Source organism: Macrosteles quadrilineatus, unplaced genomic scaffold (assembly GCF_028750875.1).
Source record: "Macrosteles quadrilineatus isolate MER2022 unplaced genomic scaffold, UCM_ALF_1.0 Scaffold_5__1_contigs__length_97177068, whole genome shotgun sequence".
Taxonomy (NCBI): Eukaryota; Metazoa; Arthropoda; class Insecta; order Hemiptera; family Cicadellidae; genus Macrosteles; species Macrosteles quadrilineatus.
Genome location: NW_026542598.1, coordinates 15,010,709 through 15,137,617, shown reverse-complemented (window position 1 = coordinate 15,137,617; position 126,909 = coordinate 15,010,709). Strand labels below are relative to the sequence as shown.

Here is a 126,909-nt window from a genome sequence, read left to right as displayed (position 1 = left end):
TTATATATAAAACAAAACACACATTATTCCTATTTCTTCTCCTTGGTGGTGTTTTATGACTTTTTTATGTTTCCATAGTTTTCAAATCGGCTCTTTCAATGATTACTAAGAAATGCAGCACAGTGTTAATTCAGTTTTATTTTTAGTATAACCATTTATCCAGGCTAACCCAAATTCAAATAGTAATTCATTTCAACCAAGTAAGTAAATGTTTGTAGCAAACTAACCGTTAAATTAGCAAACTGATTGACTGTGTTTACAATTAACATATGTCCTTCTTCTCACTTTTAATTTCTGACAACAGCTGGAGTTTCATAACAATATTTGTTTCCCATGTTAATCTTATGGAGAAATACAAAACTGTAAAGGGCTCCAGGGCCTCACCCTCTAATTATTTCCTTAAAAAGAAAGTTTCCTGCACAACTTCACGGTACGCTCTTTCCAATGACACCAAGAACATGTAAATCGGTTCAGTAGTTTCGGAGGAGTAATTGTCACAAAAATCCTGCTTGCGTATTAAATAAGTACTAGTGTCCCTGTTGCTCGAATTCGAGCAATTGCTTAGTATTACAGCTGCGTTATTTAAAAACGAATAACAGTCATAATTTCTGTTGACTTTAAAAGATTCGACCCAAAGATTATGGAAATACTCAAGATGTACATAACAGATCGATATATTCAACATTTCTTGTAAATATCTTATCATTTTTCAAAAGCTGATCTTGTTTTTTAGTGTTTTCTACATATAGCCTTACTCATAGCCGCATTAGGTTGTCCATAATAACGATTATAAATTAAAAATAAAAACAACATTAATTCTATTTCTTCTCCTTGGTGGTGTTCTAGGACTTTCCTATGTTTCCATGGTTTGCAAATCGGCTCTTTCAATGATTACTAAAAAATGCAGCACAGTGTTAATTCAGTTTTATTTTTAGTATATCAATTTATCCAGGCTCTCTCGCTTTTTCCATTGTAATATTTACACCAACCCAAATTCAAACAGTAAATATTTCATTTCAACCAAGTCAGTAAATTCTTGTAGCAAACTGTTAAATTAGCAAACTTATTGACTGTTTACAATTAACATATGTTCTTCTTTTCACTTATAATTTCTGACAACAACTGGAGTTTCATAACAATGTTTGTTTCCCATGTTAATCATATGGAGAAATACGAAACGGGCCCCAGGGCCTCACTCTCTAATTATTCCCCTACAAAGAAAGTTTCCTGCACAACTTCACGTTACGCTCTTTCCAATGACACCAAAAACATGTCAATCGGTTCAGTAGTTTCGGAGGAGTAATTGTCACAAAAAACCTGCTTGCGTATTAAATAAGTACTAGTGTCCCTGTTGCTCGAATTCGAGCAATTTCTAAGTATTAGAGGCGTTATTTTAAAAGTAATAACGGTCATCATTTCTGATATTTTTAAAAGATTCGACCCTAAGATTATGGAAATATTCAAGATCTACATAACAGAATATATCAATTTAACCAGGTTCTCTCGCTTTTTTCCATTGTAATATTTACGCCAACCTAAATTCAAAATAGTAAATATGTATTTCATTTCAACCAAGTCAGTAATGTTTGTAGCAAACTAACTGTTAAATTAGCAAACTTATTGACTGTTCAAAATTAACATATGTTCTTCTTCTCAATTTTAATTTCTGCCCACAGCTGGAGTTGCATAACAATTTTTGTTTCCCATGTTAATCTTATGGAGGAATACGAAACTTTAAAGGGCCCTAGGGCCTCACTCTCTGATTATTTCACTAAAAAGAAAGTTTCCTGCACAACTTCACGTTAAGCTCTTTCCAATGACACCAAAAACATGTCAATCGGTTCAGTAGTTTCGGAGGAGTAATTGTCACAAAAATCATAATTGCGTATTAAATAAGTAACTAGTGAACCTGTGCGGCTCAATGCCCCGCAAAAACATATGAATTTAGAAAACAAATTCATCTTGTTATATATTGACTCGACGTCGAAAATTAAATACAGTAATAATAAAACCTTAGAAGGGAAGCAGTCCAGCCATTTTCTAGCTTTATGCATATTATATTTAGTAAATTAATAAGTGTTCAAGTATGTTATGGAGTAGTTATTTTTTAAGAAAAAAAACACATTTAACAAAACATTTGATTATATCAAACCAATAGGCCTATGTAGTATGTAGCATATTTTGAGGGTCATAAAATGCTGCTTGAATAAAACACCTTTAAAAATAAACACTAAAAAACAATATTTTTATCACAAAGCATTTCCATGAATACTACGATTTTAGTATTTAAGCTACCTTCAGGAATATTACCCTGGTCAGAATTTTCCGTAATGATAATGCGTATCCTATTAAAAGATGTAGCCTCACTTAAAACAACGTATATATAGTTGCTCATGAGTGAAATTGGTCTGGCTATGAAGAGTGCTGCTCTTTAATTAAAGCGCTTGTGCTGCAAATGCCAAAGATAACAGAAATTTGCATATTTCCATTTTAAAAGGTAAGTTTGTATCAGATGGGCAAATTTGTATCCTCGAAATCAAAATATGTCCCTACCCATTTGTTCCAGTTAGGACTTACTTTACATTGTTGTTAACCATTCTGATCACATGAAGTCTTGTGCCTTTTTATGAGGCCCTTTTTGATGTTTTAATATCAATAAAACCACTGCCCCCTTTTATTAGTATAATCTGTGTCTTGGCAATCCACTGACCTCTATATTTTCAGTTCGATTTTCTAGATGGGTGTCTCCGCCTTCGTCTGTTTTCAAGGACCCACTCTTCTTCCCCTTGGTAAACTGACAATTAATTACCGGACTTGTCAAGTTCATGTAGTAATTCATTAACACTGTTAGTTTATAAAGAAAATTAGATAAAAGTTACTTGGCTTGGTACTTTCATAACTCCAAACTCAAAATACACCCACAAGTAAAAGAGAATCAAGTTATTGGTAAAAAATAACGATGTTTGTGTAAAAACATTATTCACACGAAGTAGATGATTTGTTTGATTTCTCGATCAGCTGTTTCGTTTCTAATGAATTAAGAATGTCAAAGATTTATGATTTTACATACATAAATTTTTATAGTAAAGATTTCTAAATCATGGTAACTTAGTCTCTACTGAATTTTACTATTCCCAGCATTAAAAATAAAGTAGTAAGATCCATTATGAGTAAACTTTAAGGTACTTAATCATTGATTGAAATTTAGTATACATTAACAGTCATAATACACAGCAATTATTATGTAGTAGACTTTGACTATTTTAAAGTAACAAACATATGTTTCTGTAAATAAAAATTATCTCCCATGTTATCCTTATGGAGAAATACGAATCTTTAAAGGGCCCCAGGGCCTCACTCTCTAATTATTTCCTTAAAAAGAAAGTTTCCTGCACAACTTCACGTTACGCTCTTTCCAATGACACCAAAAACATGTCAATCGGTTCAGTAGTTTCGGAGGAGTAATTGTCACAAAAAACGTGCTTGCGTATTAAATAAGTACGAGAGGTCGTCCAGTGGTCGAAACTCGACCAAAAATACGTAATGTACTCACTTATCTATTTTCACCCCACACTGTAAATAAAACATGTGATTTGAGTTTCTTCCATTTGTTTTGGTTTTCTGTTTATATTTCGTTGTTATTTTCGTTACCAGCATGGCAACGCATAAGATCCATGTTAATATTTTCAAATTTTTAAACTCATTTTTTGTGCTTATCTTTGAGCCTATTTAAATTTATAAAGGGATTCTGCACACCTACAGGAAAATAGTTTTTTAACGGTATGCGTAGATTTTCCCTACGATGAACACGAGCTGAGAAAAAAGGTTTTAAAGAAACATGCTTGCCTATTAATATATAGATTATATATAGATAGATAGATATAGATAGATAGATATAGACATATAGATATGAGAGCTTGGTTACTGGGCTATGAAAATATTGGCTCCACTCTTTAAATATACAAAAATAGATCTTCAATTTAAAATATTGTTTTGATTTTCAGTTCTATATGTTTTATTTTCAATCTTTTAATACATGTTAATAAATTGTTAATAAATAAATGTTAATAAACTTTAAATGACTAATACGTGAATTATTGAGCTGGTGCACGGCCACCTTTAACTACAGGTCGCCACGAATACTACTGTAGTATTCGTGCAAGCCGCGGCCTGGTAGAATTGGCAACGTCGCAAGTGGTGTTGACAGACGTCCCATAAGATAACATGGCAGACAGGTGACATGAGCTCATTAATTCGCACTTTATTGATTTAAATTTATGAACAAAATGGTTATTTGTGCAACTAGTGAGCAAAGGGAGCAATTGACTCACTCGAGAGAAATACTTATTGCATACTTTGCACTCGAGTTGCACATTATATTTTTCCTACAGTAACCATAAAACAAATAAATTGATAAAGAAACGTGACATATTTTTTACATAGAAGTGAACTTTTGATATTACATTTAATGATACAACGGTACAACCAGCTGACCAGCTGATTTACAAACCAGTGCTGCCAACTTTTTTTCTCGCGCATAAGACCTTGTCTGCATGTTACGCGCTCACTATTTCGTGCCTTCACGTTGCAAATCTTTAGTGAGGGAGACAAAGTAATTGACAATGTTAACATTGTCTCACTGATGAGCGAATTGGCCACTTTTCTTTCTCAAATCAATGAGAGAACATGTACATTGTTAGGTAACTGTAGGAAAATTTATTAAAATATTGAAAATAAAACATACAGAATTGAAAACCGAAACAATATGAATTAAAAATCTACAGGGTGTCTCAGACCACCCGGCCGGCTTGTATAGCTCCAATATGAAAGCAAATGGAAACATAATTGCAACTGGAACCCCCTATTTTGACCCCAAGGAATTCAGCTAAATTATTTTCAACCCCAAAAAAGAACCCCAAAGGGCAGATTTTGGGGGGTGGGGGTGGTTTTTGGGAAATTTTCAAATATAAAGGGGGGTCGTGTTATACCTCTTTTTAAAGGTCCTTTAGTCCTGAGTATTTTAGTGGAAAAAGATTTAAATTATCTTCATCCCTATTTACAGGGTGTTCAAAAACGTACAAAAAATAGACCTTTGAACTACTTTTCACTGTAAAGAGGTGGAATTTCGTGAGGGGTTCAAATTTTGACAACACTTTAATTAATAAATGGGCTTTCAAAAAACTCTGGGTTTAACCCTTTTGCTATCTTTTTTACTTATGTACGCATTTTCAAACTTCTTGAAGTTTCAAAAGCTGTTATCTCAAAAATTTCAAATGGCAACATGGGTTTCATTACAAACCACATTGTAGCCCTTAAAATTTGCTATAATTTTTGTATTTAATGTTTTTTGGTATCTTCATTGGTTAAAGAGATATAGCGAAATTAGTGTATTTTAATGTTTTATTAAATGGTATTCAAAGTGTTTGCTGTTGTAAGTGTACACGTCTAGGTCTCAATTAAAACTAATTATGTTAAAAAATTAAAATACTACCCAGATTGTTAAACTTGGAGGATTAATAAAGGAAAAAACACAACTGAAAATATTCTTAGTTATTTTACAATTTAAAAATTCTAAGAGTGCTTTGAATGAATACTGTCTATAAATGCTACTGGTAAATAAATAAAAAATCATCATGAAATCAATGAGCGTGTGCGTGAAACTGGTCACGTTTGATCAGATAAAACAAAATGTAAGGAACTTACTGGATCTGTACGAGAGGTGAATGCACCTGCGGTAGTAAAATAGCAATACAGTACCATAATAGTTAGTACTACGTGCATAAACAGAGTTGGGGTTTGCATGGAACAAAATGGAAGGCAATTTAAGCATTTGTAGAAGTCCATCGGTATGTAGGTTATTAATTCTGATTCAAACAAATTATTCATTCAAAGCACTATAAGAGCCATGAAATTGTAAAATAACTAAGAATATTTGCAGTTGTGTTCTTACCTTTATCAATCATCCAAGATCAACAATCTGAGTACTATTTTATTATTTTAGACAAGATTTGTTTTAATTGAGACCTAGAGGTGTACATTTGCAACAGCAAACACTTTGAATACCATTTAATAAAACATTAAAATACACTAATTTCGTTATATCTCTTTAACCAATGAAGATACTAAAAAACATTAAATACAAAAATTATAGCAAATTTTAAGGGCTACAATGTGGTTTGTAATGAAACCCATGTTGCCATTTGAAATTTTTGAGATAACAGCTTTTGAAACTTCAAGAAGTTTGAAAATGCGTAACATAAGTAAAAAGATAACAAAAGGGTTAAACCCAGAGTTTTTTGAAAGCTCATTTAGCAATTAAAGTGTTATCAAAATTTGAACCCCCCACAAAATTCCACCTCTTTACAGAGAAAAGTAGTTCAAAGGTATATTTTTTGTACGTTTTTGAACACATTGTAAATAGGGATGAAGATAATTTAAATCTTTTTCCACTAAAATACTCAGGACTAAAGGACCTTTAAAAAGAGGTATAACACGACCCCCCTTTATATTTGAAAATTTCCCAAAAACCACCCCCACCCCCCAAAATCTGCCCTTTGGGGTTCTTTTTTGGGGTTGAAAATAATTTAGCTGAATTCCTTGGGGTCAAAATAGGGGGTTCCAGTTGCAATTATGTTTCCATTTGCTTTCATATTGGAGCTATACAAGCCGGCCGGGTGGTCTGAGACACCCTGTATATCTGTACATTTTTAGAGGAGTCAATATTGTCATTGTCCAGTAACCAATCTTTCGTAATACACAAATACCATTAGCTGCCTCCAAACAAAACAGCTGTTACAACACCACTTACGAGTTGCCACTCCGAAGGCCGCGGCCTGGAGTTAAAGGAGGCCGTGGCTGGTGTCACCTGACTGTCATGTTATCTTATGGGACGTCTGGCGCTAGACAACACTACTTGCAACGTTGCCAATTCTACCGGGCCGTGGCCTGGAGTTAAAGTTGGCTGGGCCGTGACTACACAGAAAAAATTGTTTCAAAATTTACAATGTGATGAGAAGTCCAGTTGTGTTCATTAGTCTAAAGGCTATCAAAGATATACAACTCAACAACAATGTAGTTATTTACATCGTTTATGGTTATCTTGGTTACATGCTATGGTTTTACATGAGGATTTTAACCAAACAGCTGATCACGTTTAGTTGAATTTTTAACTACAGTCTGATCGCAAAGAAGAGACAAAAAAGTTTGAGGATTGATGAAGGACTTTTAAGTTCCCAAGTAGCAAAAGCATTGTTGAAACGAGTACAAAAGTGTTTTTAATACAATTTTAAAACATATTCACATAATTTTTTGATTAAAACAACTTTAATATGAGTTTCAAAGAAGTTTCAAATTATTTTATTACAAGATATGAAACAAATATTAAAACAAGTGTTGAGAAGACTTTAACATGTTTTTAAATTGTTTATAAACAATTTTAATACAGGTCATACAAAATTGTATGGATATAAGTTTTAATATCGGTTTGAACAGTTTTAAAATAATTTTAAAACATTTGTATAAATTAATATTAAAATCTGTTTGAACAGTTTTTAAACTATTTTAAAATCAAGTTTAATATAAGTATTCAAACTTATATTGAAGATATTTAAAAATCAGTTTGAACCGTCTTATAATTCTTAAAACGGGAGAGGTAAGTCTAAGTTTAAAAACTTATATCAAAACTATTGAAATATTAATATTAGTTTGGATTTGGTCTGAGAAAAGATTTTTTTAATACAAGTATTAAAATTGTATTATTGTAAGTTTTAATATAAGTTTGGACAATATTAAACCTATTTTTAACGAGATTTCAAGTAAGCTTAACAACTTGTATTATTAGCGAATTTCCCTATAGGGATATAGCTACAACCCCCCCTCAAACCCTATAGGGTCTCATGGTAAGATCTAAGCCTGGGACAGATTTACTTTTTCATTTATGATGTCCCCAGTGCCAAAAACACTATTAGTTCACATTTTTAAATATATGTGTGTGTGTCCGTAAAGACGATAACTTGAGTAATTTTTGTCTGATTTTTGATAAAAGTTTGTTTTACGGTGTAAGGCGGCATAAACTTGAATGAGTTCGCGAACCAGAATGATCGGACCATGGGAACAGGGTTTGACGAGGGGTAAAATGGGGTTTTCTCGTTTTTTTCCCCTTAAAACACAAAAATTTCAATTTGTCGCCAAACCTTTTTAAACAGCTTAAAAAAAAATTTAGTTTATCAAAGTGTTTTTGTACGGTCATTGGTTACGGAGAAAATTCAAAAAAATTGTTATTTTAAAATTCCCATGTTATTCTTATGGAGAATATTGTAAAATGTTGTAGTTGGCTTGTTTATGGATATATGTTGATCAAATGAACATTAACTGGGCAGTTTATTTATTTTATACTAAGCTATTAATATTTCAATAAAAACACACTTTATTAGTTTCCCTGTAGCAGCAAGCCTAGGTACTTGTTAAACTTAAATGTTAATTTAAAAGATTAATTGAAAATCAATCCAGGCAAAAATGGAAATTCGCTTAGTCGGCAGGTTTGCTAAGGTTTGCCTCAGGTTAGTGAGGGTATTTTTGTTTTGAAATCAGTTTTAAATAATTTTGAAATATTGTTTATATTGCAGAATTTTTATTTCAGAATTGGTTTTTCCAACAGTGTCATTTGGAGGCTGGGGGAATCAGCCGACGGTGACGGTGTACCTACATCGGCCTCGGTGGTCTAGTGGATAGCGAGCCGGGTCTGATAATCTAAAGGTGCCGGGATCGAATCATACCGGAAGCACTAACATTTTGTCTAAGATTTTTGCATTATCAGCAAGTTTGGTTGATTTGGTTAGGTTGTGACAGTTTAATTTTATAATTAAAAATTTGAATTTGAGCCTTTCATAGTTTTATTTTATGAACAGAACTATTTTTTCGATTTAACCTTCATTCAATTTTTTCATTATCAGCAAGTTTGGTTGGTTTGGTTAGGTTATGACAGTTTAATTTTATAATAAAAAAATTATAAAAATGAATTTGAGACATTTATACGGTAATTTTATTTCATGAACAGAACTATTTTTTTCGATTAGTAAAACCTTCATTAGATTTTTTAAATATCATCAGCAAGTAGGTTATGAGTTTAATTTTATAATTAAAAAATTTTATTTGAGGCGTTTATGAACAGAGAACTATTTTTTCGATTAGTTTTTCATTATAGTGAATCAGAAGCCTCCAAATGACACTTAAAGAATGATGACTTACCCTCCTTATGATGCACAATATATTTTGTTTTGGTTGGTTGTTGGTTCTATGTGTGGTACCAAATAGCGTAAAAATATGTTTTAAAACACTATATATTCAGAAATCTTCTCGGGGAAGGCCCCAGACCCCCCAGATGTTTGTTATCCTGGTATAATCTTTGACTATTGATAGAACATCAGTATCTAAAAGTCGAAAAGTCAATGGTATAGTGGCAAGATTCCATATTTTTAACTGATTAATATAGTAACACTTTTTTATTAAACTTCAGGAGTAACCCTTTTCAAGGATGGTAAAATTCTGACCACAAACTCCAGTTACTGTGTCATAGTGATGTCTTCCCTGTCCACATGGGGGGGGATCCGATTCCAGTGGTGTGAGTCTGTGAGTTCCGCTATGTAATAATAGTACTGGTGAAAAGCATTTAATCATTGTTAAATAAAATAATTGCTTACTAATTTGTCATAAAAAAAAAACCCAGCCAAAAGGCAATTTTAAGATTTATTTCCGTCCAGTGTACTAGAACCAGAGTGTGTTATTCTGATGTCTAATATTTGTATACTAGTTGCTCTGCCCGTGCTTCGCTACGGGGTGAGAATGCAGAAAAGAATAATTCAGTTTTACTTTAAGATACTATAATATACTAACAGAAACAGTTACAATACACTTATCAGGAAACATATAGGCAAAGGCTCAATCGTTCTTATTGAGTTTTTAAATGAAGAACTCTTAATATATTACAGTACTATAATTTCATAGTGTACCGTAAAATGGGGTGAATAGAAACAACAGGGTGAATAGAAACAAAACTTCAATGAATGATTCACATTTTTATAACTTTGTTATACATTGACTTTATATAAGGGAATTATTTTCCCCCATTATAACCATATCCTATCTACCTAGGAAAAATTAGTTTAGCATATTTGTATCAATGCTTCGGATGTTGGATGATGCGAAACATCATTTGAAAATTTTTGCGAAAAACATTCTTTTCAAAACTTTCTCTCTAAGTATTGTGACAGGTAGCCGAATGAAACAACAAAAATGCACTACGAATAATAATTTATTTACTTAATTTATGATAAAAACAATAGTGAAGTGTTTAGCTTCCGACTTGCTGTATAATCCTATAAATTTAGTTTACAACACAAATAAGTTATTGGGGGACATAGCCTCCCGAGGAGGCTATGGGGAAAGGCGACGCGACGCGGAATTTACATGACCGATTGAATTGGATTTAGAATTTAGACTAACTCAACTGAGTGTGCGCTTCCCATAGCCCAGAGTTGGGCGTGGAGGGGAACCAGCCAATCACGTTGCGGCTATGCCGCGTGACGTCAGTGCAAGCCCTGGACGGTGCTGCTGCCTAACGATTCATCAGGGCATAGTTGCGCATTAACTGATTTCATCGAGCGACTTGCTGAGCTGTATCAGCAAATTCCAGCCATGCGCGTTACACTTTCCGAGAACGTTGGCCTGACCTAGGCTGACGGAATATTCCATGGTGAGGCAACTGGTTGACGCAAAAAGCTGGGAGGTTAACAGTCCAATATTACATACCCTCTTTTTATATTTGAAATAAAGCAAAGCTTCTGTGACGGTAAAGACAGGGTTTCCTGAGGGTGTAACCAAAACCTCCCCAACTGATATGTAATGGGTCTGGGAATTTTTGGGACCGTCACAGTATGAACCTATTACATGTATTTATGTTAATAACCATTGTTTATATTGTCTTAGGTATCTTAAAACCAAGTGTGTTAATAGATTAGTCTTAGAATAAACTATATTTTTTTACTTTATTTTTAATTTAGGTTATGTCATGATTTTGCAAAACCAGGGTGAATAGAAACACTTTTTTTTGAACCAGTGGTGCAAATAAAGGTTGACCTGAAAACCCCCCAAAAAAGAAAAAAAAATACCAGAGATGAAGATGATTCTACATCAGTCACACTGGAAGAAAGTGACAAAGACGAACAATTTGATGAAGAAGAACCAGCATACCTAGCTCAAGACATCAGCGAGTCTTCAAAGTTGTCCCTTCATGATCATGTAATTGTCAAAGTAATGGGGAAAAACAAAACTTGCTATCGTTTATATGTTGCAAAAGTTATTGAATTTGACGAGGAAGGATAAATAAGAAGATTCATCAAGAAAATTGCGCAAACCAACAAGTTCTGAGAGACAGATTAAGAGGCCCTCTTCAAAGTCGATGACTTAGTACGATCGGCTTCCAACTCCCAAGCCGTGTACAACTTGTAGATTTAAGGGAGTGTTGTATTTTGAGGATGATTTGTCTGATTTTACTCTTCATTTAGTTGGTTTCTATGTAAGATTTTGTTACTCTGATTTCACCCATTGTCATTTATGTTCTCCGATTTGTTTGGATAAGGGTTTATGAAAACGACGTTTTTATACTTCGTACTTATAAATGTGTTAATTAACTTTAAATATTTTTATTTACAACAACCTAAGCTAACAAGCATAAATTTCATGTTTCTATTGCCCCTGGTAAGTGAGGAAAAGCAACAATCATCAATTTAACACAGTGTTTCTATTCACCCCAAAGTGCGGGGTGAATAGAAACAGCCATATTTTATTTTTTTTCTGGTTAATGATTAAAAAGAAAAAAAATTGATAACTGGTTTGAGTAGAGGAGTTCAAGACCAAAAATATGAGCTAGTGTTGAAAATTTAAAAATTAAAAATATCGGTTTTACAGAAGCTTAAAAGTCAAAAAGTGTTTCTATTCACCCCATTCTACGGTATAGCATTTAAAATATATGCAAAAGTATAATTCATTGACAACATGGAACCAAGAAACAATTCTCCTTCTATACAAATTAAATTAAATAGCAGAACAGCATTTCTGACAACAGCTGGAGTTTCATAACAATGTTTGTTTCCCATGTTAATCTGATGGAGAAATACGAAACTTTAAAGGGCCCCAGGGCCTCACTCTCTAATTATTTCCCTAAACAGAAAGTTTCCTGCACAACTTCACGTTATGCTCTTTCCAATGACACCAAAAACTTGTCAATCGGTTCAGTAGTTTCGGAGGAGTAATTGTCACAAAAATCCTGCTTGCGTATTAAATAAGTATATATAGATTGTTAATTTAGCAAATAAAAAAAATACTTAAACTAATAAAAAAATAAATCTGTCCCAAAAAATAGTTTGGATACCTACAGTAGTCTACATAAGTTACTTAGCTCCTTCATTCCCCACTGAAATTATTTCAATTTATCACCCCCATTGATTAAAGAGCAAAATATTTTAGGTAGCCTATAGGTACTAATTGTAAAAATTGTGTTTACCATGTGAATAAATAAATAAATTAGTGCTTTCTTTGGATAAATAATAATAACTGTCATACATTTTTCCTGGCGATTGAACATTGAATATTTTAATCTGTTTTACCTAACCCGCCATGTTAAACATCCCTATCCTAAGCGTGATGTATACAACTTCCTTACTTCTCGAGTGATAAAGTATCAAAAAACCCACTCGGTGATGTAATGAAACCCATTTAAATAACATTGAGTGGATAACGTAAAAATTATACCTCTATGGAGCCAACGACGTTCAACGCTAGAAATCAGCTGTGTGCTTAAATATTATTGTTGTTTTGAAGAATTTTCCTAACCTAGCTTTTGTTTGTAAATGAACGTTACTGTTAGAAGATGAGTGAAATGGACAATGAAAAATATTGTTCGTAACCTCCTGTATATTGTCGGGTCAGGTAAAATCTTGTACGTTACACGTTACGCAAGAGCGTGTTTACATCACTTAGGTAAATTATGCAACTCGTGTGCGTGATGTAAAAACGCTCTTACTACACTTGTAAGGTAAATAGCTATTAAAGGCCTCAGTGTGAAGTGATTATTTGAACAGTATGAAGAATATCTGACATTCAACTAATATAATTCAGATAAAACAATATAATATTAGTAGATTAATTTGTCATATCATTAATCAAATTTGCGAGTAAAGTACCTTTATAATGATCAAGTGTCAGCCTCGCTTACTCTGAATGTAGAATTTTGAAAATATTAGGCCTATATATTTTATGGTATGCTAACACACTTGTATGATAAACATTTAAGAGTAACAAACTTGAAATATTTATTGTGCATTCACAATCAATCACAGGTTCCATCATTCAACATTTTTAGATTCTCAAAACCTATTAGATTACCTATCTAGGTTAAATGACCTACAGTAGTTGATCAGTAATACTGAACGTACAAATAAATTCAAAATGGCTTAAGCAACTATTTTGGTATCCAATTTTTCAGGTTTGTAGATTACCACAATGGTGAAACTGAATACAGAATCAACTGATAGAGAAATAAATTTACAAGACAACCAAGAATTCAAACTGTAAAAAAATGAAATTTTCTTTTTCCTAATCCATGTAAAACATAATACCAACACTGGCAACACTATTCATAAAAACAAAATATCCTATATATTAATAATTGGAGGCAAGCATGTTTCTTGAAACCCTTTTTTAACAGCTCGCACAGGGAAAACCAATGCATACCGTTAGAAAGATATTTTCCTGTTAATGTGCAGAATCCTTTTATAAAAAATAAACAGAAAATCAAAACAAATGGAAGAAATTCCAATCACATATTTTATTTACTGTGCGGGGTTAAATTGAGAAGTCTGCACATTAATATTTAGTTTTCGACTACTGGACGACCTCTAGTCAAACTTAAAAAACAAAATATAAGTGACAATAGGTAGTAAAACACCAGTTCAGGTTTTAATATATGTAATATATTTTTTAATAGTAGACACAAAAGTATCTGGGATCGGCTATTTATAAGCTGCGAGTATTTAGGTATAAAAATATACACAACATAAAATTACAATAATTAATATCTGAATCACAATAAAATTACGCGACTCTTATTGAAATAGGAATCAACATAATAAGTACAAAGGTTAAAAATATTTACAAAATTATTACACAATTCTTCGTTAAAACGGAAGAAGTAAAAACTGGCAAAATGTCATGAAAATTAAAATTACAAAAAACTGTCATTGCAAAAGTTTACTAGTAATAAGCTCCCATAATACTGTTAATATCCATACTCTTATAAAACCTGTTAATAAAAAGAGCGTTAAGAACCTTACTGTACATTGCCTAGTAAAATAAAATACAACCTGTCATAGTCTCATCTAATAATACTTGGATAATTTGTTAAAAACAAGACGTATGTTCATTCATGTAGGTATGTTAATATTATTAGCTTTTGCATTTTTATTTAAACAATAGTGGCAGTGAAAAAAATAGACAGAAAAGGAACACAAACCTTTGAGTATTCTTAGCTTGGGTATACAATATAACATAATAATACCATAATGAAATGAGGCAAATTTTACATTAAACAATGGGGTTTGATCAAGTTGAGCATTGAATATTGTGTGAGACCTAATTTTCCCATAAATAAGATAACATTTATTGTACAAAAATTTACTTTTTATTATAGATTTCTTAATTGTGTATAGACATCTAACTCAGACCCCTTTTGCTTTCATATCTCCCTATCATAATCTCAGCGATGCGGTATTACTGTAATTAAATATTTTTATATTTAGAAAATTAAATTTTGTTTTCAAGGTAGCTCTTGATAAACATTTTATTTAGAATCTTGTAATTTATTGCTGAGCTAAAAATGCATATATTAAATTGTTTTAGCTACCGGTACATAAATACAACTTAAAAAAATGAAGTTTTTTATTATTATAAGGTTGGAGAACACAAACAATTAAAAACGGGTATTTTCATTAAACTTGAGTTAACTGAGTTTGAAAAACTTTCAATGCCCAACATAATAAGAAGTACTTTTTGAAGATAAATACAAAACAAGAATCACTAGACCATTGTTAGTCACAAGTAGGCCTAATCACATAAAAGTTACTAATACGGTAGTATTTAAACCAGGATTATGTTTTCAAATACATTTAAGGAGTAAAATTATACTAACATGTCTATGAAAGTTAACTTTTTAACAAATTTATCACGCTTAAGGAACCTGGGAATTTGATAACTTAAAAAAACATGGAACATTGGTTAGGTTAATTAATATAGGCCCTACTATGTGTACCACTAAGAGGAAGACATTGCTATTTTTGTCTTAATATACCGCATCAAACACGCTACAAACTTAAAACTATACAGCTGCAACAAGTATATATGTAAACAATAAGCCTTCTTTCTCTATATACTATGGTATAGGGGGAGAAAGTAAGTCTTTCCAACTATATAGTTATTTTTGGTCTCCGGTAAAAAATTCCCTCTAAAATAAGTGGATTCCGGATAACCAAAGTACGGTACCAAAAAACCCTGGGTCCCACTTAATCTTTTACTTACAGAACTAAATTATTAAACATCAAAATAATGGAGTTTTTTTTATTTGAAAAGGCCGTTTTATTTGCAAAACCATTTCAAATTAATTCTTGGTTCTTTACTAAAAGTTGTGTCACTTTAACAAATGAAACTAAATGAATTAAAGAGATAGGCTACAAAAGAGGGAAGCCAAAATATTAAATTAGGCTATAATAATTTGATTCATAACCTTTATTCAAAATCTTGTCTATCAATCGCCATGCAGAGTAGTTTTTCCCACATTTTTTTGCTAATTTTGGTGTTCTGTCATTTGTTTTGGTTATAAGAATCATCAAATGTGACTCGGTGGTATTTTTCACAAGTTGTAGGTCTCTGTATATTACTAGTGTCTAGAGTTTCAAATTTGTAGTAGGTTTAATTTGTCAAGTATACAGTATATTAATTAAAAAATAGCAAGATCTTTAAGGGGCGCGGGGTACGCCTATTTCCAACATAACAAAATCATTCTTCAATCTTCGCCAAACTCAATTTTAATGATAACATTGGAAAGCAGAAACATGTGATTGCAGTAAAAAAGGAATCAAACGAACTTACACAATTAACGTATGAATGAGATTGAAATGAGATTTTTTACTCAACAAACCCTGTAGTTAAGTTGTCAACGTTGACCAATCGAATTGGTTGTTGACCAGCCAAATAGTTTATAGAGGCATAGCCTACTGTATTGTTGTCATTGGTTTAATAGTATGTTAAACACTAGTTGTTAAAAATTTAGGCCTACCTATTCTAATATACCAATGATATATTTTAGATTCCCAATGATATTATTAAAATGAGTCACGTATGTAATTTATTTCTTACAAGGCTTATGCCACTTTACTTATAGAATTATACATAATATTGCTAACCTCAATTATTGCTCAACTATTAAGGAATAAGGACGCACAATTTGTTATACTTCAACTGAAAACATATACTGTACCTACAAAAAAATATCAACCCAAAGTTTCTACTTAATGTTCTTAGGATATAAAAAAATATTTCCATTTTGTATTTAGCACATAAGTATATATATAAAAAAAATTACATGAACTGTGATTCTAAACTTTGTTCAACTAAATCTGTGGGAAACTGGAATTAAACTCATTTCCCCATGTTAAATTCAAAACTGTTATGTGCGAACAAATTTTCATAACTCCATAAATTACCATAATCACAAACTTTTTAACAATCTTCAATTTATGGAAGAATAATAAACCTGCCTCTCTCAAATTAAAATTAAAAACCACTTTTTTCTACTTGAAACACATTATATACCTATACAAAACTTATATTACAAGGTTTTGACAGTTTAAATAAATTTCCTTGAATGTATAATAAGGTGCAGAGTGCAAAATATCTTCTATCGTGTGCTTCTACAGGAACATTGTTATATTAGGCTAAACAATTAACATGAGTTAAAGTAATACTATAACTGTATTGAATGAATATTACCTCGTGAAAGATCAGCTACAGTAACGGATTTAAACTTAAAATGTCTAACTCAATTATTAGTAAAGCTTTTGTCAGTCTGAATTAAACCTAGATTGTTCAAGACTATTCACATTTTTTTTAACAGTATTGACTTGTATTTCTCTTACGTTTGGTAGGTCTGGGTGTGTGTGTGTGTAGTTATCCTCGGTCGGCGATAAGGCTGTTTAATTCCTTGCCGGTTCATGTGCGCAATTTGGACCTTGATGATTATAAGACGGCCCTGCGTGACAGGCTGGTAAATAGGCCTCTTTACAGCCTCGAAGAATTAGGCAACGAGCCACTTTTTAGCCATTGCCACAGTGTAAATAGTATTGTGTAAATAGTATTTTAGTATTTAGTAATCTGACGCAGTCATGCCGATTTCATCGGTCAACGACATAGACTACAAGTATCAAGTATCAAGTATCAAGTAAGCCTATTATATACTGTAATTGCCATTCAGACATGTCTTAGAAGGTGATTAAAATGTAATACTTCCTTTAAATTGACCATATCCTATCCTGTTAATTAAAATTTAGGGGTGGCCGAAGTCCTAGTATTTGAAAAGTTTGTAGGCACAAGTCCCACATCTCCAAATCTAAATAATCATCCAATGAATTTTGTTCATTTAGGTTAGGCCTATATAGGTAATTAACATATCAGAAGTGCTTAAATAGTTGCTGTCTTTCAACTAGGCCATATTATCCTAAACAATTTTTGAGTTTTATTTAAGTATGTGATTTAAAATATTTTATTATAAAGAAATTCAAGCATTGGCACAATATTTAAAAAATCTGCTCCTAGTATTAAAATGCAAAAATACTTGCCAGTTCTCTTAATAAAAATGATTAGCCCTAAATAAATATTAAAGCTACCTATACAGTTTGTAAAATATAACAACGTCGTAAATGTATAATAAGAGTAAAAAAAACACACTTTAAAAAATTGAGATTGGTAGAAATTACAAATATTTAGTTACGTGGTAAATAACTATAAAAAGAGGTTTTAAAGGGAGATTCAGAACTATCATTTAAATGGCGAAAGCCTTCACGGAGTTAATAAAATTACTGCAAGCAGTAGACAATATAAATGGGATTTCAAAACAGTTCTAAAAATGGAAATCTTTAAAGGCTCAAGATATATTATTTTCAAACAGTTTTATAATGTTTAAGAACATAAATTCTCATTCCTCAGCTCTCTCAAAAATATCCACTAGTAAGTTAGGCCTATTGTAGGCCAGTTATCATTAAGGGATTTAAACATTAGACAATAAGACCAACTACCGGGAAGGCTGTGGCGATGGCAAAGGAGTTGGCTGTGTTAAGTTTGTCCTGTGTGTAAAAACTTTTTGTTTGAGTGCCCATGGGATGGAAAACAGTCAAGTGTTAGAAATATTTTATTTAGGCTAGCTTAAACAGCAATTAGTTTGATCCTTATGCTTATGGTGAGGTTGAACTATCACTTCATGTTGTTTCTTGGACCTCAGGATTTACTGTTTTAGAGTATAAAAGGTATAATGTTACCTGGATCTGCCAGAGTAATCCAAATTGCTGTCTAACGACTACGCGTATCACCACTACACGGTATCACCTTTAATGATCATTAATTATTATCTGCCTTTGTCTATTTAATGATGAATTATGTTCATTTTTTATTGATAGTTAACCTAGCCTAGTTCATGAGGATTAATATTATTATCGTCATATTTCTTTTTATAAATAACTGTTTAAGTTAAATGGTGAGTACCGTGGAGATAGTAAAAGAATAAATGGTCTAATGATTAACTACCCGCCTTGGATCATTTATTAGGATAGGCCTAATGGTGATTTCAGCTGCACTGGGAGCCACAAAGTTTATAAGGACAATTTTAAAATCATGTTTAATTTTTGAAACAAAAACTTGATTAGGCCTGGTTTTATTTTCAACTGGAGCAATTGTAGTAAAACTAATTCCAGGATTACATTGACCCAGAAGCCTTATTAGAAAATATAAATATCTTGAGCCAAATGTTTATTTATAGCCTAGGTAAAGTATTAAAATGCTGAGTTAAATAATGCATTAAGTTAGTCACAATTGTTGTACATGTTCTATTTGTATAAGCCTAATAAATATATTATATATATTTATAATTTGGACAGATCATTTACAATGGTAAATAGGCTATTTGATTAGTTGGGATTCGTCCCACAACCAAAGATTTCTATGTACACGATTTAAGGAAAGGAAGAGTACTCGAAAAATAAAATCTACAAAATCTACAGATCAACGTTCCTTATAAAACGTTTTGCCACTTTGAAGAAACGCCTTAAAATCTAATAAAAAATACTGAAACCGTAGGCTTTACTATTAAACTATAGCAGCCCTTAGTAGTCTTACATTTTAAATAGGCCTATAAAATTATTAACTAAGCTTTGATTATAAAAAAAAGCGAACGTAGATCGAATCGAGTAAAAACCTAATTACACTAGCGGGCAATAAGACTGCACTAAAAACACTGTACTAGAGGAACATCTAATCCGGAAATTTACGGCCGGAAGTTATCGCAAATTACAAAAAATATAGTCCAAAATTGTTTATACGTTTAACTCACGTAAAATCTTCTCTAGGATGAACCATACTGGGCTGTGTGAATGAATCTTCTGGTTGTTCTCCGTCTGCTAGAGATCGGAAGCGTACGAAGCCATTCTCTGCTACCAGCATGGATGGTGAAGGCTGAAGCCGCCTCTCAAAGGGAACCAGAGTCCCGCATATGGATTTGCTCATGTCGTGATCGTCAGCTGGATGTTTCTTCAACGATCTCCTCTCAGTGGTGTTGTGTAGAAACATGTGCGGTCCAGCGTGCAGATTGTTTAGAGGGAAGGTATCGTCATACACCTGTTTGCCAGTTCTAAGAGAGTAGTTATGTATTGCTTGGTTTGAGCTGCAGATTGCTGGATAAATATCATCACCCGCTCCCCCTTCACTTCCTCTAGGAGTTGCTGCACCGCATGAAAACAATGCAAAGCCAGTGGCAGAGTTATGACTTTGAGTTTCTTTTTCCGCCTCACATCTCAGTGGCTGAACTCCAGCCCAAGACATTAAAAAGCACATGGAGATTTCAATAACTCTTACTGAAAATTGAAAACCCCACCATAACCAAACATGAGGAGATTCTTCTCCCAGGAACTCGTACACTCCGAACATTCCATAGAGCTGAACTGCAGCCATCAGTAGACTAAGCATTGCAGTTGCTAATGTAACACGAACAGCGTGAGCGAGGGTGGGACGATGAGAATCTGAGAACACCGATCCAAATATGTTACCTTGCTTCCGAAGAGAAGAATGAGATAGAGACTTATACAAATACAGATAAGAAAGGCCAAGTGCGACACACAGAATAACAAAAAGACATTGACATATCACTGGCAGAAGAGTAGAAAATCTAGTGGTGTTTGCCCATAGGTCTACACTTATACTCAAAATTAAGTGGGCTATGATGAACAAAGCTAGAACTGAAGCTCTTTGAAGTTTGTGACTCACCATTTTTACTTCACCTGCCAACAACAGGAACAAAAATAAAATAGCAAAAGATGATGTGAGCAAGGGGAATGCGATGTTTAGAAGTAGATGTGATACAGGATCAGGAAGAGAGTGATTGATATTGTAAGCATCGTAGAATAAAAACACACTCCGAGTTGTTCCAATGATAAGCAAGATGCCATGAAGAGTTAAAAAGTAACCTCTAGTAAGTAAACGTTTGAATGAACTTATCCTGATGATGTTTAGTAGAGAGCAAACTGCTAGTATAGCGAACAATGTGGCAATAAGGTACACGTGAATGTCCCATGCCACACCAAGAACATATCTTATTCTCGGTTCTGGTAGTTCTGGTAAATGAGCAACCTCGGGTGGATCTCTCGCTGCTAAGGGTGGTTCTGTCACTTCAATGCGCAGTTCTTCTTCTGTTACCTCTGGCGGTCGGGTCTGGGGTGGCCTAGTTGATTGTGTGCTCACTTCTTCTCTAGATTGTGCTGGAGTGAGTTTTTTCTCAGTCACCTGAGGAGGTTTCATACTAGGAGGTATTAATGTTTTCACAACTCCTTGTTCTTGTTTAATAGTACGAGATGCTTTAGATTCAGACTCAAACCTGGGTCTTTCGAGAATGTCTTGAAGGATATCATGTTTTCGTCCACTTCCTCCTGATAATATGCGAGAAACACTCGGATAGGGTAAAATTGGTACAAAATCAAAAGACTCGTTGACTGCTCTAGAATTGGTTGTAGTTGTGCTTGTTGTCTCGGAGTAAGGAATTTCAGCCAATTTTTTGAAACTGGGGGTGTTGAGGGTTTTTTTCCTTGTATCTTGCACTGGGAGATCAGGAGGTCTAATGGGAATAAGTTCTATTTCTGAAGGAAGCCTTGGTGGTGGTGGAGGAATAGGCCTTTTATTGGAAACACTGGCACCATCAGAATTACTATCTCTCAGTGTTGGTTTTTCTGCAAAAGGATTTAAATACTCAGGTGGTAAAGGGGGAGTGAAAAAGGCTCTGTTGGGAGGAGAATATGAAGGCATCTCCCTCCCTGTAGGGCTTGTTGGAGGTGGTAAAGTTGGGTGGGATGGATAGGCTAGTGTGGGTGGTGTCCTTGCACTTCGCGCACCAAGTAAACTTGATTTTGACACACCATGTTTGGACGCTAAAGTCTTGTTAAATACGTCACCACCAAACAATAACCGCCTGTCCGTTACACTGTCAGGGTTATTGTCCGCATGAATGGCATTTCGGGAAAATGCCATTAAAACTATTAAAAGTCTTAACTGAATGAACATCTTGAAAAATAGCAGGCTTGGTACAAATCCAGAAGCCCGACCCATTTTGCTTGTTTACATTTTAATAAAATTAAAGTTGTAAGTCAGCTTCCCATGACCCTGTACAATATTCACATACATATATTACATAAATAATCATTTTTAAGGCTGGATGAGCAAGGAGAAGTTTTTCAATTATGACAGTTTAGGCCAAAAAGTAAGCAAGTAAGAATCTAAGTTTAAGTCCTAGGACTCTTAATGGTGTTGTATAAAAACATTTTAAATTTAAAACAAAGAAGGAATAGTTATCACAGTCAACACATAATATAGCTTTGGATATAGTCTATGTAAATCCAAACAGTCTTAATAGTCACTAGGCCTATGTGTGAACAGTCCATTGTCCCTATGGAATATATCAGACTTTACCTTCATACTTTGCCACATTTCCAAGGTGTTAGAATATTGTTAGGCATGTTAACTTCGTCTTCAACATTGAGAATAATACAACGAAATTATTTCAATGATAGATTTGTGATCAAGTAGGTCGCATTACAATGTTCTTCACAATGAAAATAGGTTTAACCTACTTGTCATTCCAAAGGCTGTGCGCTATTTACTACAGTACCACAACGAGCTACACCCATAGTTTTCACAGAAGATAATGTCGTGCACGTTCAACAATAGTTGTGATTCGTATCCATAAAACACTTAAAACCAATTCACTTTTCTTTCAACAACTTTTCATAGCACTGAAACGAGGATTTTGTCGAACAATGAACAAAACAATGAGAAAGTCGTGAAATCTCGCTTGCGGCCATTTGCATTACATGTTACTGACACTGAACAGAACAGAACAGAACGGAGAAAAGAAAGAACAAGTTCTTCTATCGTTGGTAAACATTCCATTATCCTGTTGAAGCCAGCAACATTTTCCACATACTATATGTATAAAAGTTTGGCTAACACTGTCCGAATTTGAGAAAATGTGAAAGATTAAGAGGTTTTAGCATTGGTTTTGAATAGTAAAAGGAATTCGAACTCTCATATAATCGTAAAATCTGAAGCTGGAGCCTTTCATGATTGTCTATTGGAAACTGTAGTTGAAGTTGTATTACTGTAATAGGTATGTTTTATGGTTTTATCTATGGTAATAGCATAGACTAACGTATGTTTTATCTATGGTAATAGATGGTAATAGCATAGACTAACCAACACAAGTAGACTTCTCATCCCATTGTAAATTTTGAAGCACGTTTTTCGTGTCTAGTTCATGTACGTGACACAAAGGCGATAGTGTCGACGAAACTTTGTTTCTATTATTTTAGGGTTAATTTCTTGATTTGTGCTTTACTGTTTGGTTATATAACTAGGGGACAAGTTATTGTTTATGATTAGATTGTATTATTTGGTTAAACGAGGTTTTAAATGGCTGTAATAACGGGAAACAAATTGTAAACAAAACACGACCTCTACAGAAAACCGTACAGAACTAACAATAAAATTGGCTTCAGCTGTTCCATAAGGATGGGAAATCTACTAAGGGTGTATGTTTTATCTATGGTAATAGCCAAAGCTTTCATGTTTGTTTGGTTTCGTTTCGTGTTAGTGCCGTTTAAGCGCTAGTTTAGACGAAATGTCTTTATCATACTTTGGTGTATAATTTATAATTTGTGCTTTACTACTTGGTTATAAAACGAGAGGATAATCTAGAATAGAATTAGCTTGTTTATTTTTGGTAAAATAGTTTTCATAATTTCAATGAGTTGAAGGACACAACTACCAATGAATACAAAACCTTTTGTATTCATTGCAACTCATTGACTTTTGCAGAACGCTCAATTCCATCCCCACGTCTACCATCAAATTTTTAAACAGATTTTCTCCCAGCACTTAATGTATGGACGACTGGAAGTTCAAGACTTCTGTGAAAGACTTGATGATGAAAAGACCATACTAAAAGGTTTCTGACTTCTTTGAAGATAATCTGGAGCGGGACAGTTAGCTTTTTGTTTTTGTACTGTCTGCTGCCTGCCCACCATGTAAGCAGTCTACAGCAGTATACAGTCTTAATTCATGTCTGCGTGTAGTTTTTTCGTTTTTTATGTACCTACCGTAATAACCAGACGCAGTCTATTCCCTCTACTAGAGGGTCAACGAAGAAGGAAAATACAAATGCAAATTTACCAATTCCAATGGCCCGGTCGGTAACTAAGCACTAAATCGTGACACCATGACACCATTTTCAACCGATTTGCTCAATGTGGTAAAGCGGATGACGTCATCGCCGGCCGCAGTTTTTCCTCATTTACTTGGGTGTTTTTAAAGCACAAATTATAAAACTTATATATTGTTGTAGCACAAAATGAGCACTATATCGTGACACCATTTTCAACCAATTTGCTCAATGTGGCGGGGCGGATGACGTCATCACTGGCGGCAGTCTTTCCTCATTTACTCGGTTGTTTTTAGAGCACAAATTATAAAAACTATATATTGTTGTAGCACAAAATGAGCACTAAATTTCTATGTATAATACATTGTCAAATCATTTGGTGACGGGCTGAACGTGAAGATAGCCCCACCAACAGTTTTTAGAATTTTTTGGTGTGTTATTGTTGAGCACTTATTTTATATATATATATATATATATATATATATATATATATATATATATATATATATATATATATACCTTTGAGAAGCACAAATTCAGCACTAAATTATGGATATGTTTTTATAATTTGTGCATATTATGGTGGGGCCAACTTCATGCGAGTGCCTTGGACCTTGGACCGCTTGGGCTTGGACTGACGGACGAGTGCGGAGGCCACTTCTTCACATGTACAGAAACCTTATAATGACGTCACATGACTATCAACTGCTTTTCAGCTATCGGAATCGTGATGGTTTATGCAATCGATTATCGAAGGCCGAAGGGAATGTACTCACAGTACTTACTTCAGGGGTGCCCATCCCCCCCTAGACTCATGACGCTCCCCCCCCCAATTGAGCAACAGCCCCCCCCCACTATAAATGAGGTACACAACAAATTAGAAGCATTATTCCCCCGCCCAGCATTATTTGTAAAACTAAAAGAAGTTGTATACATTATTTTTGATATTGAAAATTCAAACCCAGTTAATCTATATAAATAAAATTATAGTTTTGTCTGTACATTGCTCAGAATTATACATATTTTTGGTTATTTTTACGTTTTATACATTGAAGAAGTTGAAACATGTCTTATCTCAATTTTTTATGTCCGTCTGTCACGGCCCAGAATGCGTTTTACTTAGCCTACTCTAAAGAAAACTAGAGTACAGATTATGATTCTTATGATTTAATTGTATTCACAGGATTGGCGAGAGTGTCCTTAGCCATTAAAATGTGGCCTCACCATTTTGGAAATAAAATAACGGACGATCAAAAACCCAGTTTTGTGTGATTTTTCTATTTTTTCCTCCATGTTTACTACATACGTCATTTATGAAATACAAATAACCTGTTAAGAAAACACGTCATATATGAAATAACGAACAGCAGTTTTGATAAAGATTCCTTTTTATAGCTGTAACTGATATGTATACATAAATGTTGTTTACGAATATGTGTAGGCCCTAACCATTTCCGATCACGTTTGTAACCATTTCCGATCTAGTTTGTAAGCAAATCCAAAACCAAGTGAGATTAATAACCGTGTGGCTTTGGCTTATATAACGGGTTTGATTTATCACGGGTACTAATATGTAACTGTAAATTAAATTAAATTAGCCATTATCCAGGTCGGGAACCGGAGATTCTGTGTGTATCAAGTTGTACTTGAATTTTGATTACCGGGAAAAGACCGTGAATCAGTGATGTACAGGACTGGAAAACTTATCTTTCTATATAAATAAAATTAGAGTTTTATAAGTCACCTCAATTTAAAGAAATGTTTATTGCCAGAATACCTATATAGTGTTCATAACCTCTGCTTCAAATTGTCAGCGTCTTTCTCTTGATATAACGACTCCCTCTCCCTCCCTTTGGAAACATCACAGATTCTTTGATGAAAATGAAATGGAAACAACGCTTGCGCCAACAATCGTCTGCTCCGTTTTACACTTCTGTCTGCTGTGCGATATGTTACAACATATTTAAGATACAACAGCTGGGGAATGAACTGTTATTATGTAAACTAACTGTTATTGAGTGATTAGTAACCATGGTAACTTTAGTAAGGCTGTGATTTGTAAAGAAAAAAAAAAGAAAAAAGGAAATGGGTTTCCCCTTTCTACTACTTTTATATATTTAAATATTGTATTTAAATATATTTACTCCTTGCAATGCTCTTTAATGAATTCTTTACAAATGTTGGTTGCCCCTAGGTTGGAAGAACTCTAGAAAATAAAAATATCAGACAGAGCTTTTGGCAGTGGAAGCTTGATGTTATAAAAAATATGTGTGGGCCCTGCAAAATATAAATATTCCCCAAAGGTCCTTAGGGGACGCCCTTGGTACTGTTATGGTTCTTCCAAAAATGTAATACCTTTAATGAGAGCAATTTACCAGTCTTAATTCTACACTGAATTTACTTGCTCACTACTACACTAGTGTTTAGTGTTGCACTTAAAAGGTGAATCTTTTGTAGTGGCTTATGATTTACTGAATTACCTTTTGTTTACCAATTAGATACTATTGCATATACTGAATTACCAAGGTTATTGAGAACTAAAAAGTGAGTGCAATGAGTAGGCCAGTAGGCCTAAATATGGCAAATTGTTGAATTTGTGTATGAATTGAAGATAAACCTAATAAAGAACAGAAAATCAAAGAAAAAGAATAATAAGATTGTTCTCGTTTCATTCTTTTTTAAGAGTGCTTTTATTATCTCTAAATATAATTTTACACTTTTTTATTAATTACATCTATCAATTCCTATGCTGTGATACAGCACCTATTGGTAGCCTATAGCCTCGTTCACACGGGGCGAGTTTACACGCTACTCGCCGGCGTGTAAGAAGCCGGCGAGTGTGCTTGTATTCGTTCACACGGAGCTTGTCCACTTGCCAACTCGCCGACGTGTAGAAAGACGCCGGCGAGTCGGCGAGTGCGCTTGTAGTCGTTCACACGATGCTTTTTCCAATCGCTCAGTAGCTGGCTTGAACTAAATCCTCCGACTTCTTCGAATAACATGCGCACAAGCACAAGCAACTGTGTTCACACTGGGCTACTTTACACGCCTACTCGCTCAAAAGCTGGCGAGTTGGCGTGTAAAGTAGCGGCACCGTCAACTTTTTCCAGAGCTTTTTTACAAGCAGCTTTTGAGCGAGTACGTCGTTCACACTGAGCTATTTTACTAGCTGCGTGTCCTGCTTGTAGCTTGTAAACTCGCCCCGTGTGAACGGGGCGCGTAATTTTTTTTTCAATTGGAGTTCCGGCCTATAGGGCATAATGCAGTCATTTGGAGGCTTCTGACTGGCTATAATGAAGGATTACTAATCTAAAAAATAGATCTGTTCATAAAATAAAATTATAAATGCCTCAAATTCATTTTTATAACTTTTTAATTATAAAATTAAACTATCATAACCTTACCAAACCAACCAAACTTGCTGATGATGAAAAAATCCAATGAAGGTTTACTAATCGAAAAAAATAGTTATGTTTATAAAATAAAACTATAATTAAATGGCTCTAATTCATTTTTATAATGTTTTAATTATAAAATTAACTATCATAACCTAACCAAACTAACCAAACCTGCTGATGGTGAAAAAATTGTAGACAAAAAGTTAGTGTCATGACTGGGATTCGAACCTGGTACCTTTTGATAATCAGATTGGTACGCTATCCACTACGCCACCGAAGCCGATGGCTGCTCTGGAGTCACTACCCTCTGGTTAAACGTTGGAGAAAAACGTGCCACAGTTTTGGCTGGTTTGTTTTTGGTGTTTCGTGTTGTTAGGTTGGCCGTGTGATCGGTTGGTGGTGTAATAGGAGGGTCAAATATTGTAAAGAGGAAGTGTTTGGCAATGTTGTGTGAGTAGGCTGGTAGTGTTGTTAAACAATAACTTGTTGTGCTGACCTACTGAAGGCTGTTGCTTTAAGTAGGCCAGTGCACTTGATCAGGGGGTCAGTTTTGGTGTGTAGTGTTTGTGTGGTGCACCTGAGGACGGGGTCCTGCTGGGGGAGCTGGAGCCCAAGGCCCTTGGCCTTGGGTCCAGGTAAGAAAATGTTAAGGGTTTTCAAAATTGGGGTTTAGAGTCTTTTTCCAAATTGGGGTTTAAGTTCCTAACTAAATGATTACAGTTCCAGTCTACTCTACCTTTTTTGATCGTTAGTTTAGCTTTGTGTTCTTTGTGTTGTTTTGAGTAATTAATAAAGTTGGGTTTTGTAAGCGAGTGCTGAGTTTCATTCCTGAGCTACGTCACCCAAAGTAGCGGTAGGTATTCCAAGGGGAATACGACCGTTACAAGGTGATGGAAGCGCCGGGAGTTTTGTAATTTTTTACAAAACTTCGATGTTGGTACCTCTTAGAAAAGATAATTGGCTTTAATTTTTGGGGTTCTTTTAGTGAAGAAAAATTTTGTTTTTGAATATACATTTTTTTTTTATTATTTGTAATCACCACTTTGGTGCAGTTTTTAATCAGTTCTATTTGGGGGTTCAGTGTTTTTTGGGACAGCAGTGAAGGGCTGGAATGGCGTAAATGTGAAGTTTTACAGTGTTATTTTGTGTGAGTCTATGCGTCATGTGCGGGTCGCACGTGAGTTCGATATGTGTTCGTGTTGGGTTACACGAGTGTTCTATGTGTCATGTGCGGGTTGCACGTGAGTTCGATATGTGTTCGTGTTCGGTTACACGAGTGTTCTATGCGTCATGTGCGGGTTGCACGTGAGTTTGATATGTGTTCGTGTTGGGTTACACGAGTGTTCTAAGCGTCATGTGCGGGTTGCACGTGAGTTCGATATGTGTTCGTGTGGGTTACACGAGTGTTCTATGCGTCATGTGCGGGTTGCACGTGAGTTTGATATGTGTTCGTGTTGGGTTACACGAGTGTTCTAAGCGTCATGTGCGGGTTGCACGTGAGTTCGATATGTGTTTGTGTGGGTTACACGAGTGTTCTATGGTCATGTGCGGGTTGCACGTGAGTTCGATATGTGTTCGTGTTGGGTTACACGAGTGTTCTATGCGTCATGTGCGGGTTGCACGTGAGTTCGATATGTGTTCGTGTTGGGTTACACGAGTGTTCTATGCGTCATGTGCGGGTTGCACGTGTGTTCGATATGTGTTCGTGTTTGGTTACACGAGTGTTCTATGCGTCATGTGCGGGTTGCATGTGAGTTTGATATGTGTTCCTTGAGTTTATTGTGTGTCGTGTTTGGAAGCACGAGAGTTTTTGCGTTATGTGCTAAGTGCACATGGTTGTTAAGCGTTGCGTGCTGGATGCACGAGGTATTATGAGTTGTGCTGGATGCACAGGGTTTACTTTTGTTATGTGCTGGGAGCACAAGGTGAATTTGTGTTACGTGCTGAGTGCACGAGGTACTTTTTTACTTTATGCTAAGTGCTAGCTGCACAAGGTTTTTATTTGTCCTGTGCTGGATGCACATGTGTAATGTGTGTTTCAGATGTTGTTTGCTGTGCACAAGTGTGTGTATTTGCCTGGTTAAATTTGTGTTGAATCTGGGATCTTGTAGTTCCCACGTTTCTTGATTATGTGATTCTGTGGTTGCAGACCTGCTATTTCTACACTCTAAAGTGTATATTGTGCGAATAATGTGGCAGACACATGTTGTCAAACTAGTCTGTTTCAGCTCTTTATGCGCGGTAGATGCAGTGAATAATGGATCAATATATTATATTTTGTAGAAGTAGTTTGAGGGATAGTTAATTATTTATAGTGTATTATGGTGTACTGTTTTAGAAATATATTTGAGCTTAAACTTTAATTTGATAGTAATATATTTTTTCAGATGGGGATTTTTACAAATGGTTAATACTGTTAATGATTAGAGTAGGTGTTCATGTTGATATTTCAGGGTATTGCACAAGTTTAGTTGCAGTGGCAGAAGTCAGCATGTTTGTAGGCTGAGGAATGCTGAGCGTGGTGTAAATGGCCTCTATGTGACCTGACCTTGCTGAGTGCTGACCGTGTTTTGTTACAATGTTTACCTTTTAATACTGATGCTCTAGAGTTTGCTTTGGGAAATCAGCAATGCATGAATGTTTTATTTTGGGAACAAATTTTTGTTTTTACAGGTGATAGATTGTTGGAGAAATTTTAAAAGGGAAATTGGTTTTGCTTACGGGTTAGATTGTAACGATTTGGGCCCAAATCATTTTTTCCAGCAACCTTTTGTTATGCATTTTCATTGGAAAATTATATATGCCATTTTTAAGTGCATTTTTGAAATAACACATTGAAGCTAAAATTTAACTTGTTTTTAATATGGAAGCAAACATAATTTTACTCAATGTTATGAGGAGAAATGACCAAAATGTTGGTAAACTTTTAAACATAAATTATGTAAGCTATATTGAATGGGGTAGTTTGAACATTTTAAACTATTATTTTTGACAATTATAAATTGTGTTTGTGTTTAAAAAATGCTATTGGAAAGTCTAATTTTATTGGAAGATGATTTTGTTTTGGTTTTTTCTTTGTTTATACTATTTTAGAGATAAATTGTATCATATTTCACAAAGGTGGCAACTGTATTGGGAAATAATGTTGCAATAGTTTCCTCTAGTAATATTAACAGTCTGGCAAATTTTGAAGACAAGACGGATTATGTATTAAAAGAATATTTTATTGAGATATATTTTGTTTTTTTTAGATTTTTAATTATCAGGGACTTTAGTGTGAGACAAATTGTTTATTTAATTTTTTCAGACTTAAATTGCAAATTACCAGAAATTAGAGACAACTGTTAAACTCATTATTTGTTTAGAATTCTTTAAAAAGGTCATATTTGAATAATCTAAAGTAAATCAGTCAGAAATTATTAAAGGTTTTGTTATTTAATCGTATCAAATTTGTTAAGGTAACACATTCCAAACACTTCCCTTAGTTTCAATAATTTTTGTTTCAATGTTGGTTGTTTTGTTTTGTTCTTAATGTGAGTTTGAGAATTTCTTTAAAAGTCTAGGGTTTTTTTTATAAATTATATGTTGTATTTGTTGTGAGTTATATGTTTGTGTAGGCTTCCTATTTACCCATCCCCACTGACCAACTGTAGACAAGGCTACAAGAACTTCATGATTTGCCCTGTTATCTTCAACATTGTGATCGGAGGAAGAGACTTTGTCAAACTCAATGAAAACTGGGGAAACGCAGCTGGGGGCAAGGGCTTTTAAGAAGAGGAGAACTTCAGGCTGCAGTACACTCAATCAATGGCAAAAGCAGTCCAACATCATTGTCAACCAAAGTCGATTCATCATCAATGCTGTCAAGGAACGCTGGATGGACTACAGACTATAGACACCGAAGTGGGAGACATCGCAGAAGACATGGCTGTGGTCAAACATCTGAAGACCAACGACTGTTCGAGGAGGCTTTATCAACGCAACTGCTGAGGAAGTCAGCAAACAGTTGGTCAGTTCTTCCCCTCCTAAACCTTATTTTGATTTTGTTTAGGTACAATTTTAAAAGATTTTAATCAGTTTTGGTTATTAATTATTTTTTTTCTGAGTGGATGTATCTATGTAGTTGAGACGCTGGGGACATCGTCTGGAGGAAATGGGGGGATGTAATAGGAGGGTCAAATATTGTAAAGAGGAAGTGTTTGGCAATGTTGTGTGAGTAGGCTGGTAGTGTTGTTAAACAATAACTTGTTGTGCTGACCTACTGAAGGCTGTTGCTTTAAGTAGGCCAGTGCACTTGATCAGGGGGTCAGTTTTGGTGTGTAGTGTTTGTGTGGTGCACCTGAGGACGGGGTCCTGCTGGGGGAGCTGGAGCCCAAGGCCCTTGGCCTTGGGTCCAGGTAAGAAAATGTTAAGGGTTTTCAAAATTGGGGTTTAGAGTCTTTTTCCAAATTGGGGTTTAAGTTCCTAACTAAATGATTACAGTTCCAGTCTACTCTACCTTTTTTGATCGTTAGTTTAGCTTTGTGTTCTTTGTGTTGTTTTGAGTAATTAATAAAGTTGGGTTTTGTAAGCGAGTGCTGAGTTTCATTCCTGAGCTACGTCACCCAAAGTAACAGTACGTATTACAAGAGGAATACGACCGTTACAGTGGGATGCTGTCAAATAATTCCAATTCATTCTAACCTAACAATACTATTTATTTGGGGTTATGTTATTTCAAGGACTTGTATCAACAACTTATTTAAGTTATTGCACGTTAAAACCTCTGTATTTAAAGTTATTTGAAACGTTATATATTGTTTTTGTTTGATGGTAAATGAATACTAACTTATTTACCTCTTTTCAAGCTATGTGGTGAAAATAGGCTAGTCAAATTTCCTGGTTTGGAGATATTGGTTTAGGCCAATAGCCCTATGGCATTTGATTAAATAACGACTATCGGTTTAAGATCTTGTTAAAATGGGTTGCTCTTGCTCGTAAAATAAATAAATAAACTTATATTTCAATCATAATGTTGAGTTGGCAGAGTTTTGTTTACTACTGTATCAACGAAACAGGATGACGCCATCTTGATTTTGCCTCTAATTTGACAAGTCCCACCAACCCGATCACCCGGCCAACCTAACAAAACGAAACTCTGAAACAAAACCAGCAAAAACAGTGGTACGTTTTTAAAACACAGAGTGGTTACTCCAGTGGCTGCTCACCGTATCGTTGCGGTACGGTAATGGTCTTCTCTCAAGCCAATCAATATACTGAATCTCCCTATATACCGCAACTCATATTGAAATAAAAATTACGTGAACGGGGCTTATCTGTGTATCATGAGCAGTAGCTTATAACACTTTCTAAAGGTTTAATATTTACGTTATTTATAGCAATGCAGTGTTTGGTTAGTTATTAGTTGAGCTTGAGTTATCTATAATTTTAAACGTTGCCGTTTGTACAACTGAACCAAGATAAATGATTTGAAATGTATAATAATAATAATATTGCACAATAATAATGATTGTGCAATATTGAATTTCGTTTATAAAAATGCAAATCGTGACGTTAATGGCTGTTTACAGCGTTTTAATGGGTTTGTCATCTGTTTTTATACTATATTGGATTAACCGTATTTTTCATTATCCCCCTCCCTAGTAACTCAGGTAATCGAGTATCTACACAATAGTGTAAAGTATTGTAGCCTATGCTACTTGATTGTATTTTAACGAGCTTTATGTCAACAAAGCGTTCTGTGCTGAGTCGCGGTGTAGCTGGACGTCACGCGTTATCTTTATCAATTACAGCAGTTGAGCCATCCCGTGCCCTCCCTCAGATTTCACGTCTTGCTAATCTTGAATAATAACTTCCTACACGAATCCTCCTAAAATCCTATTTTAACTAATTGAATTCAATAATATAACTATTGTCATTAATTAATCAACTTTCTATCTGGCGACTTCGTTATATATTTTTGATTGTCGTCACGTTGAACACTGTTGCAATTAACTTTATTTAGCTTTATTTATAAGGTTATTTATAACTCCAGAGAGCACAAGTTCACATGTACAGAAACCTTATACTGACGTCATAAATATCGAATGTATATATCGATTGTACCGGGTGGTTACGGGTTTTTCTTCGGAATGTAAGTATCGGTTGCACCGAATAAGTAAAGGGGTTTTTTTGTAACACTTTATTTGACGAATTGAATACTCTCGGTAGTTTATCCATTATAAATCAAATAGTAGAAATACAATAATATTCGTTACCGGTACAGGCTGGGAATAAAATAATTACTGATACTTTGGATTGAACATCCAAGATGTTTGCAATTGTTTTCGTATTTACCTGACTTATAAAATAAAAACTTGAGTTCACAGGACGTTGAATACTAAGAATTTATTTCATAGCATCCACAATAATACAATAACTGTAATTAAAGTAGACGAATTACAGGAATTATTATCGATTCTAGAAGAGAGTGAAATAATAATTGTAACTTTGACATGTTACGTTATGTTAATGTTTGGGAATGATTTACTAACAGATATTGCCCATCAGTGTAAGGTGACAATTTAAGAAGCCCAAGAGGACTGGTTTAGGTATATATTATTTTATGGAATTTACAGTCACGTAAAATAGGCCCTACAGTTTAACCATTGACTAAGTACTGTGAGTACATTAATCAATGGTTTAGGTTTACAGAAAAAAGTAGAGCTTTTTTCTCATTTTCCCCTTTAGTACATCTTAATAAAACACCATAAGTTTTACCCAATTATATTATTCTGGCTCCATTTAATTCACAATAACGTTATACTTACTAAGCCTTATCTTGTTACTTATAAATGAAAGTACTGGGACATAATATAAATAAGGAAACATTAAGTAGTAGTAATCCGATTAATTTGTAGGATAGTTTATTACTTTTTGATCGTACCACATTCTATATTATTCAACTCGAGCCTACGCACAGGCCACTAGTGCCCATATAGTCTCGTTTCCCATCAAATTTATTTTTACGTTAAGGAACCATTTTAATTCTTTTTTATTAATTATGTTACATGAATTCAATGTAATACATTTTTATCATTTTAGTTATATACCATAAGACCTTTCATATGTAACATTACTCAATTACATTTATTTATATATATATATTATGCTTCATATATAATTGCTTTCTTGCATTATTTGTTATTTTTGTATTTTGGTGGAAATAAACCTTGATTAGATTAGAGTGCATAAATTGATCAGTTCAATTTAAAAATGTATTTAAAGTTTGAGTTTTGAAAATTTGAAAAAACGATTAAAATTTGAATGAATTTTATATAATAGGGTCTAAATATTTAAATATTCAGGATAAAAATGTTCAATTGTAGATAACTTAACAAAAGCATAACAATACACTATAACGTTACCTAAACTAACTAAATTAATGCTTTTTTTATACATTAGCTTACAAATATTATAAAATACTAAACGTAATTTAGATTTAACGAATTAGATACGGTACTTAAAATTATTAAATCTTTTTACGATCTGGGGAAACGTCGATTATAAAATATCAACCAATGCAAGTTTAAGAATCTTAAAAAAAGAAATCTTGAATTAACGAGTTATAGTTATATATCGAGTGTATTCTGGCTCCATTTAAAAAGTAGTAGGTTTATTGAAAATAATCAGAACGAGTCTATTAACATGGTCACCGGGCACAGCAAAGTGAATAAGTGACGATGTAAAGCCGTGTCCCTTCGGCCTTCGATAATCGATTGCATAAACCATCACGATTCCGATAGCTGAAAAGTAGTCGATAGTCTAACAGTCATGTGACGTCATTATAAGGTTTCTGTACATGTGAAGAAGTGGCCTCCTCTACGCTCTATTACATCTGTCATCTACACTCTACACTACAGAAACAGAACAGAAACAGAGAACAGAAAAACACTAAACAGAAACAGAACGCAGAACGGTACGGTTACAGAAACAGAAGTAATCAAATCAAAATCATATGTTCTTCCCAAATCCCATTAAAAATTAATTGTGGAACAATGAACAGTTGAAATGAATAATAATTAATTTTGTAGAAATTTGATACAGTATTTATTAATAGTATTATTCATAATCATTTTTATTTAACTTTGTATTAACGTAGGCTATTATTGTTAATTGAAATGTATTCAGTTCGTGCTATTTAGTGATATTTAAATCTAGTAATAAGAACTTAATATTTTAATTTCCTGAAAAAAAATCAAAGAAAATTATTTAGGCAGGCTTAGGCCTTTATTAGGTTAGGTGCAGAGCAGACTATCTTCTTATCTTCAAAGTTAATAAGGTAAGCGCAAGTTTAGTAAAACATTGTAGGATAACCTAGACTAGTCTAGGCCTATATATTTAAGATTATGCCTAGGTTATATCCACTTATTTTCAATTTTTAATTTGTTAAAATTAAGTTTTTAAAATCCTAAGTAGGTAACAAAAATTGGTTTAAAATTAGGCTATTTTTACTTCTTTTGCACATAGCCTAAAGGGTTGAGTTTTAGATTAATTAAGCTATGTTGCATAAAGATAAATTGCATAGGATTTAAGAAATGATTTAACTTAGCCTATGCGGGATGGATGTAAAACTGCCAATAAACCAACATTAAGCTATGACGTCAACGTCAGATCAGCAGATCAAGAAGGCCGTGGCTTCAGAACTTCCTAACCTCAAATGCATGTTTCACTGAAAAATGTGGAAATCATATATTTTGAGCAGTGTTTAAGTGTTTGTTTTACTAATGTACCATTTTTATATAACTGAGTTGCCTAAATAAAGTACAATAACCATTAATATCACTTGTTGTTATTCCATTGTATCACTCTATGAACCACTAACCTCAAAGTGCATTACTCGCAACAAAGATATGTAAACATTCCTTTCAGCCTATTTTAATATTAAATTTAATTAATTTGATTAATAAATGTAACCGAGGCACATACGAAAAAAAAATAATGATATAACACTGTTACTGTTATACCATAATATTGAATCACGAAATATACTCCCGACGTACGAGATTGTAACAGTGTTACAGTAAATAAAAACAGCTTCAACTGGTACAATCAACAGAATGAGTAAAGTGTATTATTTCAAATCTGGTTTGATTCATGTTTATTATTTTCATGGAGTATGTTATTTACACGTATATACATGCCATAATAAAATGGCAAGCCCATTCGATGCTTATAATGGTTACTGTAGGTGGTATAAGATAGGCCTGCTCCTTACTGGGCTACGTTTTTTTAAGATAAAAAAATTATATTTCAAATTTCGCTCGATAAATTTTTATTATTTTTATGGAGTATGTTATTTAGACTTCTATACATGTTATAATTAAATGGCAAGCCCATTCAATGCTTATGATGGTTTCTATAGGTGGTAGAAGATAAGCCTGCACCTTATTGTGCTACCAAATTTTCATAAAAAAAATTATATTTCAAATTTGGCTCGGTAAATTTTGATTATTTTTATGGAGTATGTTATTTACAAGTATACACGTGACATAATTAAATGGCAAGCCCATTCAATGCTTATGATGGTTTCTATAGGTGGTAGAAGATAGGCCTGCTCCTTACTGGGCTACGGTTTTTTTCAGATAAAAAAATTATATTTCAAATTTGGCTCGATAAATTTTCATTATTTTTATGGAGTATGTTATTTAGACGTATACACATGTCATACGTAAATGGCAAGCCCATTCAATGCTTATGATGGTTTCTATAGGTGGTAGAAGATAGTCCTGCTCCTTACTGAGCTACCGATTTTTCAGAAGAAAAAAATTATATTTCAAATTTCGCTCGATAAATTTTGATTATTTTTATGGAGTATGTTATTTACAAGTATACACGTGACATAATTAAATGGCAAGCCCATTCAATGCTTATGATGGTTTCTATAGGTGGTAGAAGATAGACCTGCTCCTTACTGGGCTACGTTTTTTTCAGATAAAAAAATTATATTTCAAATTTCGCTCGATAAATTTTCATTATTTTTATGGAGTATGTTATTTAGACGTATACACATGTCATACGTAAATGGCAAGCCCATTCAATGCTTATGATGGTTTCTATAGGTGGTAGAAGATAGTCCTGCTCCTTACTGAGCTACCGATTTTTCAGAAGAAAAAAATTATATTTCAAATTTCGCTCGATAAATTTTGATTATTTTTATGGAGTATGTTATTTACAAGTATACACGTGACATAATTAAATGGCAAGCCCATTCAATGCTTATGATGGTTTCTATAGGTGGTAGAAGATAGGCCTGCTCCTTACTGGGCTACGGTTTTTTTCAGATAAAAAAATTATATTTCAAATTTCGCTAGATAAATTTTCATTATTTTTATGGAGTATGTTATTTAGACGTATACACATGTCATACGTAAATGGCAAGCCCATTCAATGCTTATGATGGTTTCTATAGGTGGTAGAAGATAGTCCTGCTCCTTACTGAGCTACCGATTTTTCAGAAGAAAAAAATTATATTTCAAATTTCGCTCGATAAATTTTCATTATTTTTATGGAGTATGTTATTTAGACGTATACACATGTCATACGTAAATGGCAAGCCCATTCAATGCTTATGATGGTTTCTATAGGTGGTAGAAGATAGTCCTGCTCCTTACTGAGCTACCGATTTTTCTGAAGAAAAAAATTATATTTCAAATTTGGCTAGATAAATTTTGATTATTTTTATGGAGTATGTTATTTACAAGTATACACGTGACATAATTAAATGGCAAGCCCATTCAATGCTTATGATGGTTTCTATAGGTGGTAGAAGATAGGCCTGCTCCTTACTGGGCTACGGTTTTTTTCAGATAAAAAAATTATATTTCAAATTTCGCTCGATAAATTTTAATTATTTTTATGGAGTATGTTATTTAGACGTATACACATGTCATACGTAAATGGCAAGCCCATTCAATGCTTATGATGGTTTCTATAGTTGGTAGAATATAGTCCTGCTCCTTATTGAGCTACCGATTTTTCAGAAGAAAAAAATTATATTTCAAATTTCGCTCGATAAATTTTGATTATTTTTATGGAGTATGTTATTTAGACTTCTACACATGTTATAATTAAATGGCAAGCCCATTCAATGCTTATGATGGTTTCTATAGGTGGTAGAAGATAGGCCTGCTCCTTACTGGGCTACGGTTTTTTTTCAGATAAAAAAATTATATTTCAAATTTCGCTCGATAAATTTTCATTATTTTTATGGAGTATGTTATTTAGACGTATACACATGTCATACGTAAATGGCAAGCCCATTCAATGCTTATGATGGTTTCTATAGGTGGTAGAAGATAGTCCTGCTCCTTACTGAGCTACCGATTTTTCAGAAGAAAAAAATTATATTTCAAATTTCGCTCGATAAATTTTGATTATTTTTATGGAGTATGTTATTTACAAGTATACACGTGACATAATTAAATGGCAAGCCCATTCAATGCTTATGATGGTTTCTATAGGTGGTAGAAGATAGGCCTGCTCCTTACTGGGCTACGGTTTTTTTTCAGATAAAAAAATTATATTTCAAATTTCGCTAGATAAATTTTCATTATTTTTATGGAGTATGTTATTTAGACGTATACACATGTCATACGTAAATGGCAAGCCCATTCAATGCTTATGATGGTTTCTATAGGTGGTAGAAGATAGTCCTGCTCCTTACTGAGCTACCGATTTTTCAGAAGAAAAAAATCATATTTTAAATTTGGCTCGATAAATTTTGATTATTTTTATGGAGTATGTTATTTACAAGTATACACGTGACATAATTAAATGGCAAGCCCATTCAATGCTTATGATGGTTTCTATAAATATAATTTTTTTATCTGAAAAAAACCGTAGCCCAGTAAGGAGCAGGCCTATCTTCTACCACCTATAGAAACCATCATAAGCATTGAATGGGCTTGCCATTTAATTATGTAACGTGTATACTTGTAAATAACATACTCCATAAAAATAATCAAAATTTATCGAGCGAAATTTGAAATATAATTTTTTTCTTCTGAAAAATCGGTAGCTCAGTAAGGAGCAGGACTATCTTCTACCACCTATAGAAACCATCATAAGCATTGAATGGGCTTGCCATTTAATTATAACATGTGTAGAAGTCTAAATAACATACTCCATAAAAATAATCAAAATTTATCGAGCGAAATTTGAAATATAATTTTTTTCTTCTGAAAAATCGGTAGCTCAGTAAGGAGCAGGACTATATTCTACCAACTATAGAAACCATCATAAGCATTGAATGGGCTTGCCATTTAATTATGACATGTGTAGAAGTCTAAATAACATACTCCATAAAAATAATCAAAATTTATCGAGCGAAATTTGAAATATAATTTTTTTCTTCTGAAAAATCGGTAGCTCAGTAAGGAGCAGGACTATCTTCTACCACCTATAGAAACCATCATAAGCATTGAATGGGCTTGCCATTTACGTATGACATGTGTATACGTCTAAATAACATACTCCATAAAAATAATGAAAATTTATCGAGCGAAATTTGAAATATAATTTTTTTATCTGAAAAAAACGTAGCCCAGTAAGGAGCAGGCCTATCTTCTACCACCTATAGAAACCATCATAAGCATTGAATGGGCTTGCCATTTAATTATGTCACGTGTATACTTGTAAATAACATACTCCATAAAAATAATCAAAATTTATCGAGCGAAATTTGAAATATAATTTTTTTCTTCTGAAAAATCGGTAGCTCAGTAAGGAGCAGGACTATCTTCTACCACCTATAGAAACCATCATAATCATTGAATGGGCTTGCCATTTACGTATGACATGTGTATACGTCTAAATAACATACTCCATAAAAATAATGAAAATTTATCGAGCGAAATTTGAAATATAATTTTTTTATCTGAAAAAAACCGTAGCCCAGTAAGGAGCAGGCCTATCTTCTACCACCTATAGAAACCATCATAAGCATTGAATGGGCTTGCCATTTAATTATGTCACGTGTATACTTGTAAATAACATACTCCATAAAAATAATCAAAATTTATCGAGCGAAATTTGAAATATAATTTTTTTCTTCTGAAAAATCGGTAGCTCAGTAAGGAGCAGGACTATCTTCTACCAACTATAGAAACCATCATAAGCATTGAATGGGCTTGCCATTTAATTATGACACGTGTATACGTGTAAATAACATACTCCATAAAAATAATCAAAATTTATCGAGCCAAATTTGAAATATATATTTTTTTTATCTGTAACATCAGTGGTCTAATAAATGGCAGGTTCAACTTCTACCTCATACAGAAACCATCATAAGCATTGAATGGGCTTGCCATTTAATTATGACACGTGTATACGTGTAAATAACATACTCCATAAAAATAATCAAAATTTATCGAGCCAAATTTGAAATATATTTTTTTTTTAATCTGTAACATCAGTAGTCTAATAAATGGCAGGTTCAACTTCTACCTCATACAGAAACCATCATAAGCATTGAATGGGCTTGCCATTTAATTATGACACGTGTATACGTGTAAATAACATACTCCTTAAAAATAATCAAAATTTATCGAGCCATATTTGAAATATATTTCTTTTTATCTGAAAAATAGGTAGCTCAGTAAGGAGCAGGCCTATCTTCTACCACCTATAGAAACCATCATAAGCATCGAATGGGCTTGCCATTTTATTATAACATGTGTAGACGTGTAAATAACATTCTCCATTAAAATAATGAAAATTTATCGAGCGAATTTTAAAATATAATTGTTTTTTTTTAATCTGTTAAATCGGTAGTTGGGTAAGGAGCAGGTCTAACTGTTACCACATATAGAAACCATCATAAGCATCGTATGGGCATGCTATTTTATTATCACATGTATTGACTTATAATGTAACATAATCCATAAAAGTAATCTACATAAATCTAGTCAGATGTATGTTTGTAGTGTGAAATGCACTTTGAGGTTAGTGGAAGTAGGCCTACATATCAATGGAATAAAAACAAGTGTTATTAGTGGTCATTGCACTTTATTTCGGCACCGCATTAACATAAAAATGGTATACTAGTAAAACAAACACTTAATAACTGCTCAAAAGGTGTAATTTAAACATAAAATGTATTTGAGGTTAGGAAGTTTTGACATGTGACACATGTGTTTGAGGTTAGAAAGTTTTGATACATGCATTTGAGGTTAGGAAGTTTTGATGCCACGGCCTTCTTGATCTACTGATCTGACGTGACGTCATAGCTTAATGTTGGTTTATTGGCAGTTTCACAGACATCTATGCGGGTACAGTTTCTTAACTGGGCTATGCTAATATTGATTGAGGCTGCACTTTACTTTAGGTCCTACACTCATTCGAATGAAAGTATCGATTAATCGATAATATCGATCGATATTTTCATTCAATTGAGTGTAGGACCTAAAGTTAAGTCCAGCCTTGATTGAAACTAGGCTATCGAATTGAAAATATTGATTAATAATCGATATTTTTAAATATATCTAAGTTATTATATAATAAAACTATCATAACCTAACCTAACCAACCAAACTTGCTGATGGTGAAAAAATCGCATGAAGGTTTACCAATCGAATCGATAGTTTCAATCAATATTAGCATAGCCCAGTTAAGAAACTGTACCCATTAAATCTTAGTGAAGGTTTACCAATCGAATCAATAGTTTCAATCTATATTAAGTTACTGTAGGCCTGCCCAATCCTAACTCTAGGCTCAGGCCTATTATCCCACTCAATGTGTCTAATCCAGTAGGTTGTGTACTTTGGGGTACAGTTCCGCAGACAACCTGTGATATTATCAGATGAATAACGATATATTAATATATATCCGATTCAATATTACCATTGCATTGATTGTTTTACATTAGGGTAAACCATAACCTAACTTATGATAAAAAAAAACATTTAAGTTAAGTTAAAGAAGCTTTTTGGGTTTATTTTATTTTAAACTAAGTTAGGCCTAACTTAATTATCCTAAGTTAAACACAGTAGGCCTATACTCCCTCTCATCCAGACTCCCCGGGACCGAGGCCAGCCCGGATAACGAGTTTTCCAATTAAACCGACGTCCCCAAAAACTCATTAAAACAGACTGTTTACACTGTGATAAGTTAACTTAAATTTAGGAGAGCATTGTATTTAGACACGTGATCACTGGTCTCAAAACTTTCCCATGAGAACAGTCGTTTCAGTACTGCCCACTTCCTGCCGATCTAGTCCGGTTAAACCAATGTGCTGATAAAAATTTTCCGGTTAAAGAGATGTCGTTTCCGCTGAGTGTAAACTTAGTCCGGTTAAACCGATGTCCTGTTAAAATGTGCCCGTAAAAGAGGGAGTCTTACTGTAAGTTAATAATGATTAAAAGTGGACGAAACAATTAAGTTAATTTTATAATCCTATATGCATTTATAATGTTAACGTAAGTTAAGTTAACTTATTGAAAACTGTGTTGATTTTATAAAAGAAGAATAACTTTTTGATCCTATAAAAACAAAATCATAAGCTTTAGTTCGTTTATCATACTTAGTTTGTGGCCTGGTTTTAGTTGTTGTTTTTAGCGAATTTCCCCTATAACTTAGGGAATAAGCTATTACGTAGTACTCATGGTAAGACCTGGACCCGGGACCAATTTACTTTTTCGTTTTGAGGTCCCTAGAGACCAAAAACACCAACCGTTCAAATTCATATATAGTTATATATGTGTCCGTTAGCGCAATAACTCAAGCAAAAATCATCTGATTTTGATGAAATTTGGTACAAACGTGTAAACCTACGTTTATTAAAAAAGGAGTTCGCGAACCAGCATGATCGGACTATGGGAACAGGGATTTAAGGGGGGTTTTATGGGGTAAAAATTGGATTTTCCCATTTTTGACCCTAAAAACTTGAAATTTAGCATTTTCTTTCCAAACCATTTTGTAGAGCTTAAAAAAACAAATAATTTAGTATATTGAAGCGTTATTATGCGCCTAAGCTTAATGGTTAAGTTATGGAGAAAATTAAAAATTCCCATGTTATTCTTATGGAGAATAAGTAAACTGTTGTAGTTGGCTTGTTTATAATCATATTTTGATCAAATTTGGAAAATGCATTAATTTCATACTAAACTATTATTTTAGTAACTTTTTTTTACAAAAAAACACCTTTTTGCACTTCCTGTTGCAGCAAACCTAAGTACTCGTTAAACTAATGTTATTTAAATAGGGAATAAATGTGATATTTTTAAGGAGACATTTTAGTGTAAATCCAATCAGGCAAATGGAAATTCGCTTAGTCTGCAGGTTTGCTGCGGCGGAGGTATTTTATTTTTCATTAAGCTTATAAATATTATTTGTGTTTTGTACTTAATATATTTTTATTTTCTACTTATTGATTAAATACCGGTACCTATCATTAAAATCGCAAACAAATCATAACTCAATCTGATGTTTACATAGCCTGGTGAAAAAAAACATAGAAACGATGTACTGAATCGGATAATTATTGATAAGCTATATAATTTAACATTATTCATATGATAAATCAATATAGGCCTATTGCAGGTTCTCTGCATAACTGTAGGTCTAACTTACCCAAACTTTTTTTGCTACCAATGGTCCAAACAAACCAATTTACAAATTTTGTTTGTTTAACAATTCATATTCAAGGTGACTACTGTATACAGGTCAAGCCAAACATGCAATGGGACATTTGTCTTAGGCCTAACTAATTAATAGGAATAACTTACCTATTTTAACAAGAAACTAAAAACAAAAACCTAAGCAAATGTAGACTAACAATAGGTAAATCTTTATAAATGGTTAACATTGAATATAGTTGTGTCTTTGATACTTATCCTGGGTTTTAATTGTAACTTAAGCTATGCCTATTCACACACAAATATCAAACCTCAAACCATTGGTAAGTTTATAAGCTGAGGGCATGAACTGTGTTACATATGTGCTGTAGGCCTAGCATTTTTTCACCATTCATAGACGGATTGCTGCTTCTGGGAAAGCGTTAAGATAAGGCCAGCAACAATACTTTACCTAAAGTCCTGAAAATTTACCTTGGGTAACTGATTACAATTTTGTAATAGGCTAACTCTTCTTAATAATTTCTTAATAGACCTATTAAATCTATTGCAATGAATTGTCACTTTTAAATCACTACTTAGCCTAAGACCTTGTGCGCTTGGATCCAGGAGGATTAAATATAAAGGAGAGGGCACGCGAATAGGAATATACGTGTTGCGGTGAAGCCAGCTTTAGCAGAACACATTAGGAGCATGCTGAGCCGTAGAGTGGCAAAAAGCCGCAGCTATAACAGTGCGCTGTTTCGAATTAAAATTACCATTAAACTAAGACACCCGTGTTATTCACCGATGACATCCTTAAAATAAATAAAATTTCCTATCCAATGGTGTAAATAATTTATTTTAAAACTATTAACTTATTTATTATTTACTTTTTGAAGATAAAAGTTGAATGAATTGTCTTGGACTTTGAACATATATGATAACTTTAATTACGATTTTGAAATAAATATGAATAATATGATGTAGGCCTATCCATACAAATAGCAAATTAATTTATTTGAGTTCCCTAAGAGTTTCTAGAAATAAAAATAATATATTTAGGCTACCAATATTTTATCGGAGTAAAAAAAAGAACTGTATTTATCTTTTTTTAATTTTTAGGCTACAGTTATGCAAAAAACAAGCAAGCTAGTTTAAGTTTATACAAGCTTATTAATTTTAGCTTTTTAGATCAAAAATGCAATTTTGATTATGAAATAAATATTCTATTAAATTAGCTTTCCTAACTATTTTCTCAAATTTTCAATACCATTTTATGCTAATTTTAAGGCATTTTTATGCTAGGCAGGTAATTTGAAATAGCCAAAGTCAAGAAAAAATTCAATGCGGCGTTCACTTTCATTACACTCAGCAGTTCCAATATTAAATTACGAACATAAAAAGTTAAACATTTTCATGGCCAGGCCATTCAATTTTACAATTTTTTATATCATATTAAGCCATATTTTGAGAGCTTGATAAGAATTATCAAATAAACATGAGTAAAAAGTGAAATCTTTCAGTTCTTGCATCCTCTGATGCCACAGTGCGTATATCATTATTTAACAGTTTTAAAACTTATTTGATTTCTTTCTTTTTATGCAAATAATTTTCAAATACTTATATTACTTTATGATTTGAGTGTGTGATAGTGAATGTTATGATAACAACACAATATTAGCAGGGCAAAAAATTAAAACATTCATCCCTCAACCGTTATGTTTAATTAAAAGCATATTAACTGGTCATCTTTGAATTTACTATTCGTTCATGAATATATCCTTCCTAGTTAGGTTTCTAATATTGCGATTCTAATTAAAGAGCTTAATTTTGTTCGCATGACATAGTCTTAAATACTTAACTGCTATTTCAGTAACTAAATCTCTAATATGAAATTGTAACGGTCCAAATGTTTGGTGTGTTTGTTATGTATGTTTCTGAGAAAAATGCCCCCCCCCCCCCACCACGGTACGGCGTGCAGTCGGGCTGGCTTCATCGAAACTTGAGCGTGTCCTCTCCTTAATGTTTTACCCCTTCTAGGCTTGGATTTAGCCAATTGCAAAAGGCTCACTCAGCAAATGGCATGTGTTCATAAGTTAGATTGGCTCTAAAAGAATGCCAAACTTGATCATCTTCCAGTTTATTTTCAGGCCACAAGTTCAATTTTTGTTTCAAATGTATTCTTTCCTAAATAAATTTCAAGCATCTTTTGTAGTTTGAACTAGTCTCGAGGAACATAGGGCCTTTATCAATCAATGTTTGGTAGGTAATCACTCTTTTCTTGTTGTCATTCTAGTGGCTTAGATTTTCTTAAATCATGTATGATCATATTCTTTAACTTTTGTTATAGTGGTTGTCACCACTGTTAGATTAGAAACTAAAATCATATTAAAAGCAAAGTGAACTGGAAGTTAACTTACTGTAATTTATTCTAACATCTCCATTCATAAATAAACAACACCCAAGCTATTTAATCAGTATGATCAAATCAACATAAGTACCTATAATAACATAACACACATAAAATATCAATCACAGCAATTATTATTGTCAATTATTTTATAGGTATGTCAAACCGTGGACGAGGGAGAGGAAGAGGCTTTGGGAGAGGAAAATATAATGAATTCAGACAGAATGAGAGCTCTTGTAAGTAAAATCAAAATTTCACAAAATTCAGTATGGAGTGTAACTTAATTGTTTATCACATTTAGGCAGCCCTTTACAATTTTATGAAGAGATTACGTCACATTTGGCACTTATTTGTTATGCCTAGAAGTTACTGTTATAGGTTGGCCGCTTAGAAAACGACCTCCTCGTAGCATTGGTGCGAGAGAGAGATACCGAGCTGTGGGAGCGAGACAGACTATGGCTCTTCACCCACTCAGCTGCCGCCCCACCCTTCCCGAACACACGACCCCTTAAATTGCAACTAAAATATTAACAACAATTAAATTATTCAGCTGATCAAAATGGAAACAAGTACGCGGAGAGGGGGGACATACCCTCCCTCGCCGTTAACTCCCCTACATGCGCTAAAAATTTCGCGCAGGTCGCTTTCTAACCGGTCGACCTATAGTATTCTGGAACAGTCTACCTCAACAAAACTGATGAAGGCAGGCACGTGTTTGACCCCAAGGGTTGCCACCCGTCCTGATTCTGTTGGGACAGTCACGATTTTTGTTCCTTATGCCCGTATTTAAGCCTATGCTAATTCGGGGGGGGGGGGGGGAGCCATGTCCCGATTTTTCCCTAACCTAAGGTGGCAACCCTGCCTCTCAGCGCCCTAGGCCCAACTCTAATAGTAGCCCATCTTTGCAATATATACAGGGTGTCATGCAACCTTATAAAATAACATGTGTCCTATCCCTTTCCGTTTTCTGTCTATCTGTATGTGATTTTTACAAACACATTCATAACTTCTTAATTGTTTGAGCTACAGCGTTAAAATTCTGTAAAAATGTTTATCTGATTGACCTCTGTGTTTGTCCAAAATATGAATAAAAACTCATGAAACGTTAAAAAAGGCGGCTTTAAAAAATATTTGATGCCTATTCCATGAATACTGTAAATTTTACAAAATATTTCGAAGACGTAAAATTTTGTAAATTTTATACAGATTACAACGATATCTTGTAAGCTTAGTTTGGACCAAGAATAACTGAGAAATTGATTTTTTTTTCTTGTTATACTTTCAGATTACTCCATTTAAACAATGTTAAAAAGTAGTTTTATCAATTTAACGTTGTTTAAAACATTGTGTGCGGCCATTCCCGATCTGGTACAGTGCCAATGCATTTCGTCTTTGATTATGCTCTAGCGTCGGTCGAAGGCGGACCTATACCACGTTAGCGTGTAGTGTGCGACTTGCTTTTTGTTGTAGTGTAGGTTGGTAGTAAATTTCTCCATAAAATCCCCGTCTGGCAAGCTTAAAAATCAACTTGTTGGCCTGTCATTTTCCCTCCAATTGGCAATACAATGTGACCGGCTAAGTTCCAAGCAGTGCTGCTATCTGTGGGTATTTTAGCGAACTACACCGACTCTCGTGGTAAAGCAAGACACCGCCACACGCTATTTGCTATTCGTCAGAACGAAATTTGAAAGCCAACATCCCGGCAAACGGGTTTGTTCGACGCTGCAGGCTGCGTCGCACTGGGGCTACGCCTGCCATTTGACGGGCCGCAGCGAAGACGTTAAATGGAGAAAACTGAAGGTATACCAAGAAACAAATTAATTTTTCAGTTATTCTTTGTCCAAACTAAGCTTGAAAGATATCGTTGCAATCTGCATAAAATGTACAAAATTTTACATTTCTTGCAAATAGTTTGTAAAATTAACGGTTATCATGGCATTTTGCATCAAATATTAAAAAATACTGCCATATTTAAACTGTTCAAGATTTTTATTCATATAAAGACAAACATAGTGGTCAATAAAGATAAACATTTTTACAGAATTTCAATGCTGTAACTCAAACGGTTAAGGAGTTATGAATGTTTTTGTAAAAATCACATACAGACAGATAGACCTAAAACGGAATGACATAGGACACGTTATACTACATCTTTTGTTTCTTTTGACCTGCTGAGTAACGTGACAAAGTTTGTTCATAAGGTTGCAAGACACCATGTATAGGTCTAAATATGTATATATAATGGTTTTTACAGGCAGAGAAATTAGCTTCCAACAGTTGGAAGGCCTTTCGTAAAGGCCGTTTGCGACTGCCATTACAAAGGTCCCACCACCCCCTACCTCCATACCCTATTGCATACCCCCTGATTTAAGGCCCCGTTCTAGCTGGGTGACCATTGGGATGCATGCCACACACAATATACGCGACGTACCTGATGAACGTGTCTACCGGGCCTATTCGGTAAATTTGCCCTGGATGAAGGCTGTAATTAAACCTATTGTTTAATTGTGATCAAATAAACATACTGGATTTGTTTTGAGAAATCTATCCCGAATCATCTTTATAAGCCTGTACACATCATGTAAATTTGAAATCTATATAAATAATTTAAACTAAAAACTAAATGTAGCCTTCATGAACAGTGGTGATTAATGCATAAGAATTATTCAGATTGACAGAGAAATATTGCTTCATAACCAAATTGTTAGATGATGACTAAGGGATTGTTGTTAAAGGAATACAATTTTCAACAGTAGAGTAAATGCTCAAGGTAAAGGGGGCATTGTAGTAGTAGGTACCACACATAAACCTCGCTGCCACTCCACATATTTTGTTTAGCTTTTGTATCTTTTCTTTAGAGAGAGAGTTGATTATCTACAACGTCATATGTCCAAAACGTCAGTGATTTGCCGCCATCATTTTTAAATTCTCACAGTGTGCAGAGTATTGAGCAATTCGCCCACCTTTGCTTATCATAATTACTTAAACAATTTGATGACTCCTCGCCTCTGGCTCTTTAATTAGTTTGGATAATTGACTCTTAGAAGTAAAATGTCCTCGTTACACTATCTTGTGAGTCAATTTGGATGGTTTTTTAGTCACCCAAGCTAATGAGATTAAACTGTAGGCTTAACTGTTTAGCTTGCTAAAAAAATGATCAGTATTGGTATGTTTACAGATGGTTTTGGTTGGCGAGGCAGAGGACGCGGAAGTTTTTCATCTTATGAAAATACCCTCAATCAAAGCGACAAGCTGCAGAATAAGATTGAAAGACACCCTCCTGGTTAGTTCTTTGTAATGTTTAATGCAATTGTATCTAGCCTAATTTTACCTAACACTAACTATTGGAAACAAACTTAGTAAAAGGTACTTACGAGGAAGGCATTTTTTAATTATATAAATAAATATGGAGCAATACTATATAATTTATAATTTCTTAACTGTTGTAAATGATTAAGACCAGACACTGAAGAAAATGCACAAAAGTTATGACCTGACTTTGGCTAGCCATGTGAAGATATTATCACATTTAGTCTTAATTTTTAGACGAGTCACATGTGAGCATTTAACGATGAGGTAGGCCTAGTCTTTTTACCAACCCACTGGTGCTTGAGTAATTTGCTGAATCTAATCTGCGAGGGCTAGTGTAGATGTGAGCTCATAGTTTCACTCATTCCGGTCGGCTGATGGTGGCATGGTAGCTCAGTTAGCTAAGGTGTTTCACCTTAGTGAAGTAGTGTTGAGTTCTTTCTACATGCATGGATTTGAATCCATTACATGTGCAATCCATATTAAGCTTACTAATGTGTTGTGAACAGTCCAGCTTGAATAAACGTTGTCCAGCTTGGGTGGAAGTTGATGGGATTAGTGAGTTTTAAACATTGACTATTGGTTTTAAAGGGATTACACGCAACACCTGTTTTGCTTCTTTTTTAGTATTGAAGAGGAGAAAGTGGATTTTTCTGTTCTGTTAAAACACATAAATGCTAAAAGACAAACATGACATAGCCTAAAAAAATTAATTAATAGAAAAATAAAATACAAAAGAATATTTCTGTGGCAATGGAATAAATCTTTTTTTGTGACAAAATGTTTCTTTGACTATTTTGACGGTCCTATGAGATTTAGAAGCTGAACAAGAGAGCTCTGAAACTATTCATCTAATAAAAAATAATAGATTGCTGATTACAAGAATCAAGAATCAATCAAGAATCAAGAATTTATTTGCCATTAGATAACACAGTTACAATAGGCTTCGTCAACATATAATTTTTGTATAGAAAGTCAAAGTAAACATTAAAGTCAACATTAAAATACATGATTTAAAAATTCCTCAGTTGAATAAAATGCCTTATCTTTAAGCAACTTACAAATAGTGGTACAAAATTTCTTAAATGGTAACATTTTTATATCTAAAGGCAATTTGTTGTAAAATAAAATCTGATGGTAACTATGACTATTGAAATATTTTTGCAATCTAATACTAGGCCTAGCTATGTGGTCTCTTTGCCTAGTGTTATAGGAATGGACAGATGAGTTTGTATTAAACTTTTCAATATTCTTCTTGACAAAACAAAGATTGTGAAAGATACACAAACTAGGGAGAGTAAGTATACCAAGATTAGGGAAAAGGTTACGGCATGAGGCCTCTGCATCTAAACCAAACATTGCTCTTATAGCCTTTTTTGCCAAACAAAGGCGGTTTTGGCAGCAGCTGAATTTCCCCATAATCTGACACCATAGTTGAGATGGGTGTGAAAAAGACCATAATATATCATAATAATTACTTCTGAGCACACACAAGACCTTAACTTTCTTAACAAACAAGTGACACGTGACAATTTTTTACATAGATTATTTACATGTTCCTCCCAACACAGCTTACTGTCTAAATAAATACCAAGAAGTTTTACAGGTTTTAATAAATAATTATCATCTAATACTAGATTTAGCTGACTGCTTAAAGTAAATACAATGTGTTCTGTTTTACTTTCATTAACATTTAATTTGTTTGCTAAAAATCATGATTTTGATTCCTCCATAGCTATTTGTAGTCTGTGTTGAACAGTGAAAAAATCTACATCAGAATGTATCAGGGTGGTGTCATCCGCATACAAAACAGACATCACAGAAACATTTGAACTGTAGTCATTAATAAAAACTAAAAATAAAAAAGGGCCTAGGACAGAGCCTTGCGGCACTCCGACTGTAACTTGTAAGAAATCAGAATCATTATTATTACAACTAACCATTTGCTTTCTATTGCTTAAATAACTTTGGATCAAATTCAACTCTTTATCAACAATACCATAATGCTTTAGCTTATTACACAGAATATTACGCGAGACTGTATCAAAAGCTTTGCTTAGATCCACTAAAACAGAACTTACTACTTGTTTTTTCTCAAAACCATTTAAAACAAAATCCACAATCCTTTCAATCACATCTGCTGTTGAAAGGTTAGGTCTAAAACCAAATTGAGAAGGATAAAAGAGGCTGTTACTGACAAAATACTCATTAAGTTGGGTTACAATGCAAGTCTCAATAATCTTGCTCAATATGGGAACAATCGCTACTGGCCTATAGTTCTCTGGTTGGTTTACATCGCCCTTCTTATAAACAGGTATTACTTTGGTAGCTTTCAAGCAATCAGGAAAACATCCAGTGGCAAGAATTGAATTTACAATAAAAGTCAAAGGCTGCAATATTACATCAACAATGTTCCTCAACAAAAAGTTTGACATTCCATAGACATCTTCTGAACGAGAATTGCTCAGTTTACTAACCACAGACAATATTGTTTGTTCGTCAACTAGTTTTAGATTAAAATTACTATTACTAGAATCTGTTTTCCTAACACAATTCTTCAAATAATCTGAGTAGTCAAGGTTACTCACATCAAGACTATTGTTTTGCTCTGTAGAAGAATGACTAGATACATTAACAAAATATTCATTAAGTTGCTTAGATGTAATAGGAATCATAACATTTGAGTTTATTTCAAGGTTCCCTTCTTTTTTAGTGACTGCCCAAGCAGCTTTAGACTGGTTTTTGGAACTAGCTATAAACTTACTGTTAGCTGCAATTTTGGCCTTGGTAATCTCTTTTCTGTACTGGTTTCTAAAATTTTTAAGACTCAATTTATCCTCCAAACTTTTAGAAATCTTCCATCTGTCATTCATAAGCAGTAGGAGTCTATGCATATTACTCAATTCAGGAGTAAACCAGTTTATAACCTTAGCCTTGCTCTTAGGACTAACAGAGATTTTAGGACAACTAATGTTTAAATAAAAAGAGAAAATATTAAAAAAGACATTCACTGAGCTATTAACTTCATTAGTGTATACTCTACCCAGTATTGCCAGATTTGCCGGCAAAAATTATCGTACAAGCAGTCCAAAATTATCGTTTTTGGGGCAAAATTATCGTACACACAATTTTCTTTTATAATAATATTATTATAATGTAAAACAAGCAAGTCGATGATGGAATGGCCGAAATTTTACTCTATTTGTCTCTGCCGCCCACCGTTTTTGCTCTACCAGCCTACCACTGAGCTAGAAAAATGAAAAATATAAATTCAACCGGAGGCAGCACACTATCACACACACACGCGGAATCTGCATCTCTGCTAGAAAAAAAATGAAACGCTGTAAAATGGTGGTATTTTGGTTCTCAACTACAACTGGAAAAATCAACCAGCTCATTGCTTTACTTCATTCCCCTGGGATGCCAATGTACTGAGAACAATAATTAATTGAAGGTACAACGTAATCTACCCCTAGTACAAATGGCGGTCAACTTCTCTCAAAATTCTCCTATAAACACTTAAGTTGGTAGCCAATGGGCCCTTTCTAACACAGCTGATGCCTTTGCAAGGTTGCCAGATCGAACAGCAACAAAGTGATGTTACAGTTTTTCCATATATTAAAAGTGGGAAACGTGTTTAAATGTATAATAATCAATATGAAATAGTTTATTTTCCAGCCCCCAAAAAATAATCGTACATTATGACAAAAAATCGTACACAACGTCAAAATTATCGTACAATTTTTCAAAATTATTTTTTATGGGGAAGGAGCAAAATAATCGTACAAATACGATAATTATCGTACACCTGGCAACACTGACTCTACCCCACTCAGCATCCACCAGAAATTGCTTGAGACAGTTAATTTTACCCTCAGAAAGAAATCGGCATTTTTTAATTTTATTCTCACCTGATTTTTTAAAATCTTTTATACTCAGGTCAGTGCTGAAACTAAAGGTAGTCCATACACCTGCATGGTCAGATAGAATATACTGATCCAACAATCTAACCTCCACCTGGTCAGACATGACATTAGAGGCTACAACATCAAGACATGAATTGAACCTGGTGAATTCTTCATGAACAAAATATAAATCAAAAGATCTTAAGATATAACTTAATTCTAGGGTTTCATTGTCATGGGATTTGAGAATATCAACATTCAGGTCACCTGCAAGAATTACATATCTAAAAGGCTTAGGACTAGCAGTGATAAAAGGCATGACAAAAGGTGTATAACTTGATATTATAGTCATTGTTTCAATACCAGCGGCAAAAATGAATTAATAATTTCGGTTGGTTACACGGACAATAACGCTTGAACAGCAAGTTCAAGTTTATCATTGTAGATCACAGACAGAGACGTTAGAATTTCAAGAGGAGTCAGTTGTGAGAAGGTCGGATATGAGACTGAGAGTTTCTACTGTAATTGCATTTTCAAAGCATAATTTCAGTAGCACTTATAAGAAAAATATTATTTTATGTCCCTAAAATAGGCACTCAAGCCTAGACAAATAATAATTTGGGCTCGGCGTAAAGAAAAATTCCATACACCTAGTAAGGTAACCTTATTAAAGTAATGGTGGTAACAGATTTTTAGTATGTGTAAAGGCATCAGGCGTGAAGAGTTAGATACAATTTGTTTTCAGATACCAGCCAAGAAATTGAAGAGAAGCAACCAATCTTCACTCCGCAGCCCCAGTTAGATTACCACTCAACGAACTTTCTGACAAACCTGAGATCAGTTTGGAGCTTATGTATGTTTTCTTTATTGATAAAAAACTCAAATTTTGAACAAAAAACCTTATAAAAATGAAAATTTAAATGTGTGAATACACTGTACTACTCAAACCCCTAAGAGCTGAACCCCTCAAGAGATGAACATCCAGTTTGAAAAGTTTTAGTGATGTTAATTATAAGGAACTAAAAATAAGGCCTTTGTAGGAACCCTCGTACGATTACTTTAAAATCTTGTAGTTAGAATTTCTTTTTATGCACAATTGTGTATATTGTTTTCATTACTCACTTCTTATTTAGATAGAATTAATTATTTATCAAAATATCTATGTTAAATGTAATCTCTGATGTAAAATTTTCCTTATTTGATTTGCTAGTTGATTGTGAGTTTCCAATGCTATTTGCCGATCGGTTCCCTCTTCTTCTCAGTCTTCTTTTGACTTCTTTGTTCAGAAGCACTCTAACCTGCGATGATGTAATATGTGAGTTGAACATGTAACGTAAATGTTGGGCTTTAATCCATTTGATTGCTCAATACCTACCATTGATTGTTATTATGTTTGGGGTGCATGAGTTTTTGTTTGAATGAACATTCATTGTTAAAGATAAAAGATATCATTTTAAATATTATGTAAATTACTCGATACCACTTAGATAATTTCCATCATGTAATTTGCCAAACAAAGCTCATTACATTTACTTGCATGTTCATTACTTGCTAGGTAGCAACTCTGTCTTGTTTGTGCAAGACAAACTTGTTTGTGCATTTGATTATTGGGTGCAATTGTGTCAACTTTCTTTATCGGCCTCTTACAACTATTGAGCTGTCTGTTTATTGAAAATAATTAATATATTAGAATAAAAGGGTAGCAGATAACTTAGGCCTACCTTAGAAAAAATACAGGTAGGTCACAGTACCCACAGAAAACAAACAATTTTCTACACTCTGTGAGACTCTGTCATGGTAGTTTAGTCCAATTCTCTTTTTCTTAACTTGTCAAAATCATCCAAGGGACAAACTATTGTGTTTCCTTTCTGTGTACTATGCCCTACCTGCATACCTGTGATTCTAAAATCACAACACAAACCTGGCCTAGTGCCTTTCCTTAAACAAAACCAATTAATAACAATACCTAGTTCTTAAATTGTAAGAAATTTTCTCAATCCTCTTGATTTTAATAATGTCTTCATTAGTTCTTAAAACTCCTTGTTACATGCTAGGTTCTTTTTTTACTTGAGACTGTGTTGAAAATGACAAATGCATTCTTACAAACCCCACATTTTTTCAGGGAAGAAGAGTGAAAATGTCTCAAGAATGCTGCAGGAATATTTTCTATCAGTTGAAAATCCCTACGATTCAGCCTTCAAAGTTGCTGTTACCTGCCCTGACTTTTATCAGGGGAAACCTATGTCTTTACCTTTAGCAGGTACTTACTTGTATGGTTTGTTTGCCCCTCTGAATCACTGTATGGTATTACACTGGTGTAAATTATATTTACCACAGTAGTTCTGTTAAAATGTCATCAGTCATCAATAAACTACCATGATCATCATCAGACAAGGTTGTAGTGATATATAACTACTAACATTGGAAATACATACCACAAATGTAACTTGGAAACAATAAACCTCAATTCATTTTATACCCAAATCCAGTGGAGTAGGCTTTGTGATAGAATTGCAATACATTACAACCTAAAGTCTTGCATGATGAGGATTCTGTGATGGATTAAACCAGTCACCCTTCAAAGGAACATGGAACTCGACTAAACATAATTTATAGTAGGAATCAAAAATAAAGTCCCATTTCTGCAGGTAGAGTAGACCCGTCCTAATCCTGCTTGTCAAAACAACGCTATTGTTGGGAGTTCGGCAATGCAGGCGGGCCGGGAATACCGCCTTCCCCTCACTGTTCCTAGAAGAAATTCCGTGTTCTACTACATTTTGCATAAATTGAACCATAAGACTTGAAGCATCATGTGAAGACTCATTTTGTTCCTCTGAGAAAGAGGAATAAAAACAATTTTAAGTTAACGCTCTACGATTTCCCGTTATAAGGAAAAATGTAAAAATAGAAATAAGCTGATTAATAAACAAGTAAATTTCGACTCCAGTTGTACTTATAAAAATATATTGGCCGGTGCTTCCGGTAGGCAATAGGATATAAGTAGGGACGCCATTCAAGATTCTTGTCATTCGCCTATTGGGTCTGATGATGATTGGAGTGTCCAATCGAAATCGATCACCACTTACCATCTTTTTCGTATATTTACCGTCTTGTGAGTATCAGTATAAGCGTAAATATATGTTTTAAGTGTTATAAGACGTTTCTTTTATTTAATTTCCGTAACTATTCTTACTCAATCGAAGGTATTTTTTGTTATGTCGTTACACATATAATTTAGAACTCTTAGTGTCTTTTTAATGAGAATATACAATCATTAACGATCATAACATATTTTGAAGTAAATGTAACTGTTAGGTGGGGTAGGCTAATGTTTCTCGTGATTTGGTAATTTAGTAAGGTGGAATTTGAAACTATGACAATAATTCTGAGCAAAGCTTTATCTTATTTACTAGGGTCAATTGTAATTGCATGACTAATGATAACTTTTGATTGAATAATAGTGGACTATTTGGCTTGTTTCAGTTATTGAAGAGTTGGCTGTGTTTTTAAAACCGAATAAGGAGAAATACGCTTCGTGCCTTACTTTAGATATTAAATTTGATGTGTTTGATATATTCACCAAGCAAAGAAATGGACTACTCACAAAAATGGCATTTGAGGTGTATGAACTTCAATCCAGTAAAGAGATGTTTGTGGAAAGAATAAACAGTTTTATACAAAACCGACAGTACAAAGAGGTATGAATAGTTTACAGTCAAACCTTGATACAATAAACCTGAAGGGACCGAACAATTATCTTTTTGTTATGTAATGATTTCACACCCTTGACAGCTAATAAAGAATTAAGAGTGTTCAGTCTCATTGGTGTATTTTGTGAATCTTTTTGGTAGGGATGGACGAGATTGGATTTTTAGTTCGAGACGAGACGAGACGAGATTTTTTATTTCTCATAAAATTTCGAAACGAGATCGAGACGGGATTTCCCTTCTCATACACAACGGGAAATGCACGTTCAAAATTTTTACCTGATTTTGTAACATTGTTAGATGACTGTTTATATACAAAAATAATGATAATAGGCAAGAATATTTACAATCTATTATTAAAAAACATCAGCATAACATTTTTTATTAATCACGCCTAACTTATTAAAAATGCCTACGATTAGAAAACATAGTGATATCAGTTAGGATAGAGTTCAACTTATCCTAAAATAAAATAAATCATAAAATAAAAGCAATATTAATTTTTATAAAATAGTTACTTGTTTTGACTTTTTATAGTACAGTAATAAAACATTCCTCACACTGCTTACACTTAACAAAACATCTCAAATGTTATTAAAGTAATATTATTAAAATAATTAAAGTAATATTTACATTTAAAGAATTAATTAAATAAGAATGCCTTCGCAAAGGAAACGCAACTACAACACGCTCCTGTATTGCGGGTATTGCATTGACTTTCTGCAGGCGTTTTAATTTTTTTTTTTTTTTTTTTTTTTTTTTATTCTTGTCTCGATAAAAATCTCGGCCAAAAAGAAATCTCGTCTCGTGTAACGAGATTTAAAATTTCCCGAAAATTTCCCGAAATTTCGAGACTTGACCATCCCTACTTTTTGGTCACATTAGACTTAAATAGAGGGTGGAAGAAATATGTATAGGCCTAAAGATAACTTTTCCGAATATGGAGTGAATTGTGCTTTAAAGGGTATCTGCTTTACGCTAAATTTGATAAACGGTTTAAACTGGTGGAAAAATTTTTACCATATTTTTAAAATTTAAAGACCTTATCATATTGTTATTACACATTTTTTAAATATTATAAAAGTCAAACTTTTAATGGTTTTACATTTATAAAAGTCACTAATAAGATTTGTTTGGTTGTAGGCATGCCAGACGGCGATGTACCTGGGACTCGACCAGTTCGGCATAGAGGACTTTGTTGTGCCGCTGTTGTTCCAAGACAAGTTGACAATCGCTGAGGACTATTTGCGTATTAGTCCTGCCGCGCAGACAGCCACAGCTCAGTATCTCGATCAACTGCTGCAGGGTCGAGTCAACGAGAAGATCATGGATGTTATTAGGTAAGCTCAGCTGTTTGTTATTCATCACCGCAAGTACTTTTGTTTATTTCATTCTGATTGGTTAATAAATCAAATTAATTGAAAGAAATTTTTTCCCATGAAGTAACATTTTTTTTTGTCCACCGTATAACATTATCAAGCATACCATTGTAACAATTGTGTAAAATTTGTGACACTTAATATGATACATTTCCAAAACACTTGCTTGCAATTTCAACATAATATGATTGTGTATAATGGTGGTTAAAGATCATATAGGCTAAATTATAATGACACAATGTTGACAAGCCAAAAACATTCCTTTATGCAAACAAAGTCAGGAGGTAATAAATAAATTTATTCAGTAGTGTATCACTATTGATAAGTAGATAGATCATCACTTAGATATATCATTATTTTACCAAAAGATATAAAAATGAATTTCATAGCAGACAATTTTATTGTAGTTATTTTACTCCTATGAGGAATTTTAAAATTTATAATATTGTGAATAGACTATATGTCCCATTTCTCACTTACTCTATTCATTGTACTTGTATATTTATGGATAAAGGTGATTTTGATTTGATTTAATTTAATTTAGATAATGGACTCTGATGTTTGCTGTGAAACCTGAATTTTTTCATCTCTGAAATTTGGTAGTTAATATTCCAGTCATTGTTAATTGAATTGGTTATCATGTAGCTGATTCAATGACATTAGGCCTGCTCTCACACAAATATATCCTATCAAATAGGGTTTGACCACAGAGTGTAAGATCTGCAGCGTTGTCGATACCTTACAATCATAATCACAAATTTTAAACGTTGTACTTGTAGCTTATGAGATTTATAATTAATTAAGTTAATTTTTGTATGAAACTATTTTTGAATATTCATAGGCGAAGGACCAGTCCCTGGTGTTAGGACAAATGAGAAAAACATAAATGAAACAGTACTATCTTATTAGTCAACTGATTCACACCAAGATGTTGACGCACAAGGTATATATTTTATCATATTTTTGATTTTATATCCCAGTTTTCATTTGATATTTTGGTGTGGCGAATAATAGCTGTATTACATCAGAGGAACTGTTTTGATTTTTCGAACCTTAAGAGTCTTCCTTAGTGGTAGCCATGTTGGATTTCTTCCCCATAAGAACAATGTTAAACATTACATCATTTGTGGACACGTAACGGCGTTATTTGTTAAGATATAGCTTTGAAATTTATAATTTGTATTTTTAACATAATAGACTAGTGACTGAGGTTTTTGAATTTCGAAAATCCATTTTCATTTCCTTTCAATAATTAGCTTAATTTTAAGCTAATTAATAATCAATTATTCATTATAAAAATTAAAAATTGTGGAATAAAAAACGTCAATCTCTAGAGGACCGCAATTCCTTAAATTTAACTCCTTATCCATAATTATATGACAATTTGCTGATGAGATATTTGGACCCAAAGTTAACATTGTTCTTATGGGGAAGAAATCCAACATGGCTTCCACTAAGGAAGACTCTTAAACTGTAGCTTTTAACTAACTGTTGGTGTTACAGACAGCTGAATATCCCAGAACCAAAACAAGAAAAGCTGCAGTACAAACCCATGTCAAAGCTATTGGCGAGGTTTTTGAAAATATTCAATATTCATCCTAGTAGCTGCCCAAACCTGACTCGCAAGAAAAGAGAGGGAGCTTTGCATTTTGTGATTTGTAAACGCTACAAGTACAATGAAATCGGTGGGTATTTTAAAATATCCTTTCAACCGCTTTTATGTTGGTTTTGATTTTTGATTATAAGTTGTGTTTTTTGGTCTATGAGATGACTTTGATGCTGCTAGTCAAGTTGCTAGTTGGTTATGTTCAAAGAGCTATCTACAGTAAGGTTAATGTAGATTATTTATATTCTTGTTGGCCACACAATCTGAGCGGTTTATTTTTGTTTATTCTTACCTTGTAAAATCAATTAGGTACCACAGTATTGTGAGTATAATCTTTAACAACTTATCACTCAACTGCTTTTGATTGAGCTCCTCTATTGTTTTATATTTAAAAAGTGATTTTTTTTTTAAATTTTAAGAACCTACATAGGCCTACAATATTTTTTACAAACAATTCAGCATGTAGAACAATGAATTTAGGCTTAGCTTTAGCTCAAACAAACGGAACATGTAAAGGAAACAGAAAAATGGAAAAGTCTGATAAACCTCATGAAACCCCGGCTTGCAAGTTGTAGTCAAAGTTATGATTTGCCTGTACAGAGGGTGAGTGTTGGAGGGAGATGGTGTCAGAGGCAGTATGTGGAGACTCGTATCTGGAGGAGGAGTTAGTCGCTGCAATCAATCTGCACGGAGACGTTGTGGAGGCTGCATTCTTTGCTCGCAAGTTGTAGTTGTTATAGTTATTATTTGCCTGTTCAGAGGGTGAGTGTTGGAGGGAGATGGTGTCAGAGGCAGTATGTGGAGACTCGTATCTGGAGGTGGAGACTCGTATCTGGAGGAGGAGCTAGTCGCTGCAATCAATCTGCACGGAGACGTTGTGGAGGCTGCATTCTTTGCTCGCAAGTTGTAGTTGTTATAGTTATTATTTGCCTGTTCAGAGGGTGAGTGTTGGAGGGAGATGGTGTCAGAGGCAGTATGTGGAGACTCGTATCTGGAGGTGGAGACTCGTATCTGGAGGTGGAGACTCGTATCTGGAGGAGGAGCTAGTCGCTGCAATCAATCTGCACGGAGACGTTGTGGAGGCTGCATTCTTTGCTCGCAAGTTGTAGTTGTTATAGTTATTATTTGCCTGTTCAGAGGGTGAGTGTTGGAGGGAGATGGTGTCAGAGGCAGTATGTGGAGACTCGTATCTGGAGGTGGAGACTCGTATCTGGAGGAGGAGCTAGTCGCTGCAATCAATCTGCACGGAGACGTTGTGGAGGCTGCATTCTTTGCTCGCAAGTTGTAGTTGTTATAGTTATTATTTGCCTGTTCAGAGGGTGAGTGTTGGAGGGAGATGGTGTCAGAGGCAGTATGTGGAGACTCGTATCTGGAGGTGGAGACTCGTATCTGGAGGTGGAGACTCGTATCTGGAGGAGGAGCTAGTCGCTGCAATCAATCTGCACGGAGACGTTGTGGAGGCTGCATTCTTTGCTCGCAAGTTGTAGTTGTTATAGTTATGATTTGCCTGTTCAGAGGGTGAGTGTTGGAGGGAGATGGTGTCAGAGGCAGTATGTGGAGACTCGTATCTGGAGGAGGAGCTAGTCGCTGCAATCAATCTGCACGGAGACGTTGTGGAGGCTGCATTCTTTGCTCGCAAGTTGTAGTTGTTATAGTTATGATTTGCCTGTTCAGAGGGTGAGTGTTGGAGGGAGATGGTGTCAGAGGCAGTATGTGGAGACTCATATCTGGAGGAGGAGCTAGTCGCTGCAATCAATCTGCACGGAGACGTTGTGGAGGCTGCATTCTTTGCTCGCAAGTTCAACATTCCTGCACACAAGCTGCCTTACAATGTAGTGACATACCTCAGGACTGGCACTTTGTAAGTACCAGTGTTCTCTATCTTTTAACATGAAATTTGTTTTGCAATCTTTATGTTTAATCTTATTTTTTTAAATCTCATGTAAGTAGGGATGTGACGATTGTTGATACTGATTTTAGATACCACTGATTCTTGAACATTAGTATCATTATCGAGGTGTGTTGAGGATCTCGCATTTGGTTCTCCTTCTGAGGAGCTTTGGCTACCCACAAATCATAAATAGCATTTTGCATTTGGCCCTTGTGATTATTTTTTTGTAGTACATAAATCTAATGAATAAATAGCTGTATTAAATAAAATAATTAATCCTGGAGTTAATTGAAATGTACTATGTTCATCTTGGATAAAAATGATCTAAATCTAAAAATACAAACACAATAGGCAAGGCCTTGCACAAAAACTGTCTGTAAATAATATGTGTTCCTTTTATGGTAAATGTACCAATTTGGAATCTAGTGTTGCATTAGATAAAAAAGGCTAACTTTCTGTCCAAACTTGGAACTTGCAGTATTTTTAAACTCATTCATCTATCAATAAAACGAGAAATTGCAATGGTTATACTATTCTACTTTTATCACTACTAGTACGCTCAGTAGTTTGTGAACCAGCATCATCGGGCTATGGGAATGGTGTTTTATGGGGGTAGAGCTATCATTTTGTAGAGCTAAACAAATGTTGTAAATTGATGTGTTGTTGTTATTATGCAATATGGTTATGGAGAAAAGTTCAAAATACGGTAAGTTTAAAATTTTCATGCTATTCTTATGGAGATTAAGTAAACTGTTGTAGTTTGCTTGTTTATAAATGGATTTTGAACAAATTTGGCATTTTTTATATCTCATAGCACACTACTAACATTGCTGCTGCAGGGGTTTTATTTTAGTGATAACGTGACCCTCTAGGCTTAGCCTGAAGTAATGTGACAATGGTTGTGGAGCCTAGCACCCTTAGAATGAAGGGGGCAACGTCGTTACTTAAGATTAACAATGTGATGTTTGTCAGAGAGTACCACTACTCGCCGCCACGAGTGACTGTGCCGAGGAAGGTGCTGCAGTTACCAGAGAGTCACATAGTTATGATGGTGGACACAGATGAGTCACTAGCCCGCTGTGTGGAGGCTGTGTCCAACACTCACGTCGTGGGGCTGGATGCTGAGTGGAAGCCTGCATTCTGCTCTGAAACTGAGGCACTCTCACTACTGCAGGTTAGACGTTCCAGTCCAATGTGTTGTTGTCAGTTTTAAAATGCCACCTGACAGATTATGTTGATGTCCATAATCATCCATAATGATTTCTGTTGTGTCAACATTGCTGATTTCTGTTGTGTCAACATTGCCAATTTATCAAATCAACAATGCACTTTACAATTTTAATGCAGAGTTCATACGTAACTTTGTATTTTCATTTTATTTGTAAAAATACACAAGCAGATTTTGTAAGATTTTGTTAGTGAACGGTCCAAACCCTGATCATGTTACTATCTAACGTCGACCTTTTGTTTGGTATAATAATTAAGCCCTGGTCCAGAAATGATATCGCTGTGAATCAAACCAGCTCAGATTTGAAGGCGAGCACTATAACATACCCGGCTTCTCAGACGATTTCATAGTCTCAATTAAACACAATGTTGCTTAAATAATGGGACTTATAATGGCACCTTAGTTTGAAATATATTATACTACATATCCCTTAAATATTTTTGCCAAAGTTAATTTAATTCTTCACATAGAAAACTGTGAGTTGCATACTAAATGTGAACATGATTCGACAGGTGGCCACTCACGAGGAGACATTCCTGGTGGATGTCCCGGCTCTACAACACAGTCCTGTGTGGAAAGACCTCAGCCAGGGGCTGTTCTTGAATCCAGACATTTTAAAGTTGGGTAAGTAGTTGGAATCATGCTTTAGCAAATTAATTTTCTTCATACTGCAGCCAAACGGCTGTTATCAGTATGTGAGTTATTGGGCTAAAATAGCTCTTTTCTCCCTAGGGCAAAAATAATCAGGTTGAATTGAGGATATCAGCAGTTCAGTTTTCTGTAAAGTTTGCCCACTGATTTTGCCCATTTTGAAATGGGTACAATTGACAAATTAGTTTAATTCTCTTTTTAAATCTGTGAATGAATGAGTTTGGTACTCTCTTATTATATTTTAACGATAGTTGATTAGGAACTAAGTTTATTAATGATTATCATTTTTCAATACACTAAATTAATTAATTAAAATAGTTTAAGAAGTAAGGATTCCATGGCCACTAGCCATTAACCAACACTGTAAACTAGGATTTCTGGTTACAACTATAACTTATTTCTTAATTCTGTGACATGGCCGTACCCAGAAAACCTAGTTTGTAGACAACTAGGCAAGGCATGGATCATGAACGCAGGCTTTTCTAAATTGAAATCACTGTTCAGTGTTGCTTAGAATATGCAACTTTTAGATTTATGTAAATTGTGGGATGTTTCCAAATAATTCTTTTATTTCTAGGTTTTGGACTATCAGTTGACTTGTTGAAGCTGAAAGAGAGCATAAACATGAATGATGTTAAGATGGCAGGATTAGGTTTCCTAGATTTGAACCTCTTATGGAAAAAATTGATGAGGGAATTCAATATTACACTACCATTCAAAGGTAACGTAAAGAACTGTTGTATCAGTAAGTTGTGTCACTCTGGAGTCATCAATATTCAAGATGTATTTTCAACTTGCTTATTTGCACACGGTGGAATAGCATCCAATTTCTAATTTTGAATGCACCAAGTTCTTAAGGCATCCATCTATTGTCAAGTCAATCAAGAACAAATCGCCACTGTTTAAATCTTGTCTACATTTAGTTTTCGGTTAATAACCAACAAGAAACCATTATTACCTTTTTAAATTTTTTAAATTTATTGAACACTTTTGAATTCTTTGCTTGTCTTCCATTTTTATTCGTATATTGTAAGGTAATGTTTATCATGTTGTATTTGGAACATTTCTGTATTAGCAAAAATGATTTACTTTTCTCAACAAAATTCTCGATAATCGACAATAATAAATGTTAATAATTTATCGTTATACCCGTTAGGGGTGGACAACTATTCAGTACAACAAACGCTACATGGTCATTAACATCTACTATTACTCGTATAATCACTTTAACGTCTAAAAAATATCACTAAAACAGTTAGTTTCTTACTCTCTACAACATTAGAGACATGTTCCAGGTGAGGAAAGTGACACGGTGGAGGGTCTGTCAAAACTGGTCTCATTGTGTGTGGGTTTGCCATTGGACAAGTCTGAGCAGTTCTCCAACTGGGACCGCCGGCCTTTGAGGGATGCCCAGAGGAACTATGCAGGTAAAAATATCCCTACCAACCTCAGGTAAACTATTTAGTAAAGCTTAACCGGAAATAAATAGACACATCAAGTTCTATAACTAAATTGTTTATATACATAATTCAATTATTTTAACCTTTTTAGACACTGTAACCTGTTTCACTGATCAATACATTTTTTAACCTAAAAAATATCCTATGAAATAATTTAATAGTAGAGTGGATATAGTGATCGCGTAGTAATCAGAAGATTGCTGGTTCGATCCTGAGAAAGATCAGTAGCTTTTTGGTGGTTCATAATTGAACCCAGCTGTCCTTTATTATCGTGCTTTTAATGGTCCTTGCTAAAAAAAACCAGCTGATTAAGATCAGCATCAAAGCTATCAGCTCATTTATTAAACACTTAACTTCAACCCATCTTCCGGTTGAATAAAATACTGACAGTGATTCTAAATATTGCTGGATCAATTTCGAGTGGGACCGAATCTAGACCTAGTTGTTATTTGTTCAAGCCCCAACAAACCTTTTAATAACATTGTACACATTGTAATAAGGTTGGTTAACCTTTTCTTTTGGACTGTTAATTAATGATGCTATCTAACAAAAGATCAGGTAGAAAAAAAGATCAGGGTTTGGTCCATCCGTTACGAAATATGTGAAAAAACCTGCTGTATAAAACTCAAATCTAATCTCAAGTACGCTGTTTTCTATCCATATTTGTTCTATCCATGTCCAAAAGTTCTAATATTGTTTTAGAACAGGAACTTATTGAATAGAGAGGTAGAAAGATCTAAACATCACATACTATATGTTGCAGCTTTAGATGCCTATTGCCTGATTATTGTTTATGAAGTGTTGGCCCATGAGTGCATCAATCAAGGAGTACCATTCCAGGATGTTTGTCAAGATCTTATGATAGCTGGAGCTAACGTCACCAAAAAACCTAAGAAGAAACCATTACCGTCTCGTAAGGTATGAGCGATTTGTTCAAGTTATAAATGCACATCGGTGTTGGAAAGTACAAACTATTTAATGTTGTTAAATATGTGTAATTACCATCAGTTTGTTGTATTTTTACGAATATATTTGTTTTCTATGTTGACTTAAAATAATTAATGATAAACCCCACCAAAAGTTAATCTAAATGGGAAGTTTAGATGTTGGTTTTGATTTGAAATTGCTTCAACCAGTAGTTTTATATAATTAATTTTACTATTGATGTAAAACAATTTTTCTGAACTAATCAACAAACTTAATCAAATTTATCTCATCGTAAAATTAATTGATATTGCTATCAGCTATGCAATCAAAACATAAGATAGCTCAAGTCCAATATCAATGTAGTTCAAGTTCTGAAATTATGGTGTCTTCATTTGTTTTGCTGCATTATAACTGTAAAGTTAAATCTAATTTGTTTATGTGTTGTTTTTAAATAGTGTTTAGTTACGGTAATTCTTTTTCAATCAAATACAAATACTCTTATATAAAGTCAAGTGGGACAAGTGTGTTCGCTGACCACCAACTTTTTGTTTTAACTTTAAAAATATGAAAGTTATCACAAAACCTTAATGGTTTCATTGTTTGCAAAATTTAAGTTTAAAACTAGAAAAAAACTAAAATTATAAATTTTATGGACAAAATTCAAAACATGCCATTTTTAAACAATAGACAAATACCTAAAAAAGACTCGGAGGTAAGTGTTTGAGAATATCTCAAAATCGTCTCCAAATGGTGATGTTTTTAATGTGTTGAACTAAATATATATATTTTTTCCGTAAGTTTGTATTGTTGTGTATTATCTTGTGTCCAACCTTTTATATTCTATTTTAACAGGTTAAAGCATCAATTCAAATAAAAAATAAAAGACAATCATGTTTATTAGCACATGAACGTATAGAGGTTACAGATAAATGTACAGGTGCTTCGTCATTCTTCTTATAGCCTAATCTTAATAATGTCCTTTGTTAAAATGAAATAACTGTCTTAAAAGGTATTTAGTAATAATAAACAAAATACTTGTTTTACTTGCTTTATTGTTATTGTATGACAAATGGAAATATAGCAAAAATGTAAATGATAGGAACAATTTTAAAAGGTACAAAAGCATGTATACAAACAAGATAAGAGAAGGCAAAATCACTGCTAATGACAAACTAATTGCTCAATCCAAAAATACATGTAAAAAAACTTGGGAAAGAATCAGGACAGATTAAAACATTTTCCAAAACAACTTTAACACCTAACACTCTAAACAATTTCTTTACTTCTGTTTCAAACAACACACAAAATAAACTCTATAATGATGATAATGTAATTACTCATCTTGAATTGTTGAGTAACTGCCCTAAGCCATATTCTAATATTCCTGACATCCAGATATTTAAATGGGACCCTTGTTGATAAACATAAAGTGCATTCTTTTGTCTGTAAACTTAGTGGTTCCCGTAGTGAAGATTTGTTTGGACTCTCCAATTTTACTCTTAAATACATAGTTAATTTTATCCTGGAACCTTTAACACATCTTATAAATTTCGCTTTAATTGAAGGAAAGTTTCCTGATTGTTTAAAAACCTCCAGAGTAACGCCAATTCACAAGAAAGGCGACAAGAATGTCCCATCAAACTATCGTCCAATAGCTTTGGTTCCAATTTTAGGAAAAATAATTGAATCATGTATGCTTGAGCAGCTTCAACACTTTTTTTACTGTTAATAACCTTTTATATAAACGTCAATACGGCTTTAGAGCCAACTGTTCAACCACAATGGCTGTAGAAGAATAAATTAACCAAGTTTTGCAAGGGTTTGAAGACAAGTTGGTGACAGGTACATGCCTTATTGATTTGACCAAGGCCTTCGACACAATCTCCCATCCCATTCTTCTTGAAAAACTATATTACTATGGCGTTAGGAACCGTGAACTCAACATCATTCAATCCTACCTGGAAAACCGTAAACAGCAGGTCGTGATAGGAGATGATTATTATGATATTTTAGAATTGAATGCTGGTGTTCCGCAGGGGTCCATTTTAGGACCTTTCCTGTTTTTTATTTTTATTAACGACTTTAGTTTTAATATCCCTACTCAATCAATACTTTATGCTGATGATACTACCCTGTTCTGTAAAGATGATAATGTTTTAACAGTTGAGTACGATCTTAATCATGCCCTAAACTGTGCTAAATTCTGGTATAAAATCAATAATTTGGCTATCAATGAGGAAAAAACAGAATACATCTACTTTTCACTAAAAAAAGATCAACCCACTGATGCTTATTAAACAGTCAAACTCTTAGGGATCCATCTTGACAACAGACTAAGCTGGAATAACCACATTACACAACTTTGTAAAAGATTGGCTAGAATAACCTGTCTCTTGAGAAAACCTAGATCATGTGTGAGTTTGAACACTCTAAAAATGACTTACTACGGTTTGTTTCACTCACAGCTGCTTTATGGTTTGCGTCTCTGGGGTGGTTCACACTTAGCTCAGAAAGCATTTGTTTGGCAAAAGAAAGCTCTTAGAGCCATGCTAGGATTGCAAGATCATGAATCCTGTAGGGATCACTTTTCCATTTTAAATTTGCTTACACTGCCATCTATGTACATTCTTTGTAATTTAATTCATATAAAAAACAACCCCTTAAAATTTTCTAGCTATTCTCATCCATACAACACGAGGCACAAAAACAACCTAGTCACACCTCAAATCAGACTTTCAAAAACTTTAAATAGCCATTTTTACATCCAACATATTTTCTTTAACAAGCTACCCACTTGTTTTTCGTAAACTACCTCTAAACCAATTTAAAAGAAAAATTGCTGAGTTTTTAAAATCAAAAGCATTCTACACGCAGGAAGAATTTTTAAATAGAGAAATATCATGTTTAGATTCTAAATAGGATATTGTATGTATTGAAATTTATAATTGATGTATGATCTATTTTTAAGTACTATTGTAACAATGCCTATTACAAAATGTTATGTTTAATGGCTGCAATAAATCTTATTGAATCTTATAGGCTGTGAATACAACCGTATTCATTGCTAGCTAAAGGTTTAAATGTTGTACAAGAGAATTTGGTCATATGTATATACTAGCTGTAACCCGCGGGCTTTGCCCCGTTTAACTTCTTAATTTTCAAGATTATCTCGTTCGCATGGCTCAATCACGTCCTGGTTGAAGTTTGTTCGCTACGCTCACTCACCTATAGGTTGAAGTTTGTTCGCTACGCTCACTCACCTATAGGTTGGAGCTCGTTCGCTACGCTCACTCACCTTTAGGTTGGAGCTCGTTCGCTGCGCTCACTTGCCTTCAGGTTAGCTCGTTCGCTACGCTAACTCGCCTCTAGGTTGAAGTTCGTTCGCTACGCTCACTCACCTTTTGGTTGCAAATTAGCTGTTGTCATAAATGTAAAAGAAATAATAGTGCTGCACCCTGTTGGTAATCCTTGTGACTTTAATGCTATTGAACATCATAGAGCAGAACCAACTTGTTTAATTGAAACAGCTGTTAAGATTCAATAATTCCATTTCTCATAAGGTTAACATGGGAAACTCCAGAGCCACTGGGGCGGAGCCCGAAAGGATTTTTGAAATAAGAATATGCCTATATGTTAATCGGGAATGTGAGCTATCATCATGCCAAATTTCAGCCCAATCCGACCAGTATTTTTCGCGTTCACTTGTCACAAACATACATCCATACATCCATCCATACATCCAAACTTTCTCATTTATAATATTAGTAGGATTAATTTGAATAAATCTAAGGGTGCGTACACAAAGAACGCCGGTTGCCGGCGCCGGCAAACCGGCAGCTTGCTCCTCGTGCTTATAAGCGCGGCAAAAGCTTGGAAGCCGTACACAAAGAAAGCTGGTTACAAGCGCGACAAGTCAGTTCACATTGAGCAGTGTCAGATGTCTTCGTCTAGTGATGATGTGTTTTTGGCGGAGAGTGTTCATGTAAAATTATTGCAAAGGAGGAAAGTCGGTGTTCATGTTATTAATAGACAAAGAAACTTGGTGAATACCATCACTTGTTTCCGCAACTAAAAGGTGACCCACAACGGTTCTACACATACACGAGAATGGAGCTAGCGACTTTCGATTACATATTAAGAAACATTGAAGGACGTTTAGTTAAAAAATCACCTTCTTTTGATAAACTTTGGAAATTAAATCATCTGTATCAACCATCGCGCTATGACACCCACCAACTGCACAGTACATAGACCACTCGCGGACTGAGCCGGTTGCCGGAACCGGCTTATAAGAATGTTCTCTTCATACTTGTTTGCCGGTTGACGCCGGCAGCTCGCGCTTGTTGCGCTTGTTGAGCCGGCACCGGCGTTTACTGTGTACGGGCACACTTGAAACCATGTTAAGTTCTTCTCGAGCCGGGACGCGCTTACAGCGGCCGGTTTGCCGGCGCCGGCAACCGGCGTTCTTTGTGTACGCACCCTAATAACAAAAATAATATTAATACACCATGAAACTATTGATCACGTTTCTTAGATGACTAACTTACCAACATATTATTATGTTTCTGTCTGTTGTCAATTATTGTTAGTTTCATTAATTTTCTGTCTAAATTTATATAAATTTTACTCATAATTTTGTTTTTATTCGAAGTGCTTTTGACAAAATTAAAATAAGCTTAAACCCCTCTTTTTTGTTTCAAAACTGCTAAATTTTGCCCCGGACCCCGCCCCCCCTTGTTTGCTGAGGGTATTCCGCACCCTCAGTGTTTGACCCCCCAAGGATTTGGTGAAATGACACCACTGATTGAACAATTCAATTGTTGTGTTGTTGATTGTTCAATTGTTTGAACGGGAGCTCAGGTTTCAAGGATGTGTGTTTGAATAGTAGCTTTGCCTGGTAGGAAAGACGCCATCCTGCAACTAGTCAATCAATAGAAGGAGTTTAAAATATCCTTCTTGAACCTTTGTGGGTTGTAAATAACGATGTCAGTGACTGTAAAATATGACATTGTTCTTTATAGTTTAGTCGTAATGTTTATATCTGTATTTACAGGGTCGACTGTACAATTTAGGTAAGCATATCCTGTAAAAACTTATTATTGTTTATTTTTTCAGCAGCAGTGACAAAGGTTACCGGTTCGATACTGAGAATAGTTGTGATCTTTTCCATGGTTCTAAGCTGTCCATGATCATTAGGCTTTTAACTAATCGTCCCGGCTAAGAAATATTTTGTCTTAACCAATAACAAAACGGAATCCACTCACCCTAAATTCATATTGAGTTTGAAATAAGTACTTAATTGTGTGCGATTGCAGGTATTTGAAGAGCCAACGACTCAGTCCTCTAAAAATCGGCCAATCAGAGTGGCCGATTTTAAAGTGGTGTGTGACACAATGTTACAAGGACTCGGCCGCAGTCTGCGCTCTGTGGGTGTGGATGCTGAGATCCTCAGCAATACACAGAACCACAATGTCTGCGTGGCCTTGAACAGAGAACAGAACAGAGTCATTCTGACCAAAGGAGCTGTCTATGATAGAGTGAGTTAGGGATGGACAAGATTGGATTTTTAGTTCGAGACGAGACGAGACGAGATTTTTTATTTCTCATAAAATTTCGAGACGAGATCGAGACGGGATTTCCCTTCTCATACACAACGGGAAATGCGCGTTCAAAATTTTTACCTGATTTTGTAACATTGTTAGATGACTGTTTAAATACAAAAATAATGATAATAGGCAAGAATATTTACAATATTTTATTAAAAAACATCAGCATAACATTTTTTTATTAATCACGCCTAACTTATTAAAAATGCCCACGATTTAGAAACATAGTGATATCAGTTAGGATAGAGTTCAACTTATCCTAAAATAAAATAAATCATAAAATAAAAGCAATATTAATTTTTATAAAATAGTTACATGTTTTGACTTTTAGCGAATTTCCCTATAGGGAAGTAGCTATTACCGTAGGTCTCATGTTAAGACCTAGGCCCGGGACCGATTTACTTTTTCATTTTGATGTCCCCAGAGGCCAAAAACACCATTTGTTCAAATTTTTATATATCTATATATATATATATATATATATATATATATATATATATGTGTGTCCATCCGCACGATAACTTGAGTAATTTTTGTCCGATTTTGATAAAATTTGGTTTGAAAGTGTAAGGCGGGATAAACTTGAACGAGTTCGCGAACCAGCATGATCGGACTATGGGAACGGGGGTTTAAGGGGGGTTTTATGGGGTAAAAATAGGTTTTTCCCATTTTTGACCCAAAAAACATAAAATTTTGCAAAATCTCTTCAAACCATTTTGTAGGGCTTAAAAAAACAAATAATTTAGTATATTGAAGTGTTACTATGCGCCTAATGGTTACGGAGAAAATTCCAAAAAAAATGAAAATTTTTAATTCCCATGTTATTTTTATGGAGAATAAATAAACTGTTGTAGTTTGCTTGTTTATGAACATATTTTGATCAAATTTGGAAAATGTTTTTATTTCTTACTAACTATTAACATTTTACAAAAAAAAAACTGTTTTACCCTCCCTGATGCAGCAAACCTAAGTACCTGTTAAACTAATTCTATTTAAATAGGAAATAAATGTTAAATTTTTAAGTAGACATTTTAGTGTAAATCCAATCAGACATATGGAAATTCGCTTAGTCTGCAGGTTTGCTGCGGCGGGGGTATTTATAGTAATAAAACATTCCTCACACTGCTTACACTTAACAAAACTTCTCAAATGTTAATAAAGTAATTTTATTAAAATAATTAAAGTAATATTTACATTAAAAGAATTTATTAAATAAAAACGCCTTCGCAAAGGAAACGCAACTACAACACACTCCTGTATTGCAGGTATTGCATTGACTTTCTGCAGGCGTTTAAAATTTTTTTTTTTTTTTTTTTTTAATTCTCGTCTCGATAAAAATCTCGGCCAAAAAGAAATCTCGTCTCGTGTAACGAGAATTAAAATTTCCCGAAAATTTCCCGAAATTTCGAGACTTGACCATCCCTAGAGTGAGTACATGTAGTCTGGTAGGCTTCCAAATTATTGTTTTCTGGTCCCACTCTTCACCACATGTATACAAATTTCACTTACATGTTACTACATCACTGTGAATTTTTGAATGGAATTTGTGCACTGATAAAAACAATTTACAAGATTGTAAATTCACCAATGAATTATGCCAAGTGATGAATTTCCAGTTCCTACAGATTATTATTATATATTTCTCTAGTGGTACAAATTTGTAATAAAATTGATTGAAATAAAAATATGGTGTTCAATTGGCTGAGCCCCATTCATATTAGAATAAAAACCAACCACGAATCAAGTCAATCCGAAAATATTTGTTTATGTCTTAAATGAATCTTACTAACAAGATGAAGTTCTAGTTGTAAGACTTGCATTTAAATGGGTTAATATAATGGGTTAGGGTTACCTATTTTATCTCTGTGGATGATTTTATAGTACCAGAACCTGAGCCTTGTGGTAAATAGGGTTTAATAGTTACAACAATATAAACATAATAATTTTAATAAAAAAAAGTCATTGAAACCTTTGGTTCATTTTTCACGCTCACCGATGAATATGAAATAAACATTAGTTTCGAAATGGCTCTCCTTTCATCATGTTATCAAAGTCTTCATTTTACGGTGGTATATTAGGTGAATAACTTTTTTGTTTTTGCACTATTACTTCTAAAGAAATTTAGATTCTTCTATTTCATTGGGGTTTGGCATACGGTAATAGTTTTATTTCAATTAAAACCCCCATTGATCATAAATCTAGTTGGATTTTTTTCATATAAGCTGAAATCTCATTCTGCTTCTGTAATTTTGCTGATCTAACTTCATAAGTCCAGTGCTATGACTTGTAGTTACCAAATGAGTTTTTTCAGCAACATGCAAAGTGTTCCTTGTGATACCAGTCCACAAATACATTTGTAGCCCCAAAATTCTCCATTCTTAAAATTCCAACCAAATTCTTTCCCTATTAAAAAAAATAAATGTTGTTAGAAAATCCAGAAAAAATCAGAAATTGCTTGTCAAATTATGAGATAGGATAAAAATAGTATGCCTGGAGATTAAGCTCTCTTCGGGGGTGTTCTTTAGTGTGCTCTCAAAGCATTGTTTGCTCAAACCATATGTCTAATTTGAACAAAACCACAAAAAGTTGAATCTTTTCTGACAAATTCAAATGTTACTTCTCAGGAACAATCATGTTGGAAAACGTCATTCTTTGTGTAACTAAGTAGTGTGATTTGTTTGCTTGGTATCTATCTATACAGGGTGAATTTTAAATAAGTTCCCCCCCTAGTTTTTTCTACATTTCTTAAGATATCAACTTCGGACCACGTCAGATCATTGTACTGTAGTAAGTACTTCATTTTGACTGAATAAACATTTTTGGCCGCCATCTTGGATCCGCCATATTGGATACAAAATTTTTTTTTCAAATGTAAAGGTAGAGTTGTGACCCATTGTTTCAAACTAGAATTTTACGTTGATTACAATGCCGCAATTAGTTTAAAAAAATCTTGATCCGATCTAAAGTTATGAAGACTTTTTATAACTTTATTTTTAGCCCATTTTAACATTGTGCATTTACAAACTAAGACCATAATCTCAAAATAGTGCTAGATAAAGATAAGTATACACCACCATTCATTGTCGACCTATTATCACTTGGTTATGACGGATGTATTTTTTTGGCCGCCATCTTGGATCTGCCATTTTGAAATGTGATAGATTAATTTAAATATGAAGGTGGTGTTGTGACCCATCATTTTGAACTACTTTTTTATGCTGAACTCAATGCCGCAATCCGTTTTTGTTTATCAGGCTTTCTTGATGAAATATTAAAATTATCTTACTTAAATTTCCAATATTTCAAAAAACAAATATGAAGATGCAAACGGATTGCGGCATTAAATTCAGCATAAAAAAGTAGTCTGAAATGATGGGTCACAACACCACCTTCATATTTAAATTAATCTATCACATTTCAAAATGGCAGATCCAAGATGGCGGCCAAAAAAATACATCCGTCATAACCAAGTGATAATAGGTCGACAATGAATGGTGGTGTATACTTATCTTTATCTAGCACTATTTTGAGATTATGGTCTTAGTTTGTAAATGCACAATGTTAAAATGGGCTAAAAATAAAGTTATAAAAAGTCTTCATAACTTTAGATCGGATCAAGATTTTTTTAAACTAATTGCGGCATTGTAATCAGCGTAAAATTCTAGTTTGAAACAATGGGTCACAACTCTACCTTTACATTTGAAAAAAAAATTTTGTATCCAATATGGCGGATCCAAGATGGCGGCCAAAAATGTTTATTCAGTCAAAATGAAGTACTTACTACAGTACAATGATCTGACGTGGTCCGAAGTTGATATCTTAAGAAATGTAGAAAAAACTAGGGGGGGAACTCATTTAAAATTCACCCTGTATATTAATAGGCAAGCATGTTTCTTTAAAACCTTTTTTCTCAGCTCGTGTGCATCGTAGGGAAAATCTACGCATACTGTTAGAAAGCTATTTTCCTGTAGGTGTGCAGAGTCCCTTTATAAATTAAAATAGGCTCAAAAATAAGCACAAAAAATGAATTTAAAATTTTGAAAAATTTAACATGGATATTATGAGTTGCCATGCTGGTGACGAAATAACAACGAAATATAAACAGAAAATCAAAACAAATGGAAGAAACTCCAATCACATGTTCTATTCAAAGTGTGGAATGAAAATAAAGAAGTCTGTACATTAAATATTTTTGGTCGAGTTTCGACCACTGGACGACCTCTAGTTAAACTAAATAAAAACTTCAGCATACATATAGTCCCTAAAAATACTCCCTGAATTAACTTAAAAACTAATTAAACTCGTTACAGCTGTCTACTTGTAAACTACAGAAAAAAAAGAGTGCATGATGAATTGTGAAATCTTTGCTGAAATAAGACAGAAACATTGACTTGACACTCAAATGTTGCCAACACGAAACACGCATTATCTATGTGTCTTTTCTGCTCTTCAAAATTACATATAACCTTATTGGCAACCGACTGGGTCAGTAGGCCATTTTACAGTTTTATGCCTCGATTTTCAAGATTTTTCAGTTTATGACACTTATTTGTGTTTCAGCTGCACACACAAGTGCCTGAAGGAATGTGTTATCGAGTGATGAAGCAAACATCCAAAGAACAGATGGTGGAAGTTTTGAGGTTTTATAACGTTATGGTGGCTAAAGAGGATATATTTAGTCGATGTCAGGTAAATGGAAAATCTGATTTAGAAGTCATACGTTTCAAAAACAAGTTTTGAATTTACTACTAATACAACTTGATTTGAAATCAATTTTGAGTTTTACAAGTATGTTTTGTTATATTCGTTGAAAATATTCTTTGTCAACCACATGGCTTACCGCAAGATGGCTGACCCTGCTTCAGTTGTTACAATCTTGGTTGGATAGGCATGCTCCATCTGTTGGTCTTATGTGATCGTTGGGTCGATCTCATCATCCCAACCACTGACATGTCAATTATCCCTAAATAAGGATACGCTGTTCAGCAAACAGAAAACGGCCAAACAATATAACCTACACTATCATAATATCAAATGGTTAGTTGTGTAACAGTTTTGAACAGTAATAGGTCAAAATCATGAGTAATTGTTTTATTTCCGATGTTTTATGAAGTAAAATTGGTTACAGTTTGTGATTGGATGCATTGCACGACGTCCAAGTGCCACGACGTCCAATAATATTTATTCAGTGCCACGACATCCAAAACATAATTTTTGAGTTTTTGCACGACGTCCAAGTGCCACGACGTCCAAAAGTACAGTAACTGCCAAAAATATAGTCTTTCTACAAGCTTTGGACGTCGTGGCACTTGGACGTCGTGAAACAGTGCACTATATAATTGTAAAAAAGTAACATTTGCGGGAGTGTTGCACGACGTCCAAAGTCGCTGCCAGTTGCACGACGTCCAAGTGCCACGACGTCCAATAAATATTTGACTGTTGCACGACGTCCAATATAGCTCAGCGCTGTTGCACGACGTCCAAGCTCCTTCATGATGACCGGCTACTTGCCGAATAGTGTTCTCTCGTGTAAAATGCTTATGGAACGTTTATTAGTTATATATACATGGGTATATGTTCTTGTTCAGAAATATATATACTATGAATATTTGAACCATTAATTGAAACATGATAAAGTAAAAATACCCCCGCCGCAGCAAACCTGACGCCTAAGCGAATTTCCATTTGGCTGAATTGATTTTTAATTGATCTATTTAAATAACATTAGGTTTAACGAGTACCTAGGTTTGCTGCTACAAGGAAACTAATAAAGTGTGTGTTTTAAGTAAAATAATTATTGCTTAGTAAAATGAATATATTTACCAAGTTTGATCAAAAGATATCCATAAACAAGCAAACTACAACATTTTACAATATTCTCCATAAGTATAACATGGGAATTTTAAATTTACCATTTTTTTAGTTTTCTCCGTAACCAATAACCGTACAAAAACACTTTGATATACTGAATTTTTTGTTTTTTTAAGCTCTTTAAGAAGGTTTAGAGAAAAATTGGGAAATTCTGTGTTTTGAGGGTCAAAAGTTAGAAAAACCAATTTTTACCCCATAAAACCCCCCATAAAACCCTGTTCCCATGGTCCGATCATGCTGGATCGCGAACTCATTCAAGTTTATCCCGCCTTACACCTTCAAACCAAATTTCATCAAAATCGGATAAAAATTACTCAAGTTATCGTGTTCACGGACACACATATATATATATATATATATATATATATACATATATAAAAATTTGAACGAGTGGTGTTTTTGGCCTCTGGGGACATCAAAATGAAAAAGTAAATCGGTCCCGGGCCTAAGTCTTACCATGAGACCTACGGTAATAGCTACTTCCCTATAGGGAAATTCGCTAAAAAAAACATAAAAAGAAAAAAATAAACAAGGCAACAGTTGGAAAACTATAAAGGTTTACATGGTTTGAAAAATGATGACATTTTGTTAACAACCGATCAACTTCATTATGTTTGGAGTCTGCTTTTAAATAGCCTACTTATTTTTTCAAGACTAGATACATTGATAGGTACATTGATCAACATGATCTTTGAAAACTATTTTTTATCCCCTCATTTTAATTTTTACTAGTATAAAGAATAGAATGCCTTTTCGAACGGTTTTTTAGGCTTCAATTAAATGTCTTTATGTCGTAAATATGTTTATTAATAGTATTCACTTAACATTGACTTAATTTCATTTCAATAAATTTTGTGTTTGTGTTTTGCTACACCACTTATTAAATTGCAACCAATGAGAATCTATATAAATAAAATTAGAGTTTTGTCTGTACATTGCTCATAATCATTCATTTGTAGGTTATTTTTACGTTTTATACTTAAAGAAGCCGAAACAAGTCTCATTTAAATTTCTGTCTGTCTGTCTGTCTTTCTGTCTTTCTGTAACACTCAAGATGGCATTTTACACAATCTTCTCCAGGAAAACGAGAGTACCTATCAAGATCCAAGTCATTTTAATGTATTCACTGGATTGGCGAGAGTGTCTTTAGCCATTAAAATATGGCCTCAATAATTAGTAAATAACATTACGGACGTTCAAAAATGCAGTTTTGTGCGATTTTTGTCAAGTTTTCTTCCAATTTTTATCACATAATGATCTATGAAATAACGAACAGCTGTTCGGATCAAGATATTTTTTTCTTGCTGTCACTGATATGTTTACAAATACCACAACCATTTCCGATCACGTTTTCAAGGCAAAGCCCATCCAAGTGAGATTGAAATCGTTGTCTTACATAACGGATTTAATTAATCGCAAGTGGAATAATATAGTGTAACCGTAAATGAAATTTAATAACATCATCCAGGTTAGGAACCAGAGATTCTTTGTGTATAAAATTGTTCTTGAGTTTTGATAACCTTGAATCAGTGTTGTATAGGGCTGGGAAACTTGAATTTATTAATGATCGTCGCCAATAGCTTACTAACTCATTGACGGCGCTTCAATGGTGGTTGTGTAAAGTGTAAAGTGTAAAGCAAAAAATCACAACTACAGTGGGTGATTGTAACAGAGGTTTACGGTTTATGGATGATGCTAAACTCGCTTTTCCAATGTGTTACTTTCTGCTCCTATTCACCGTATGATGCAATCGCTGGACGATACAGCCAATAGGCCCATAGCCCATCTCTTGGGTACTTACGCCTACCCAATTATTCATAACAACCTTTTCGACGACGATCCTTGATACCGGTACTTTTCCCTAGAATACACGGCCTCCCTACTTAAGAAATAAAATTACAAACGTCCAAAAACCCAGCATTGCGTGATTGGTCACAGCATTGGTCACATTTCATTCTAATGTTATATCTTTTATATACCAATCATTGTTTAGAGAATAGGCCTGCGTAATCTATTAAATAACAAACAGTTGTTTTTTTTTCAAACTGACACCAATAAGTTTACATTAAAAGTTGTTTACGAATAAAGCAATTAATGGGAAATAATTTTGATTGCCGATAACTTTTCACGAAAAAATCCAAAACCAAGAAATCAATAACCTTGGGACTTGATTAACGCATTTTATTTGTCGGACGTAATTCTTAACTGTAAACGTTGGTTTTTGGTACTGGTTTTTTCCCTTAGAACCGTTGGTAGCAGCAAGAATCATTTTTACGTACCAACACATCACTGTAATTTACAAATTAGTTATCGTTGGTGTTGCACCTTATTTATACAGTGGTATTACAGCCTTATTCAATTTAATTGATGTCTTAACTGTATAAGTTTTGCTTTTTCTGTCTGGATTCCAAAATGTTAGTTTATGCTAAGAAAATGATAACTCATTTAAGTAAAACGTTTTTTTAGCAAACCATTATGAATTGTTTACGATTTACGTTGTTTATGTATCAATAGTTCATGGCCTATTTTGGTAATTTTTATTATAGGTTAAATTACCAATCTAAATTGTCTATAGTACTTCATTTTATAAAGTAATCCGTCATTTCGTCAGCATTTCGCGTCATCTTCGGTCCAAGCAAATATAAATTGTTATGATAAAATTTGATGACATTGACAAAGATTTCAAATTCTAATTTTATATGTACTTTGTTAAGCTTAAAACGTAGCAAATTCCCTAATTAAGTTCTGTATTTTTGTGTGTATGTCTGTTGGTAACGCATTTGTGTACTTATTTCTCAGTGTCACGAAAAGGACAAGAGCACCTTGATAATGAAAATGTCAACCCGAATAAAGTGTTAAATGGTGAGGTTGAGGTAGTACTTTAAATAAATACCTTTAACCATTGTGGGAAGTAACTTTCAACTATAGGCCTTAGGGCTATGCCTCATAGATCTAGGCCTATAAAGCTTTTTTTTAGTTTAATCATTGGATTTAACATATGGACCAACACGATCCGGGTGACATTTAATTGCGAAGCATTTGTTTTGGCTTGAAACTGTCAGATACTGTATTTGCAAAGGTTTATATATAATAGTTTTGCCAGCATATCTGAAAATATGCAAACCAACTGCTTTTCTTAATATAAGAAGGTTTCAACTGACTACTTTAAGATCCCCGTGCGTAGAACGGGCACACAGCTAGTATCATATAAATAAGTTGTACACAGGGTTCTTTTGTTTCCCCAACTCTAAAATACAACGCACATGAATTGAAAATGTTATAGGTTTAATAGTACTGTAGTGAATCGAATATCAATAAAGTTAACGTATAACAATAAATTTACATATTCCAAGATTATAATTGAATGTGTTTACGAAGGAACACCACAACCTCAACATTTAACATTACAATATATTTACTCAAGATTTATTGTTTTCATATAGCACAGTTGATGTTGCCAACTAGCGTGGGAGCGGAAGTCCTGATAAAGGCTGGTTCTCGGAAAAGTAATAAACTTGTAGTTTGAATGAAACATTTTTTTAATTTTGTCCAGGATTCATGGGATCCTCAGCATCAAGTACAAACTGCAAAATGTGTGTCGAAGGTCTGATTAGACCTTCCGAAATTTAGACCTTCAGCAACTAATCCGTTTTTTACCTTCCTTTAATTTATTCTTTTTCATGTTGTGCTTCATGTAACATACATAGACCAGAGAGCCGCTCATGCCCTTGACAAATAAATTAACATTTTCGCACTAATACAAATCAATATCGTCATTAGACAAGAATTAAAAAATAAAATTTATAAACAAAACCTACCACGACATATTCTTGAACAAGTATGCCTACAAACCTACGATAAGCATGTTTGTTATTATTATACTTAACCTACAAATGCTATGACTTAGGGCATACCTGCTTTCCTAGATAAAACATGCGAACTAATTGCGAGTGCGACGTGAACTTAGAAAAAGACTAGTAAGAATTTACAACTGTGAATTTCTCAGAATTGATTGACAGTTCAGATGAACCTATGGCCACAGACTACGGAAACCTACAGTATTATTGTATTAGTATACTGTATTTGTATTATTGTGTTACTAGCAGAGTACCCGTCCTTCGTACGGGGTTGACATATAAGTATAAATGCTTATTGCAGTTATGGGAGAGGACACGATAAAAAAAAAAACTGGTCTTTTAATTGGCCCCCAACCTCTTTTAATAAAAAGAAAAAGAAAAAAAGAATTTATACGGTATCCTATTGAGTAGCACACATCTACCAAAGTCCTGATGTTCTACCACTGCACCTAGACCATGGAAAAAAGTAAAGTTCTCATTGTGTACAACAACTTTTTTTTGCTAGTTGGTTCAAATTAGCTGTGGTCATTAATGCAAACGAACAACATAATAGTGCTGCACCCTGTTTCGCAAGCCTTATAACTTTTAATGCTGTTTAATATCATAGAACCAACTTGTACAGTTGAAACGGCTGACAATATTCTTTAATTTCTTTTAATATGAATTCTCATAAGGTTAACTAGAGAAAGTCCAAAGCCAGAGCCACCGGGGCGGAGACTGAAAGAATTTTTGATGTAAGAATATTTTAATCGGGGATGTCATCTATCATCATACCAAATTTCAACCTTGTCGGTTTAGTATTTTTCGCGTTTGCTTGTCACAAACATCCATCCGTCCATCCATACATCCATGGTTTGCACTGTAAACAAAAAGCTATCACAATAGTTTCAAACCGACAAATAGGAAAAATAGGAAAATATAAATAAATATGGAAAATAGGGTAATTTTCTAACATATTTTAGTGAAATTATATAATCAGGCAAATGGAAATTCAGTCTACAGATTTGCTGTGGTAGGGGGATTATATTACGGTTTACACAAAAATAAATCAGAACATAAACCTCATAACACTCAGGAAAAGGGCCTAGGTTGATAGGGCAATGATTATAGAATCTTAATTATTTCCTATATCCATGATGAATGATTTCTTTTAAAACGAATTATTCCCACTGTTTCACAGGAAACATTTTTAACCATTGTAGTAACATCATTAAAGCTTAAAAAGTTGATAGTTTACATAATATTTAGCACATTTTATGGATAAAACTTTTTTGAATTCATCATATAATAAGTGTATGAAAATTCATATATCTGTGTATCAATATCTACTTATCTCATTTCTGTTCAATGGAAGTTATACAATTTTAATGATACCGGTACTTAAATGGGAAGTCTTACAGCTGTTATAAAACTGTGCATACATTTTATCTTACGAGTAAATTTGCTACCAATTGATATAGTATGACAATTCTATTCTACTGCAGTACTTAGAATTCTACCACTACTCACATTAAACCAACCATATTTACTTTTGGGCTAGTGATTAATTTATTGTATTAATCATACAATATAGTGAATAGTGTAGTCATTTATTTATTTCGTTTCTATGACATAGCTCTATTTTGTAGAAATCAATTATGCAATCATAACAACAGAAATACTGCATCATTACATTTTACAGTGACATAGTATTTATTTTACATATAAAAAATTTAAGCTAACGCAATAATTAGTTCAATTAGAACCATTGAATATTGAATAATTTAAACATTAATCGAAGACGAAGCGGTTGACAACTTTCAAACAGTTGACTAGGACTAGTTGCCTTCAATAATTGCAATGCGAACTGTATGCACTGAGGTCGGCAAACAGTGTTCACAGTGTGCAGGCACTTTGGACGTCGTGGCACTTGGACGTCGTGCAACAGTGAAATATTGATTGGACGTCGTGGCACTTGGACGTCGTGCAACTGGCAGAGGCTTTGGACGTGGTGCAAATGAAACTTCTTTACAATTCTACAGTGCGCTGTTTCATGACGTCCAAGTGCCACGATGTCCAAAGCTTGTAGAAAGACTATATTTTTGGCAGTTACTGTACTTTTGGACGTCGTGGCACTTGGACGTCGTGCAACAACTCAAAAATTATGTTTTGGACGTCGTGGCACTGGAAAAATATTATTGGACGTCGTGGCACTTGGACGTCGTGCAACACTCCCTTGTGATTTATTTATTTTGGTAGCTTATAAATAAATAATAAATTTACTATAAATATTTATCTTTTGAAGCAGTTGTATAACTATAGAATAAAATGTGTTTTCTAAGTTACAGCTGTATTATACGTAACAGTTAAACTGATGGGTTAATGTTGATGCCTAAATAATGTGGACAGCCCAAAACCTCATATTATAGTCAATCCTAATACATATTTTTGTATTTAGAGATCTGAAGTGACAATATTTATTATGTTTTTATAGCTATGTAATGGAGCAGATTTCAAGAAGCTGACCCCTCAGGAGTTGAGGAAAGCTATTGATTCAACTTACAGAACACACCGGCATGTTTCTGCTCACCAACTGGATATTGCTGACGATGACTACGATGATTACAATGACTTTGATGATGACAGCTGTTCAGATGATGATATACCAGGTCCAGTTACCCATGCCCCATCAGGGTATGTCACGTCACAGGCAGGAGCCAATCATACACCAGTTGAAGAGGATACATTTTATGGCTACAACTGTGAGACAAGCACAGGAGCTCATATCAAGGTAAATAGGGCTACTGCTGGTATTTCTAATTTAATTTTACACTAGCTTAGAATTTTCACCTAATGCTCAAGAAGTCAAGGCTGGTCTCTTTTTTGTGTTTTATTTCTTTTAGCCTTTTCTTTCTAGAATCATCAACACTTGACAGTTTATTAATCGTCCCCAAACGCTCCCTCCGCTCGTCAATGTCCAAAACGAGACCTGTTTGTAGTTGAAACCCCTGTCTCTAATTTAGTAGCAGCATAGAACTCATCTACTCTAGTAGTCCATCTTGCACTGTCGCTGTTGTCATTCTACTGTGAGCCCTATAATCTAAAATATCTTGTGCAGTAGAACTGCAAGCAACCGAATCTATCGAGACTGCAACACTTTCGCATAGTAAAAAATCCAGAAGATCGGATCTTCACCAAGACTCTGGGGGATGTTTTCAGAAAGTCATGTTTTGTCATGTATATGCAAAGATTTTGCAAAAAGAATTCACACTATTCCGCCATTGTGGAGGACGGTTATGATCTTCCTTGACCCCAAAAGACAATGATGATGTTTTCGTGACTGTGGGAGGTGACGATTTATATAACCTGCAGAAGATATTCCAGGATTTTCCCACAATCATGGTAGACGATGATGATGTTTTAGTAATTGCAGAAGACAGTCTCTTGTCACCACAGAGCACGATGATATTGTCTACACGACTGCAGATATTTGGTATTCTGACACAATCACGGTGTCTGCCTCTTTTAATAACATTGCTTAATACCGTAGTTTTAGGTTTTAAAATTTCTTCTCTAAGTGTTTGGATAATCGACGTTCCAGATAGTAAGAGTTCAACTGTAATAGCCCCAAGGAAAGGACAGTTCCTGGTTTTAGACACAAAGTCTGTTTTTACTGTCCAAGTATCATCTGCTGACTTTAGCTGATTCACCCTCATGCACCACAGTAGTTTGTGGTCTTGAGGAGAGGGCCATTGACTCTCAACAATATGACATTACAACATTACACATCATATCACCCTTCCTTCCATCAGGAGGGTTGATTTTTTTGCTCTCTGATTGGAACATTGAAGCTCTATCCCTCTCTGAAACCAGTATTTTATCTGTGGCAAAACTTTTATTCATATTAGACATCTAAAGCTCCTATTCTAATCTTAATTACATAGTAATATTGTTGAAAGGGAGGCTGTCAAAAAACTTATATTAGCTTGTCTCTTATTGTTTTAAGACTAACACAACAAATTTTGGATTTCAGCACGAAAGCATACCCAAAGACAAGTTTGACAGTGTGCCGTTGTTCTACGTATGTGATAATTGTGGCCATTGTTACTGGGATGGCAGCCACTTGGTGCGTATCCTGGACAACTTGCAACACATTGTCGCCAAGTAGACAATCTTGTGATACACATGTACAGTGGACCTCCTCCGGAACCTGACAAATAGTAGATGTAAGGACACTGCATTGTAGTATAACATTAAGGCATTTGAACATTTGTAAGGCATAGCACAACCTTGATTAAACACTGTACTGTTCTGTTCTTGTGAATAATACAAATAGATCACGCGACTTATAATACACCTAGAAAATAGGCTTTGCAAATTTTTTCTTGTGAAGAAAAATCTAAATTGCAACAACTTTATTAAACCCAATGCCAAATTATAACTCAAAACTAATCTGGGGTGTTGCCTGTTATTTTTGTGAAGTACTCGATTGACTAAAATTTCTTCAGTCATGATGTTAGTTTTTATTTATGTCATGCCCGTTCCTTCTTTATAATTGTCAAAGGACCGAAGTGTGGTTAAATTTTCTCTAATTGTCCAGTAATCCGTGTAGTTCTGTTGTTAGTAACCATTGACGTTTTTGTCAAACTTAAATCTCTCCAATGTGGTTGGAAACATAGACATAATATGAAACTAATATGAGGAAATTGTTGCACTTACGTGGTATGAAGAATTGTCTGGAACTATTTCTAGCTGTTCTCACATTTAGTTTTTTTTTTTTATTTTAACTCTATTAATTTATTGTTCAAAAGTCTTGTGATAAATGATAAATTACCTCAACACCCTTAACCATTTCCACTCGGATTAGTTGACCCCTTGTTGTCCCATACGCTTGCATTTATTGCCATGCAAAAAAACATGTTTTAAGTTTTGTGTACATATACTGACTAAAATAAATTATTTGTTGTACTTGAGGGCTTGATTCTTATTCAGCATAAAATTGTACACAAGTAAAACAAAATATCAAAATAAATATACCCATAAAATATTTTTTGTGTGGTCATAATATAAAAAAAAGCAAAATAAAATGTACAAAATATTTTTTAGGAGGCTTTTTAAAAAACGTTAACACATTTTCAGGATTTGTAAAACACTTTATCAACATTAGATATCTAGTTGCCAATTCAAATCAGCCATTACAAGAAGGATTAGGTGTATTTTTAATGAAAAATGCATTTTCAAACTTAGATTTTTTGGTGATTTTGGTCGTCATGGTTACTATTTACACTTCTCTATTCTTTAATCCACAGCTGACTAAATAAACTTACAATTATTTTTCAAGCTACCAAAGACATGTAAAATGAATAAGGAAATCATTAAGTTTGTGTTCAACACAAATTCAAAACATGCAAACACTATATAAAAGGGATTTATTAATAAAAAGCCGATGCTGAAAATGTCGCGGCGGCCGCGACATACGAGTGGAACGGTCAGACGTGAATGTCGCGGTAGCGGCGACATACGAGTGGAAAGGGTTAAGCTTCTTTTCTTCTGTCACCATCAAACACTAGGAGGACCTATTAAATGGTCATTTTGGATTCAGTTTTTGCAAGATTCTTTGCACATGGATTCAAGATTCTTTAAGATACATAATAGTTTTAAGATACATAGGTTATATACAAATATGTGATGGTATGGTTTTGTAACTTATAAACTAAGTTATCGTAAAATAAAACATAGTTAATTGCTTTCACTCAATTGTTTTATATATCGCCGTAGATTTAAGTAATTTGGAAGACAAAAGTTTGGAGGGGTCCACTGTATCACCATTCTGATCTTCCACAAGATCTAATGTTCAATTAGTCTTTCTTCTATTAGATTTAATGGTATGGTATTGTGATTGTGTATTTCAACTTGTATCAACTTTATCCTGTACGTGATATATAATAGGTATCTTTAATATGTACCTACATAAAGTATCTTTTCCTACCTGAATATTTTTATATGTTATGTTTCAACAATGACAAGTTACCACAAGTTGGCCAAGTTATGTTTTTGTTTTTTAATTTTGTACCGTTTTGTTTCAAATGCAAGAAGTGTTTTTTCCAACACTTGCTGGATTATAAGTTTAAATAAATGCTAGTTTTGACTTAGTTCACTATATCATTTTCCCTTTATGAATAACTAGCTGTACCCGCGGGCTTTGCCCCGCTTAACTTAAGTATTCGCATGGCTCAATCACGTCCTGGTTGAAGTTCGTTCGCTACGCTCACTCACCTTCAGGTTGGAAATCGTTCGCTGCACTCACTTGTTTTCAGGTTAGCTCGTTCGCTACGCTTACTCGCCTCCAGATTGATGTTCGTTCGCTACGCTCACTCACCTTTTGGTTGCAAATTAGCTGTTGTCATACATTTAAAAAAGTCATCCCTTTTATTGTTTATAATACAGTACTTTTATAAAGGTTTTTATGTTTTAATATTTAACATTGGAGAATTTAAACGTTGTTAAGTGCACAGGTGTGCTGCGGTTGGGGTTTAATACATTTGGACTTATTCAAAAGTAAAATAGTTTTCTGTGCTGCATTCTGTAGAAACACTGTGGCACTATTTCAAATCATGACTAATGCTAATACAGAATGTTGTAGTTATTCAAACGTACAAAACAGTCCCACAAATTTTAAAAATTCAAATTTCAAAATTTAAATTTGTGTTTATTGATGTAAACATCTGCTTTTAAATTATATTTATTCGTAAACATTCTAGATCAAAAAGTCTGACATTGGCCCACTTAAAACCCTCTGGGGCAGAGCCCTTTTGACGGATCTGCACCAAACTTCACTCGAACCATCCTTGAAAGATGCTTAATAATGCCTGAAAGTTTCATTACAATCTGTCGAGTGGTTTCGGAGTCCATAACGTATATACACATATATATACATACATACATAGTTCCTCTTTTATAGATATAGATTTTTACTTAGGAGATTAAGAAATTTCATGAATTAATTGAATAAAAAAATAAATACTTTAGATTAATTATTGTCACAAAAATAGCCTTTGACAATCTTCTATAAAGCTAATAAGGATCATGAAATTTTGAGAAACCCATAAGCTAAACACCTATGAACCGCATAATTGATTGAAAGGCCTTGATGTGAAACTTCCCCGAAAAATATAAGTTTTCTATAAACCCCTCGAAAGGGGTTCACTGTCGTATAGTACAGTGTTATAACACGATGCTCAATTAAAGGGCTTTTAATCCAGCATCTATATGGTGTTGAGTATGCACTGAAAGTGCAAAGCTTTAAACAAAAAAATAGTAGGCCTACTGGTTGTCATTGTGCATTGTATGTTTTTAATACATTAAAATCTGTTTATTAGATAATAAAATCAATATATTTCAAGGTTTCCGATGAAGCAGCACAGAGACGCGGGTGACCGCTATTGTAATACATACTTGTAAAACTTGGGTATGCACTGAAAGTGTAACACATTTTGACTGTTGTTGGGGGCATCTTGGAGATGAGGGGGGGTAAGGAGCGTTCTAAAACATCACTCGTATTGTGTACTAGACACAAAAGAAACATGCTCTAAACTCCATGTAGTGATCTTTCCTCAAAATAATACGAGGTTCCTGAGTTGATAAGAAAATATGTATAAGTTGTTTAACAGTGAGGCATTTTAAAAATATAAAACTCAGACGAAAATCAAGGTACAACCACCAATGAAAACACTTAAATTTAAAATGTATGTTTTTTTACTAAGACATCATTATATATAGGTAGTTATAAGATAGTGTGGAAAGTGCAGAAATAGGCTAGGGAGTTTCAAAATGGCTGTGAAAATGCTAATTTCGGAAGGGATTGTGTTTTTAGTGGGTACCCAGACTTCTCAAAGAAACCCACTAAGATAAACAGTCAGTTACAGTTTTATACTCCATAAACCAGTTCTGCACTTCACCCTCACTCACTGCAGGGAACATCTCCTTTAGTTATAAGTATTAAGTACTGGAAACATTTGATTGCACGGATATCGATAAATGTTTGATATTTATTTTAGTGATATAACAAATAATATTGATCTTTGTAGATAGGAACTAAAACAATACGCTAATCAATATTTGTCAACATTTATTATAAACAAAGGTTTTTATCAGAGCAATAAACTTCTCATCCTGTTTTTAGATTGGAAGCATACTTTCATGAGTATATTGTGTTGGCAACATTTGATTGCACTGATGTTACCTAAAAATGTTTCACTCTAATTTTAGCCCATAATATCAAAGATTTGTGATGTAAATCTAAATAAAAATTGTTTAAATAAATACATTACCACAAGAAGACATGCAATAGTCTAGCTGACCCATAAGGATAAACCACAGCCACCTCTAATACAAGGCCGCAACGTTCGAACTGGCAACGCCGCACTCACCCGCCGCCTGAGTCCGGCACTCATGCTAGGCTATAAACATCAATGAGAGTATTGCTGCTCTGTATCAATGAATGAAAGTATTTAAATTACATATTTTAGTGGATTTTGGGGTATGGTAAAATATACAAATTAGAATCTAGGTTGTTTATTTAGTGAAAAATTACAACATACCACAATATGTCTAAAACTAAAAATACAAACATTATGTTTTTGTTTGCATTTATCGTATTGTAAGTACGATGAATGTGGAAATAGATGGGATTTACATATTTCCTTTGTCAATTTGATAATCTATACTATTATATAGCAATCTCATGGTGTCTGTATATATGTGTGTTATTCAACATAGTAAAAACTACTACTAACTGGGGTTAAATTTTTCAAAATATAACTACTATACCAAGAATGGTAATACAGTAGGACTAACTTATTGCCACTTCAATATTTGTAGAGACTCTGAGATTTGTAGAGACTTTGAGATTTGTAGAGACTTTGAGATTTCGGAGACTATGATGCTTTTATTGTTAGATAGTGTAATACTGTACATATTTTTTACTAGGCCTACTTAACAGAAACGCCGATTTATTTCTTTACCTAACCCGCCATGTTAAACTTCCCTATCCCAAGCGTGATGTATACAACTTCCTTACTTCTCGAGTGATGTAAAGTATCAAAAACTCACTCGGTGATGTAATGAAACCCATTTAAATAACATTGAGTGATTAACTTAAAAAAATATACCTCTATGGAGCCAACGACATTCAACGCTAGAAATCAGCTGTGCTCTTGAATTTTATTGTTATGTTTTGAAAAATTTTCCTAACCTAGCTTTTGTTTGTAAATGAACGTTACTGTTAGAAGATGAGTGAAATGGATAATGATTAATATTGTTCGTAACCTCCTGTATATTGTCGGGTCAGGTAAAATCTTGTACGTTACACGTTACGCAAGAGCGTGTTTATACATCACTTAGGTAAATTATGAACACAACCTTCACCTGCGTGATGTAAAAACGCTCTTACTACACTTGTAAAGTAAATAGCTATTAAAGTGCCAGTTATTTCAGTTATTTTTATCACATAACAACAGCTTTTATCAATAAGATTGACAAATAAATAAGGAAATAATACGGCATTCTCATCTAAAAATCACTTCTCGCGTCTATATTTACACGAATCAATGTCTTATTCTTCCTTTTTTTTACAAATCTAAGTTCATATTCGTGAAAATGTTTCACACAAAAACGAGAATTGTTTTAAGATGTCTAATTTGATTAAAGAATAGCAGGAAGACATTGTTGCTGACGCCGCGGATCGCTTAGAATCTTAGAACACTGTATGTATTATTCATTTTTAATTGAGCTTTCGTAATTATTCTTGCGTCCAGGCACATCACATCTATCTGGCATGGTGTAGTAACAAGCTCAATGTCATTACTAATGATTAAGGGTAGTAGAAACGCGATTATGTACGTAGAGTACGCGACTCTTCCATTAACTGTAATGGAAAGACGACCGCGCACCAAGACACGGATGCGACGTTGCCACTTTTCGCTCGCCGCGGCCTTGTATTAGAGGTGGCTGTGATTAAACGCCTCTACATATTCCACAGCATAAGTGAGGAGCTCCCAGCAAGCCAAAAGGCGAGTTTTATATATATATTCAAAATACCTGTAATCCAGTTTCTTGACTCGCTACCTTCGCCGCTCCACTATGTTTTCACCCTAATTGAGCCATACTCAATCAGAAGAGTTACAAGCATAATCAAGAACAGTAAATGGACATTTTTTTTTATGAATAATAGTGTTTAGAAATATTAATAAGATTAACAACTGTTGTCTTCTCTATTACCTCCGTTCAATTGGCGGCCTTATACCTAGTTTTCCATTGTAGCTGACATGATGCGCCCAAAATAATTTCAGTAACCTGTAGGCTAACAGAACTAGCCAAACAAAGAAGATAGATTTTCAAGCCTAGACAAGAATCAAAACACGGCTGACTTGCTCACTATGCAATATGAATAAAGATAACACTTTGGTAATTGAGGCACATCATGAGAACTTCTGACTTAGGTAGGTAAACTTCAAGTTACCGAGACTCATGAACGAGATACTTAAACTACAACACAGTAAAATTTGACTTATCAAGGTTAAATATTTAAAACATACAACCTAAAAAGGTACTTTAGGCATGATGATTAACAGGGAATGCAAGGGGATTATGAAAATTTGGTGTTATTGAGGTTCTACTGTTGATAGATTTTACCTAAAAGAATAAAGGACATTCATAACGAGTCATGATTCATTGTTAGACTTTATTTTTATAAATTAACCAATCTTCTAAAATAAACAAGTAGATAGTAGGTGATATATTGGCAATACATATACACACAATAGACTCTGAACTAATAATCTAATAATTTTGAAATAAAATGAAATCGTCATTTACATTTTAACGATAAAAGCATATGCATTAGGCTTGTTCGTTTCCTGGATACAAAAACATTAAATAACATAAATAATTACACTCACAATTTAGAGATAAGATTGCTACATACAGAAGTTTTTAAATATTTTATCACAAACTTTAAAAATAGGTCTAAATGAATAAAATATCAAAGAAATAAAAGAGTCCATAATATACAAAAGCTATACAAATATTATTGTCAAGCTTATCAAAATTAACTTTACAGGCACAATAGTATAAAAATATATTAACAATAAATTTACATTTTGACCTAAGGAGGTACACTATCAGTCTAAACACTACAATTAATTGTTAACATTAAATTCAAAAAGTAATTATTCAACAGACAGTTTATTCTTTTTCTCCACTTCAGATTTTCAAACCCTTGGAAATTTTTGTTGTCGAAGTTGGGGTGGATCTGAAACATTAGTAGATGATATTTAGTTTTTAATCATTCCAACCTACCAACACGGAATATATCAAGAACAAATTATACATATGGTAACTGGTAACATAGCATTACTTGAGGTTGGAATGTTCAATTCTGCACCCCGTTGCCAGTACCCATTTTACTACATAAAAAAAAACCACGGAACCAACAAAACTGACAAAAATAGGATTAAGCAGGCATGCTGGCATGCTACAACTTTCTCCAATCCATATACTAATGTATAGTGGGAGAAGGTAAAAACCAAGCAATGTTGATTCTAATTACAGTCAAAGAAACGTAACAACACCGGGAATATCTGTTCCTTTAAATAAAATTTGTGACTTCCAGTGTGACCTATTGCTCCACAGAATCATTTGTAATACAGTATATAGATAATATGTTATACGGGGAAAATAACTTGAATTTTTAAAAAAGCAATGGGTTGATCACTAAGATCAACCCATGGATGTAATAGATGTAATGAGCGTATACAGTGATACGTGATCAGTAAATTCTTTAATTTTAAAGGAATAAATAATTTATAAAAAATATATATCACTTTTTCCATAGTTGGAAAAATCACACTTTATAAATGGGGTGGCCCACGAAGAGGTTGTTTTTTAAATTACGGGACGTATCAAACACGCTAAAACTTGAAACTCTTCAGTTGTTATGAATAGCCTACATGTAAACAAATACCACCGAGTCTCATTTGTTAATTTTAGAAAAGTCTATACAAGGTTTGTTGGTAAATAAATTGTTCTTTTGGTCAACTCCAAAGTTAAGCTTAATACGTAAGATAGAAGTAGTACTGTAAATCTTTAAACCTTTACTTTACTTAACCATCTATCTATATATTAATAGGCAAGCATGTTTCTTTAAAACCTTTTTTCTCAGCTCGTGTGCATCGTAGGGAAAATCTACGCATACCGTTGGAAAGCTATTTTCCTGTAGGTGTGCAGAATCCCTTTATAAATTTAAATAGGCTCAAAGATAAGTACAAAAAATAAGTTTAAAAGTTGTAAAAAATTAACATGGATCTTATGCGTTGCTATGCTGGTTACGAAATAACAACGAAATATAAACAGAAAATCAAAACAAATGGAGGAAACTCCAATCACATGTTTTATTTACAGTGTGGGGTGAAAATAGTTAAGTGAGTACATTACATATTTTTGGTCGAGTTTCGACCACTGGACGACCTCTCGTTTACTTTAATATTCAACCACTATATTGCATAAAATGATTTGTACCCTTATTTTGCTTTAGTTGGAGATGTATCTAAAAGTTATTTCATTTACTGCTCCTGTTTACTTCTAAATTTCTTGGAGAAAGAAGAAATGAGGATATATTTAGGCTATAATTGTTAGTCACTACACACAGCAAGCCTATCACATTGTTTGAAATTAGAACACTTTTAATCCCCATGACCTATTAAGTGGATACTGTCCTCGAAACATTTCAATTTGTGTTTTCAGTAACCGTAGGTACCCTGTTAGAGGAAAGCCGTATTTATTATTTGATTTGGATACAAAAAGACAAGAACTGTATTAGTGACACCATGCTAGTTACACATTCATGCAGAAGTATAAACTTACCCAAGACGTTTCAATTTGGGTGTAACATAATGGTGGACATTGTTGCGATGGATTCTTTGCTTTTCCCGGGTTATTTTATAACCATTTAAAGACACTGAAAAGCAGAACAACACATATGGATCTTAAGTGACATGAACAGCCCAATATACTGGTACTTGCATCAATCCAAGCTAGCAATGTCAAGTTTTAATTTATTTAAGTACCAAGATGGAATAAAAAGTAAATGTTTTCCCAATTATTTTGTTTTGCTTTGGATTTTGATGTACACAGGGAACACAACTGGGAAAATTATTCCAATATAGGTTATAAAAGGCGTACTGGACAAACACAATAATAATTGATAAAAAACAATTTTGCGCTATCTCACAAGATTTTTTCTCTAAGCACTTTGTGTAGTTTAGATAAAATCATTTTTTAATATTAAAAACCCACATTTTTAGCATGGTTAAAAAAATACTTATATAACTGAGGTCATCTTGTCATTGGTACTGCCCTACTTTGTATTTATGCACTACACAAGTAACGTCTAATTGGGTGGATAGACAATTAATATCATTATCTTGACAGTGCTGGCTAGACTTAATTAATTTACAAACACACATTTACTGGGAATAATCTTCATCTATACTCCATTCTTGGTTCACCGTGCAGTAATGAGCACCATAATCCATGTATTTTAAATGGCAGCCAGCAACACTAGCGGTTCTAAAAACATTAGGACCGGAAAACGGTCGAAATCAAGCCAAAAATTCAATCTATAAAAGTGCATGGTCATCACAACCCACATGTCAATACATATGTTTCCACAACTATATTACATAAAATCTGTACTGCACTGTAAACGTAGAATTGAGTCTACTGGTAACAATTTGATGAAAGTAAATATCACTTGATGTTTCATTAACATACTTTTAGTTTCATGCAGGACTGTTTTAGGTTAGCACCACCAGGGTTTTTTTAGGTTAGCATTTTACCAGTAGTCTCTGGAGTTTTCATCTGGTTATTGATCTCACGTAGAGCTGTCTGAAGTCTGTTGGTGGAGGGGAGAGTTTTCTTGGCCAGCTTGGAAACCATGTTCTCTCTGTTGGCGTTAGCGAACCTCGGTCGAGCAGGAGTAAACTTCCGCAGAGGCACTTTCGCCGCCATTGTGTGAGAAGGCACTTTGGGAAGGATGAAGCTTGTCTTACCTGTACCAGGCAAAGTACAGACTAAATCAAACTATTTGACATGATCCAACAACTTGTTCCACAAATGAGTTAATCATTTTTACAGTGATAAGGAATAGTATAGAAAGATGAGTAAAAAAGTATTGGGCATAGTGTAGTGGTAACAGTTTTGGTAAGTTAACACGTTAAGTGCGGGCATCATCAATAGATGATGTCCGACACTAGCACTGGTGGCGGACATCAGCTAAAGCTGACGTCATGCCACTCTCTCCACATTTAGTTTAGTGTGAGCTCAGCCTTTGCCGGGGAACGTTATAATCGTTGCCAGCCTGTAGCTTAGATTATTTAAGCTTTAGTCTGGTGTAGGTTGGTACTAAAATTTCCCGTAAAATCCCGTCTAGCAATACTTTTGTCCCGGTTCCGGCAATTTTCTCTTTACAAGCCACTTTACAAAGACACTGGCTACGAATCCAGGCAGTGCTGCTACCTTTGGGTGTTTCAGTGAACTACGTCCACTCTCGGGCTAACACAGCACAATCACTGCTGCTCTTTTTTTATTCGTCAGACTGAAATATTTGAATGCCAATTGCGTTCACCGATTCAGTTGCGCTGCGGGGCTTCGCCCGGGCCTCGCCGCAATTATCGAGCGCCTGTTTGAAGGTATGCCGCACTGAACGTGTTAATCAGTGAATAGGGATACAAACAACTTTATTGGAATGTTTTTAACACATTCACTACCTGGCTGGTTACACAAGGCACATTCAGAGGAGTGACTACCGGTAGGCAACATGTTAAAGAAAACCGTTGAGAACGTTAGACATTTTTTGTAAGTAATATTAAAATATGTAGGGAAATGAATTTGTTTAGATCAAATTTTTATGCAAGCATTACCTAACACGTAGTTATATTTATATTAGTTATATTACCAACAAACATACCGGTAAGCTTGTGTGATTGACAAAGTGGTTATTGGCCATGGAATATTGAAATTTTGAGTGTGTTCAAAAACCAACCCAACACTTAAGTTTTGATATAGTATTCTCAATGGGAAACACAATTATATAATAGTGTTGCCCAATGAGAATACTCACCCACTGTACAGGAGTCTCCTCTTCCTACCAAAAATAAAATCAAACCTATTCTGGCCTTGAGCCCTTCTACCGAGAATACCGAACATTAACTTGCATGATTACAAATCACAAGTTTATTTGATTTGCATTTTACAAGTTGCATTTTGCAAAGTTTTAAAGGGACCTCTACTATTTTTGTGGCTACCTGGGGGCAAAACCTGTACAAACCTTTTGGTAAAGACTATGTTTAGACATTTTGAGTCTTTAATTTAGTTTTGGGCATTATGGAACTTAACATAAAATGGAACTAAAATGGACATTAAATACTTAGGCATTAAGAATTAGGCATTAGCATTAGTATTAGGATACAATTGACAAATAAACAATATGTTATCAAAACTTACGTGATTTTTCTTGGTTTTCTGGTTCATCAATGGGATGATCTAGGACGAATGTTCCATTCATATTTGATGATTCTTCAAATGTGAGCGGTTCAGTCGCTGGTTTGTGAGACTCAGGCACAAGCTTCGGCCGAGACTCTGCTACCATGAACTGTAACAGTAAAGGTTGCTTCTGATTAATCCATATGACTTGTTATGTTACATTAAGACTGTGATGAGATTATCACAAATGTATAGAATCAACACTTTCACACTGCAAGCCTCAGGCTTAACCTTGCCATAAACTGTTTTAGTGTTTGAGACATGCTGAAGTGTGAATAGCAGATGTAAAGCAGCTCACAATGGAGTGGAGACTTTGATAATTTGACATTTGACTATTGATATAAGTAGATATCTCATTTCCATGTTAAAGATATAGCCAGTTTGAAAGTAAATTTGTTGAAGTCGAATAAACCACCAACAGCTGACTTCGATTACTAACTTATTCCGACTGGCAAAAGGACATAACTTTTTAACCAACCCAAATTGAAAAGATAACTTATTGTATCGTAAAATATAAAATTGTTTATGTTTTTTACATCAAATCAAATATCATACTGTAGTAGTCTAGTAAAATAAAATATAAAATAAAGGAGAAAATTGGATTTTGATAACAGCAAACTGTGTGAGTGGTTCATTTAACTATCCTCTATCAATCTATGTGAATAAACAAATGTCTACAGGGATCCATCTTTGGAAACCAAACATCAATGATTTAACAGAAAAAAGAAGAAAAATACCCCCGCCGCAGCAAACCTGCGGACTAAGCGAATTTCTATTCGTCTGAATTGATTTTAAATTAAATATATTTAAATAACATTAGGTTTAACGAGTACCTAGGTTTGCTGCTACAAGGAAACTAATAATGTGTGTTTTTTAGTAAGATATTGATAGCTATAAAATAAATAAATTTGCCAAGTTATCAAATATCCACAAACAAGCAAACTGCAACATTTTACAATATTCTCCATAAGAATAACATGGGAATTTTAAATTTACAATTTTTTAAAGCTCTTTTAAAAGGTCTAAAGAGAAATTGGGAAATTTTGTGTTTTGAGGTTCAAAAGTAAGAAAACCCAATTTTTACCCTATAAACCCCCCGTAAAGCCCCTTTCCCATGGTCCGATCATGCTGGTTCGCGAACTCATTCAAGTTTATCCGGCTTTACACCTTTAAACCAAATTTCATCAAAATCGGACAAAAATTACTCAAGTTATGGCGTTCACGGACGTATATATATATATAAATCTATATATATATATACATATATAACAATTTGAACGAATGGTGTTTTTGGCCTCTGGGGACATCAAAATGAAAAAGTAAATCGGTCCCGTGTCTAAGTCTTAACGTGCCACCTACGGTAATAGCTACTTCCCTATAGGGAAATTCGCTAAAACTGTCAAGAAAAGAAAGTAACAGATGTTCAGACAAACCTAGTAGCTTTGACTATTAGACATTCCATCCCCCCGTTAAATTTGTAGCCAGTTTTTTTAACCAAAAATCGCCGTAGTTGATGTGAGCCACCTACAGATTGTGTTGATCTAAATTACTGATTTCTGTTGAATACACAATATTTTTTTTCCAATTCACGTCTACTTCAGTATCCAATAGTCAATGCCAGTAGATTGAGCAGCCCGCTTTTCCTCAATGTCTACACCATTGTTTTATTTCATAGATTATTGAACGCTTTTAATGGAAAACAGTTCAACTCAACAACAGCTCAAAAAATATGTACAGTACATCGTATGGCTTCTTTACCCAGTAGCCCAGTAGCATCCGAGAAGAAAAAGTTTTATCTTAGCAACTTAAAAGCTAACATTGGGTGGACCGATGCTTCTAGGTGTCGAGATTGCTTCGGCAAAAACCTCAAACAAACAAACCCAACAAACAACAAATGTATTTAAAACTGAAACAATACAACTGTACTGTACAACACCATATAAAATTAGGGATGGACGGGATTGAATTTTTAGTTCGGAACGGGACGGAATTTTTATTTCCTTCCCGATTTTCGGGACGGGACGGGACGGGATTTTTTTCTGTGCATAAAAAGAAAGTCTTGAGTATTGCAGTTAACAAAAAAGACATTCGAAATCAATTTTTACCGTTTGTGGCACTGATCTATAAAAACCAAAAAATGGGTAACAATTTACAGGTACCTATAGAAACTTGTGACTCGCGGTCACGGTGCGATCGTCAAAATGACCGCGGTCACGAGGTAATCGTCGGTATGACTCACGGTCATGGCTCAATCGTCGGTATGACTCACCGTCATGGCTCAATCGTCGGTGGACTCCGCGGTCACGTCGTGATCGTCGGTATGACTCGCGGTCATAGGATGATTGTCGGTATGACTCACGGTCACGGCTCGATAGTCGGTATGACTCGGCGGGCACGGCGTGATTGTCGGTATGACTCCGTGTTCACGGGGTGATCGTCGGTATGACTCGCGGTCACGGCATGATCGTCGGTATGACTCGCGATCACGGCACGATCGTCAGCAACTCCGCGGTCACGGCGCGATCGTCGGTGGACTCCGCGGTCACGTCGTGATCGTTGGTATGACTCGCGATCACGGCTCGATCGTCAGCAACTCCGCGGTCACGGCGCGATCGTCGGTGGACTCCGCGGTCACGTCGTGATCGTTGGTATGACTCGCGATCACGGCACGATCGTCAGCAACTCCGCGGTCACGGCGCGATCGTCGGTGGACTCCGCGGTCACGTCGTGATCGTTGGTATGACTCTGCGGTCACGTCGTGATCGTTGGTATGACTCCGCGGTCTCGGCGTGATTGTCGGTATGACTCCGCGTTCACGGGGTGATCGTCGGTGGACTCCGCGATCACGGGGTGATCGTCGGTATGACTCCGCGGTCACGGGGTGATCGGCGGTATGACTCGCGGTCATGGTATGATCGTCGGTATGACTCGCGATCACGGCACGATCGTCGGCATGACTCCGCGGTCACCGCACGATCGTCGTCATGACTCGCGGTCACGGCGTGATTGTCGGTATGACTCTGTGGTCACAGCGCGATCGTCGTTATGACTCGGGGTCACGGTGCGATCGTCGTCCAATAATCGCGGTCACAGTGCGATCGTCGGTCCAATAATCGCGGTCACGGCGCGATTGTCGGTATGACTCGCGGTCACGGCGCGATCGTCGTTATGACTCCGCGGTCACGGCGCAATCGTCGAAATGACTTTGTCTCCTGCGTTCGCGGACCTATCGCTTGCAATAGCGGCGCCATCGGCACTCGCGAAGCGGCAAAATCGCCGACGATCGGACCAAATCCCGTCCCGATAATAGGGAATATTTTTCCCCCGAAAAATTTCCAAAATTTTCGGTAAAATAAATTAAAGTTTTAAATCCTTGTTCCAAACAAAGTTGTCCTCTGCTGGTTTACTCACCGGAGGCGTAGAAGAGTTAAGAACTCCCAGAGTGAGGTTGATGAAAGGACGAACACTGACAGAACTGAGTGTCACACCTTTGTCCTCCTCGTCATGGTCCTCCAGAAAGTCCAGCCACTTGACAGCCTTCAGCCCCTTGATCTTGGCCAGGCCCTGAGACAACCACAGCCCTTCAAGAGTAGGTAGTTATATTAAGTTTACTATTGAACTCAACTAACATTGGTTAGCAACTGCTAAGATTGTTGAACATTAAGAGTCAATTCGATTCTGGGAGTCTTGGTCGTATGTATATAATAATCAATGACAGTTGTACTCATTGTAAATATTCATTTCACTTATATAGAGTTGGCAACACTGCTTCCTTCACCAGTGAAAGACTTCCAGAATCTAATGTGACTCTCAATGTTGAGAAAGGGGCCAGTGGCCTCAAAACATTCTTTGGTTTCTTTGTGCTTTCTTTTGTGTTACTTTCTTGAAATGGGATGCCTAAAATTTATAAGGTATGTCTGCTTATCCTGTCCTTTGTCTCCTCAATTTTCCTGATTTGAAGGATTTGAACTCCGGACTACCACTAGATCAAATTGACCTCTTGTATAGGCCTATAGTAGAGACTATCAACCGTTGCTAAAGCACCTTAACCTAGTAAGTACCTGTTGGTATGTGTTGTTCATGTTGTCAGTGACCATGTTGAGTCCGTTGAGCAGCTGGTGGTACTCGCTACAAATGGCCGACACGGTGTCCACAGCCGCTTGCAGATCCTCTAGTCGCTTGTCTTGCATGTTGATGATCTTCAGACAGTGGTTCAGCTGGATCTTGACTCCAGCAAGTTCACACTGGGACATAAACATCAAATGTATCAATCTAGCACTTATTAAATCTTTGAAATGCTTAAATGAAATGAAATGAAATGAAAATGAAATGAAATGTTTATTCGTCACATAAGTTTACAAGATTGTGATTTTCACATATAAACATATGACATGTCAATACCACTTTACTATCTAATAATACCTTATGCTAAATTCTTTGTTTTTATCAATCCATAAAACCTAAAGCTAAGTTTTTATAAAATCATCTAGGGAATAAGGAGACAAGAGAATGAGATAAGATTTTAGTTTTCTTTTAAAGGATGACATATTTTCTTCAGTTTTAATTTGATCTGGGAGGTTATTGTAAATTTTCCTACCCATGTACCATGGCGATCCTTCATACAGAGCTGTTCTATGCACAGGATATTGAAGATCATTCCTGTGTCGGGTGTTATATTGATGAGTGTAATTTTTCAACATAAATTCCTTATAATTTCTTTTTACAAAGATGCACAGTTGAAAAATATAAACTGCATAAATTGTCAAGAGTTTCATCTGAATAAAAAGGGGGCGGCAAGAGGAACGTGGTCTGGTATCAGCTAAAATTCTAACGGCAATTTTTTGTAAGATAAAAATATTCTTGGTAATGGGGGAGCTGCCCCATGAGATAATACCATAGGAAGACCTGGACATAAAATAAGAATGATACACAGCAAGAGCTGCATGCAAACCCGAAGACTTATAAACCACCCTTAGACCAAACAGTGCTTTTGCTAGAGACAAGCTAATTTGTATTTGATGATCAGACCATTTTAGATTTTCATTTATGTTTACACCCAGGAATTTAGTATTTGCAGAAGATTTTATGGAATCACCTGATTTTAGTTTGATTGTTATCTCACCTGCCTTCAGTTGTGGATTATGGAAATGAAGAAGATGAGTTTTGGAACAGTTTAGATGTAGTCCGTTTTGTGCAAACCAAGTTATCATGGAATCTAAATCTCGGGATGCAATGTTAGTTGCGGAAAAAATAGAAGGTGCTCTTACTAGCATTGTTGTGTCATCAGCAAATTGAATAATTTTGGAAGAAATTGAAAAAGACAAGTCATTGATGTAGAGGATGAACAGAAGAGGCCCCAATTTAGATCCCTGCGGAACACCATGGGTTACTGAGCTCCATTCAGAAAAATGTTTGACACCGGATTTATCTTTGATGACAACCTGCTGATATCTGTTAGTGATGTAACTAGAAAACCATGAAAAAGATGATCCAGATATCCCATACAATCTCAATTTCTCCAAGAGAATGTCATGCCTGACACAATCAAAGGCCTTAGACAAATCACAGAAAACACCAAAAGTTCTCTGTGATCCGTCCAAGGCCTCCACTGCCTCAGAAACTAGATCGACTATTGCATCAGACGTGCTTCTCTCCCTCCGAAAACCAAATTGATTCTTGTTCAATAAATTGTTTGATTCCAGAAATGGAACAATTTGTGAGAGAACGACCTCTTCAAATATTTTTGAAAACACAGGTAAGAGAGCCACTGGTCGGTAGTTTGAAATTTCCTCCGAGTCTCCCTTTTTAAATATAGGTATGATTTGAGCATACTTCAATTTGTCGGGGAAGACTCCTGTCAGCAGTGAAATGTTGATAGAATGAGTGAGTGGTTTTATAATTGAAGAAGCCAATGATTTTATTACATTTGTAGGAATTTCATCCCAGCCAGTTGAACTTTTATTCTTTAATCGATTGATGCAGGAGATAACATCGGATTCAGAGACAATCTTAAATTCTTAGGCTTAGGCTTAGGGTGTTAATTGAAGGGATATTGCACACATTATCTATCTCATCACCGTTAACAAGTTTCCATGTTTCGAGATCTGGAATCTGATCCCACCCTCTGGTAAGAAAATACTTTAAGACTAAAATGTAACAAGATTAGAATCCAAACCAGCCAAAACTGGGGAGGTACAAAGGTAAAATACACAGAGAATTGAAACAGTAGTAAGAACAGGACATAATACAATCCTGAAGGTAAACAATATTCAGAGGGTAAAGGCGAGTCAATGGCACAACGGACTATTAATCTGCAAACAAAGAATTGCTCAGGGGTTGTTCCTAAAACATTAGAAAACACACTGTGGTAAACAAGACTTTATACTCTTTTTTGCACTGTTATACCTGTGCCTCCTTGAGACTAGCTTCAGGCTGTAGCAGTTTAGTGACCTTGGCCAGATCCATCTCCGAAACAAACTTGTTGTACTCTTCCTGATGTAGCTCTCGTCGCTGCCACACCTCTGCCATCTTCTCCACCAAACTGGTCGATCTTGCATTTAATTGTGCCAGCGAGTTCTCCGTTACTGTCAAGTCCTGCCACAAAATACAAACATAAGTTAAGCTCTAAAAAGAGACCATTAGGTATGCAATATTTTATACATATATGAATAAATAAATGTGTGTGTATGAATCTGAACAGATGGTGTTTTTGACCTCTGGAGAGATTAAAATAAAAAAGTGAATCGGTCCTGGGTTCAGGTCTTCCCATTAGACCTAAGGTTATATTCCCTATTTGGGAAATTTACTAAAGCGCTAAATATTTCAACAACTTAAAAATGAATTATAAATATTAAAAAAATAACACAACAAAGTATACAAACCCCTCTGACCTCATTAGTTCCAAAGTTCCTGATCTGATTGAGAGCCCGATTCTTGCATCTCATGCGCCACTGCAGCAACTTCACTTGACCTTCCATATAGAGGTACTCAGCATAGATCTGCTCCTTGTCCCTGTACAGTTCTGAAAGTCTAGCCGAGAATTTAGGGTCGGCCCGCGGAGGACACGTCACTGGGTGTTTCATGGCATTCTCCATCAATCTCATCTTAAATCCAATCCAAACATTAGAAAATAAAATATACATCGGAGAAGTGGGCTTCTGCCTTGACCAGATTGTAGTCTTACATTCGTCGCAGGGATGGACGGGTCTGGACTTTTTGGGAAGATACAACGATCACTTAGGACAATGCAATAACAATTTAAAATTGATTTTTTATGTCATTGTTGCCAATTTACTCAAGATTTTTAAAACAACTTAAGTTTTCCTTTTGGAAACTATGAGGAAAAGTAAAAATACCATCCTGTCCCAAACTAAAAGTACAACCCGTCCATCTCTAATTAGTAGCCAGTTTTGGAATTAAAATTAACTTAGTTCAAATGATGTATCAAATAATAAAAAATCAAGAGAATATATGTTTTACAAAATTACAAATTGAAAAGGTACTTAATCTGTATAGTTAGTTATGAATCATCCATCGATGCAAACAAATTTAATCGTCATCCATTTCAAGCAAGACTTGTGACTATGGCCTATAACACTTGATTTAAAATTAACCTACGACAGTTTAAATTTGATATAGGCTAGTTTACATTTTTACCATGTTAAAAAATACTTTTTTCTTGGTATTTTTTTTTATCTGGAGATTAAATGTATGTTTATTTACTGCTATTGTTATTAGGCCTATAATAGAAATAATGTAACTTCTTTGTATATTTTTGTTTACGTTCAGTTAGAAATTCGACATTTTTTAATTATAAGCTATTTGCTGATATTGAGACCTATAGAATTTGTTATGCATTCTTTTAGAAATTTTTGTATCTTACTAATATTATAAATCTGAAAGTTTGTGAGTTTGTGTGTGTGTGTGTTGCTCAATCACGCATAAACTACTGGACGGATTGGGCTGAAATTTGGCATGATGATAGCTCACATTCCCGATTAACATTAAAGCATATTCTTATCTCAAAAGTCCTTTCGTGCTCCGCCCCAGTGGCTCTGTAGTTCCCCATGTTAATCTTATGATTTTTCATATTTAAAAGGAATTAATGCATCTTAACAGCTGTTTCAATCAAACAAGTTGGTTCTGTTCTATGATGTTCAATAGCATAAAAGTTACAAGGATTACCAACAGGGTGCAGCACTATAATTTTTTTTATTTATTTATGACAACAGCTAATTTCCAACCAAAAGGTGAGTGAGCGTAGCGAACGAACTTCAACCTGGAGGCGAGTTAGCGTAGCGAACGAGCTAACCTGAAGGCAAGTGAGCGCAGCGAACGAGCTCCAAGTTAAAGGTGAGAGAGCGTAGCGAACGAACTTCAACCATGACGTGAATGAGCCATGCGAATACTTATGAAGTTAAACGGGGCAAAGCCCACGGGTACAGCTAGTATATCTATATATATAAAAGGCAAAGCCCTCACTGAATGACTGACTCACTCACTCATCACTAATTTTCCCACTTCCTATATACCTAGGAGGCTGAAATTTGGTACACTGATTCTTTAGGCATTAAATAGGAAAACCAAGTTGTTTTTATTCAGATCGGACTCTCGGGCTCCGCCCCAGTGGCTCTGGAGTTTCCCATGTTAACCTTATGAGTACTCATATTTAAATGGAATTAATGAATCTTAACAGCTGTTTCAATTAAACAAGCTGGTTCTGTTCTATGATGTTTAATAGCATTAAAGTTACAAGGATTACCAAAAGGGTGCAGCACTATTATTTTCTTTTACATTTATGACAACAGCTAATTTGCAATCCAAAGGTAAGTGAGCGTAGCGAACGAACTTCAACCTGGAGGCGAGTTAGCGTAGCGAACAAGCTAACCTGAAGGCAAGTGAGCGCAGCGAACAAGCTCCAACCTAAAGGTGAGTGAGCGTAGCGAACGAACTTCAACCAGGATGTGATTGAGCCATGCGAACAAGCTCACTTATGAAGTAAAACGGGGCAAAGCCCGCGGGTACAGCTAGTATATATATATATGCATTTGTGTATTTGATTCTTTTCAACAATGAGCAGAATAAATCATAATTCTACTATTATGAACAACCTTTGTGAGCAGCAAATAAAGTAGGCAATAGTTTGGTTTGACGAGGTTGTATAGTTTCATATTTCAACACCATTTAGTTACTTGATAGTTGATATAGAAGAAAAATAAAACCAACATAAATTGATATTTATATTTTGTCTAGACAATAGTGTGTAGTATTTTTGTGCAATAGCAGCTAACTGTTGTTTGCTCAGTTTATTTCTGAGTTAATGTGAAGCAACCTTTCACTAACTCTTTTGTAGGCAAAATAGACAAATATGACAAGGTGTTAAAGCCAGTAACCACAGAGAATTAAGGTACAGAGGAAAAATGCTTATGGGACAACTGTCTGCTTTCAGCTCCAAACTCCTATCGCACAGGGCTCAGGGCCTTCCTCCATCTGAGCGTTGTAGAACATAAGGGTAATGTGGGACTTTGCCCTGGACACCAGCACTAGTGCTATAGGCCCACGCCCCTTATGTGTATCAGGGAGTCAATCCTCTGTCCCTTACTTCTTTGTGCAGTAACATAAAAGACAATGTAAAGATTAGATTTCATACCTTCTCATTAGCCTCAGCTAATTCTCTTCGGAGATTGTTGTTGGCTTGAGCATAGTATTCGATGCTCAAATTCACCGAAACGTTCTTTGAAAGCTAGAAAAAATATAGTTTGTATTAAACTAATTTGTATTTGTAATGCATTTTTATTAAATACTAGACTGAAATTTCCTTGAATATACTTGGTGAAAACCAGAAAAGAATAATTTTACCTCAATCTTTAGAGGACATTTATTAAATTTTATGTTATATAAGTAACTGATCTTTCCAAATTTTCTCTAGAAAAGAGGTTTGACCTGATGTAGCCTACAGTTTTTCATGTTTATACGTTTTGCTCTACTTTCACATCACCTAGAATATCCTAAGTCTACTAAACATACATTCACTGTCAATATTTAATTTATGACACATGAGGTAAGTAGGCCTACAGACTTTAAATTTAAGGAATACATAATAATCATATAAATGTTATGTAGGGAAAAAAAAAGATTATTTTTTCAGGAAGACATGAGATAGAATTGGTCATCAAAGATTCTTTTAGTGATTACCATTAAAAAGTAAATTCCCTTTTTCAATTTTTGGACACTTTATTTTTAAGAGATTGTGGCCTCCTCACGACATAATCCCTTTTAGAGCTTGTGCGTTTCCTGGTGAAGCCTGGGAGTAGGTGGTTAAGAGTGGCTCAGAACCGGTTTTGTAGGGGCTTCAACCCTACCCAGGCTTTACCAGGAAACGCACGAGCTATAGTTACATTTAACAAAAGGCAATAAATGTACAAAACAGAAGCTCACCGCAGTCTTAATCGCCTTAGCTCTGGTGGCATACTTGAGTGTGTTGTAAGTGTCTTCGTATGAAGCAGTGGTGGGAGCAATGTTGGCAATCATCACTGTGAAGCAATTTCCACCAAGAGAATCTTTCAACAGACGAGTAAGCTTGGAGTCTCGGTAGGGAATGTGACGCAGGCCATCTGCCAAGTTGTTTATACAATTACCTGTAACATAGCCTATATCAAAAAGTATAAATAACCACCAACAAATTATTGGGATACAATTCGTACCTCACCTAAGTCAGAGGATGGAGAACATGCCTGAAAAAATTGTTTGTCTTGTAGGTCTACTATACTGTATTTTAATTTTTAAGATTAACTCATTTGTGAATTGGTTGTCAGCTATATTTTACAACTTGTTTTTATAGCTTAGTACATTTTGAACACATAACTACTAAACTAGTGAGAAAAATGCTATTATCAACAGATGAGTTAGGTATATGAAGCCGGCAGTATCGGTATCAAGAGTCGATAGGTCTTTTTATTGACACATCTCTATCATAGATGAAAGCTATTTGACTACACATACCAAGTGCTAAAAGGGACTTGTTGATGTTGGAGCCCTCCTTGAACCTTGCCTTGACTCCTCCAGTCGCCGACCCTCTCTCTGACCCGGCCAGGTCAATCATAGACAACTTGCTAATCTTCAGCTCTCCATTGTCTTTTGCTGAACTCTTTACATAAACCTGTTCACACAAATTTGATTCTGTAAAATATGTATTTAAAAATCCATCCTACTTAAGATTGTATAGCCTCAGTGAAACAAAATACTGTACTTTTCTCTTTCAGTCCACATAGTGCAATAGGCCTACAATGTTTTTTACTGAGACGTAGGACGTTTTTATTGGCCAACTCTGGAACTCGCTAATTCCGTCGTGTGTCAGAACTGGCTAAAATAGAATGGTCTTTCGGTAGGGCAAGGGCGTGTCTTCAGTTCTTAGCAAAGGAAATGGTGTCTCAGCTTGCAGTCATTGTACAACGTAACTCAACGTGTATAAAATGTTTTAAGGACACAGGTCTTGATTTCTGAGTGGATTGATTTGCTAAATGTATAAAACTGATCCCACTATGTAGAAGAATGTTCCAAAAAATGCTTACAATATTCAATGTTGTTAGGTCATACAGTAACTGACCTGAAAGACAGCATGAGATCGAGAAGACTCAGCGTTGGCGTCAGTAGGGTGTTGAGTTCGGTTGGAGTTGCCCTTCTGTAGCAGCTGGAACAGTTGGTCTGCACACAATATCTTCTCCACCTTCATACCTGCCACCAGCACTCCCCCACTAGAGTCATCTCTCAACTGTAGTGATCCTCTCGGGTTGATCAAGTCATGAACATTCTCATTGTAAACCTGCAAGACAATGCATCACAATTATCTGTTGCTCAACACAACATTTAAAACACAAGTTGGCTCTGGTACGGTAAGGTTAGTTAATTTTCATAATTTCAAAAAAATATTTCTAATTCAAAATATTTTATATTTATACAAATAACTAACCCAACTTGAATTCAAATATGAGTTTAAGCGGCTAACGGATTTTGACCCAACAAATTAGTAAGAAACCCCCTATTTTGACAAACATTAAAGAATGAAATAGGTGATTAGACTCATTGAAGTGTCCTCTAATTTGGAAACTGAACTAAAATAATGAAGGAGAGTTAACTATAACATATTTTTGGTTTGTTTACCTCAAGGTAGGATATGCCAATTTCGATGTTCTTAGTCTCTTTTAGCTGGTCTATTTGGCTGTACAGCTCGGTCATGGTGAGGAAGATGATTCCAGGACCTTGTTTGCTGCCCAACATTGTGTGAGTCTTGCCAGCTCCAGTGGCTCCATACACAAACACTGCAACAGTCCACACATACTGTCACAGAGCTCAGTGATATGTTGGTAAATCAAACAGCTTGATTGACTGTGTTGGCACCGACACATTGCGTTGCATACTAACTGAGAGGAGGGATTAAAAAATTAAATATCTAAGAGAGATTTAATTTTGCAAATATACAATAAGACTTGTTACAAAAAAAGGAAATCTACAACAAATAAATACAGGAATTCATCAAATACATTACACGTTTTAAAGCTATTAAAATTAAAATTTTTTTAAGATAATAAATCATTTAAAAATAATTTTATTGTGAATAGTTGATGGTGCTTCACTCGTCTTTCTCTACAGATATTTTATATCCAGGACTTGACGGGTTTGTTTAACACAGGCTACTCATGAAAGTCCCATTTCCTCAAGGTTGTAAAACTTATTTTCTGTTCCAAAACTTATTTGCTGGTCGAACGCTCAATCACAACTAGGACAATAATAATCTAGGACATTAGACTGGTAGTATGGTGTGTGTGTGTTTGTTATCATACTTGACAAGTCCTGGATATTAAACAGCCAGAAAAAGGTGAGCAATGTCCACAAAATACTTAACAATGATTCATACAGTCTCAAACTCCTAAAATTAAATGCCTATAGTTGTTCAAAATGAACACCAACATAAGCTAAAATCTAGACATGGCGGACTACCTTATAAATAATATCTAGACATTAAAACATAGTACTTCAATCTACCTGAGCAATTATATCCATCAAGCAACGTTGTGATAATTCCTTTGGTAGTTTCTTGATAAACTTCTTCATTGGTAGAAATCCCACTAAACACTCGGTCAAAAGCAAATTCCATGTCCTTGTTCTGCTTTTTTGCAATATCCCGTGATTTTTGTTTCACACCGTGAAAGAAAAATCCTTCTGATTCTTCTTTAGGATCAAAAATCAATATTCGATCATCAATTACTTTTATTATGTTTCTGCAAAAGATTGGCATAAAATAATGAGAAGGCTTAGGTCTAAGATTACTTAAATATCAAAGTAAAAAGTAAGATTAAGTAAACGTATTCTTCCATTAATAATAAATTAACAAAGATAATTAATATGCTTAATGATCTAATATTCGAAAGCAGTCCCAAATATTTCTGTATATTTATTCCTCATTTAACTTACATAAAATAACATTAGATTGAACAAGTTCTAAGGTTTGCTGCTACAGGGAAGAGATCTTTTTACCAAAATTAGTATGGAATGAGATAACTTAAATTTGCCAATGATCAAGGTACATCCATAAACAAGCAAACTTCTACAGTACATCAGTTTCCTTTTTTTTTTAATAAGACAAACGGGAATCTAAAATGAACGTTTTTTAATCTTCTCTGTAACGTTTAATTTTAGAGCAACACTTTAATATACAATATTATTTGTTTGTTTAAGCTCTACTTGATGGCTGTAATAAAAATTGGGCATATCCAAGTTTAAAGGGTAAAACAATGAAATTTTGTACAAACATGTAAATCTAAGGTTATTCAAACGAGTTCACAAATCAGCATAAATGGATTATATGAAAAAGCAGTTTTAAGGTGTAAAACTAGGATCTAGGATTTTTGACCCTAAAAATATAAAATTTTGCAATATTGTAAAACCATTTGTAGAGCTTAAAACAATGTAGGTCAAGCAACAAATAACTTTTTTTTGTTTTGTTTCATGTTTAGTCTATAAAAAGAATATTAAAAAAACTGTACCTACTTCAAAGTTCATGATACATTCTTGTGGAGGATAAGTTTAATTAAATTGTTCCAGTTTGCTTACTTTTAAGCTATGGATATCTTATACTAAAAAGCATTTGTAAAACTTATGACAGTTAGCGGAGCCTGACCAGATCATACTTCTGGACCGAAATCCACGCGGTTGGTACCAAATGAAAGATATTTTCATGTAGATGTGCAAAATCCCTGTATAAATTAAAATAGGCTAAAAAATAACCACAAAAAATATTTTAAAATTTAAAAAAGATTAACATGGGCTTTATGGGTTTCTATGCTAGTGACGAAATATATTATTTAAACAGAAAATAAAAAAAATGGAAGAAATTCCGATCACATGTTTTATTTACAGCGTGGGGTGAAAATAGAAAAATAATAGGGATTTGATGAGAAATAGTTATAACCTTCTCAACTATATCATTGATTTTGAAGTCACGAAGTGACGCAGGTTACTAGTTTTGTTAACAATTAAATTGTCAATTCTAATGTTTTCTAAACAGGAAATAAATTTGACATGTTAAAGGAATAATATTTTAGTGAAAATTGAACTGCAGGTTTGCCGTGGTGGGGGTATTTTAAAGTATTGTTGCAGAGTACACACAGTGCACACAGATGGTTATTACTAAAAGCTGTCTCATGTTAAGTTGAGGCAGACTACCTGACCAGAGGGTAGAGCAGGACAATAACTAGGCCGGTCCTACGACGGACCCTCCCGACCCTCGGAGTAAATCCCATTGACCACGCTTCACTGAATACTTCACTTAAAAGCGTAAATATATTGATTAATTGAAAATATAATCAATTCTTCATATCTGAAAATAATAATGTATTCTAGGTTATATATATTTTGTGTATTTTTAAATTTTATACATTAAAGAAGTGAGATTAATAACCGTGTGGCTTAAATAACAGGTTTGATTAATCGCACAGGCAATATGGAATTGTAAATTAAATCAAATAACTAGCCACCATCCAGGTCGGGAACCGGAGAATCAGTGTGTACAGTAACCTACTCGAGTTTTGATAACGGCGCCAAAAGCCTGCAATCGAGGTTTTCACTCATTAAAGGCGTTTCGAATGCTGCTGAGTCAAGTAAAAAATCACAACTAAGTTACACTGGGTGATCGCAAATGTTGCTGCTGTCTCGGAAGATCTTCGCGATTTTGCTTTAAACGTAACAATCCAATGTGTCAAATCACATATTTTCCAACGTTTGAGGGTAAGTTCCCCCAACATCTTTTTTATTTAATTTATATTGATTAATCGCCTGTTGAGCTATTATTTTAAAGCTAAGGGTCAAGTGGAGGTGATAGATTTCTTCCCCTAAAACCGCCTAAATATTATAAACTAATTAATACAGAATATCAATTATTAGTAGGCCTAATTTAAAATTAAACATTGTACTTAGTTATAAGGGGAAAAGTTTGTTTTAATACTTAAAGTCGGCCGATTTGCCAACAACATTGATTGTCGGGACAAAAATATGAAAAAATTTTGTGGTTTTATAACCTAGAATAAATTATTTTCAGATAAGACGAATTGATTACATTTTAAATTAATCAATATATTTACGCTTTTAAGTGAAGTATTCAGTGAAACGTGGTTAATGGGATTTACTCGAAGAGTAAGGAGGGATGGCCTAGCCATTGTCCTGTTCCACCCTCTTGGTCAGGTAGGCTGCCTCAACTTAACATGAGCAGCCTTTAAATTAGCCTACGGTATGATTTTCGTAAAAAAAAATATTGTGTTATCCAGTTAGGCACATCCTGAATTTTTGTGCAAGTTAAGTTCCTATATTTACTAATTACTCAATACAACCTATGACTAAATTACCTACCGCATGTTCTGTGAGTTTTCTTGATTATTGAAAGGACGGACTCTCACAAAAACTTTAATGCTTGATGGTTTTTTTGGAGGAAGACTGTTTGTACCACTCCCCATGACCTTCTTCATCTTGGGTTTTGGTAAATGCTTATCATCAAGGGCCCTTTTATTTGACGTAGTGCTTGCCATGGCTACACTTCTAAAAAGATACAGGTACAAATGATTGTTGAGATTATAGCTTAACCCTTTATGAGTGTCTTTGATTCTAAAACACAATCGGTGACACTAAGGAGTTTTTCCTGGTATTGAAACACTAGACAATATAATTTTAGGCCTACAGCTTACATGATGACTAAAAAAAGATACATAAAACTTGTAACATCAATGAAAGTTGTAGTAAACAAAAGCGGTAGTATACATTAAATCAATAAAACAATTAATTGACATATTATCAAAATATAATGGCAAACAAAAACAATAATACTGTAGGTGACACATTGGAACAACTACACTCCATGAACTTAGTAACATGCTAGTACCCTGAGCGGTGACAAACAGGAGTAGACTCCGTGCTTTGCTACTCTTCGGGGGTACAGTTCCGCAGAGAACTTGCGATACATTATCGGATAGTATAAATATACTAGAGAAGCTGTGCGGCTCAATGAACCATAGTTGAACAATGACATTATAGTAAGTATGAAATATAATGTCGAGGAAAATGTTATGCTTAAATTCGAGTAATTGGATCTACATTTTAGAGTTGCTTGAAAACTTGTTAGAAACTAATTTTAGATATCTCTATTTGTACGAATTTTCTTCGTAGAGAACTCTGAAAAGTGGGGTGATATCAACTGTTTCATATGCTTCAGTTTTTACCCACAAACTAGGCCTTACCAACTGGACAGCCATAACACTATTGAAAGTTGGTTAACATATTTTTACGTTTTGTTTGTCAGTCAGAGTAGATGCCCGCATCAGAACATTCTCACGTTGTTCAGTGGAGTTTATCTTAATACCTGTCTTAAAGTTTTGAAAGATGGATTTATTTGTTGTAATGCGTTGGATAACTCTTGTCTAGCCTATATGATTTGGATAGCAATTTTCATTTTCTCTTTTTGAGTAGCGTATAGGCCTATTATTTGCCTCGGATCCTGAATCATAAAAATAAACTTGACCGTATAACTACCCGATCGTTAAATACACAAACACTGATTCCTTCACTTAGCCTATGTTTAAATCTAATATTACCACTAAAACTTTCAATAGTTTCAATAGCAAATGAGTTTTTGAAACTTCTTATTTTTGACTTTGTCTGGATTGCGTTGGTGAATTCAGTAAAAAAAATGTTTATAAGTTTGTCCGAGGAACTGGCAACATAACCTAGAAGTAAACAATCCATTTGCGTTTTTTTTTCTCAATTGAAGTAGAGCGAGTAATACAAATGTTTAAAACAATAAAAACATAAGGTCCGCCAAGATTTGGTATAATCAAAATACTTGAACTTATCATAGCCAAGGCATTATTATAGTTTTACTAAATGGTTTGAAATATCTCAACCTGTCAGTGTCGGATGTCTTGCATGCAGTGATTTAGACTTGAAATGTTTATTTACGTTATTTGATCAGCTGAAACATGTGAATTAAATTAAAATTAATCAAAAACAAACAAATATTTACTTCTTAAATCCAAGTGATTTGTTTTTACTTCATCCATGACGTAAAAACAACAAACAAACTTGACCAGGTGCTTTCTGCGATAAATAACCCCGGAGATGAAATCAGATTTAGTTATTCACATTAAAGTCTAAACAACAACAACTAAAAGTAGGCCTAAGTACCGCATGGATTCTTTAGCTTTTATATTTCTTCATTCACGACATGGTGTTCATTTTAACATGAACATGTTGTGTCGAATTTATTACTGACAGGAAACGGTTTAAATATAAGTTTTGATTCGGTTCTTTACCAAGGGACGAAGAACACTCTGTTGTATCAATTAGAGTTTTTTTGTTTTTTTTTTTAACTTACTAAGCCCTTTAAGTTTGTTACCTCGTAAACCCATGCTAAAAAGAACTCTATTAACTTATCATGTTGATGAGAAACGTAAAAGCATGGGCAAAGATTGATTGTAGCTCACTTGGGCACCTAAACTATCAAATCGACGTTGGTTAACTCCAGTCAGTCATATTTACGCAATCGTCCGTAATCCTTTCATACTGACTATGAAGGAGTTTCTCTAAAAAGTTATCTTTACCATGACTTTAAATAACATAAAGCATAACTTATATGCAAATACACTACAGAAGGAAGTATTGTACGTTCCAGACACTTCTTTTACACATTCAGTTTTTGTGGCTTTGTCAAGGCTGCACTTTTACATTGAAAACTATGCCTGTGTAAAAACAAAGCCATCAAAATAATAATCGTATATGGCCATATTACTACTTCAAACATAGTGTTCAATTTAGGTCCTGTAAACATGTAAATACATCCTTGAAATAACTTAACATTAACTTATAGTTTGAAAAGGTTAATTATCTAAAATGTTCACCCACATCCAGGCCTAACTTATTCCTAAAATCAACAATGCCTATGCAGAATTAACTGTAAGTTATTTTGTGTGCCTCAATAAGTGGGATTTGAAAAGGATTTAGAGCGAATGTTTCACACGGGTCGGCAAGTACTTTTATTATACCGTCAACTGGGGCTACTTTATAACAATTTTTTTGAACAACTGTAATAACTTTTTTATTTATAAAGGTATATATATATATATTTTATATCAAATTGTCCGGATTTGCATGAGCTATTGAGCTATGTAGTCAAAAAAAATTAACTGCTTATGTACAATAAAAAAATAAATAAAATGTACCTGTAAAAAGTAGCCCCGGGTTCGGGGCTACTTTATTACAGTCACTTGGGATACCAATAACTCCAAGATGGTTAGTCTTAGGGGTTACTTTATAACATGCATTTGAAAGCTGGGGCTATTTGGAACAGTTTGGTGGAAATTGCATTTTTCTATCTCTATTACTTTAGAAGTTACAGCAAATTGGAAAAACTGTTGCGCGGGGAACTTTGTACACCATAAGGGTTTTGTAAAGTATATATATATATAAATGAAGGAAAGTATATAGAGCTGTAATGATGCATGCAGTGAGTTACCAAAGAGTTATACTTAACTAAAAAAAATAATAATTAGCTCTAAATTACCTGTGTTTTTTTTGTCTTGTCCGGGAAAATTGGCTCCAGAAGCAAGGGTCGCCATGCCCTTTCAGATAAAAATCTGCTGTAGCTGTAAGTAGTCTGTTACTTATTCTATTTCTAGTCCTTCAAACTTGTGTGGAAAACTTAACAGACCTCTTCTATTAAGTTTGGGCTCATTCAGCACTGCCACAATATCAGCAAATGGCATGTTCAGGTCTTCATCGCGTAGTTCCGGCCAGTGGAAAACATTAACAGTTCCCGGCACTTTTCGAAGGAACCGTACGTCACAAGCATTTGGTAATGGTGACAAGAGCAAGGAACACATCAAGCAGCAACCTCTCACAAGTTAAACATGTATTGAGGGGGTTATAATTGATTAGGTGGTAAAAGCAAGCAGGATGGGGCATGAAAAAATTAAAATAAGCAGTGTACAAAGTTACCCCGGGTTTTAAAAATTTGTGTAGGCCTACCTTTTACCAAAAAAATTTTTTTTTAATTAATGATAATTTTTTTTTTGTAACATTTGGTATTTTTAGAGTCCCAGAAAGTGGGGTAACAACATATAAAAGTTAGCCTACATCTTATGATCATTTATGCACTTAGCTGTGCATGCGAAAGTTTGGGTACAATTTTTTTCCCCCAAAAAAAAGTACCTTCAGTTTTTAATTTTTAATTTTTAAATCCTCAACAATAATATGTTGGGATATTTTTTTTTCAAAAAGAATACAAGTTTACCTTTATTTTAATATGCTACACTTAAAAAAATAATAAAAATTACGGGAATTATGACTTTTTAAGTAGTTTTTTGAAAGTTTGTACAAAGTAGCCCCCATGTACAAAGTAGCCCCGTTTGACGGTACTTTTATATAGAATAATTCTATATTTAAGTTAAGTTAGGCCTAATACGCTGTAGTCAGATATGAACGTTTTTCCACAAGTTTAAGTGGAATAAGTCTTAGGCTATGTGGATTATTTGACAGATTGTTAACTGGCTACTTACCTACCTCCAACTCGTTCTTAATAGGTGTAAGGCCTGTGTCCAGCAGAAGACTGTTATTGTTGTCTTATAACCCCAAAATGTCCTACCCGTTGTACAGTAAATTCACAACTAAGAAGATACGCCGATACACCCCCCTTATAATTAAACATCCATTTAAACTAGGCCTAACTAACTTAATAGCCATTTGTATTAGGCAAAGATACAAAAGCTTCAAATTGAATTTAGTCCTAGAAATCATAATCTAACTATTGCCAGATCAAACCTTTATGACTGCAATGGGGCACACAATCCTTAAGTTGCCATCTCAAAATAGGTATGTCTAAGTAACTTACTGTACCTAGCCTAAGTTAACTTTTAATAAGCCCTAACTAAACATAGGTTACAGAAATGTTCTTTCAATGAGTGACTGAGTAAGAGGTTAGTCCTACAATCTCATCTAGCCTAAGGTGAATAATTTCTTAAATAATTACCTGGTGATGCCAAAACAGGTTTTTTTCATGTTAGTCTAATTGAAGATCCGATGTGTACTTACAAACTTATTATTTAACACCGACACATCTACTGCAGTTGTCATTATAGGTCTAATTGGTGAGACTCAAATAAAATCAAAATAAAACTTATATCGTCAATTTAAAAAAATGATTTATAGCTGTAGGCCTACAACTAATCTACACATTCTACAACAAGTTGGTTCTACTAGGCCTGTACTTACAAGAAAACTGTTAAGTTACTAGCCAAAAGAAAGATTCATATCTTTGACTGACGATATGCCTACATCTGATATGGATTATTTACAAAATAACTTTTGTTAAAATTAGATGTATACGTACCTTAGATTTATAGAGCAGAGGAAGAGTAATTTTGTTTATAAAAAATCAAACTTTAGTGTAAATAACATAATGAATGGCACGTTTGTCGGTTACAGTTTAAAATCAAAACCAGACGAGCGACGAACGACGAACGACGAGCGAGACATCTAGCAAGGGGGGAAGGGAAAAAGGCAAAGAGTATAGAGTGAGACGAATGAAGATTTTTGCAATATAGTAATGACTGAGTATTAAACTACATTACTTTAAACATCATACATCAGTTAGCGAATCGTAGAAATAGTGGTGTTGGCATTTATGCTTCCCTTTCATATAAGTGCAAGAAAATAAATATAACTTTATTTAAATAAATTTTTCAACTTGGAGACGTTCTACATTGATGTTCTAGAAGTCACTGTTGAGAATATGGATACACATCCACGATTCTAGTGTGCATATACAGGCATTGATTATAAACATTCCATTTTTGGAGATATATAATCAATAATACAGTCGTCCAGATATTATGCGTTAAGAAAATGTTCCAAACCAACTTGAACTCTGTCTCTGTGTGGTGACTATTCCACAGCAGACATGCTTCTAAAAAAATAGTGTTCAGTGGTGAACTCAACGTGCATAAGGATCGTCTATTCAGAGAGGAGGCCAATTAAGATTTCCTAATCCACTGCAAAGCTACGGGCTGAGCGGCTGAGCCGACCCCTCGCACCGTCCCCAGACGAACAACTAACTATTGGAAGCGTGCCCCCCATAGTAACAGTGCGAGTGGTCGTCCCACAACCCTAACTAAAAAGTGAAAGGCCGTGGGTGAATTACAAGACAAACAAATTGTGAATAAAAGCCTATAATGCCAAAAATCAACAAATACAACAATAACAAAAAGCCATCCAAAGAATTATCTTTTAAATTTAGATAAAATATCAATTTAAGTCTACCCTTCTGAATTTACAAAACTGGTACCAGTACCGGTGACTGAAAAAAATTAGGCCTAACTAAATAAATAGGATGGTAACTATGACGTATTAAACTTTAGAATTAATTAACAAATAAAGAAATAACAATGAAATAAATAACGTTGACTATCAAAATTCAATAATGGAATAATAAATTATTTTGGGCCCCTTTAAAAAAGCAATCTTTTTTTATTAAAAATGTTCATAAAGTTCAAGGCAACTTGAGCTTATGGTGGCACTTGTCACATCACACTAGTGATGGTGGGCGGTGGTGATCCATCTTGGAAGGTGGATGGTGGAAGGCGGCATAGTGGTCCCCGGAGAAGCTGGGCCGTTGGTGGCCCAAGGAGGCAGAAGATGGAGTGTCCCTCCGGGCGAACCTTTCCGTGGACAGCAGCTGGTAAAGCCTCACATCTGGGACCTCATCCAACGTTCAGCAATCCGCTTAGTTCATGTTACAACAATTTAATTCGTACGAAGCACAGTAAAGAAAATTGACTAGATGTTAATAGATACAAATACAGCATAAAAACACAAATCTTGACATGAACCGATGACAGTTGCTGGACTTCTGCCCAACACATGTGTCAGGCGGACATTCACTCTGCGTTGCAGGTCTGCTGCCCGACCCAAACCGACCGAGCTCCGGCGCAAAGCCAGCACTCGCACTATAAAAAAACCTTTTTCATCCTTAAATAATTTTAGTGTCTAGATATCAAGTTAGCTTATGTTAGTTTGACATTCCTAATTGTAATAATCGCAAAATTATATGTATGTTATTAAATTGGTAGTTTCTAGGTTAGGTAGGGGAGGGGGGAAACTATACGATACGTATCGTTTTTCGATATTTTTGACGATACGATTCGTGTATCGCGATACAGACACTCGATGCAATACGGCGATACGATATTTTTTTCTGATACGTATCGTATCGCTGAATCGCCCATCACTAGACTGAATCGGTGGTAATGAACCATGGTCGCTGCATAGGGTGCCACCCTGATAACCCATCACTTCGCATGATGGTGACTAGGTTCCATTCCAACAACCCGCCATCACACAAATACTCGAGGGGGAGTATATGTAGTATGTACCAACAAATGGTACCTGAACCTGACAACATGTTGCCATATATTTATCAGAGGTGGCGGGTTGTAGTGCATGCTCCATCAGTCTTGGGTACTACACCGACAACCTGCAACCACGCATATATTTGAGGTTGTTGTTGTTGTTGTTGAATATATGATCCCGTCTAGGCACCACCACGATAACCTGCCACATCACATGTATCAGAGGTGGTTGTCGTGCGTCTCACCAAAGAAAATAGAACCTAAAGGTCTTCTTTAGGTTCTATTTTCTTTGGTCGCACGCTCCCGTCATCTAGGCCCCACCCAAAAATGGCAAAGAACCCACCACCTGAAAATGTTCTTCTTTTTGGTGGTAGGTCGTTTTGGTGGCTCATTATCATGTAGCTCCAGCTATGTATAGTCGATGGCTCCAGCTCCAGGTAACCTTATGTCAAGTGTCAACCCACCACCACGAAATGGAAAGTTATTTCCATATGCAAAGTAGTTCATTCCCGCTGTATTTACTCAATGATTTTTCCAGCTTGCTGAATCAGCTGATTTCACTGATGGTGTATTTATAAAACAGCAACTACTACAGAAGTATGAAAGTGAATAAAAAGCAAACAAAGCCTAAATGATATTTCATACAACTAAAAAGTTAATCTATGTGTTCTGTTATGTTGATTATGGAAGTAGGAAAAATCTTGTGTGTTTTACGAGCACAATCATTGTCGCTATCGAAATGAATGGATGTAAGCTAAGCATCTAACAGTTCCCAAAAGGCGATTGACATTCTTTGCGCTCTTACATAAAAAGTTATTCTTACAACACATTAATATTTTACAGTCGATGGTGAAAATAACTTTTTTACAGCCTATAGTTACATAAACGTTTTGACAGTTTGTTAGTTAAAACAGCTGATTGAAAATATTTGTTTTAACACTTATTTACATAAAAGAAATGTCATATAAGGTAAACGCACCAGTAGCTGACAGTATAAGAAACTATAAGCGCTTAATAATCCGTGGTTTTGAATAAATAGGAACTAAAGAGATATTACGGATTTTATGTGATTCTAAATTTAGTGTAGTTTTCAAATTTGCCATACAAAAAGGGGTTTTTTAATATATTTTATAACATTTTTAAACTTAATTCGACCTTTGTACGTGTTCCAGTGGCTGACAGTGAAAAAAGTGCTTGTACCAGTAGCTGACTGTCAGTTGTCCCAGTAGGTAGCTGTCACTGAAACTATGTACTAGCTGCCAAACCTAAGGGTTTTATAATTTACTAGAGGACCCATGCTGCTCCGCAGCGATAAAATGAATATATATCCGAGATATAGGCCTAACCAAGTTCATGATTTTTGATTGAGTAAAACAGTATCTTGAGCTTAACTGATTCAAACGATCAATAGCTCAAATTAAAGCCTATAATTGACTGATTATTTTGAGTCTAAAACGTATAAAAAACCTAAACATTACTGGAGCTATTGATTGTTACTCATAGAAATACCTTATATAAAAAAAATGTTTGTTGTTCACCTTGCGTTTGCTTGAAACTCGCCCGATTTGAAAAACTAATAGCTTAAATGAAAGCCGGTATTTCTCTGGAGGTTGTTAGACCAAAATATATAGGATTATATAATTATATAACTGGTGAAATACATCTTAAATTGAAGAAAGAATCCGAAAATGAATCAAATTACGTTTTTTGGTCGAACAATACAGTAGGTAAATATATGCCGATGCTTGATGGCAAATCGGTGCGTGCATACCTTCAATTTGAGACCTCAATCATGAAAATCGGTCGGGTAGAAGGGCCAATCGAACTTGGAAAAGAGAAACCAAATTTAACTCCCAAAAGAAATACATGGGGAGCAAATTTCTTTTACGTATAAGCCTAGTGGGATTATAGATAAATATATGCCGATGCTTGATGGCAAATCTGTGCGTGCATACCTTCAATTTGAGACCTCAATCATGAAAATCGGTCGGGTAGAAGAGCCAATCGAACTCGGCAAAGATAAACTAAATTTAACTCCCATAGGAAATACATGGGGAGCAAATTTCTTTTACGTATAAGCCGAGTGGGATTATAGATAAATATATGCCGATGCTTGATGGCATATCTGTGCGTGCATACCTTCAATTTGAGACCTCAATCATAAAAATCGGTCGGTTAGAAGAGCCAATCGAACTCGGCAAAGATAAACCAAATTTAACTCCCATAAGAAATACATGGGGAGCAAATTTCTTTTACGTATAAGCCGAGTGGGATTATAGATAAATATATGCCGATGCTTGATGGCAAATCTGTGCGTGCATACCTTCAATTTGAGACCTCAATCATGAAAATCGGTCGGGTAGAAGAGCCAATCGAACTCGGCAAAGATAAACCAAATTTAACTCCCATAAGAAATACATGGGGAGCAAATTTCTTTTACGTATCAGCCGAGTGGGATTATAGATAAATATATGCCGATGCTTGATGGCAAATCTGTGCGTGCATACCTTCAATTTGAGACCTCAATCATGAAAATCGGTCCGGTAGAAGAGCCAATCGAACTCGGAAAAGAAAAACCAAATTTTTTTAATATATAAGATAAGACGAGCAAAATCTAACTTAATAATTGTCATTAGATTAATTATTAAATAATTGTACTGAACTCAAGAAAGGTTGTTTATTTCTAATTTAACAAAAACTCAATCAAAATATAAAAACAATAACACAAAACATATGTAGAACAATTACCATATGTTATAAACATATTAACTACTACTGTCATCCCTCCTTCACAAGTCAAATTTATTTGGTGTTCTTCTAATCCTTTCCCCTCGTCTTACAACAGGAGCTGAGACATTGTTATGTTCTTCTGACCTGGACGATTGACCTTTATTCACATCATGGGAGATTCTGAATGACTTGTCTCTTCTTAGGAACCATGAGTTTCTTCGGTATTCTCGTCCATCACCAGTCTGGATTTTGTACGATCGTGGTTCAGGACCAACTTGAACAATCTTTGCTCTCAGCCAACACTTTGGTTTGAATCTGAAAAGCACTGGTTCATCAAGTTTAAACTGTTCAGGCTCCGTCTTCTTCATATCACCGTATAGCTTCTCTCGCCTTTTAATTTTTTCTAGCTGTTTTGAATATTCTTTATGGCCATCGGAATAAGGTGGTTGGTCATAGATGGAAGAAGAGTCTTTGTCCTCCTACTCATCAGCCGCTGAACTGGGGAACCTAGGTTACCTCTTGGTGTGTTACGGTGATGAAGAAGTGCAAGATAAATATCGGACTGTTCTTCTTGACACTTGACAATTAAGTTTTTCCCTTCTTGGACATACCTCTCCGCCAGCCCATTGGATCTTGGAAAATGAGGAGATGAAATTCTATGATTAAATTTCCATTCGGATACGAATTTAGTGAATTCTATAGAAGCAAAACATGGTCCTCCATCAGTTCTTAGTTCATCTGGAATACCATGAGTTGCAAAGTACTTTTTTAGGTGTGTAATAACAGCAATGCTACTTTTGTTCCTTAGACTTTCACACTCAAAATATCCTGAGTAACTATCAGCAACTACTAAGAAGTCTTTACCTCCACATTCAAAAACGTCAGCACCGATGAACTGCCATGGCCTCACTGGTACTGTTTCTTGAAGGATCACATCTTGAGGTTTATCTCGTTGATATTTGCTGCATACATTGTACCTTGCTACATATTGTTCAATATCTCTTTCCATATTAATCCAATATACATAGTCACGTGCTGTATTAATTGAACTTTGAACACATTTGTGAGGACGGTGAATATTCTGTAACACTTCAAGTTTCATTTCATCAGGTATAATCAAACGGCTTCCTTTAAACAAAAGACCATCATAGCAACTTAGTTCTTCTCTGAAAGTGAAATATTTTACCAATTCCTTGTCAACAGTGCTTCTTTCTTCGGGCCATCCATTCAAGATTATTTCCTTCAATTTAGAAAGCTCTGTGCATTTTCCAACACTAGTTCTGATTCGAGAAACTGTATCAGAAGACATAGGAATTATCAACTGAATATCAAAGCTGTGAGGTTCATCATCTTGATTGTCATTGTAGCAATCTCTACTCAAGGTGTCAGCCAGATGAAGCTCACAACCCCGCTTGTACACAACTCTTGGTCGATACGGTAAGATTTCCAAACACATTCTTTGGATTCTGGGAGGAGCATCAGACAACGGTTTCTTAAAGATAGCCTCTAAAGGCTTATGATCTGACTCAATTATCAACTCCTTGCATCCCCATACATACTCATGAAACCTTTTGCAAGCAGTCAGTATTGCGAATGTCTCTTTTTCAAGTTGACTGTAGTTCTGTTGTGATTGGGTCAATGCTTTGGAATTATAAGCTACGGGCTGCCCAGATTGTAACATAACAGCACCTACTGCATAACTGCTTGAATCCACAGAGAGAGTCACAGGAGAGTTGGGGTCATAGTAACGAAGCACGGGAGTTCTTTGCAGTTTTTGCTTTAACTTGTTAAATGCTTCTCGTTGTGGCGTATCCCAGAGCCAAGCCACATTTTTCTCAGTGAGGACTCTTAGAGGTTGAGTATCAACCGAAACATCTGGTATAAACTTTGACAAGTATGTTATACAACCTAAAAATCTCTGAAGCTCAGACAAACATGTGGGTTCCTTCATTCTTGAAATGGCTGTTACTTTGTCAGGATCAGCTTGTAACCCTTGGTCTGAAACTATATGACCAAGAAATTTCACCAACGGTTTGGCAAATATGCACTTTTCTTTGTTAAGTGTAAGTCCTGATTCACTCAGCTTTGTCATTACTTCATTCGTGATCTTTTGCAAGTCTCTTTCATTGTTACTGTGAATGAGTATATCATCCATTGAACACTCTACATTATTAATTCCTTTGAGCAAGTCTGACATAATATACTGGAACACTTCAGGGGCCGATACCAAACCAAAGGGCATGCGTAAACAAGAGTAGCGCCCCCAAGGTGTCGAAAAAGTTAGTAGTTTGGATGTTCTCTTCGTAACTTTTATCTGCCAGAATCCTTTTTTACAGTCAAGGATGGTGAATAAAGTAGAACCATTCAATCTAGCTGAGATGTCCTCCAATGTAGCCAATGGGTAATGTCTACGCTTCACATTTTTGTTAAGATCAGTTGGGTCAATGCATAGACGTATTTTGTCTATTTGTTGGACTATGACCATAGGAGACACACAAGGAGTAGGCTCACTTACCGGAGTAATAATCTTGTCTTTTACCATTTGGTCTAGTTCTGCTTTCACTGCGTCACGTATTGGATGGGGTATTCGCCTGGGTGGGTGTATTTTGAAACTAGGATTTTCCACAAGATCAATATCATACTCAAAAGACTTTAAACACCCTACTCCATCATATAATCCACTTATAGACTGATCAATTATACCAGCAATCCGTTTTACGAACCCTAGGGTTTCACATGATACTCTTCCTAATATTGATTGATGCCCATTTGGAACTATTACAAACAAGACAGTGTCTTTATGAGACTTTTTGGTTACAACTGGACAAATGGCTTCACCCAAAACTGGCGTTTTTTGGTTGTTAAAAGAAACAAGGCATTTAGTTGCAGAAGGTACAATTTTCAGATTACAAGCTAGTGCCAAATCATGAGAAATAACATTGCACTGAGCCCCAGTATCTAATTTAAACTGCACAGTTTTGTTATTTGGCAATTCTAATAATTCTGTCCAATCTTGATTCTTGACTGGGTTAGAGATGCAATCAACATGCAACGGATAATCAGAATCTTCATTCTCTACAACCTCTAAAACATCAGTATTTTTACTCTTACTAGGGAGATTCTTTCGAGTTTTACACATCTTAGCAAAATGACCTTTAGTCAAGCATTGATTGCAAGTTCGATTAAAAGCTGGACATTGGCCTCTAGAGTGTCGTAAACCACAACGTTTACAGTCAAAGACTGAATTTTGTAACGTAGGCCTAGAAAAGGAATCGTCCCTTTTAACGACATTAACATTTGTAGGGCTGTCAGAGGCTATTTCTGCTAGTTGTTTCTTAGCTTGTTCATGTGCCCTACACTTACTAATTGCATCATCTAGGGTAAGCTTATCAGTAGAAAGTAGTTTTTCCCTTAAGCTAGAATCTGATATGCCAATAACTATTCTATCTCTTATCAAACTGTTTTTTAGTTGCTCAAAATTACAAGAATTAGCTTGGTTAACCAATTTTGTAAAAAAATCTTCAAAACTTTGATGGGTTTCTTGTGTAATTTTGTTGAACAAAAATCTCTCAAATACTTCATTAGATTTACCAACAAAAAACTTATCAAATCGTTGAACAACTTCATCTAATTCAATATCTTCATCATCCATGAAACCAAAACTGTTATATATATCTATAACATCTGGGCCTAAACTAGACATAAATGATGCTACCTGTACTGCATTGGATTTCCTATCAAGGCCAGAAGCTGTGTAGTACCAGTTCCACTGTTGCTTCCATTTCTT

General features: G+C 34.7%; 3 protein-coding genes across 6 annotated transcripts; 1 reads left to right on the top strand and 2 right to left on the bottom strand.

The window, feature by feature from the left end:
• Window positions 1-14,013: 14,013 nt before the first annotated feature.
• LOC128994091 (uncharacterized) lies at window positions 14,014-22,708 on the bottom strand. The gene has a single exon (XM_054418346.1). The coding sequence runs from the start codon at window positions 21,964-21,966 to the stop codon at window positions 19,702-19,704; it is 2,265 nt and encodes a 754-aa protein (XP_054274321.1). The 5' UTR covers window positions 21,967-22,708; the 3' UTR covers window positions 14,014-19,701.
• A 12,714-nt stretch (window positions 22,709-35,422) lies between these two features.
• On the top strand, window positions 35,423-88,004 carry LOC128994717 (exonuclease mut-7 homolog). Of its 2 annotated transcripts, XM_054419452.1 has the most exons (19): window positions 35,423-35,791; window positions 46,632-46,712; window positions 49,655-49,759; window positions 54,436-54,543; window positions 54,901-55,005; window positions 55,813-55,950; window positions 57,174-57,388; window positions 58,541-58,737; window positions 60,280-60,461; window positions 62,057-62,243; window positions 63,246-63,447; window positions 64,014-64,125; window positions 64,730-64,873; window positions 65,448-65,579; window positions 66,376-66,530; window positions 71,855-72,076; window positions 76,706-76,834; window positions 84,347-84,643; window positions 85,886-88,004. In XM_054419452.1, exons 2-19 carry the CDS (start codon window positions 46,634-46,636, stop codon window positions 86,018-86,020), a joined length of 2,844 nt encoding a protein of 947 aa, XP_054275427.1. In that variant the 5' UTR covers window positions 35,423-35,791; window positions 46,632-46,633; the 3' UTR covers window positions 86,021-88,004. The 2 variants fall into 2 exon arrangements, with proteins under 2 accessions (XP_054275427.1, XP_054275428.1); XM_054419453.1 differs by lacking the exon at window positions 54,901-55,005.
• A 4,621-nt stretch (window positions 88,005-92,625) lies between these two features.
• Window positions 92,626-118,487, bottom strand: LOC128995167 (kinesin-like protein KIF18A). Of its 3 annotated transcripts, none has more exons than XM_054420087.1 (16): window positions 118,376-118,487; window positions 113,353-113,538; window positions 110,494-110,729; window positions 109,612-109,769; window positions 109,058-109,273; window positions 108,454-108,610; window positions 107,890-108,089; window positions 107,102-107,194; window positions 104,343-104,555; window positions 103,858-104,046; window positions 101,514-101,696; window positions 100,864-101,016; window positions 97,414-97,561; window positions 95,748-95,960; window positions 94,774-94,867; window positions 92,626-93,163 (listed from the first exon to the last, which is right to left on the bottom strand). In XM_054420087.1, exons 2-16 carry the CDS (start codon window positions 113,526-113,528, stop codon window positions 93,115-93,117), a joined length of 2,478 nt encoding a protein of 825 aa, XP_054276062.1. In that variant the 5' UTR covers window positions 113,529-113,538; window positions 118,376-118,487; the 3' UTR covers window positions 92,626-93,114. The 3 variants fall into 3 exon arrangements, with proteins under 3 accessions (XP_054276062.1, XP_054276063.1, XP_054276064.1); XM_054420088.1 differs by lacking the exon at window positions 118,376-118,487 and adding an exon at window positions 118,016-118,035; XM_054420089.1 differs by lacking the exons at window positions 94,774-94,867; window positions 118,376-118,487.
• Between the last annotated feature and the right edge of the window lie 8,422 nt (window positions 118,488-126,909).

Coding starts and splice junctions, on each gene's coding strand:
- LOC128994091 (XM_054418346.1), bottom strand. CDS start 21,966: ATGGGTCGGGCTTCTGGATTTGTACCAAGCCTGCTATTTTTCAAGATG.
- LOC128995167 (XM_054420087.1), bottom strand. CDS start 113,528: ATGGCAAGCACTACGTCAAATAAAAGGGCCCTTGATGATAAGCATTTA. Junction 104,047..104,342: donor GGAACTTTGGAACTAATGAG/GTCAGAGGGGTT, acceptor ATTTTGTGGCAG/GACTTGACAGTAACGGAGAA. Junction 101,697..103,857: donor CTAGTCTCAAGGAGGCACAG/GTATAACAGTGC, acceptor TTTATGTCCCAG/TGTGAACTTGCTGGAGTCAA.
- LOC128994717 (XM_054419452.1), top strand. CDS start 46,634: ATGTCAAACCGTGGACGAGGGAGAGGAAGAGGCTTTGGGAGAGGAAAA. Junction 49,760..54,435: donor GATTGAAAGACACCCTCCTG/GTTAGTTCTTTG, acceptor ATTTGTTTTCAG/ATACCAGCCAAGAAATTGAA. Junction 65,580..66,375: donor TGCCCAGAGGAACTATGCAG/GTAAAAATATCC, acceptor TATATGTTGCAG/CTTTAGATGCCTATTGCCTG.